We start from the raw sequence: 111,037 nt of genomic DNA, 5'->3' as shown, positions 1-111,037 counted from the left end.
CATGTAGAAAAACACTGGCGTCCCATCTGGGCTCACAACACACAAGAGAGGAAAAGAGTGCAAACAAACACATGACCGCTTTTTAAATTCCCCTCTTGTTTAGTTGACATGTGGACGCCCTCCAGAGGATAAGAAATGTATGACTCATACAGGTCTGATTCCAAACTGCACATGAGTTTTTTTTACATGTACGTGTGGAAAGATCAAAAATGATATTCTTGATACACTGTTGATAATGTTATTAAATTTCAAGGCTATTATAAAGTGGCATTAATTTAAATAGAGAAAAACTGTATTTTTCCTAAACATTGAGCTCTCCACTTGTTTAAGAAAAAGCGTTCTGTCTTTTGTTTACTTTATCATGTTTTAAATTCATTAAAATGCATGGTATATAAGTATATAAGTAAAGATTATGCTAAAGATTGCTACGGAATAGATAAAGTAGTCAAACTTAGGCAATTGCTTGCATTTGTGCCATGAAATTATTTGCTTGAATTATGCTTTTTTTTACTTGCACATACGTTATGACATAAATATCATTCAATACAATAAGCTCTATAGAGCTAACATAAAATATGGATTACTGCAATTTTACATGAGAGGATTTAGTGAGTTAATGTGTTTAATATATCCAAAAAAATAGTAACAACTCATGTGTACAGAGCATTTCAGCCACAGGCTTCATGTTTATTAATGATACAGGATCAGCTTCCAAATAAAAACATAAATATCTATACAGTGACGATCGATATGAATAAAGCTTTACTGTGGACATGTCATTTGTCACTCAACTTAATCAAATTTTGAATTACTGAATTACTGTAACATCTGTTGCTGTCATAGGATAAAATTGGTGGATTTGAAAAAAATTGTCACAGTATATTTGTTTGACGTATAAATGTATTATCAAGTATAAAAACAAAACAAAAAAAACAAACAAACTTTGTACTTTACATACATACATTCTTTGAAATATTCAGGAAGTGTCAAATATCATCTCAGTATGATGTGATTAAATTAGAACGGGCTAAAAGAACTGTTTGCATGATCAGCTCATTATGCTCATTGGTGCTCATTATGGGCTCCCGCCCCTGGCCCACGCACCTGCCATCTCCACACCTGCTGCCTATCTTCGTAATCCCGAGCCCTACTTAAGATGGCAGCACTGTGCTACTCGTCGCTGGATCGTTGAGCTATCAGCGTCAGTCCCCCTGCAGTCAGAAAATTAGAATCTGTGAGTTGCTTTCTCTCAGTCTGTTTCTAACCGGAGTTTCTGTGTACAGATCTTTCCCGTACCCGGCCCCGCCTACGAGCGAGTGTGTGGCGTGTACGACCTTGTGGTGGAGAGAGGAGAGAAATTTGGAAACGTTTGGAGTCTGTTCGATCCCCCTCCTTTTACCTCACGGACCCTGGAGCCCTGGACCTCCCCCCTTCCCCCCTCTTGCACGTGTACATATTATCACCTGGTGTTGTCTTTTTGTAAATAAATTCACTGTCTTCCTTGCAAGGATCCCTGGTCTGCGCGTGAGTCCGTTTACACCCCGTGACATAATCACTGCAGAATTGTGTGTTTTTAACACTTCATTTTGTTGAACTGCATAACAAAATAACAAGTCAGGAAACATGTAAACACAGCAGGAAGAAGTACAGGGCCTCAGTGTTTCACATCTGAATCTGCAGACTGGTCAGAGGCACCTTGAATCCCTGCTGAGTGAAAGTGGTTCCCGAAAACCGGTGGCTAGAAATACATAAATGTGTGGTTATCTTCATACAGAAACGACAATGTTTGAGAAACATAATGTTTTAGAAAACATGACACCAGAAGAGGTAGGTAGTTTCCTTTTTTTACCCATAGTATTGATTGCAATTGCAGCAGTTTACAAAACATAATCCCAAGTCACATGTGGCTTCAAACACAACTTTAAATATAAGAGCAGTTCTGAAAACATTTGAGATGCTGTATTAAATGTAAATTTTAAATAAAATGCAACAATTTGAAAATGTTACAAACCCATCTTTTAATCGCAACAGAACATAGAAAATACATCAAATGTTGAAACTGAGAAAATGTACAATTTTAAGAAGAAAAAAATAGCTAATTTTAAATTTGATAAAAGTTGGGACCATGTTTAGTACGACTCGTCTTTGTGGAACAGAGGGTTCAGGGGCAGTACCAGAGGAGGCCATTTCTATTTTGCTATGTTCTTCTATTTATGTGGACACTTGGTAAGCTGGCACTGAGGTGTGGTTGGTGTTGACTTTGATTGGAAGTCACTGTAGCTCTGACAGTTAATAAAACTGAGCGAACTGGGTTTGGTCTAGTATAATATTTGGACAAGCATAACAAGAGACTTGTGTCCAGTGGTGTGTGTTGGGGAACCCAAAGATGGTAAATGGACTGGTTCCTATATTCTCCTGGAGCTCTCAAGGTGCTTTGTACAACTTATCTCATTCACACCAGCACCTTTTTTCTACACCTAAGTGCTTTCTAACAGTCACACTCCAATAATTGCATCAGAAAGTAGCTTAGGGTTCAGTTTCTGGCTCAATGATACTTTGCATGTCAACTGAGCAGCCAGGGATTGAACCACCATTAGCAGATTACCTGCGCTACCTCCTGAGGTGCACTACGCTCGTTTTGGTAACAGTCTGTAAATGTCTGGGAACTGAGGAGATCTTGCTCTTTTGGGAGAGAAATATTGTTGCCCCATTGTAGTCTGATAGATTATTCTAGCTGCTCAACAGTCCCGGGTCTTTTTTCTCATGTTTTTCATTTCAAGACACACCAAATGTTTTTCAGTTGGTAGCCAGATGCTTCTAGTACAAGGCCATGCTGCTGGAAGAGATGCAGTATGTGGTTTTACTGAAATATGCAAACCCTTCCCTGAAGCCATACTCTGGATGGTACATAAGTTGCTCCCCACACCATCAGGGATGGAGGCTTTAAACTGAGTCCTGATAGAAAGGCAGATGGTCCCTCTCCTGTTTAATCCAGAGGAGCAAGTGCTCAATTCCGTTTTCCAAAACAATTTCAAATTTCAGTTTGTCTTATTACAGAAGTGTTTTCCACTTTGTTTAAGTCAATTTTTTCTTTGTATAACAGAGTTTTAATCTACAGCCATCAAACTGTCTTCACAGATGATTTCTGGAGGTGCTCCTGAGCCTATGCAGTTCATGATAGAATGACACCTGTTCTTAATTCAGTGTCATCTGAGGGTCTGAAGGTAATGGGCATCCAAAATTGATTTTTATCCTTTTATCTAATTTGTAGAACAATTTTTTTCAGAGGTGTCTTCTAAAAACTTCTTGTTTATGATGACCTTTTTGATGCCATGTTTTCTGAAACTTGTAAAGCCGAAGCTGGGCCCATTTAAACCTCTCCCATTCCATCACCTTTGGCTAGAAAATACTAAATAATAGTAACATTACCAGTCTATATTGTTAGATGAATGAGTATCCATCACTGTGCTAATTGAGCACACCTTCCTTTCAACAGTGATGATGACTGGCTAAGAATGGACACCACTTCATATGCCTCACAGTGATTAGGTTTACTACCTACTGGTCTGTTACTTTGAAATGGTGAGTTTTAAGGAAAATGTGAAAAAAAATTAACCAGAGTATATGTTATTAGCTCAGTTACCTTGTTGCTGAAACTTGAGCTTCAATTCAGCTAATGTACTCTTATGAGGCAGTCATGTCTTCTAAATAGTGCTGTCAGCGTTAATCTTGTTATTAACATTTATTAACACTGACAGCACTACTTCTAAACCTTACTTAAGGAGGCAGGAGTTTGAACATTTAAAATCATTAGAACTAGCTGAATTTTTAACCACTTTTAAAATTCCCACCACAGCCTGTGCACATGAAAAATTCTGGAACTTGCCTGTTTCCATCCAAATATTTTTTGCATTTTAAATTTTATTTAAAAGAGTGTAAAAAATTGTAAATAAGTCCTGCCAGACTGAGGCTTTCAGACTAAAGAAGTGTGAAAAATAGCAGCAGACCAAATCTTTGCTCTGAACCATGCACAGACTAATAATTATTCACATTATTGAAACAAACCCATTGCTACACATATCCACATATTTCTCAGTCTTTTGAGAATTGATTGTTTTTTTTTATGTGATTGTGTTGATCAATCACCAGCAAGATGCTAACAGCACCTGAGTTACTGTTGAGTTAGCCATTATATGATCAGCCCAACTTCTAATACTGACTAACAGACCTTTGATCTTTGTCATGTGTTACTAGTGTCCTAGGAAAGTGAAATATCTCTGCAGTTATGGTTACATTACAAGGAACTTTGGTATACATATTATTGTTCTCCACGGCATGAATCCTGAGTTCCTTGTCAGTTTTTATACTGACAGGGAAAAGTTTATGATTATGTATTATTTTCCACTAATGTTACTATATTGACATTCATCAGCTTCACTTTGTATTTAATCAATTTTTTTCATATTTTTAGAAGCCATTCTTCACAAAAACATTTGAGCTGTTCCCATATTTGTTTCTAGAACTCTATCCAGCATATAGTGAGAATGCTGTAGCTGACAGCAGCAAAATGGAAGCAGGTATCCATGTTAAAGCAAAAGCACTTATTCGCCTTTAAGATGATGCGCATACTAACAGAGTACAACCTCGGAGAGCTCTTAATGTGTGTTCCTCAATCTTAGGTCAGAATATCATTTTAGCTGAAATAACTGTCTTACAAATATGATCAGAGTTCATTATTTATCTATCATATATATATGAAAATAACTGAGTCATGATTAACAATGCACCTCATTGTGACTTTCATTTTATGATTGTTAAAAATCATAACAATAAATATAAATAAACTATCAATACCTCACGGCATAAATACAGACACTATACACTGTATCTTTATCTATACAATTAAAATACAAAATATACGGTTTCTTCATCATATCAGGAATAGCAGTAATTTGTACAAAGATCTTTTCAATAGCAGCTGACAACTGACAAAGCTAAAAGAGACGACAAGAATTAGAATCAGTGGTTTGGAACAGAATTTATATCTTTTGTTTTTTTAACTGAATGACATCCCATAGTCACATTGGAAACATTTAAGACATGTTTTGCTCATGTCCTTCATTATAATGATTTAGCAGCACAACAGCACTCAGAATTAGTCCCTTGTCTCACTGATGTAGCATTCATACTGTCTGTGTATGCTAATGTCCCCACTGGCCTCAGTCTTGACTGACAGTGTTGTTTAGCAGTATACTGACCAGTAGATAAGATTAAAGAAGATGTATGAACCAGGGAAAATCATTCGGGAGTATTTGTCAATGGCATGCGTGTTCTGCATGATGTTGAGGGCACGAAGGCTCTTCTTCTTCTTTGTTGTTGTGGACTCACTACTCACTGACAGGTGTACCACCATATGATCAGGTTTATCAGAAACCTCGTGCATGTCTGCCTGTACTTCCTCAGGTACTATGGGCTCTTCAGTGTAGCCAGCCAAACTATTGGTGTCAGCTTCACTGTAGGTGCCATCCAACATGGTCATGGTTCGTGTTTGGGAAATACCACAGGTACAGGGCAGTGACTGGCAGGGAAGAAATACAACTGAAGTCATTATTGCATGCAACATCACCACATATCAACATTTCATCTTTGCTCCAGGACAGAGCAGCTGGAACACAGATTTTTTGAAGATCACTGCATGAATGATAGCTGTCTTGTAAATGTGCCAATCTGATTCATTTCAGCTACTATTATCAGAAAGGATTGTGTTGTTCAAACTTCTGCTTTAAAAGCTCTCAGTACAGCACAGTGCCATTTGTTTGAATCCATCCATCCATCCATCCATCCATCCATCCATCCATCCATCCATCCATCCATCTTCTTCCACTTTATCCGGGGCCGGGTCGTGGGGGCAGCAGCCTAAGCAGATAAGCCCAGACCTCCCTCTCCCCAGCCACCTCCTCTAACTTATCCGGGGGAACACCAAGGCGTTCCCAGGCCAGCCGAGAGATATAATCTCTCCAGCGTGTCCTGGGTCTGCAGGAGGCATCCTTGTCAGATGCCTGAACCACCTCAGCTGGCTCCTTTCGATGTGGAAGAGCAGCGGCTCTATTCTGAGGCCCTCCCGGTTGGCTGAACTTCTCACCCCATCTCTAAGGGAGAGGCCAGCCACCCTTCGGAGGAAGCTCATTTCCGCCGCTTGTATCCGCGATCTCGTTCTTTCGGTCACTACCCACAGCTCGTGGCCATAGGTGAGGGTAGGGACATAGATCGACCGGTAAATTGAGAGCTTCGCTTTTACACTCAGCTCTCTCTTCACCTCGACGGACCGGTGCAGCGTCCGCATCACTGCAGCCGCAGCACCAATCCATCTGTCGATCTTCGGCTCCCTTCTCCCATCACTCGCAAACAAGACCCCGAGATACTTGAACTCCTCCACTTGGGGCAGGAACTCATCCCCGACCCGGAGTTGGCACTCCACCCTTTTCCATCTGAGAACCACGGCCTCAGATTTGGAGGTGCTGATCCTCATTCCCGCTGCTTCACACTCGACTGCGAACCGTTCCAGTGCAAGCTGGAGGCCATCACCCGATGAAGCCAACAGAACCACATCATCTGCAAAAAGCAGAGATGAGATTCTGAGACCACCCAAGTGAAAGCCTTCCTCCACTTGGCTACGCCTAGAAATCCTGTCCATAAAAATTATGAACAGAATCGGTGACAAAGGGCAGCCCTGGCGGAACCCATCACCCACCGGGAATGAGTCCGACTTATTGCCGGCAATGCGGACCAAGCTCTTGCAACGGTTGTATAGGCATCGAATGGCCCGTAGCAATGGGCCAGACACCCCATACTCCCGTAGCACCTCCCACAGGACACCCCGAGGGACACGGTCAAATGCCTTCTTCAAGTCCACAAAACACATGTAGACTGGTTGGGCAAACTCCCATGCGCCCTCAAGTATCCTTGAGAGGATAAAGAGCTCGTCCAGTGTTCAGCGACCAGGACGAAAACCGCATTGTTCCTCCTGTATCTGAGGTTCGACTAGCGGATGAGCTCTCCTTTCCAGCACCCTGGCATAGACTTTCCCAGGGAGGCTGAGGAGTGTGATCCCCCTGTAGTTGGAACACACCCTCCCGTCCCCCTTCTTAAAGATGGGGACCACCACACCGGTCTGCCAGTCCAGGGGTACTGCCCCTGATCTCCACGCAACATTGTAGAGGCGCGTCAACCAGGACAACCCTACAACGTCCAGAGCCTTCAGGAACTCGGGGCGGACCTCATCCACACCAGGGGCTCTGCCACCAAGGAGTTGTTTAACTGCCTCAGTGACCTCGCCCCCTGAAATTGGCGGGTCATCCCCCTCATCCCCAGACTCTGCTTCCTCCTCGGAAGACATGTCAGTGGGATTAAGGAGGTCCTCGAAGTATTCCTTTCACCGCCCGACAGTTTTCTCAGTCGAAGTCAGCAGCACTCGCCAGCGCTATACACAGTGCAGGTAGAGCACCACTTTCCCCTCCTGAGACGCCTGGCGGTTTGCCAGAATCTCTTCGAGGCAGTCCGAAAGTCTTTTTCCATGGCCTCTCCGAACTCCTCCCACACCCGAGTTTTTGCTTCAGCCACTGCCGGAGCCGCATTCTGCTTGGCCTGTCGGTACCTGTCAGCTGCCTCCGAATACCCACAGGCTAACCAAGCCCGATAGGAATCCTTCTTCAGCCTGGTGGCTCCCTTCACCTTTGGTGTCCACCATTTGGTTCGGGGGTTACCACCACGACAGGCACCAACCACTTTGCGGCCGCAGCTCAATGGCAGCAGCTTCGGCGATGGAGATGCTGAACATGGTCCATTTGGACTCAATGTCCCCAGTCTCCCTCAGAATGCTGTTGAAGCTCTGCCAGAGGTGTGCATTGAAGATCTCACGGACTGGGGCCTCTGCTAGGCATTCCCAGCACACCCTCACTACGCGTTTAGGTGCACCAGGTCTGTCCAGCACCCTCCACCGCCACCTGATCCAACTCACCACCAGGTGGTGATCAGTTGACAGCTCAGCCCCTCTCTTTACCTGAGTGTCCAGAACATATGGTCGCAGGTCTGGTGATAAGATTACAAAATCGATCATCGACCTGCGGCCTACAGCATCCTGGTGCCACGTGCACTTATGGACACTCATATGTTCGAACAAGGTGTTCAATTCACCCTCCCATCCCCCTTCTTAAAGATGGGGACCACCACACCGGTGGTACTGCCCCTGATCTCCATGCAACATTGTAGAGGCGCGTCAACCAGGACAACCCTACAACGTCCAGAGCCTTCAGGAACTCGGGGCGGACCTCATCCACAGTTTTATTAATATAGCGCCAATTCATAACAACAGTTGCCTCAAGGTACTTTGGCCTAATCTTAAAAGTAGAGAGGGTGTCTGTCTCCTGAGTTAACAGAAGGAGATAGAAAGAAAAATAAAGGAGAAGAGTGATAGAGAGAGAAAAGACACTAAAAATCTGCTCCATCACCTGCTGAAGAAAAAAAAGCAAAAAGAAAATAACACAGTAGGGGAATCACAGCAACAACCAACCAACAAACCAGTAACAGTAAATAATAAATATTGAATGTTACTGAGCAGCATACAGGAGCCTGCAGGCTCCAGCGGCAGCCGGCTACACCAGAGCAGACCAAGCCCCGGGCCCAGAGACCTGAGATCCAAGGGCCCTCCACACCCCGGGAGGAGCCCAACTGAGCCAGGGGGACCAGGCCCCACCAAGCAGCTGCTGGGAGTGAGCCAGTACTCACCCGAGAACCCAGCGCCAGACACAGAGAACCACAAATGCATCGGTGGGTGGGGGCATCAGCCACTGGCAGGGTGTGTGGTGAGGGGAGATACTTTGGAAAAAGCTGCAATCACAGCATTGTAAGATGGTGACTCCTTCTCGGCTTAGAGATGCTCGTTCCCTTTCTAACATTAAAGACCTCCCTGACTTTGTTCCAACCAGCGTTTCTCCCTGTCCAAGATGTGTACATCCTCATCACTGGAAGACTGGACACTGGCCTGTAGGTGTAAATAGACTGCAGAGTCCTGGCCTGACAAGATAGCTCTTCTGTGTTGTGCCATCCACCTAGCCAGGGTTCTTTGGTTTCCCTAAACGTATAATTCAACTGTTAAACATCATTCAGGGATGAGATCTCACAAATTTCACTAACTCTCACAAACTGCTGGCCACAAACACTCACTGTTTCTCTGTTCTTTATTTCTGTCTTTATTTCTTTGGCACTCTTGAGGTGTTGCTTGTAAAACAGAAACCCTGACAGATATTGTTGTAAGTGAAGTGACTCAGGAAGAGAGTCTGGAGGTTTTGCCATTTGATACAGCTAAAGGAGTTGAGGTGTGCCTTGTGAGTAGAATGAATTAACCTCTTTTTAGTAACATTACTTTGTCTTTTGATTTGTCAGTGCAGTGAAACAAACCTGAGACCGCACTCTCTCTCTCATTTTGCGCTCTCGACGGTCCTGGACAGTGGACAGGTAGTTGACAGCAGCGTATTCCAACACAGACAAGAAGACAAAGACAAAGCTGACCCAGAGGTAAATGTCCACAGCTTTGATGTAGGAGACCCTGGGCATGGAGGCATTCACTCCAGTAATGATAGTGGACATGGTCAACACTGTGGTGATGCCTGGACACAGGATACAAAGTTTTACTAAAGTAAACATGTTTGAATCTTAGCATGCATCTTTTTCATATTACATTGTAGACACTACAGCAAAATTCTTTTTTTATCTTCACTCAGGGAGCTAATCTTATGTATAGCTAAAAGTGCAGGCGTAAAAGCATTACCCTGATTCAATACCATTGCCACGCAACGCATGTGACATGACAAGGCTGGATATTTGATTATATGCTGAAGATAATAAAATCATCATTTCAAATTAAATATAACTAGAAAATAATAAAATTACATCAGTGCGTTGTGGCCTTGTATAGTGTATTACCTACAATGATAGTAGGTGTTTTAATGTCATCGTGAAATTACAAGTGTGAGTTTTAGAAATTTGTTGGATCTCTCACAACCACTTGTAATTGCAAAACTATTAAAAACTGAATTCAATTTAATTTAATTTATATAGTGCCAAATCACAATAACACTTCCCTCGCAGCACTTTATATTGTAAGGTAAAGACCCTATAATAATAAAAAGAAAACAGGGAATCCCCAACAATTATATGACCCCATAAATCAGAGACAAAGTCTGAGAATTCGGACAGAACCTCAGCCTAGGTGGATGATGGGTAACAACAAATAAGACTGGTTTTTGATTTTTCCAGCTGGGGTGGACAAGGCTAAGTGTCAGGCTTTTGAATGAATTAAAATTCTGTCTAGGTCTTTGGTTGATTAATCAACTGGTGTGGAATAATGTGCAAACACACATTATTACTAAAGGATGTCAAGGACTAACTAAACATCTGATGCAGTGAGCAAGAAAGTGCAGGAGAGACGAGTGAAGTGGCCATGCTGCTAGCGAGTTTTTAATTAAACTGGCTACGCAGATAAGCTACACAAAAACACCAGTGTGTGTTGTAACAGGAAGAGATACTCTACTGCAAGAGAGAGAGCCAACCTGAATGTCATTTCATTTTTCTAATACCTCCATTTAGGCAGCAGGATGAGTCCAGATGTTTTTAAAGGACCAATGTGTTACAGGTGATCACATGCAAAGTATGAGCAATTTTCTGTATAATCGCATTTAACTATGAATCATTGCTTTTCATTTGTTTAAAATGAACCAATGTTATCTACATTTGGTCTGCCAAGCATACTGTAAAGTCACAGTCACAGTAGTTTCTCCTACATGCTTGGAATGTGAGGAATTGAGTTCGGCAACCTCAGATCCAACACAGTGCTCGCCTCATTTCACTTCAGTGATAGGCCTGCAATTGTTTCATGTTTTCCTGGTTTTAAAAAGACCAAAACTAGTAGTGTGTTAGTTCATCTCTCAAAATGACCATCTGTGGCTTAAAGCCCTAACCATGTTCATTCCGACTGATGATATCAATCTTTAACAGCTCCATATTTATAGAATTGAAAAATGCTTCTTAAAACAGCTTGACCATGGCACAGTTCTTGCTGGGTCGTGTCTGGATTTTTTCAATCTTGTTTTTCGTTTGAAGTTATAATATCAGTACAGGAAACTGTTGGCCACAGAACCAAATGAAATGGTGCATACAGCAGTCGCTGACATTGTTCGTGTGGCATGGGGACATTTCTTAAAGATTAACAAGTAGCAAGAGGACATGACTGGAAATTTGGAAATACTTTCTATAAATTAAGAGAATATTAGAAGATGAAGACGTCAATTATAGATAACGAAGATTCCCTTCGGTCAGCTGAGCTGTTGCTGCTTTCGGTCCCAAAGTCACGGCTGAAACTTAGAGGAGACCGAGCGTTCTCTGTTGCAGCGCCGATGCTTTGGAATAACCTTCCTCTCCATATTAGACAGGCTACATCAGTGCCAGTTTTTAAGTCTTTATTAAAAACCTATTTTTATTCCCTGGCTTTTAACTCTGTGGGTAACTGACATTTATTTTTTTTTTATTAATTTTATTGCTATGTCTGGTTTCTGCTATCTTATTACTATATGCATGTTTGTATTGTACAGCACTTTGGTCTACCAGGTGTGTTTTTAAAGTGCTATATAAATAAATGATGATGATGATGATAACAGATAAATGTACAGCCTATTCAAAATGAGTATATATTTTGTCTTTTTAAGTCCTTTGTTAAACAGGTCTTTAAAGATTAATTTAAGTGAAACATTATTAACATTTCATTTATTAAAAGGGAATCAAATCCATAATAGGCTTAGTTCAAATGTCATGTAAAGTTAATAAAAAGGTTATTCTCTAGTCCATTTTATTAAAAATCATTTTGTTTGAGAAGCTCATTAATGTAGGGAGTCCAGTAGAATGACTCCATTAATGAAGTGAGGAGGTGGGGAGCATGTACACTAGAAGATTAGGTGGCAGCAGACCCATATAATTTTAGACACTGGTACATTTTTGTACTTTTCCAGCTGTGTACCAAAACCTATTCAGTTTACAGTTATGGGATGAAAAATTGGTTACATTTAGCTTTTAATTGAGAGGTGAGACACACACCCCAATTCTGGAGGCTTAAATGTTATCAAACAACTGACTGAGAAAGTCTTTAAGCAGGTAAAAGGTCTGGAATTGTTCAAAAGTTGTGTTAGCATTCCAAATGTGTTTATTTGAACACACAGCATGTATTCAAAGCAGCCAATGCAGGTTAAACTGGTCATTGTTGGCAATATTAGCTGAAGAGCTAAAATAAAATTCTGTAGGTAAATCCATTGAATGACAGTAAGTGAGGGTTAAAACGTCTTGATGCATGCTCAATCATCCAGGTAAGTATATCTCCAAAAGTTGATTCTCTTCATCTGGACGTAGCGTTTTCAGCGGGAGAAACGTTTCCCCAATTAGATTGGGGAAACCTGCAGTCAGCTGAGACTGAAGAAGTCACTTGGATGAGTGATGAAACGTTTCTCCCACTGAAAACGCTATGTCCAGATGAACAGAATCAACTTTTGGAGACAGTAAGTGAGCTGTTTTTCAATTTAATAGGAGGTAGAGAACCAACCTTTCTGCTTTATGTGTTACTTTTTTTTTTTTTTTTTTTTTTTACCATACTTGTCAGGTACTCTTAAAAGAATTCTCAAAGGAAAAGACACCAGAATTAGCTACCTGTTAATTTCATCTGCATAGATTGCCCAAGGACTGCCTGAGCAACTTTCAAATTTAAATTGCTGCTGTAAATTATTAAATGCACAAAGCAGAAAGAAGAAAAAAATAGACCTTCAAACAGTCACGTAAAAACATCTCCACCAACTGAATTTAATAAGAGCAATAAGCTAAGCCATAAGAGAAGTAAGGGGGAAAGCAGATGCCTGTGTGACAAATACAGCAACAGCCCCAATACAGAAAATAATTCAAAAGAAAAGTAAGCGTGGTATAGCGTGGGAGGCTTGTGTGATCACACATGTATGTGTGTATTCCCAGTTGGTGGAGCTATGTCACAACGAGCTTTCATCATTCCACAGAGACAGATTTTCCTCAGGCATGCAGAGCCTCTTCAAAGAACATTTGATATGAGTTTCTTTTCTTTTTTCTCTTTTTTTTTTTTTTACCCAAGGAGACTCTGGCTGGCACAGCCCGGCGGTCAATCCAGAATGACACCCATGAAAGCATCACCATGAGTGTGGCGGGAAAGTACGTCTGCAGCAGGAAGAAGAAGATGTGGCGTCTCAATGTGAAGTTGATGTAGAGACGATTGTACCAGCCTGAAAACACAGCAAGAGACCTCCTCAGAGTGGTAAAACAGTCAGCGCTTTCCTTACCTGAAATGTCAAGATTTTGCATGAGGTGTCAAATGTGTAGGTGTAAGATGTAAGAAGTGTAGATTTCTGCTTCTTATTTCCTCTAAAGTACTGCAACAAAATGTATGACTTTTGCCCTCTAACTTAATAACATAAAAACTGCCTGGTGACAGATAGAAACAACAAGCAGCCTAACCAAATATTTTTCTTCTTCGAGAAAACAGCTGGAAGATTCACAGGGCCTTCCTTGATTATAAACCACTGGTGATCCACAAGAAACATCTGATAAAACCCACGCACTGCCTTAAAAACTCATGAAATGAAATCAGTGCTTAACTAATAGGTAACCAGTGTAAAGACTTTCAGACAGATGTAATATATAATGTTTGAATGCTCGTTATTTGTGCAGCAAAATTTAGAATTTTCACTAGTTCAGAGAAAAGACATTTATAAAGATGAGTCTCCTGGGTTTCTGAGAAAGGTATTTTTCAAATAATAAAGTGATGCTTTTAAAATCACACTCTCTGGGTGGCTCTTGCCAGCTATTTCAAATTCTTCAATCCGTATTTGGTGAGTTGAACTTTATTATAGTTAAACAATTTTGGAATGACGTTTTTTGTTTCAGATTTGTGGAATTACAAATACTTTTTAAAAAATCCAGAAATACTATCACTAACATTTCTGCCTTGAAAAAGAATGCAGAACTTCAGTTTATGGTGGGGATAGGTTGTAGATAGGTTGTATCAAGAAAGGTGGGATAGAGACAGATTGAAGTCCCCCTGACTTACCTCTCATCACCTCTGAGACAGGACGAAAAGGCTTAACATCCAGTCAGAGTTTCTTTGTGTGGTTTAGTAAACCATCCTTATTCTTAATCAAAGATATAACTCAACAGTTAAGTGAGAAATGTAGTTTGAGCAGTGATCTTGTGTCAGTACATGATCAAGCTTCGACCTTGGCAAGTATTTTAAAGTTGAACAAATATAACAAATAAGCCAATACAACCTATGAAATGATTCCAAGACAGGTCTAACTGAGAGGCTGTGTAGAAACAGCCTTAGGAGGTGTGTGTGTGTGTGTGTTGCAGAATGGGGAGGAGCCACCAAAGAATGTCTGATTTTTATAATGTATAATTTAATAAAAAGAAGTTCTATTAAGAAAAAGTGAGTATTCCTCTATATTTCTGATGTATATTTCTGAAATATTCCTCGCCTCTGTCAGTGCGCCCCAGGGTGGCTGTGGCTACAATGTAGCTTGCCATCACCAGTGTGTGAATGTGTGTGTGAATGGGTGGATGACTGGTTGTGTAAAGCGCTTTGGGGTCCTTAGGGACTATTAAAGCGCTATACAAATACAGGCCATTTACCATTTTACCATATTTGAATTGTGTTAAAATGGATGTACATATGAGAATGCATTAATGACAAATCTACCTGAAGTAGAATTACCTGAAACAAATGAAACATTAAGACATTGTATTCATAGCTGACTGAAGGCTCATATGCTGTGTAATTATTAAAAGCATATTAAGTATAACATGGAAAAGGAGAAAATGCAATGAAGTGATTTCAATGACTTGTGATTGCTATTATTATTTGATTCTGCTTTTGCTTTGCTCCTGCTACATTATTTCAATTTGATGTTAGCAGGGCTAACCATATGCTTATTTAGATGAGCATGAAATAAAGAAACATAAAAACATGAAGATATGATAATAATTTGTACTCCATGTAGTGGTCCAGACTTCCTATATTGAGATGCTGGTCCCACCAGATTCACAGTTTTATTTGACTTGCTATTACCGGCTAGTTTCATGATGGCTTTCTCCCTCTGTAAACTTAAAGTTGTTGTTTCTACTTTTCATTATTTACTGTTATAAATTATTTCATTTTCAATGAGTTTATTTGTTAGGCTTATTTCTTAACTTAGGCTCAGTTTGACTGTTTGAGGATTTCAGATTCTTTGAAAACCTCCCCCTTAAAACTATGCTAGCATAGCAGCCAATATAAAAGGTCAGAATTTATCCTAAGGGTGGAATTAAAGGAAAGGTTATATGTTGACTGTACCCAGTAAGTAAGTGCAAGCCTGTATAGATACACAAAAACATAATTTAAAAAGCATCAAGAACTTATGATTTTTTGTTAAGTGTTTATACCTGTGCTGCTATAGAAGGCCAAGCGAGATGTGGTATGAAACTTCTGAATAAGAAACTGTGATAAGGAGATACGATCATCAATGCTGAGGGACTCATCTCCGCTCTTCCAGTACAGCATCAAGTCTTCATCTGTGTAAGCATCTGTAAAACACCATGCAGTCCAGTAATAAGCTTAGACTTGGCCAGTAGAACTTTTAACCATTTCTTTACATTAAGAAAAACAAAAAAACAAAACAAACAAAAAAAAAACAGAGGAGCAACCTAAATCAAAAGTAAAGAAACTGCAACTTAAAACTGTCAGAAGAATATATATTAGTATGTACATAACATGAAAAAACTACTCATACCACATATGAGTAGTACCAACCATTTGATTAATAGATGATCTGCTCTATAGCCTGAGCTATAGAAACCTTAGTAAGGGATTGTATTTATTGTATTATTAAGGCAGTGCTGGACAGGAATAATGACAGGATTTATAAATATTATGCCAAGCACTGTCTCTTCAGCAAATGTAAAATGTACCACTGAAAAAAGAGCCAACTTGAAGTGGTACTCAAGAAATTTACTACACAATGCAACTGTCTTCTATTGCAATTCCTTAACTGTCTTTTGTTGAGATTTTGAAGCTTCACATAGTTCACAGATAAATTTAAAACATGAGAGGATGTAATGTATAGAGATACTAGTGTGTGCTGGCTTTCCTGGAAGCATTTTTGATGCCTTTAAAAATAAAGGAATGAACAGGCTGAAGGTGCAGTGTACCTGGGTACTAAGGTGCCCAGGTACACAGATAGTTCTATCTCTGGATAGTAAGAAGAGTATTGCAGAAATAACAGGGAAAATGATGTTTTTTTATGCACAGAGCCACAGTTACTTGAACCCTTGGATCCTACAATCAAGACATCCACTGGCTTTGTTGCTCTGGATGGCATTTACTTGGCCTAGTTTGATTGCACTTTCAGGGATTTCTGACAACATTTTTTGTATTAAATATAATTAATTTGCTGAAGTTATATAATGAGAAATGGCAGTTTGTGGGATTTTTCCTGTTTTCATTGTCCTGTTTGTGGTAATGCAAATCTACACTGACACATGTAAGCCATTCTTCAAATGCTGACACTGCCTAAAACATGTATAAATACATTTTAAAAAATGATGGGCCATTATTTAAGAGCTCTCAATATAAAATCATGTTTTCACTCTGCTTGTGGGAAAACCTCCCACTATTTGTATTTGTATTATGAAGTGGATTAACGTGTAAGGGTCTTCACTTATTATATCTTATTTGGTGGCATGTTATATCTTAGATTGAGCGCGTACATTCTTATTTATATTTTTACTGTCTGCTAAGCCACTCTGAGGCTTAATAAAGTATGAAAGGGCCGAATGTGGTACTGCCTTTTTACATCCCCAAAGCTGTTTTTTATTCCACCAGTGATACAGCAGACTACTGGGGCTGTCACCATCCTCAATCTGGGGCCTAGTAGACGGAGGAGACATCTAAAAAAAAAGCAGGGTAAGAGGAGTGGCCTGCGCTTTCGGCTACATGCTAACCTGCACAGAGCAGCACTTCCCAGTCTCTCCTTATTAATGCCCATTCACTCGCCAACGAAACAGACTCAAACAGACTCAGCCAAAAGCTTCGGTCGAGGATGCAGGATTGACAGCTGTGTGGTGATTGGCGGAAAACAACACCGACTGGCAGTGGAGCTAGAGGGGTGTTTATTGTTGGCCGCAGAGGTCCCTAACCCTAACCAGCATCCAGACTAATGGTGAAACAACTAGTAACTTAGTGTTCCAACTTTCAGAAGAAGGAATTGGTTTCACAGATAGAGATTGACGAGGTGCAACACAAATGATATGGCAAGGGGGAGCCAGGATGACAGGACAGTGGGAGATATCATCACCCCCACCCAAGATTGGGCACCAAGTATGAAGTAGTGACCTGAAAGATAGGATCATGGCAAAGCTGGAAAGCTGGACCGTCCGAAGCCGGTTACCAAGATTGTGTGAAGTACCCTCTGAAGATCTACTAGAAGATATGAATGCAGCACTATGGACAATCCCTACTGCAACCATCATCGAGACTAATCAGCTGATCTACACAACGGCAGCATTAATCAGTGAGATGCTTGGCTATAAGATGAAAAGCCAGAAGGAACAGCACCCTCCATTGAGAAGCAGATTAGAAGCCAAGATCAAGGTAGCACAGAGGGAAGTTGGCCAACTATCGGTGTTACAGAAAGGTGTGATGAAGAAGGTGCCAAAGAAGTACAGCAAGCAGTCCATACCTGAGGCCTTGGAAACTGCCGAGCAAAGACTCACAGCCTTGGCCAACTACTTGAAGAGGTATACCAGAGAAATAGAGGGCAGGAGAACAAACCAGCTGTACTCCACCGAACCATCCAAGGTGTACTCTCAATGGCAGGGGAAGAATATGAGAACAGCACCACCAAGGCTGGAGACAGAGTAATACTGGAAGAGCATAAGTGAGAGGGATGCAACCTACAATGGCAATGCTCAGTGGCTAGCGGATCTAAGAGCAGACCACAGCAAACTCCCTGAACAGGGTCCAGTAAGCATTACAGTGGCAAACATCTAAGAAAGGATCTCCAGTATGAAGAGCTGGACAGCACCAGGCCATGACATGATTCATGCCTACTGGCTGAAGAAGCTGATTGCACTCCATGAGCATCTGGCAGCAAAAATGAACAAGCTCCTAATGGATGAAACACAGAGAGAATGGCCCGACAGTCCTGATCCCCAATACCAGAGGCGTAAAACACCAGCTCCTGGTAGATGGAGCAGTCACCTGAGACTGCAAGACTAGGCTGGCCAACCTGTGCACTGCCTGGATTGACTACAAGACCTATGACTTGATGCCCCACACATGGATCCTGGAATGCCTAGAACTATACAAGATTAACAGGACCCTAAGAGTCTTCATCAGGAACTCAGTGGGGATGTGGTGAACAGCACTAGAAGCCAACTTCAAACCAATAGCAGAAGTCACCATCAAGTGCGGGATCTACCAAGGAGTTGCCCATTCTTACTTTAAATTTCACTGCGCATCTATCATTTTATCAAGAATGACAAAGAAGTCGAATCAGTACTTCAACTTTTACTGGAGTATTTATAAAAACTAGCATCTGTACTTCTACTTAAGTACAGAATGTCTTTATTTTTGCCAACTCTGCTGATGGATCGTGAATGGATGGTCTGTCAGTTTTATACAATCTGTGGTTTACTTTTTGTCTTTACTTTTACCACCTCTGATTAGGACATGATCAGATAAAAGAGGGTTTTCCAGGAATCCTGTTAAATGTTTCTATGCCATATGTCAGAGCAGGATCTATTGATATGGCCTGTGTGGTGCGGTTCTGGTGCCCTCCCTGCAGGCCCACTGTCCTCTCCCTTCACATGGCTCTCTGGGTTGGGGTGGGTGCCTCTTGCTCCTGGGATTGGTAGGTGTCTGGATGGATGGTCTGTCAGTTTTATACAATCTGTGGTTTACTTTTTGTCTTTACTTTTACCACCTCTGATTAGGACATGATCAGATAAAAGAGGGTTTTCCAGGAATCCTGTTAAATGTTTCTATGCCATATGTCAGAGCAGGATCTATTGATATGGCCTGTGTGGTGCGGTTCTGGTGCCCTCCCTGCAGGCCCACTGTCCTCTCCCTTCACATGGCTCTCTGGGTTGGGGTGGGTGCCTCTTGCTCCTGGGATTGGTAGGTGTCTGGATGGATGGTCTGTCAGTTTTATACAATCTGTGGTTTACTTTTTGTCTTTACTTTTACCACCTCTGATTAGGACATGATCAGATAAAAGAGGGTTTTCCAGGAATCCTGTTAAATGTTTCTATGCCATATGTCAGAGCAGGATCTATTGATATGGCCTGTGTGGTGCGGTTCTGGTGCCCTCCCTGCAGGCCCACTGTCCTCTCCCTTCACATGGCTCTCTGGGTTGGGGTGGGTGCCTCTTGCTCCTGGGATTGGTAGGTGTCTGGGAGTTTGGGGTTCAGCCCTTTTCAGGCTGGTTGTTTTGCACCTCTTGGGGTGGGCCGTGGTGCCTGGGTTGTGTTGTCCAGTGCCCCACTTGGGCTTCGGGTTTGTTCGCAGTCCCCCGGCTTCTGTGGTGTTCTGGGACCTTCTCTCTGGGTGCCATTACTATGTCCAGGGACTGGGATATGCTGGACGACTTACACTAGATCTCCATGGTGGCTCTGGAAACTGGTGCAGACTTTCATGCATGTATGTCACACAGCATGCTGGTGTTGTTGAGTTGTTTGTACAGCATAAGTTACCACACTACCTGGTGTTTATCTAAGCTAGCGTACACAACGTTTTTAGGGGTGTGCTTATCTTATGTAGATTACGGGTATAACCTCACAAACCTTACATGACGCATGTGCGCACACACACACGCACGCACACACACACACGCACGCACGCACACACACACACACACACACACACACACACACACACACACACACACACACAAAGAGGTTAGAGGAAAAAAATGATGCAGGAGTAATGGTGTTTCAAAATAATATAGATTGTCAGATGCCTCAACCTGTAGTTGATGGTAAATATGACATGTGTGCCTAGTAGCACAGCTCACCCTTTAATTCTCTTCTGAGAAAAATGTATGCTATGACTTTTAAGAATATTGCCTGAGGGAGGTGTGAATAATATAAAATGAAATAAATTAAATTACCAACACAATACCGTGTGGAACTCCAAAATTAACCTTACTGTATGAGGAAGATTTCTCCATTTAGCTGAACAAATTGGAGCATACTGGAATAATATCATTCAAACTACTGTAGCGCAATACCTTTAATACCTCCAGCATGTTCTAGTTGCATTTTTGTCCCACCGAGCACAGAGTCTCAAAGCAACACAGGTCAGCTAATCACAGTCTGTTCGTAAATCAAATTCTATTAGAACTCATAATACAAATTATTGACTTATTTTTAAGTGATTATTTTCCCCACACTGCACCACTGCAACTGATCTTACACCAAATCCTACTTTCCTTCCCTATGGCCTCAGTTCTGGTAACCTAGGAATGACTGTTCTCTGTAATTATCTGCCAAATGACAGTTCGGTGTACCAAGCCTTCTTGGAATTTCAGGGTGTGGTGCTCCATTGTTCTACTGGGAGATGTCAGTGCTCATGTCAGCAATGACAGTGCGACCTTGGGGGGTGTGATTGGCACTGTTCTGGTCCAATCTGAACCAGAGCGGTATGTTGTTGTTGGAATTCTTTGACAGCCACAGTTTGTCCATGATAAACACCACATTCAAGCATAAGAGTGTCTGTAAGTGCACTCGGCACCATAATGGCATAGGTCAGTCTTTCTCAAATGGTGGTATGCGTACCACTAGTGGTACTTGGGCTCTCCCTGGTGGTACGTGGGAAATCTCCATTTTTTTTACGATTAAATAGTAAAAAAAAAGGTCGCGGCCACACTACAGAGCGCTGGCAGGCTCGTTTCCCTGGGCCTTAAAACTGCAAAGGTGCTGTCACGCTGATGGTAAAAACACTGCCCTTTTCTGCGGTGCCGCGATCCCAGCCGCCATCGATGAGTCGGAGGCTCCCGGGAGAATCGGTGGGGGTGCGGGAGATACCGTCAGTGAGTCAGGATGCGATCCACTTCTTCTGCGAGAGGGCGTTAATCCTTCGCACCCAGCAGCGGGGAGCTGGCGAGGCCACCTCGCACCAGCAACTATCGGAGGAAGACGTAAGTGAAGAGGAATCCGCTGTCATCTGTTCCTAGCAAGGACAGCGTGCTCTCCATGAGCTCGAGAGCGGCACCATCACCCAGGCCCGAGAAAGAGAGGAGTTTCACAGCCTGCTCTATGTGAGAAAGGGAGCAGCGCCGCAGTAGCGATGTACTGAGAGCGGTGTACTGAGAGCGGTGTATTTCCCTTGGCTGGGGGGATCCCAGAGGAGGGTCATCACATGGTGGGTGGACAGCAGATCCAGCAAGGCCACCACATTTTGTGTCGTTGGCTGAAACACCACGAAGAGCAAACTGAGCAAACTGAGTTTCGACGTACACGAACTATGAAGGAGGGTCGTGAAGCCAAAAATCCGGCAGCTTAACCACCACAGCAAAAATTCAAACGTACAGCTCTGCTATCACTTCCAACATAAATGAAGACAGAAAACTAAACAGCAGTGACGTTTGTAGGGTTACTGAAGTTGGGCTAGCTGGTATATAATGATGTGCGTGGTGGCTAGCTACACAGCTAATGTTAGCATAACATAAACACAGTGAAGCTGGAGGATGAACGCTAACTTTTTTCCACTCGATAAAAGTTAACGTGTGGGTTCCTGATGGTTAGGGACAAATGTAATCGCATGTCGGGATGATTTAAATGGACCAAACTTCAGTCAGGAGAACAACTGAGATAATCCATCCACAATACGAGGTTAGTCATTAATATACTGCTGCATGGGCTGGGCTGTAGCTACATCGTAAGGTTTCACAATGAATAGAGCTTTAAAATGAATAGTGATGATTAAAGCCAAGAGAGGATGACAGTGATCACCAACTTTTTTTAGGGGCTTGTTCTAAATAATTAGAACAAAATTCAAAACATTAAAACATGTTAAAAACACAACAGTCTTAATAAATGTAGAATAGCTTGGACATGGAAGCAGGGTTCATATGTCATCACTTAAAGATTGCATATCCCACCTGCTGTAAATGTTTTAATGCAGTACAGTTGTTATTATTATCACTTTTCACATCCTGTTTATGACAGTTAAAATGAATAACATTCATATAAGAAATAAAATTGCCTTGGGTAAACAGTATGTGGTGTTAAATAGGCCTATACTACTGTACTTTAATGTCGGTCATAAGGGTGGTACTTCAAAAGCCATATATTTTATGAGGTGGTGCTCATTGTGAAAAGTTTGAGAACCACTGGCATAGGTCATTATGGAGAATCTTTCCATTAGTCTAACTTCATATCCAGGAGAAGCAATGTTCCACATTCTGGTTGTGGAGCACTGGATCAGCTGTTTATCCACTTGTGGTTGTGTGCAGGTGTATAGGATGTCTTGATGCATGCTCAATCATCCAAGTAAATCCCAAAAAGTTGATTCTGTTCATCTGGACGTAGCGTTTTCAGTGGGAGAAACGTTTCATCACTCCTCCAAGTCACTTCTTCAGTCTCAGCTGACTGCAGGTTTCCCCAATCTTATAAACAGCACATTTGTATAATGACTGAAACCAGCCCACTGAAGGAACAATGCGAATGGTGCTCATGGCCAATGATCAATGGGCTTTGATCAGTGGTTTTTGATCAATGTTCATGACAACTTGCATGCTAATGATCAAGGACCTGACCTCACAGCTCAATTGTTAGCATAAAGTCAGTAACATTTTTTTTTAAACAGCAACTTCAAATGTAGCATTTCTATGAGGTCAACAAATATGCATACATACAAACTGTTTGTGTGCAGTTTGTTGCACACTGAGTCTGCTAGCTTCTTAATGGTCCAGGGAGAGAAAAGAGTACGAGCGAGTACGAGCTAATCCATACATAGAAAAATGAGACTGACAGGACAGGAGAGGAAGAAGAGAGGTGATATTTAAAGGTAAGGGCTGCACAGTAGGAATTTGATAAGCTGAAAAAATAAAGGAAGTTCTCATTTATAAATCAGATATTGGATCTGCACATGATGTGAAGTTATGTTTTTTGATATACTGAAAAGTCTTGCTAAACAAATTGAGGTGTTTAACAATTTTGTGTTATTTAAAAGGTTGCAAAAACACTCTGAAGTTTAATTTGCCATATTGGAATGGATTTAAAGTGAAAAACATTGTGTTAGACTGGTGCACAGTGGCTATGGGTTGCATAATGGGTAGCAGACATTAATTTGAATTTAAGTATATGATGCTTAGATGAATTCAGTGAATGTGGTTGACCAACTTTATGTAGTTTTGCTACATAAAGTTGGTATTAGCATGGCAGCTGATCACAGCCTGTACACCAAGAAATGTTTTGATTCTTTTCCTCAGACTGAGGCAACAGAAAATAGAGCTACTTTTAAAAATTCACCCTTTTTTTTACTCTGCTTGCTTGCTGAGTATATTCATTAGGATTAAATTTAAGACTGAAATAAAGTATAATAATAATGGATTGCAATTATATAGCGCTTTTCGAGACCCTCAAAGCTCTTTACAATTCCATTATTCATTCACTCTCACACACACTGGTGGAGGCAAGCTATAGCTGTAGCCACAGCTGCCCTGGAGCAGACTGACAGAAGCAAGGCTGCCCCTCTGGCCATCACCAGTAGGTAGTAGGTGAAGTGTCTTGTCCAGGGACACGACGACTAAGACAGACAGAGCTGGAGATCAAACCGACAACCTTCCACTTACAAGATGAGCTTCCCAACCCCCTGAACCACAGTACAAGTATAGATTTACTTGTACTAATATAATTGTATTCAGTGGCGGTCCTAGCCTATTTTGCACCCTGGGCGAACACTCCCCCCCCCCCCCCCCCCCCCCCCCCCCCCCACACACACACACACACACACACATATGAAGAGAGAGAATGCATAGTATGCAAACGGCTACTAAACAGACATCATAATTCGTCATACAATGAGAACAGGACAAATCAACAATTGACACTCACTAATTACTATTATATTAATATTATATTATTGTATATATTGTTTGGAGTGTAGTCTGTTACTGTTACTATTTTTACCATTTCTTCTTGGAGGAACTGTAACCCACATTATTTCCTTAGGGATTAATAAAGTATTCTGGTTCTGATTGTTCAGGATGACCTGCCATTATCCAATGACACATCTGCTTACCTGTATCTTTTGCTCGTTTCTCCTTGTAGGAGCCATCATTAAATGTATTGAATTTTAATGATCACTGGGTTTTCATTCGTTTGGTTGCTATGGTGATGTGTAACGGGAGTGACGTGGGTGCTAGCGGTGACATTAAGAGGGCGTTGTCAGTCTGTCTTTCGATTTTGAAAGAGAGGAGGGCTGGTAGCCGTAGTTTTTGTTGACCGCAGCACAATGAGTTTCCCCTTGTTGCATTAGAGCCTGTGATGTTTTAAGAGTTTGAATCGCGAGCCGATCACATTGCTCTGTAAACTTTTCAAGCACTTTAATAAACAAGCAAGCAATTCCACCTCTCGCATTATTGCGTAAAGTTGACAGCGCGTCAGGTAAATACGCAGGCTCAGTCCCCGGCCTCTAGCGACCGTGGAAGTCGCTACTCGTCCTCTTCTTTCTCTTTTTTTAAACTTTAAAAACAGGTTGTGTGTGAGACTTTAAATCAACAAAATATAAAATATACATTTTAATTTTTTATTGATCCCTTTATATTCATTTTTTTACTTTTAAATATTTACTGTTCGTTTACTTGCACTGCTGTAACTGGAGCCTCGTCGTCTCGTCTCTCTCTATATACTGGACAGTATGTAGCGGAGATAACAATAAAGTTTACTTTGACTTCAGCAGCGAGCAGGCGCACCGAGGGCTCTCGCGCTCACTTTTCGTGTATTGATTGATTGATTGATTGAATATGCTTTATTCATCCCGAGGGAAATATAGAAAAACATCGGTGCAAATTATAAGTCTGTATCATAATGTCTGGTGTTTTCGTGTAGTTGGTTTGTTTTTATTTTGTTTTATTTTGCGATGATGCCGCCCCCCACCACGATGCCGCCCCGGGCAACCGCCCGTGTCGCCCGTATCTAAAACCGCTACTGATTGTATTACATTAATATAGCACAAGGTTCAGTTGGCTTTACATAAAAAACAGCTGGGGCAAATGTTTTCAAAAAGATCTACTTTTACTTTGTTACTCTGAGCACATTTCAGAGCCTGTTTCTTTGCTTTTTACTTTTGACTTTTACTTGAGTAAAGAATTTGAATCAGTACTTCAACTTTTACTGGAGTACTTTGTAACACTGTCTGCACTTCTGCCACCTCTGCTGATGCATCATGATGATGGTCTGTCAGTTTTATACAATCTGTGGTTTAACTGCAATTCTCCTAAAATGTATGGAGAAAAGTTCAAATATAGAGGAACTGTTACAAAAAACAAAACAAAGAAATAACAGAGTATATGGTAGACAATACAATTTAAAAAGAAGATAATATATTGGTATTTACTAATAATAATGAAATACTTGATATGTGCAGCATCTTATCATCAGATTAAACATTTACTTACAACTCTCCAGTTCCAGTGAACAGGTTTGAGAATCCAGAGGAAAGCGACTGAAGTCCATGTTACAGGCTGCTGTTACTGTTACTCTGTGAGCAAACAATGCACCAATAGAGGGACACAGTGAGAGTAGTGCACACTGTAAATTCACATGTGACAAAATGAAGAATGTCAATTTATCAGAAGACAAGTGGAAAAGGCCCTCACAGTGACACGGTCAGAACCAGGATTAGAGTTTGGTTGTCATCACAGCATATTTCATATTTCTGTGGAATGAATTATAATACAGATATAATTTGTGCCCCTTCATGTACCACATCATTAGCTGGGTTGGACCTCTTCAGAAATATCTTAATTCTATGTTGCATAAATTCTGCAAGGTGCTGGAAACATTGCAGACTTTTGGTCCACATATTGACATGATTACATTTGTCAGCTATATATCCATGATATTCCACTCCATCACATGCTCTATTGAATTGAGATGAGGTGACTATGGAGGCCATTTCAGTACAGTGAACTCATCGTCATGTTCAAGAAACCAGTTTGAGATTATCTGGAAGCAGCTATTAGAAGATGGGCATAATACAATTGAAATGGGATGAATATGATCAGCAGCAATACTCAGGCAGGCTGTGACATTTAAATGCTGCTCAATTGATACTAAGTGCCCCAGAGAGCATCGTGAAAATATCCCCCACACATTACACCACTGCAGGCAGCTTCTATTGCTGATATAATGCTGGGTAGATTCATGTTGTTTATGCCAAATTCTACAGTGCAAATGTAACAAGAGAAATCAAGACTCATCAGACCGAGAAATGTTTTTGCAATCTTCTGTTTTCTAATTTTAGTGAGCCAGTGAGAATTGTAGCCTCAGTTTCCTGTTCTTAGTTTACAAGTCTGGCACTTGAAGACACCAGTGCGATATTCTGCCGATATAGCTAATCTGCTTCAAGGTACAATGCGGAGTGTTCAGAGATGCTCTGCTGCATACCTTGGTTTTAAAAAGTGGCAACAAGAGTTACTGTTGCCTTCCTATTAGTTTAAAACTGCCAAGGGGATCATTGGAACCAAACTCCCAAATTTTGACACCGTGTATGCTAGTTGTTTACAGAAGCGAGCTAGCTGCATCATCAAGGACCCAACCCATCCAGGTCACAGACTTTTTGTACCCCTCCCATCGGGGAAGAGATATAGGGCAATCAGAACCCACACAAACAGACTAAAGAACAGCTTTTTCCCCAGAGCTGGAGCCTGTGTCACCCCTCCCCCAACACACAATAGCTAACTCTCTCTCTCTCCTTTACCCCATATCATGTCTGCTGCTAATGTACAAAGTCATTTACTGGGCGTTAATGTTTAATGTTTGTACTAAATTACCACACTGTAAATACTGTTATACTTATTATCTTAGACACTTTATGGGACATTCATGTTTGCACTCAACTACCACATTGTAAATACTGTTATATTATCTTATACTCTTTGTTATATTGTAAATACTATTATATTTTCTTTGTTATTTACTGTGCTAAGTGCATTCCTTTTACTTTATATCTTATACTTTTACTACGGTTATTTATTACTATGCTGCTTCTTGTTTTATTGCTGCTGGCCTCTGTGAGCTACCAAACAAATTTCGTTGTATAACTACAATGACAATAAAGTTCTTCTTATCTTCTTATCTTATCTTATCTTATCTTATCTTCTTAAAGCAGTTTAGCCATTCTTCTCTTATCTCTGGCATCAATAAGCCAGAAGTCACCAACTCCCACACCATGTGGGAAACTTCACTGTGTCATGAACAGGGGCGGATCTAGAGAAATTTTCTTAGGGTGGCATGAGGGTGGCAAAGAAATCAAATTGGGTGGCAACATCAAATAAATAATCAAATCATAATTACACACTTTAGTTACATAAAACATGTGAGTTTTGATGTTAGGTACTGTATAGCCTGTATAATAAATAAATATGTAGCCCAATAAGTATAAAATCCAGAAAGCTACACAACATGGGGCGGTTCATTCACAAACACAAGTCTAACTTAAGTTTCACACTGTTTTTTTTTTTTTAGAAAACAATCACATTGTTACATGCTTAAATTACACAAAATGTCTTTTTGACTCCTTTTGAGTTAACGTTTGTATTTCAACCTCAGGTTGTTTCATTTTATTTTTTTCCCCTTGCCTTGTTTGGTATCTTTTCAGCTCAACTGAATTTAGTTGTTTTTTTCACTGACATACTGCATTAGTACTACTATTACTAGTACTATTACTGATCTAAAATCACACAAAGAACTTAAAATCCTAGTAGTATTTTTTTTACTGTAAAAACACCCACAGACAGAATTTTTTATAACTTGAAGTGCAAATATAAATTGTACATTTTGTAAACATATACAACTATTTATCTAAAAAATGCAGCCAACACATCTGCGTTTTTTTTTCATTTTATGCAACCATTTAAAAAATATTACTAAAACTAAAATGAGAGAACAATCAGGTTTCGCAATAAGATGCCCCACAAATGATGTGTGCCAGTAAAAAAAAACAAAAAAGTTTGTCCACCAAAAGACAGAGGAGAACAGCGCAGGGAGAAACCTGCAGGCCTGACAACAGGAGGTGTATCACTCCGCTGGTTTTCTACTTAGTGACAGTGTTTACACTGCAATGTGCCTTAGTGACATTCATTAGTGCCCTCAATGACACAAAACAAAACGACTACACAACAGAACAGCACACTAAGTATACACTCCACACTAAACGTAACAAATCTCCCACATCTAAAAACGCTCTCTCTCTCTCTCTGTCACTCGCTCGCTCTGTCTCGCTGCCGTTACCGTCACTCCCAGAACTTTTCCCTCTTCCTAAAGAACCAAATCCCACATGCTGCTACCTGCTGACCTTTTTTTAATTGGTCGACATGGTACATTTTTCCACCGATAGGAAAGAGGTGGCTGTTTTCCTTTCTTTACTGTTTTCACGCTGTCCTTAGAAAACGCTTAAAACACACACACGCAAAAACGTGACGACAGTATTTAGAAAAAAACGTGGCTTATATATATTATCATAACTCTGGATTTACTGGCCTGTAATTAAAATTTTAAAACTTTGAAGTCCGAACTTTCAATGTGGGCTGAAATAGAGACTCAGCGTGGCTGCAGCTTTTTGCTATGTCAGCTTAAAATAGTCATGTGATTTGGAGGTGCAGCGTGTCCGTGGACCACAGAGGGTTAATAACACTCACCTTCCTTCCATTTCCAGAGTGTAACATCCAACCACCTGTGTAAAATCCGAAATTCCCATGGTGTTGTTCAAAATGTGCTCTGGCACAATCATAACCATGGCTTGCTACTGAAAACAAGAAAAAAGCCGGTCGTGCTATGGGCTGAACCATTTGTTAATGGTGCAGGGGGGAAACACTATGCAATATATTCAGTTTTACCATTTATATTCACTGTTGACTGTAACTACGCTCAAACTGTTAATGCTATCTTATTTTAATAAACAACACTGTCATATGCAAAACTGGGGTGGCACTTGGGGTGGCAAGGGGTCATTTTAGGGTGGCACTTGCCACCCCATGCCACCCTTCTAGATCCGCCCCTGGTCATGAACATATATTAGAATATTAGTAAATGCATCGTGTTGGTGCCATGTGACTGAATGATATTTGCATTAATGATTTGCCAAACGAATTGGCCAGTCAGTGTATGTGTATTATTCAGTTACAATTGATGTTACAGACCAGCAGGAAATTTAAAATTTAGGAATCACAAGTCACAGTGCTATGGTACATCTCAGTTAACACAGGGTGTATCATTTAATGACAGAGTATAGAACACATAGAATATGATTTGTTACTATGATTATAAAACAACTGCCAATTGTTTCTCATTTTCAGTCTTGTTTTTAATCTCTCTGAGTGTATATATTGTTTTATATTGTCTCCTTTGGGGAGGTTGTTTGCCAACCTCAGTTTGCTTTATTTGAAGTTTACATTTTCATGTTTCTCCACTAAGTTTTTTTGTTGTTGTTGTAGTGCATCCTGTTGAATTTTTCCTGCGATTACTAGATTTTTTTCTTTCTTTTGCACCCAAAAAGTCTACTGCATGTGGACCATTAATGATGTGATGCTGATGACAAACAACTCCAGAGGCTGAAGAAGTCACTTGGATGAGTGACGAAACGTTTCTCCCACTGAAAACGCTACACCCAGATGAACAGAATCAACTTTTGGGGATTAATTTACCTGGATGATTGAGCATGCATCAAGAGACTTTGTGATGCAATTACAGCAGACTTTATTAGTTGCACTGTGACTTGTTTTAGTATATAATATGAATCAGTAATATAAGGAAATATATTTACTTATAAAGCAAAAATCCCTTTCGATTGTTGAAAGCAGGGTGGATTAACATGGATCTGATTGGCCTTGTCAGCTAATCCAACTAATCCACTGCCACTCCCTTGTGCCCAGATACACTTTCCTCCAACCTATCCCAATGGCAATGTTCCCTCTAAGCTGCGCGCTTGCGCAATTGCGCACTGCTGGCACGGTCTCTGCGCACAGAAAATCTGCGTTGCGCACAAAAAAAAAAAAAACCTAACCTGAATTGAAATTAAAATTAATACTTTAACAATTCTGTTTTGCCGTGTTAGTCAGTAAGTGGCTGGCTGCTCCCGTATTGGATTAGAACAATGCCACCTTATCCCATAGTCCAGCCAATAATGCGATTGACATTCGTATATACGCAGCTAATCAACGTCATTGACAGGCTATGACAGCGTCCTTATGTGCCGACACCGGTGTTTTAGCTAGCAAAGCGGCGTGGCTGATGTGGAGTGAAGCCACGTTAATGACAACGTGTACAACCATTGGAGAGGTGAGCAGGACAGACGGAACAATTGAAAAAGGGAAAAGTGTGGACTTTATACCAGTTTTTAAATTGTGTTGATAGGCCACGTAAAACCAGAGTTATGATAAAAATATCTGCAATGTTTGGTTTTCTTCCTGAATACTATCGTTGTTTATATTTACTGTGGGAAGAAACGGTAAAAACAGCGTTTTATAAGGAAAACGCTCGAAAGCACTCTCCACCTGTGAGCAAAAACAAAACCAAAAAACCCCACCCTTTCCTATTGGTCGAAAAAATGTACCATGTCGACCAATCAATAAATGACATGGCAACATGGCATTTAGTTGTTAAGGAAGGGGGAAGTTTTAGGGGTGACAGCGGTGTTTTGAGATGTGAGAGATTTGCGACGTTAGCGCAAATCTTGTGTAGTTAGTGTGTAGTGTAGTCAATAGTTTTGTTGTGTGTGTCAGAACAATGAGGCGACTGCTGAATGTTACAGGTGTTACAGGAGTGATACATCTCCTGTTGTCAGGCCTGCAGGTATCAGGCTGTTGTTCTCCTTTATCTCATAGTGGACAGAAATTATTTTTTGGAGTGGCACAAATAATTTGTGTGGCATCAAATGTGATGCAGAACAGCTGATTGTTCTGTAAATAGTTTGAAATGTTTATTTAAAAAACTGCCTTGGCTGCATTTTTAGGTAAACAGCTGCAAAAAACTTTGTTGTTTGCATAACTCAGTTACTTTTTTGAAGAAGTAACTATATAATTAAATTGCCCAACATTGGTCATTATATACTGTATTTTGCAGACAGAGAGTTACAGGACTCTCTCCCAGACCACAGACTCAGACTCATAATACAAGTCAGAGCTTTAAAAAAATAAAATAAAAATACATATATATATTTATATTTTCATTGTAATTGGGCTAAAGCAGTTAATTAAAAGTAGTCTAACATAAATCTAAATGCTGTAATTTGATTATTTTAATAAACCATGTAACTTGGATGGATTCGATGCTGGTGTGACCACAGTGCACACGTCTGCTGTTGCTCACAGTGGTCCAAGGGACGCTCAGGGAGTTTGTGTGTTCGCTCAGACACATGAAAAATTAGAGGGAACATTGCCCTATGGGCTCAGCTGCTGACTTTGAAATTCCTCCCGGCGGTGCCCCTGCCAGGCAAACAGTGAAACACGGTGGCATGTGGCACAGTGGCCCGGACCCCTTAGCTCTCTGTTGTAAAAACCCGTATCACATCACATGGCCCTTCCAGTCAAGCTGGTGCTAATCAGCCCAAGATCCATATCTAATAAAACTTTCATTCTAAATGACTTTATGTCCAGCTCCAATTTGGATTTCCTGATTGTGGTAATGAAGTGCATGAAGTGTTTTACCATGCCATTATATGATGCAACTGAGACTATTTAATACACAGGATTTAAAGCCACTTTGTGAATCGCTACCTTATCATGGTCAAGGGGTTTGTGTGTCCCAGGAGCCAGGCCCAGGGAGGGTGGCAAGGGCAAGTGGGCCTTAGTCCATGGGGCCTTACTCGGCAGTCTGAAAAGGGGACATGGGACCACCCTCCTATAGGCCCACCACCCACAGGAGGAGCCATAGGATTTGGGTGCAATGTGTGCTGGGCACTGGCCAGGGGCAGAGACCCTGGCTGACTGATCCCCCAGCTACTGAAATTAGCAATTGGGACATGGCATATCACCTCTCTGGAACCAAACTCCTGGAGAGGGGCTGGACTGTCTCAATCTGGAGTTACCCTTGGTGAGAGGCATCGGGCTGGGGTGGGTATCCTACACCCAACATACAGGCTTGCTGCCTGTATGTTGGGGGGTTTTCCCAGTGGACGAGAGGGTTTATTGTCGGGTTGGTTGAGGAATGGGTCCTGACTGTTGTCTGCATTTATGTGCTGAAAGACGGTTAAGAGTACCCGGCCTGTGCTTAAGGGTGCTCTACCTGGGGACTCTGTTGTCCTACTGGGAGACTTCAACACTCATGTGGGCAACGACAGTAAGACCTGGAGGGGCATGAACGGCCTGCCAGATCTGAACCCAAGTGGTGTTCTGTTATTGGATTTCTGTGTTTCTGTGTTTGTCCATAATGAACACCATGTTAGAACATAAGGGTGTCCATAAGTGCACATGGCACCAGGACACTTTAGGCCGCAGGTCAATGATCAATTTTGTAATCGTATCATCAGATCTGCAGCCATATGTTCTGGACAGTCGGGTGAAGAGAGTTGCTGAGCTGTCAACTGATCACCATGCCTTGGCAGAGGCCCCGGTCGATGAGATCTTCATCTCCCATGTTTTTGGGGTGGCTGTAGCTCAGGAGGTAGAGAGGTCACCTACTGATTGGAAGGTTGGTGGTTCAATTCCTGGCTCCTCCAGTCTGCATGCCAAGTATCCTTGGGCAAGATACTAACCCCAAGTTGCTCTCAGATGCATCCATCAGAGTGTGAATGTGGTTAGACAGCACTAAGTTTAGAGAAAGTGCTTGTGAGAATGGGTGTGACTGTGGCATGTTGTATGTTGTATGTAAGAATCAGTCCATTTACCATGTCCGGTCAATCTCAACTGCACTGAGTTGCGGTCGCAAGGTGATTGGGGCCTGTCGTGGTGGTAACTCCCAACCAGATAGTGGGAACCACAGGTGAAGGGAACCGTAGAAGGCTTGGTTAGCCTGTGGGACTTGGGAGGCAGCCGATACGTACCAACAGCCTAAGCGGGACGCGGCTCGGACAGTGGCTGAAGCAAAACTCGAGTGTGGGAGAAGTATGGAGAGACCATGGAAAAACACCTTTGCACTGCCTTGAAGTGATTCTGGCAAACCATCAGGCGACTCAGAAGAGGAAAGCGGTGATGTACCTGCACTGTATATATTGCGGGTGGAATGCTGCTGACTTTGACTAAGGACATTGTTAGGTGGTGGAAGGAATACTTCAAGGACCTCCTTAATCCTTCTGACATGTCTTCCCTAGAGGAAATTTGAATCTGGGGTAGAAGTGGGAGGCCTTGCCTATCTCTGGGGATGAGGTCAATGAGGCAGTTAAACAACTCCTTGGTGGCAGGGCCCCAAGAGTGGACGAGGTTTGTCCTGAGGCTGAAGGCTGTGGATGTTGTAGGGCTGTCTTGGTTGGCACGCCTCTACAATGTTGCGTGGAGATTAGGGTCGGTACCTCTGGATTGGCAGTCTGATGGTTCCCATCTTCAAGAAAGGGGACCGGATGGTGTGCTCCACTATAGGGGGATCACACTCCTCAACCTCCCCCGTAAAGTCTATGCCAGGGTCCTGGGAAGGAGAGTCTGTCCGTTAGTCGAAACTCAGATACAGGAGGAACAATCCAGGTTTTGCCACGGGCGTGGAACACTGGACGAGCTCTTTGCCCTCTCGAGGATAATCGAGGGGGCATGAGAGTTTGCCCAAACAGTCCATATGTGTTTTGTAAACTTGGAGAAGGCATTTGACCATGTTCCTCTGTGTGTTCTTTGGGGATGCTTCAGGAGTATGGGGTTTCTAGCCCAAGACCTTGATCCACATAGCTGGCCCCGCACCCACTCATTTCCAGTGGGTGTTGGACATAATTTTTATGGACAGAATTTCTAGGCATAGCCAAGTGACGGAAAGCTTCCACTTGGGTGGTCTCAGAATCTCATCTCTGCTTTTTGCAGATGATGTGGTTCTGTTGGCTTCATCAGGTGATGGCCTCCAACTGGCACTCGAGTGGTTCGTCGTGGTGAAGAGAGAGCTCAGTGTAAAAGTGAAGCTTTTAATTTAGTGGTTGGTCTACGTCCCTACCCTCACAAGCTTTGGGTAGTGACTGAAAGAATGGGAATGTGAATACAAGCATTGCAGTTTCAGAGCAGTTTCTCTGAAGGGTGGCTCTCCCTTAGAGATAGGTTAAGAGGTTTGGCCATCTAGGAGGGGCTCAGAATAGAGCTGCTGCGCCTCTACATTAAAAGGAGCCAGTTGAGGTGGTTCGGGCATCTGACCAGGATGCCTCCCGGGTGCCTCCTGGGTGAGGTGTTTCAGCATGTCCCACCTGGAGGAGGTCCCGGGGCAGATCCAGGACACACTGGAAAGATTATATCGCTCAGCTGGCATGGGAACGCCTTACTGTTTCCCCAGAAAAGCTGGAGGGGGTGGCTGGGGAGAAGGAGGTCTAGACTCTACTCCTTAGGCTGGTGCCTCTGCAACCCAGCCCCAGATAAGCAGAAGAAGATGGATGGATGGATTTAAAGGAAATCTGCTGAATCCTCGAAACCTTAAAAGTGAGTAGTGTGGAATCAGATATGGTCTGAAAATCTCATGCTTAGAAATCCTGGTTTACTTTATAACTTCTGTCTGATGAAGTAGCTTTTAGGAGGTACATTATGAGTTGAAAGCAAAGTGACCATGATTAAAAACTGACTAAAAAGCAAATTATATAATTTTTATGCAATTTTTGTGAAATTATGGTGAAACCTGGCCGGCCATCCAGGACATGTTCCCCGTTTAAATGCCCACCTAAGATTTTAATTAAGCTGAGGCATAATTCCTCCGCCAATGAGCTCTATTGATGTTTGAAAGCAAAATTGCAAAAGCTTCCAGATCGCTTTTCAAGAAACTTGGAGAGGAATAATTTGAATAATTCAATTAAAAAATAAAATTGGAGGCTGATTCAAATATTGATCTGTCAATAAATCAGATGCAGAGGTACTACAGACCTCAGGCTGTAAAGCACATGTCCATCAGGAAAGACCCGGAGCATGATGTTGTCAGTAGTCGTATCGTGGATAAAGGATCTCTTAGAGTGGACAAAGAAGACATCAGGGACCCAAATTTTCTTCACCAGACGGCCATCAAACGTCATACTCTTGTTGGTGCTGCTGGTGAAGGACAGACGCTCATCCTTCCAGTAGTGTCTCAGATACAAGGTCATGGTGAAGTCCTGGTGGAGTTAAAGAGTGTAATTAAAAGACTGTAAATGTGGAGATTATGTAATGACCGAGTGAAAGAAACACAAACATTTACCAAATTCTAATGTACCAATTGCACTCATCAAGCCATGCCGATTTTCTCATTAAATAATCAAATTGAGAAAGCTACAGGCATTCCAATCCCTCTGTTGCTTTTGTGTTAAAAATATCATTGGCACCAAAGGAAAAAAAGAAAAAATATATTTCCAAGTTTTATGGTAAGATGTATATCTCAGGCATGCTAATAGAGAAACAACAACACGAACAAACAGTAACAAAGTGATTGACTCAATTTCTTTAATTTCCTCTTATACATGAACCCACAAGGTTCATGGAGGTATCATACCAAAGCAAAAGTATAAAGTGTAAGGGAGTAACCAACACTGGTTTTAAAGTAGATCTCGGAAAAGTCTATATTCTAATGGTTGTTCAATGATACACCCCTCTGCAACCCATATCCATCTTGATTTTCTATTGTTTTTTATGTTGGCAGAAATCAATTTTACAGCAATGTTAATGTTTTAAAAGCAATAATTTCTGACCCTAACACAATACACCTACACTGTACTTGCTGACCTCATATTAAATTTGTATGTAGACTATGTTTCATTTCTGTTTTCATATTTAATCTTTTCTTTCAAACCATTATATATATATATATATATATAAATATAAATAAATAAACAACACTGAGTCTGCTGTTGGGAGAATAAAAAATAAAACTGTAGGGACCAGGTAATGTTCAGAGATTCAGTTTCAAATCAGCTGAAAGTTCCATATTTTGACTGATCCTTTTATTTATAGAATATTTCAAGTGTTTCTCTGGCGGGGGAATGCATGTTATATGTACAGTTTGTTTAGCCGTACCTTATTAAAACTGTTGACAGGGGATTTCTTTAAATCACCCTGCCGTTCTTCAGCTGAGACGTCTGAGTCAGAAAACACACAAACACTGCAGTTCCATTTTTACTCGCGAGGGCAGCCATGGACGCACGACCTGCGTCTCATCGCTGCCTGCGTTCTTTATTTATACAAGTCTGTGTCTGTGTGTGTGTGTGTGTGTGTGTGTGTGTGTGTGTGTGTGTGTGTGGTACAAATATAACAATGTCACTCCAGTAGCGGGACTTTCCCTTTTCTACATCTGTATGTTCTCGTAAAAGAGCTGAGCTTGGTCTTCTCTACATCTAAGTGTTAAAAACAACAGGATGCGGTTAGTATCTGCAGAAGTTCAGCACACAAGTTACTAGGTGAAAAGTCATGTTGAAATATGCTTCACTGATAAATATAAAGAATACATTTCATGTAACTGATCAAAACATAATTATCTTCTGACAACTGTACAACTGTATTTCCACAGTATTACCCCCAGGTTTTGGGTCCTTATTATCCAATTACATAAAATGCAGTGTAATATTACTCAAATTTTACATAATTAATTAGATATTAAATGGTTATTGCTAGGGATGGACCAATCCGATATTACGTATCGGTATCGGTCCGATACTGACCTAAATTACTTGATTGGATATCGGAGAGAAATAAAAAACGAAATCCGATCCATTAAGTATCCCAAAAGGACCTCACAAAACTTGCGACATGGCGTAACCCAGCTCATGACCGTATCACATCGGAGCAGTATGCGTCAAGTGATAGAGTGGCTGTGGTTTGCGAGACCTGTCGGCGGTCTGGAGTTACTTTACACTGAAAGCATTTGGAGCCTCACTACGTGCTATATTTAATAGACAGTAGACAGGGCTGGACAGGGAGAAAAAAATCAGCCCTGGCATTCTGGCATTTTTGGTGTAAGTGGCCTACCTTGATCGCTCTCTGTCTCTGTCGCTCTATATTATGCATTATAGTCATTATAGATATTGAAACAGGTTTTAATCACGCACCGTATTATGTGATCCATTGAGCTCACCTGATGCAAAATGTGAGCTGGGCTGAGGCACCTGGGAAGATCTCAAACCTGCACTGTAGGTGGCAGACAGTTGGTGTCGTAAGCCACCTCTTCTGTTCAAAGATGGTCGTTAACAGTGGACATAGATGGCCTCTTTCACTCGTCTTTCTAACTAACTAACGTCTATCTCTCTTCTCTGTCAAAAATGTAAACATTGGCATCCTCAAAAGAGTGACCTATGACCTTTTGATGCAGGTAGACAGCCGAGTCTTGTCCTGTCGAGGTGGTTGTTCATGCATTTATGGCTGTTTGGTTTTTCTGATTTATATATCTCTCTACAGATCAGACCTCGTTGCACTGCACAGCAAACACTATGTTTTTTAGCTTATGTTTGGTTTTAGCTTATGTTCAAGTTTTCTCCTTGGGATGAACCAGTTTTTGTCTGATGGTGTGGCTAGGTCTGAAGTGTACTGGGATGTCGTGCTTGGAGAACATTCTCCTGATTTTCATGGATAGATCTTTTACATAAGGGATAACAAGGTTGTTTCTCTCTTTTCACAAGTTGTTTCACATGTTTTCTTTCACCCAACCTCAGCTCACCACCTTGGTAACAGGGCCGCCTCTTTGCCCTTTGTGGTGTGTAGCCAGACTCCTATGTTATGCCAAAAACTGATCATCTGCGAAAAAGTGATTTCCACTGTTTCTACGTTTTTTATGTGTAATGTCTTTACATATATTAGTAAATAGACTTCAGTGACCAGGATTTACAAAGGTGTTATATATAATATATCGAAATTACCTGTTTTAGCAAGTATTTTAATGACATGTTAATTTACATTATAACCAATCCAGTCCTTTTTGGCCAATTAAAATATCTTTGTCAAACTATGGTTATATTTGTTGCAATTTCTGCTGCCCTGTTGGCTAGTTCTCTTGTAAAAAAACAAAAACAAAACATTTTTAATGTCAATGAGACCTTTTAACAGGATATATAAAGGATATATGACAGCAATTTAAATACAGGCAATCACTTTTTGACAAATGCCAGAAATCACTTTTTGGCAGATGATCGCTTTTTGGCACAATACGAGCTAACCGTGCCAGTGTCATCACTGCTCCCATTGTGTTATCAGTGGTTTTGTTTAATACTGAGGGCTGCATACGCTTAATGTTAACTTTTTATTCATACGTTGCTCCTACATACACTTGTATTACAGGTCTCCATCGCATTGACACATTGGTGCCCTACAGAGCCATGCATTGAAGACAATAATTTGTGTTGAGAGGATTCACTGCAACCCTGCTTGTTACATAAAAAAACGCAACATGTACGTGTTAAGGACTTCATGGCTTCATTACATGTCTCTGCATTACTCAGTTCTGGCTCAGTGCAATGACTAAAAAGTACATGGCAGAATATGTGCAGTAAGAGTAAAACATATGCAAAGCTTCAGCATCAGCCTCAGATTTCCAGCTGTGCCAAAACAGGATGCATTAAGCAAACTACTCAGTGTAGGAGTTCAGAGCTGAATAAAATTAATGTAAGCATGAATTTAGAACAGATTTTAAATGGGAAGTTGCACTTAATTATTGCCATTACAAATTAACAAAAATACTTCTCTTTGTTTAATTATTACTAAACTCATGAAACTTTTTTCTATATTTCCTTCAAATTTAGAGAAATAGGTCAAGGTCCATCTCCACTGACCTTATACTGTAAGATGTATGATCTGTAAAAGTATAGAAAAATGCCAGCTTACCATATCAACTTCAGAGATGCTGTCCAAGCTCTCCACCTGAACATCCACTCCAACAGGGATTGCAGGACCTGCCAAACAAAATTCCATCATGACCAAATACTGTAGTAGACTATATAGCCTAAAAACACACACATCAGTAGGGATGGACATTGATAATGATTGATAACAACTGATTGCATTGTCAATATCACTTATTGATTCATTTCCTTACGGATTCTCCATGGCTCAGCTTTGAGCATCACCACCATTGCTAAACAACATATCAAAGACCTTGCATTTGTTCAAATTAATTGCATGTTGTGTGGTCAAATGTTTGGGCATGTTGGAGGCATTTGCCTTTTTTGTTGTGATCAGTGTTGGGGTCATTATTCAAAAAAGTAATTATTACACATTTTAAACAAAAGGAGTCATTACATCTACGCCTGTCCTATTTGGCCAAAAGGTTACGCCCACCAGTAAAGGAACAAGTACTGGTGGGCAAAATCTCTGGCTCTCTCGGTCCTCTGCACCTCATGATTCCTGGGGAGACCCACTCTGTCCAAGCGCTTATTGATTTGGGTGTAGAGCAGTGTTTCATTGATAACTCCCTGGCACAAAAATGAAATATTTCCAAACTCAGCCTCGTGCCATCCAGGTCACAGTTTGAAATGGTCAGCACTTGCCCGATGTCACTCTTAGAACCAAACCCAAACCCTATCCCTTTCTAGTAATCACACAGAGCGTTTGTATGGCGTTATTTTTTGCCTCTATTCTGAGCGCACGTAAATAATTTTTGCAAGAACTTTGGACAGTGTTTCTGGAATGCAGTCGCTAGCGAGCCGATTGGAGACCACAACAACCAATCAGAATTTTTGCATTCAAGTCTGTGAGTGGTTGGTTTTGTGGCACATTTATAACGGGGTACAGAAAGAGTTGAGCGTGCAGGGAGCAGAGATGTTGAGAGCTGGAGCGACACTCTGGGAGCAGGTCCACAGATGTCTGTCAGCACACAGAGCAGAGATCTGAGCAAGAGCAAATGCCAATAACTGAGGGAGAGGGCTGTAATTGTGCGTGTATATGGATAGTAGCAAACACTGAAATACATTTCTTGCACGCAGCAATGAATTTTGTTCACACAAAATTTTCTCCTTAAAATGCAATATTTTTACTTGCAAAAATTATTTACGTGCGCTCAGAATAGAGGAACAAAAATAACGCCATAGTTTTGGGCCATCCTTAGCTACAACTACACAACCCCTGTATCGATTGGAGAAAGGATTGCATCTCCTGTTGAAGTAATGACTGCCACATGAACTATCTAAAATCTGTCACTCTGTCCATTCCATTAGCACTCTAACTCTGTCACTGCCTCTCCTGATCTGGCAGAGGTGTCCAGGAATCATCTGGCTCTGTCTCTTCCCCCTCACGTATGATTGGAGGAGGATCCTCACCTTCCTGCAACCTCTCCTCCAATCTCTTTTGGTGACCCACACTAATTAGGGATGCTAGAGAGTATGTTTCAGTCTATTTAACCTGTGTGAAGAATAAGTCTGCTAGTTCCCCTACTGTAGGCCTGCTCAAACCCCTTCCCACTCCAGGGTGTCCCTGGTCTCACATCTTTCCTTAACTTTGTGACTGGTCTGCCTTCCTCAGGTTGAAACACGGTAATCCTCACAATAGACAATTGCCCGACTACCTTGCCCCCCATCCTGTCCCCCTTCGAGGTCTCCCTGGGCTACTACCCACCACTCTTTCCAGTAATAGAAGGTGAGCACACAGTCCCGTCTGCGGAGCTGCCACCAAATCAAGATACTAGCCCCGAACATTATTGGTCCCTTCGAAATCGAGGCCATGATTAATCCTGTCTCTGCTCACCTGAAGTTACCCTGCAATATGCATATACACAAGGTTTTCCATGTCTCCCAGCTCAAATCATACCTCTTTAGACATCTGTCCCCACATATTACTTTTCTTAAAAATAATGCAATATGTTACTTAGTTACTCACAGGAGAAAGTAGTTCATTATATTACTCATTACATTACTTTCATTTTACTGTAAAACAGCTGAAAGGCATTGTCTCATAACTACCATTTAACAATAGAAACCAAGGCTACAGTCCTACACACTAACAAAAATCCTAATGAGGAAACATACATGATCTTTCTCTTAGTGCTTTGGTATGAACACAAAACTGACAAAAAAAAGCAAAGATGACAACCAGCACAAAGACACTTCAAAGTGATCGCCACAGTGATTCTGCTGTAGAAACATGAGCAGGTAGAAACAGAAGGTGCAGCCTGACGGCACTTAACTAACAATGACATGGGTAGTAAGTGAACTAGGGCTTTAGCTATTAATTATTTAAGTAATCAAATAATTTATTGATTATCCCATATATTAATTGAGTAATTGGATAAGAAGCACTTTTGTCTTAATGGGCAATAATAAATATTCAAAGAGAAAACAAAATGGGTCTTTCAGAATCAATTGCTCATTGGTTTCCTTTTTAGAAATTGCAGTGTTTTAAAGTTTAACTCCAAACAACTAACAACTAAACTAAACTAAAAACAAATAAACCATTTGATTGTATTTATGTGCCATATTAATATTACATTTTTTTTAAAGGAAACATTTTCTTAAAGTTTTTGGGCTGCTGAAAACAGACATTATGATGGTGTAGGCATTAATTAATATTAATAATAATTCAGTCTCCAACCTAATAACCCTCAGGTCGGAGGCCCAGAGTTTAATCGCCCATGTACACCACTATGCCACCGTGCCGCCCATTTACATTTATATTTTTAAATATTATTATGCAATTTAATAAACACAATATTTGATATTATTTCACTTTCAATCTGAAAAATGTTATGAAAGCCTTTAAATAAATTATAGTACACTCCTTGCCCCTCTTTAGATTCCCCCTGTTTGCTGCAGGTATTGCTCCCATGTAAAATAGGATGGCTCCCATCAGCTTTTAGCAAGCTGTATAATTCAACCAGTCTAATATCAGACTAAGGTTCAAATACATCTTTTAATACAACTGCAAAACTTACTGCTAGGCTTCTTTCTGTAAAACAAATTCATTGGATGGAGCAGCTACAAAGTTTGCTGATCAGGTGCTTTGATGAAGGACTCACACTAGTTTTTTCCCCAGTAAACATTTTAATGGTGATTACAGGAACAAGCGCTGTTATTTTGGATGCTAGAAACATGTTGTTTTTTTTTTTCATTCAAACTGAGCTCACCGTGTCAGTAGCGGATGTGGCGATAACACCATATGCTCTTACGCAGTCTGGCAAAGAAGACCCAAATACTTCAATACCTCTTTTTATATTCAAAAGAGTACGAAAGTAGGATTGTCCTGGTTGTAACAGTTTCTCCCCCCTATCGGACAGCTTAATACTGAGGAACTGGAAACACACATAAAAATAAACAGTACACCCACTGAAAATTTAGAGACTGGACTGCCTAACTATTAGAAACCATTATCTATCTATCTATCTATCTATCTATCTATCTATCTATCTATCTATCTATCTATCTATCTATCTATCTATCTATCTATCTATCTATCTATCTATGCTATTAATTTATCATTCTATGCTATTAATTTATCATATCTATGGTTTATAGTATTAATCTATTCTCTTGTATGTAGTACCATGGTAGCACAATGGTTCTGGGGGAACAGTGTTTTATCTCAAGACAAAGCAGTGTACACAAAATGACATAAAAATCTTAGTTTTCACTTGTGGATCATTTGATACACATTTGACCATTTTGAGACAAATTTCTTTCCATATAGAAGGTACTTTAAACAAATTCGCATGCAGAGAACACAACAAATCAGCGTCTAGCAACTAGACACATTTTTATAATCTAAAATCTCAAGTTAAATATCAACCAGCTGGAATTATATTTTTTTGTCAGCAAGTAATCAAAGAATGTGAGCAAGGAGTTCATTTATATTCCTTGTAATATCAGGTTATCATGAATGAGTATTGTAAAATCACAATTTATATGTGAATTTCAAAGACAGTGAGCTGTAAGTGTCACTGAGCCTACACAAAGACTGAGGGAATAACTAAAAGCTTTATGGTGTCTCTCATGCATTCCAAACCATTTTAAAGGACTGCCTTTTACAGAGTGCAGAGTGAACTGCTGCAATTTCATTTTTGATTTTTTTAAGTGTTTGAATTTTAAGCTGCTGTGTTTAGATTTTGTCTCAGTTCAGCGGATGTAACAGGTACGATCCTTATGAGTCATTCCCTCTCAAACCATCATGGGCCATCTGCTCAAACACCTGTAGGTGTAAGTCTGTTTACATCTACAGGTCATCAATGGTCTGTGACTGAGTGCCCCAACAATGGATCCTGGAATGCCTAGAACTGTAACATCAGTAGAGGCTAACTTCAAGGCAACTGCAAAAGTCACCACCAAGTGCAGTATTTACCAAGGACATGCTCTGTCCCCACTGCTCTTCGCCATAGGCCGGAATCCCTTCAGTGAAGTCATTGACAAGACTGGCTATGGATACCGTATGATGCAATTGTCGGCCACTTCCTCTACATGGATGACATCAAGGTGTATGTCAGGAGTGAGCGAGGCATAGGCTCAGTGATCCACACCATTGAGGGGATTGCATTACCAAAAGGCAACACTGCAGACAATGAGGACAGCTACAACTACCTGGGAATCCCACAGGCAAATAGGAACCATGAAGAGGGTAGGATAGCTGCAATCACCAAATACCTGCAGAGGGTGAGGCAAGTCGGAGGAGCAACTGAATGGAAAGAACAAAATGCATGCAGTTGCATTGGACGGCATGATACATCATCACAGTTCCTCTCTTGGCACCCTTTTATATGCTATCTCTAGAACAGCAAAGACAGTGAAACTCCTTCTGATCTCCCCTATACTTCTCAGTGGGACTGTCAAAGTAAACATAGCATCTGTATTGCTCTTTCATGCTGATCATCACCTATCTTCTTAGTCTAGTTTGTACAATTCTTTCCAATATCTTCATGTGGACTCTTCAATTCAATTCAGTTAATTCAATTTTTAATAGATTTATTATATATATTTTTACAGAGTATATATATATATATATATATATTAGGGGTGCAACAATACTCGTATCGATATTGAACCGTTCGATACAGTGCTTTCGGTTCGGTACGCATATGTATCGAACAATACAAAATTTTTAATTTATTTTATGTCTGTGTTGAGAGCTCAGTGGATCTGCGTTCGACTTATCCGCCTAGGCTGCACTGTCGAGCGCAGATCCACTGAGCGCAGCGCAAGCTAGCAAGACAGAAGCTTAGCTCATTGCAACATGGCAAATTGAACCTCCCCCACCCTAATTCAGATCTGGCCTTTGGAACTATCTTGGTCTTCATGTGAAGTATGACCCTGAAGGTAAGCGCGTCATGGACAAAAGTAAAACAGTATGTCGGATGTGCCACACAATGCTCAATTACATGGGTGGGAACTACTGCGTTAGCGCAGTTTGCTCGTTAACGTGTTGACTCCGTCCAGCCCCACGCACGGGGCGATCCGCGGTAGCTCGTTAACGGAGATTTGCCGTGTTGTGGCGTTAATGTCATTTCAGATTAACGCTGACAGCACTAGTGGGAACACAACGAATATGACTGCACATTTACTCCGACATCATCGTAGTGCAAAGACAAGTGGAAGCAGACAAAAACAACAAGCACGCATGCTACAAACTTTACCCGAGTCATTTAGACAGCCGTTAGCACATGATTCTCCTTATGGGGACCTGATATGTTTAATATGCTGCTGAGAATATACCCCAGAAGAAGCGTATAGTATAGCTTTTAATTTGGAAAGAGCCATTTCTCTCTAATAAACTCTCTTTTTCCAAATATGAGTGATTTCTCGATCAGATAGATTTATTTTTTTTTATTACTTAGTTGTTTCAGCAACATTAAATTTAAAAACTGTACTTTTGAGTTAAAATATATATTTATAATTTTAATAAATGACAAATTAAAAAGGCATGAACATTTTTTTAAATATCGAACCGTGACACCAAAGTATCGAACCGAACCGAACCGTGAATTTTGTGTATCGTTGCACCCCTAATATATATATATATATATATATGTGTATATATATATATATATATATATATATATATATATATATATATATAGAAAGAAAACAGAGAACCCCAACAATCATATCACCCTCCATGAACAAGCACGTTGGTCCCACTTTGGGAAAGAAAAACAGGAAAAAACATCCAGCAGAACCAGGCTCAGGGAGGGGCGGTTGGGGATGAGGGGAGGAAGACAAGACAAAGACATGCTATGGAATGAAGCCAGTGATGAATAATAACTAATAATTGAATGGAGAGAGGAATCCAAACTTGAAGCTGGTTTCACAGAAGAGAGGCCAGAAAGTTGAATTCTACTTCTATTTTTAAATTCTATCCTAAATTCTATTAATAATAAAAATAGGAACCACAAGTAAGCCTGCTTTCTGAGAGTGAAGTGCTCTAATGGGGTGATACAGTACTATAAGGTTGTTAAGATAAGATGAAGCCTGATTATTTAAGACCTTGTATGTGAGGAGCAGGATTTTAAATTTAATTCTGGATTTAACAGGGAGCCAATGAAAAAAAGCCACATCCAAATCTCGTCCAATAAAACATAAAATAACACAACAGGAACAAAATAATAATAATAAAAACTGGTAAAAAGCACCCGAATGTCCCAATAAAATGTCTGTTTTTTGTATATGCCATCACACTCACACACTGTCTCTTCTCTCAAAGAGGCTTCGTCTTCTTACAGGGCTGCTGTGGCACCGTGCCTGGGATTACCGTAATGACCCCATTATCACTAAACAGGCTAAAGAACTGGTCCCAGCATGAAACCCTGTGGAACTCCATAATTAACTGTAGTGTGTGAAGATGATTCTCCATTTATATGAAGAATTTGGAGTCTATTAGATAGGTATGATTCAAACCACAGCAACACAGTACCTTTAATACCTACAGCGTGCTTTAATTGCTGTAATAACTTTTCATGGTAAGAAGCATCAAATGCTGCACTGAGGTCTAGCAGGACACTGTCAGAGGCTATAAGAAGATCATTTGCAACCTTCACTAAAGCTGTTTCTGTGGTGTGATGAGCTCTGAAACTCTTCAAATAAACCATTCCTCTGCAAATAATCAGTTGTTTGACAACTACCCTTTCAAGAATTTTTGAGATAAACAGAAGGTTGGCCTATAAGCTGAGCCTGTTGGGCCTGAACACCTCCCTCTGCAATTGGATCCTGGAATTTCTGACCGGAAGGCCTCAGTCAGTACGGATCGGGAACTGCACCTCCAGCACCACCACACTGAGCACTGGGGCCCCACAAGGCTGTGTGCTCAGTCCTCTGCTGTTCACACTGCTGACTCATGACTGTGTAGCAACACACAGTTCAAATCACATCATTAAGTTCGCTGATGACACGACCGTGGTGGGTCTCATTAGCAAGAACGACGAGTCAGCGTACAGAGAGGAAGTGCAGAGGCTAACGGACTGGTGTAAAGACAACAACCTGTCTCTGAATGTTGACAAGACAAAAGAGATGGTTGTTGACTTTAGGAGGACACGAGGCGACCATTCACCGCTGAGCATCAACGGCTCCTCTGTGGAGATCGTCGACAGCACCAAATTCCTGGGCATCCACCTGGAGAAGGACCTTGGCTGGTCCCTCAACACCAGCTCCCTGCACAAGAAAGCCCAACAGCGTCTCTTCTTTCTGAGAAGACTGAGAAAGGCCCAGCTTCCACCACCGATCCTGACCACCTTCTATAGAGGAACTATCGAGAGCATCCTGAGCGGCTGCATCACTGTCTGGTTTGGGAACTGTGCCATATCGGACCGCAAGACCCTACAGCGGATAGTGGGAACAGCAGAGAAGATCATCGGGGTCTCTCTCCCCTCTATTGAGGACATCTACACCACACGCTGCATTCGCAAAGCCACCAGCATTGTGGCTGATTGGACACACCCTTCTCACACACTTTTCACACTCCTGCCATCTGGAAAAAGGTACCGAAGCATTCGGGCACACACATCCAGACTGTGCAACAGCTTTTTTCCACAAGCCATCCGTCTCCTCAACAAAAAGGGACTGGACTGATAAACACACACACACACACACACACACACACACACACACACACACACACACACACACACACACACACACAAACAGTATCACTCAGCTTAACTCAACTACCTCAAAACATTGAGACTGGACTAACTAATCAACACAAGCGCAGACACACTGACCTACACCACCAAACTATCGTACACACCAACCTGTAAATGCTCTTTTGCACAATATGATTACTGGATTTTTTTGCACTAACTTCTTTACTTCCTAATTTTTGCTGCTACATTAAGGAATGTTTACTGTTCCTGCACTACCTACCTACCAAGTTTTGTTTTTTTTTCCTTAGATAGTTAGTTTTTGTTAATTTATGTTGTAATTTATGTTAGGTCAGTCTGTCTTGTCTCTGCTAGCCAGCTAACTAGGCCTCTTAGTTAGCTAGTTTAGTTTTTTTCTGTTAATTTATGTTGTAAATTTATGTTGCATGCAGCACCTTGGTCCTGGAGGAACGTTGTTTCGTTTCACTGTGTACTAACTGTATATGGTTGAAGTGACAATAAAACCAACTTGACTTGACTTGACTTGACTTGACTATAACTAGTTAAGATAGTTGGGTCTAGAGATGGCTTTTTAAGTAATGGTTTAACTATTCCCAGCTTGGAGGCCTGTGTACATAGTGAATTAATGGAAGATTGAAGCATTAATTAATGGTAGCACTGTGTAAAAAACACATTGGTGGTTTGGAGGATGTAATTACTGAAGTTTTGAGTAATTTTTACTCTAATGGTTATTTGTGAAGAAGTTCATGAAGTCATTACTAGGTAACGTTAAAGGGATGGTTGGCTCCACAGTGCTCTGACTTTTTGTCAGCCTGGCTACAGTGCTGAAGAGAAACATAGAGTTGTTCTTATTTTCTTCAATCAGTGATGAATAGTAAGATGTTCTAGCTTTATGGAGGGCTTTTTTTTTTATTATAAAGCAGCAAACTATTTTTACAGCTAAATGGTGATCTTCTAAATTAGTGAGACACTATTTCCTCTCCACCTTATGACTTATCTGCTTTAATCTGCACATTTGAGAGTTAAGCCAGGGAGTTGAGTACTTCTGATTTGAGGCTTTCTTTTTCACAGGAGCTACAGTATCCACAGTTGTAAGCAATGAAGAAGTAAAATTATTAACATGATAACTAACCTCTGTGGGAGTAACATTCAGGTAGCTGCTCTGCTCTGTGTTGGCACACGGCAATGAAGAAAGTAACATTGGATGAATTATATCCTTAAACTTAGTTAATATCAAAAAGTTTTACATTTTACAAAAGTTCCAAGTTTCCTTTAAATACCAAGACAAACACATTTGAGATTATCCAGCTCTATAGTAAAGTGTGCGTGTGTGTGTGTGTGTGTGTGTGTGTGTGTGTGTGTGTGTGTGTGTGTGTGTGTGTGTGTGTGTGTGTTTGTGTGTGTGTGTTGCTTGCCAGACTAATCACTGCATCTTTTCTTGTCAGGATCTGAGAACAGAGTTTGTCACAGGGGCGGAGCCACTGTATAGATGGGGTTTGGAGTTTTCCTGATTCACACCACGGACACGAGCACTGTGTGGGATTTTGGTAGAATCGCAGGGGAGCCACAGAGCGAGGATTGTCACTGTTGTCATTCACCTTTTGCACTGTAAATAAACTCATTGTCTCTTTTGGAAAAGTCCTGCATTTGGGTCCCGTACGTACTGTGAACCTGACATGCATACCATTTTATACATATGATGACTTTGATTATTGGATTTTCAATTACTTTAGGGTCTTTACCTTAAAATATGAAACACCTCGAGGAGACTGTTGTTGTGATTTGGCGCTACATAAATAAATTTGAAATAAGGCAAGGCAAGTTTATTTATATAGCACAATTCAACAACAAGGTGATTCAAAGTGCTTTACAGAGACATTAAAAAACAAAAACAAATAAAAAGCATGATTTAAAATTGATTAAAAAAAACAGTAGATAAAATCAGAACAGTAGATAAAATCAGAACAGTAGATAAAATCAGTAGTTAAAATGTGAGTTTTGAAATTTAAGCTTAAAAGTGTGGATTTGGTGTTTTATTCAAATGCAGCTGAGAATAGGTGAGTCTTCAACCTGGATTTAAATTTAAATAACTGAACTTAAAAAGTACTTTGCTTATTCCATCGACCTTGATAAAGTCTTACTTATACCTTACCTTTTTTTCTTTATTGCCATAATAATGTTTACTATTTTAAGAGTTTGACAGACCTTGGAAGAAAATCAAATTAGATCAATTGATCCATCCATTTTCTTAAATACTTATTCAGTTCAGTTCCAGGTAGACAGTGCCAAATCAAACAACAATTGTCTTAACTGCCTTTATATTTGCAAAGTATTAGAAGTAACAGTAAAAGGAAATAGAAAAAAGACAAGCATAGTGAGACCATGAACAACTAAGAACAAAAACAATAAACAGGAGAAAGTAGACAAAAATAGTGAAATGCAATAGTTGAACATACAGGCAGGGAAAAGGGGGAAAATGTAGAAAAAAGGTCAGTGCAACATGGGAAGTCTCCCAGCAGCCTGAGCCCATAACCTGTCACCTGTCCAGCCCTAAATATAAGTTTTATCAAAAAGGAAAGTATGAATGATAATTTATCAAGGAATAGTGAAAACATATCCTTGTGTCATCATGACTTATTACTATGATGGAGAAAGTGTTCATAAATATTGGAATTTCTATCAAACACAGAATTTCAAAGTACCTTCAATAATACTGAATGTACTTTCACAGCCAGTTTTGGACCACTTCTCAGTTCCATGTCTGTTCTTCAATTGGGACAAAGTGTCACTGGTGAAGCAACAGCTGTCTGATGGCGTAACAGATTGGTGCCTGTGCTAATCTAAGCTGTAAACATGAGGAACTGCTGTCAGCTTAATCTGCTTGTCACTGCTGGAGTGGAGTCTGGCATGCTGCTAGACAACACTAGGCAGGGCTGCCCACACAGCCAAGGGGAACTGCACTGAGTAAAGCTAGCAATTGAACTAACTCTAGTCACTCCAGTCATATTAAGCCAACATCTCCAGATGGTATATGGGTGCAACTGACCCATTCACCAATGAGCAATGCTTAAAGCTTTAGCAACAAAAATGGAAACAAATACCATGCTGATTATTGTGTCATTTCCCTGAGCTCTTGTCCCCTCAGAGATGATGTACTGGGATAATGTGTACTTAAATAACAGAAATGACAAGCTTCTGCTGTCCATTACATTTCACAAGCTCAAAATCTCTTAATGGGAATATACAGCCATGCACACCTTTAAAAATGACATGATTTAGAGTGATTTTAATAATTAAAGCAAGAGGAAGCATAAACCAATGTTTCTGTTTTTCTGTTTGTTAATATATAGCTGCTCAGCACAATTTTCTCATCCAATCTCCAGAGTTCTGACATCAGATTCATAGTGGAGCAGTAATCACAGTCCTGTTCTTCCCATGTTGCCTGATATCATGCCATGTTATTTTAAGATATAAAAGGAATGATTCAGTTAATTCAAATTTACAATTATTTTTAAATTAATCATATTCTTAACAGAATATAAAACATATTAAAATGTATTATTATGTATTTGAATGATGCACTTTAACTTAATTGGTATCACAACTAAAATGTCAGAAAATGCTTAGTGGCAGAGCTCACAGACTGAGTTTCTGGATATGTCTGTTGACTAGGATTGCATTGTACCATTCTGTTGAGTCTCTATGGCAAAGACTAAAAAAGTACTTAACATTTCAGTGTCTTGTGTCATCTACAATCAGAAATTGCAATAACCAAGTTAAAACAAAAGCGACTCTTGCTAAGTTTATTTTATCTGTTAGCTCTCTTTAGAGCAAGCTATTAGAAAAACAAGAGCTCATATTTTATATTTCTAGCTTTAGCATCTAGCTTATTAACATCGAGAGCTGGGATTCTATTTGGACAAAGTACCTAATACATTGCTTGCAATTTTGACATGAGCACATTGCTCAAGTCAGGCTTGGCTGGATGATCGGCTTTGGTGGTGGTGGTCAGGATGACTGGCAATAGCTTACCAAAGTGGTAAGTTTTGGTAAGGTGATATTTAGCTTGTTTTTCCATTAATGTGTTAAATCAGCATTATCAATATGATGAGACACATTTAAAATTTTATTTTATTTTGTTTTCAGGTGTGAAAAGTGGAAAACAGAAAAAGAAAACACAATGTCTGTGTTTAATTTTCACCAGCATCAGTAGAGCTCTTTACCAAATACAGATGTGTGTTTTGCATCTGGGCACTTTGGGCACAACACGTTCTCACTCCCAAAGCGTAACATTTTACGCTAGGTGATGATATATTACGCTTCCGGGCACCCAACACGTCCCTATATTATGAGATTGGAAAAATGAGGAAACACGAGAATCGTTCGGAATGAATCCACACATGTATGTTTGTTTTACTTAAATCGCTTTGGAAAGACTATCTAACTTCATTAAAGTGCTGGTTAGGGTTAGGGATAAGGTTAGGGTTAGGGCTGGAATACATGACTGGAATGTGTATTACCGTGGGAGCGTCATTCTACTGGATTTCATGCGTAACCCGGCGCGTAGCATAAGAACACGGAAGGTCACCTTTCGCGTTCCTCAGGAACGCCTTGGGACTTGACAAATCGTCAGTATATTACGCTTCGGGAGCGAAAACGGGCTGTTGGGCATTGAAGCTCTGCTTACAGGGGTTCTTTTCTGGTTATTTTAATTCCCTTCAATAATGAGCCAATATTGTTGTTCTTCTGGCAAGACCAGTCTCAAATGACATGAGGAAAAAACGCTTTGCATTTGTCATGTCACTTGTATAATAATGTCGTCATCTGTAAGAGGATTGTCCCATAATAGCAGGGTTGCACAGTTTGATCCTCAACTGTTTCTGTATGAAACCTAAGCCAGACCTACTCATTGAGTGTGTATGTTTTCATGTTCATGTAATAACTTTGAAACTGTATCCTCTGGTAAACTCTACATTTTCTGAAAAGAACACAATTCTTATGCTATTCTTAGTAGATCATACAACAAACCATTCCAAGCCCATATATCAAATGATCTCACTGATGGACTTTCAATCCTTCTCCCTTCTCGGTGGATTAAAAACAAGCTTAATGTGTTACTTTACCAAGGATTAAGAGCAATCATGCACCACACCCACAACCCCCACTCCCAACCCTCTCCTCAATCCCCTCCCCTGCCCATCCTCCCTATACTGCAGCAAGTGGCATTGGTACAGATCTGATGATATCTGAGTATTTGTACCTATAAAATGGTCTTGGAGTGCAGGGATTACTTTGCTTGAACTTAATGCAAATGGGGTTGTGAGATATGAAAGCTGTGGAAAGCAGTGCTAATCAAGAAAGCTTTTGGACATGAATTTGGTAAATGGTCAATGGTCAATGTCCAACTTTCTTTTGTTTTTTGTGTGTTCACTGTTCTTTTTGCACTGGACAAGTGTTGTGCGCTGTTAACATACACGAGACAGGCACTACTAGACATTGGCAACTCACACAATTATCTGGACTCTACTCTTTTCTTACCCCCGGAGCTTTCAGCTCTACCACCGGAACTTTCAGCCATTGTTCGCCCCGGCAGCCACCGCCACCACTCCCAGGAAGGCCACGAAGCACCGAGCCCAAGTGAGCCAGCTGACCCCAGGAGAGCGCTTCGGAGACAGCACCGCAAATGAGGCAATAGGGGAGGGCTCCATGCTAGGCTAAAAGCTCGGTCTAGCTGAACACCTCTTACTGGCCAATGTGCGGTCCCTGGAAAACAAACTCGACGAAATATGAGCCAGGATCACAACACAGCAGGAGATAAGAGAATGCTGTGCTCTTATTTTCACCGAGACCTGGCTTTCAGATGAAGTCCCGGAATGCGCCATCCAGTTGCAGACTCACTCCGTACACCGAGGAGACTGGACCGCAGCCTCCAGTAAGGCTTTTGGGGGAGGTGTATGTGCATTTATTAACAACTCGTGGTGTGGAGACGTGCAGACTGTCTACAAGTACTGTTCGCCAGATGTGGAGTTTCTAATGCTGAAATGCCGCTCTTACTATCTGCAGCGGGAGTTCTCAGCTGTGTTTTTGACCATTGTTTACATCCCGCCGCGAGCTGACTTCGCAGCAGCGCTCGGCAAACTCCACGAAGTCATCAGCGCATTAGAGACAACTGCGGTATGCCTACCGGCCCAACAGGTCCACGTCAGACACCATCGCTGCTGCCACTACTCACTCTCCCACCTGGAAAATAATGACTCCTACATCAGGGTACTCTTTGTTGACTATAGCTCCGCCTTCAACACAGTCATCCCTCAAAAACTCATCCACAAACTGTCTACACTCGGCCTGCACCCCATCCGCTGTGACTGGCTACAGAACTTTTTGACTGGCAGGCCTCAGTCTGTCTGGATCGGCAACAGGACTTCAGCCAGCATTACCACAAACACTGGAGTTCCACAGGGTCATACTGAAGTTTGCGGATGACACTGCAGTGATCTGTCGCATCACTGGAAGGAACGAAGTGGCTTATAGGAGAGAGGTGGCCAAGATCCTCAGCAGGTTCTACAGCTGCATTATGGAGAGCACATTGACCAGATGCATCACTGCATGGTACGGCAGCACTACTGCTATGGACCGCAAACGCCTGCAGAGAGTGATAACAACTGCGGAGAAGATCACCAGGACCCCGCTGCCCTCTCTGCAGAGCATCTACCTTTGCAGAGTCCAGAGGAGAGCTGCCTCCATCCTTAGAGACCCCACACACCCCCAACACGGACTGTTCACACTTCTGCCCTCGGGATGGAGGTTTAGAAGTGTGAAATCCAGAACATCTAGACTCAACAACTCCTTCTTCCCCACTGCTATCAGACTCCTGAACAGCTGACCTACCTCAACTGCAATTTGCACATCAGGACAATTTGCACACTGATTTCTTTTGCACAGAGCCTTATCAAGAGCAACCTCCAAATACTTATGACTATCCACCAGTTCAATGGCTGCATCATTTACTACTGTTGGAGGGGGGCTTCCTGAAGTAAATTACCATGTCCTTAGTTTGTAAAGTTTTGATCTTTAAGAAGGACTGATCACACCAAGAAGCAAACTCATCCACAGCAAGTCCATGGGAATACTCTTCACCACGAAGGACGCTTACAATGACTGTGTCATCTGCTTATTCAATGAAATACCTTTTAGCCTGTGTACTACGACAGTCATTAGTGTACAAAATATATAGCAGGGGAGAGAGAAAACAACGCTGTGGTGAACCAGTGGAAGAATTCAGCTGATTGGAAAAACAGCCGTTTACTCTCACACACACTGAGATCTGTCAGTTAAAAAGTCTAAAATCCAACCAACAAGATTAAAATCAAGTTTAAACTGGTTAAGAAGCTTATCAGCTAGGAGATGAGGCTGGATAGTATTAAATGCTGAAGAAAAGTCAATAAATGGGAGCCAATCATGGGCTTTGGCCCCATCCAGATGGTGATATAGGAAAATCAATGGGATTGTATCAAGAAGGAAAGTGTACTTTACTGGCAGTCAAGCCTTCATGAGTCAAAGCTGTGAGTTTCTAAGCAATAGTTTACGGATTGGTACTGTGAAATTAAATAAAATCCATAATGATGCATCTGGTTGGTTTGACTCTATTAAAGAAGAAGAATCAGCTTTAATTGCTTTCCACCTGTCTCCTGTACAGAGGTGTGGGTGGATGTTAACGTACAAATAACTTAATAAAATCTCCACTGAGTTTTAAGGAGACCACAAAATTTGGACAAAAGAGACACAATTCCACCAAGACCTAAATGTAAATTTCTGTATATACTCAAGTATATCAGTTAAATATTATTGTGTTTATCTAACCTATTACAAGTAGATTAAAAAAAAGATTTTATCTAGTAACTCAAAAAGGTTTAAACATCAGAAGGAAAAAAAATTGTGTGACAAGGTCTCACTCAGGTGTTGGGAAACCCGTACACAATGATGAGTAGTGGGGTACTGGAATAAGAAGGGAGTTACATGAAGAGGATGTGAGACCTATGGAAGCGTTGATACCCAGCATCAGGACTGACAGTGAATTCAACAAGTAGCTTAGTGTTCCAAGATTTGGAAGAAGCAACTGCTGTTACAACTGCAGATCAATGAGGTACAACACAAATGCTACGACAAGGGGGAGCCAGGCTCGTCTGGTCAGTGGGGAGATTTCAACCCCAGCCGAGATTTGATACCAAGGTTAACTACTGAAGGTGTGTTAAGTGTGAGAGCTGCTCACCTGAGAGATAGGAAAGTAAAGGAAAGCTGGACCTGGACACTGTGTGGCAGATTACCAAGACTATATAATGTATCCTCTGAAGGTCTACTAGAGGACGTGAATGCAGCATTGCAGACTACACCTACTGTGACCATCACCGAAACCAATCAGCTGATCTACACCAAAGCAGCAGTGATCACAGAGATACTTGGCTATAAGACAAACTGCCACAAGTACCCTCCATGGAGAAGAGGACTAAAGGAGAGTGTGGAGGGAAGTAAGCCAACTATTGATACTGCAGAAAGGTGTGATGAAGAAAGGGTTGCTTAAGAAGTACAGCAAGCTGTCCATGCCTTAGGCCTTGAAAACTGCCAAGGAAAGACTCTCAGCCTTGGCCAGTCACTTATAGAGGTATACCAGAGAGAAAGGAGGCAGGAGAATAAACCATCTGTACTCCATTGAGCTATCTAAGGTGTATTCTCAGTGGCAGGGCAACAATATGCGAACAGCCCCACCAAGGCTGGAGACAGAGCAATACTGGAAAAGCGTGAGGGAGAAGGACGCAACCCGTAACATCAATGCTCAGTGGCTAGTGGATCTAAGAGCAGACCACAGCAACCTCCCTGAAAAGGATCCAGTAGCCTCTGGTAGAACAAATAAATCAGTAATGGCTAACTGAAGTCCTGATCCCCAAGGATCCCCAGAAGGTCCCATCAACTACTGGCCAATAACCTTCCATGCGTTCCTGTGAGAATTACAAGATCTGGGCAATCAACACTTATGGCCTATCATGCACAAACCTGAAAAAGCTTATTACCATGCATGGAGGGTTTCATCCTCTTGGTGAGACATGCCCAGAACACCTCCCAGGGACCAGATAGTCCACAACAACAGGAGAAATACCCCATACTCTTGACACTCTCTTTACCTGTCCCTACTCTCACTACAGATCACAATTTTTCTGCAAACATCATAGACACTTGTCCATCACCATTGCAAGAAGCAGCTCAATGCTAATCCCTTATGTAATTCAACCCTGACTTTTAATCAACATCTAATGCTATGTGAAAGACAAACAAAAGCAGAAATTTCGACACCTACCTCCAAATGCTGGCCTCATGGTGAAGTCATGGTCATCTACTTTGAGCAGGTGTTCTGTCTTCATTTTGCGAGATTTCGTCACATCTGGAGGCTTCTTTGACAAGGAGCTACAGCAGGATGACATTCACTGTCAGATAGCTGATTTAAACAGTTTGGATTATTAAGAATTAAAAAATAATGCACCAGGAAAGAATGGTACAAAATAATATGCACTGAATAAGAAATGTATGAACTGATTTATGCAGATATGATTGATGATTGAAAAGTTCAGTTCAACATAAGCAAATCAGTCACTCTGTTTGACGCCAGAGTGATTGAGTTTACTGTTTGTACTGTTTGTACAATTACAGTATTTGTGTTTTTGTTGAGTAGAGGCCATGCTGGGGTATTGTATTGCTTTACACATTGGTTAAATTCCATTCAATTCAGTCTTATTCAAATTGTGCCAAATCACAACAACAGTTGCCTCAAGCCACTTATGTGTTGTAATGACTCCTCTGTTAGAGCATTCATTTGTGGCTTAAAAAGGAGAAAAGTTATCCAAACCTACCTGGCCCTGTGTGAAAAAGTAATTGCCCCTCTTGTTAAATCAGGACTGAACTGTAATTGTCCACATTTTTTGGAAAGCTGAGTCCTGATTACTTGCAGATCTGGCAGAAATCACTCAAATAGAACATGTCTGACAAAGTGAAGCAGGCTAAAAGATCTCAAAAAGCATCTTCGATCTAAAGAAACAGCTGAGTAATAAAGTCAGACTTCTATCAGTCTGGAAAGGGTCACAAAGCCATCTGTAAGACTTTGAGAACTCCACAGTGAGAGCCATTATGCACAAATAAAGAAAACAAGGAACAGTGGTGAACCTTCCCAGTGCCATGATTCCACTGTCTGGCAGGCAGGATTAGGACCCAAATGCAGGACTTGGTACACATGAGGATGAACTAAAAAAGGCAGCTTTATTTTGCTGAAAAACCATAGAATACTAAACTGGAAAACTTGAAACTAAGACTAGGGAATGGAAAACTAGGAGTTACAAAGGAACACGGAGCACAGGAAATCACACAGCTACGAGGGACGATGTGACAACAAGCTCATGCAGATGGTCATGGTCAGATGCGACCAAAATCAAGCTCTTTGGCATTCAATTCAATTTTTTCAATTTTATTTATACAGCGCCAAATCAACAGTCGCCTCAAGGCGTTTTATATTGTAAGGTAGACCCTGCAATAATACATAATAATAGATTGCATTTATGTAGCGCTTTACAAATCCACTATTCATTCACTCTCACACTGGTGGAGGCAAGCTACAGTTGTAGCCACAGCTGCCCTGGGGCAGACTGACAGAAGCGAGGCTGCCATATTGTGCCATCGGCCCGTCTGGCCAACACCAGTAAGCGGTAGGGTAGAGTGTCTTGCCCAAGGACACAACGACTAGGACAGAGAGAACAGGGGGATCGAACCGGCAACCTTCCGGTTACAGATGAGCTTCCCAATCCCCTGAGTCACGGTCGCCCCAGAGAAAGATACAGAGAAAACCCAAAAATCATGACCCCCTATGAGCAAGCACTTTGTTGACAGTGAGAAGGAAAATCTCCCTTTTAACAGGAAGTAACCTCCAGCAGAACCAGGCTCAGGGAGGGGCGGGGCCATCTGCTTCGACTGGTTGGGGTGAGATAAGGAAGACGGGATAAAAGACATGCTGTGGAAGAGAGCTAGAGATTAATAAGAAGTACATTTCAATGCCGAGGTCTATCTGGCAGGCAGGATGTGGACCCACATGCAGGACTCAAACTCAAAAGGTGAACTTAAAGTGGCAACCTTATTTGCTAAAAAAAAACCAAACATCCTTCATAATATAACTTACAGAAAACAAACCAAAAACCTAGAGCATAAAACTAAGGACAAAACACTGAGAAATTAGAAGTGTAAAAAGACCAGAAACACGACAAAGAGCAAAGGAAAACTCAAGGCTTAAATACATAAGGGAGTAATGAGGGAATGGGAAACAGGAGGGGAACACAGCTGGGACTAAATAGACATAATGAGACAAGGGGAAGCAAAACTAGATACAGTGACATGGGACAAGGGACTGTCAAAGTAAAACAGGAAACATGAGACAATCACAAATACACAAACTAGACTCTGAGACACAGAAACACAACTGACATGGGAAACAGAGGGAACATGGAGACGAGTGACTAGAAATGGGACACAGGGAAGACAAAGTAACAGAAACCTAAATTCTAGGAACTAAAAATAAAACATAAGCAGAAGACAATAATGAGAAAATCAAAACCGTGAATAACAATAATCAAGGAATATAAATTAATCCACAACCACAAAACACTGGGTTGCAGACCCAATTAACACATAAGTGAGAAAGGTGATTGAAGAAGAAAGTGCATCATGGGAATTCTCCAGCAGCCTACACCTATTGCAGCATAACTAAGGGAGGATTCAGGGTCACCTGGTCCAGCCCTAACTATATACTTTAGCAAAAAGGAAAGTTTGAAGCCTAATCTTAAAAGTAGAGATAGTGTCTGTCGCCTAAATCCAAACTGGAAGCCAGTTCCATAGAAGACGGGTCTGAAAACTGAAGGCTCTGCCTCCCATTCAACTTTAAAATACTCTAGGAACAACAAGTAAATCTGCAGCGTGAGAGTGAAGTGCTCTAAAGGGGTGATATGGTACTACAAGGTCATTAAGATAAGATGTGGCCTAATTATTTAAGACCTTGTATGTGAGGAGCAGGATTTTGAATTCTGGATTTAACAGGGAGCCAATGAAGGGAAACCAATACAGGAGAAATCTGCTCTCTCTTTCTAGTCCCTGTCAGGACTCTTGCTGCAGCACTTTGGATTAACTGAAGGCTTTTCAGGGAGTTTTTAGGACTTCCTGATAATAATGAATTACAGTAGTCCAGCCTGGAAGTAATAAATGCATGAACTAGTTTTTCAGCGTCACTCTGAGACAGGATATTTCTAATTTTAGAGATACTGCCCAGATGGAAGAAAGCAGTCCTACATATTTGTTAAATATGTGCGTTGAAGGACATGTCCTGGTCAAAAATGACTCCAAGGTTCCTCACAGTGTTACTGGAGGCCAAGGTAATACCATCCAGAGTAAGAATCTGGTTAGATACCATATTTCTATTTCAGGGTCGATTACAATAACCTCAGTTTTATCTGAATTTAGAAGCAAAAAATTACAGGTCATCCAGGTCTTTATGTCTTTAAGACATTCCTGCAGTTTAACTAATTGGTGTGTTATTTGGTTTCAGAGATAGATAAAGTTGTGTGTCATCTGCATAGCAGTGAAAATCTATGCTATGCCTTCTGATGATAGGCATCAACTCAACTTGACATGTTTGTAGGAGGAGGAATGCTGCCTATAATTTCAAGAACACCATCCCCAGCCTCAAACACGAAGGTGGAAAATTATACTTTGGGGGTGTTTTTCTGCCACGGGGAGAGGAAAACTGCACCGCATAAAAGGGAGGATGGATGGGGCCATGTACCATTAAATCTTGGGTGAGAACTTCCTTCTTCAGCCAGGGCATTGAAAATGGGTCGTGGGTGGTGTATTCCAGCATGACAATGATCCAAAACACTTGATCCAAAACACAATGATCCAAAACAACAATGAATTGGCTCAAGAAGAAGCATATTAAGGTCTTGGAGTGGCCTAGTCAGTCTCCAGACCTTAATCCCATAGAAAATCTGTGGAAGGAGCTAAAGGTTCGAGTTGCCAAACAACAGCCACGAAACATGGACTTGGAGAGGATGTGCAAAAAGGAATGGGGCAAAATTTCCCCTGAGATGTGTGAAAAACTTCTGGGCAAATACAAGACACATCTGACCTCTGTGACTGCCAACAAAAGTTTTGCCAACAAGTACTAAAGCACGTTTTGCAAAGGGAGCAAATACTTATTTCCATCATGAAAATGCAAATTAATTTATGACTTTTTTGAAATGCATTTTTTGGATTTTTTTGTTATTGTTCTGTCTCTCACTGTTCAAATAAACTTACCAGCTGGGGTTCAAATAATTTTTTCCCTGACTGTACTTAGGAACAACATGCAAATAAAACTACATTAGGCCCAAACAACCGCCCAGTTCTAAACAAAAGACTAATAACACAACAGCAGCAGTGAGGATGAGGCTGTCATGGTTTAAGATGGAGCCTGAGTCTGTCTACACACACACACACTGGAAAGAGGTGGAGCCATTACAAAAACAGTGAGCTCAGGTGGAGTGAAAGAACGGCTGACGGCAGCCATCCCACTTTCTTACTGCAGTGAAACCTGCAGCGAGCAGAGGTGACTCTAAACATGGGATGGGGCATACTAGAGCTTATTTATTTCAAGGCTTTCATAGGGTTAACTAAGGGTCAGTTTCGTGGGGGGCTTGACCGGGGACTTTGGTCATAACCTGGATCTGGGTCATAACCAAGGGCTCTGATGGCTCTTGGGTGCTGTTTTTCTTTCAGCTGTGTGCGGTAGGGAAAGTTCGATTCCTGTCTAGGGCGTCTGTATCCAGTAAGGATCCTAGGCTAGACCCCCATGCTAACTAAGCCTGTGGCAGCCATGAGTGAGAGAGATAAATATGAAGTCATACTGGCTCGGATGTCGACCAGATCAACAAGCTCAGGTGTTGAGGAACCAGGGCACCCTGATGAGAAGTGAGCTACTGGAATACGAAGGCATCGGTGGGCAAGACATGAAAATAGGGTGCTGTTGGAATACTACTACACAAGTAACCCCAGCAAAAGGGGTTACATGAATAGGATGAGGGAACTATAGAATCTTTGATGCCCAACATCCACATTGACGGCAAATCAACTAGAAGCTCAGTGTTCCAACATTCGGAAGAAGGGACTGCTCTCACAGCTAGAGATTGACGAGGTACAATACACATGCAATGGCAAGTGGGAGCCAGGATGACAAGGGGGAGATATCATCATGGAGCAATACTGGAAGAGCATATAGGAAAAGAACACAACCCACAACAGCAATGCTCAGTGGGTAGTGGATCTAAGAGGACACCACAGCAACGTCCCTGAACAAGGTCCAGTAACCATCACAGAGGCAGATATCAAGAAAGGGTCTCCAGTATGAAGAGTTGGACAGCACCAGGCACAAATGGACCAGCTGCTAGTCAATGAGACACACCCGGAATAGCTAACCAAAGGCCAGACAGTCTTGATCCCCAAGGACCCCCATAAGGGACCAGTCCCATCCAACTACCGGCCAATACCTGCCTCAGCACCACATGGAAGCTCCTGTCAGGCATCATAGCAGCTAAGATGAATAGGCACATGGCTCAAAACATGAGTGGGGCACAGAAAGGAATTGGCATCGGAATGTCATTTAGACTGGAGAAGTGTAGTCGGATGATAACAAAGAGAGGGAACATAGTCAGATCTGAGGGGATTGAACCACCAGATGGCAACATTGCAGACATAGAGGACAGCTACAAGTACCTGGGGATCCCACAGGCAAATGGGAACCATGAAGAGGCCGCTAGGCAACTGCAACCACTAAGTACTTGCAGAGGGTCAGGCAAGTCCTGAGGAGTCAGCTCAACGGTAAGAACAAGATCCGGGCTATCAACACCTAAATTAATAATAAACTGGCCAAAGGAGGAGATAGAAGTCACTGACATCAAGACCAGGGAGCTTCTGACCATGCAAGGAGGGTTTCACCCCAAGTCCAGCACCCCGAAGCTATATGCTAAGTGAAAGAAAGGAGGCTAGGGACTGGTGAGTGTCAGTACCACAGTCCAGGATGAGACAAACATCCAAGAATATATCAGGGAGATGGCTCCAACTGACTGTGTGCTCAATGAATGCTTCAGGCAGCAGAAACCCAATAAAGAAGAGGAAGACAAGGAACCATCATGAAAGGATAGACCCCTGCACGGTATGTACCACTGGCAGATAGAGGAAGTGGCTGACATCCAGAAGTCCTACCAGTGGCTGGACAAAGCTGGACTGAAAGACAGCAAAGAGGCACTAATCATGGCCATTGATGGATTGGATGGCTGTGGCTCAGGAGCTAGAGCAGGTCATCTGCTAGTTGGAATATTGGTGGTTTGATTCCTGCTTCAGTCTACATGCCAACGTGTCTTCGGGCAAGCTACCAAAACCCCCAAGTTGCTCTCAGATTGAAGAATATAAATGGTAAATGGACTGGTTCTTATATAGCGCTTTTCTACTCTCACTGAGCGCACTCAACTCGTGCATTCACCCAATCACACCCATTGCTCACACAAGAACTTTATCTACTCTGTTCCAAAAAATAGTAATGTCAAAGTATCTTACTGTATATTTTACAGTTTTGTACTGTCTTTCTAGAATATCATTAAATTTACATAAGTAGACTGTGATTTTACATGTCAAAGGTAAAATAACATAACATCACTGTAAATATAGTAAAACACAATTTACTTGTTCTTTAAATATATTTTTATGTACACATGCATATTTAGATTGTTAAAATACATTCACAAATGTATCATGATTTCACAAATATCTGTCCGTTATTTGAAAGGTTGAACTGTTGAATTCAAATGTAATGCTATGGAAAAGTATATAACATGATTCCTATAAGCTTGTGTTACATCACATAAATATTATTATCATTGCTAGTAAGGGCGATTGTGGCTCAAGAGTTGGCAGTTCGCCTTGTGATCAGAAGGTTGCCGGTTCGAGCCCCGGCTCGGACACTCTTGGTCGTTGTGTCTGTGGTCAAGACTCTTTGTCTACTGGTGATGGCCAGAGGGGCCGATGGTGCGATATGGCAGCCTCGCCTCTGTCAGTCTGTCCCAGGGCATGCAATCCATTGTTATTTAAACCAACTTTTAACTGTATATTTCTGTACATTTACGTATTATGATTCATATTGTCACATTCATTGACCTTGTTTATAGGTAATTTCATTGTTTGATCACGTTAAAATGTTCCTAATTTAATGTCTAAAATCACTTGAAAAGGCAGAATCCCATGTAAAATTAGCGCAACAAACTGTATTGTCATTACTGGAAATAACCATATTTTTATGAGGAGGTTATTTTCTGTTATTTTACGGTAGTATTTTGGCGCCCCATCTGCCGGAATATTACCGTTTTTTTTAAATGTTTTTTTTTAACAGTGTAAGGTTTTTAGTGCTTCTATCTAACATTCACTTGCATTCACACTCCGATGGATGCATCGGAGGGCAACATGGGGTTACATGCCAAGGTCAAGCAAGGCAAAAAGCAGGACATAAGAACCAGTCCAATTTCAATATTTTCATGTATTTTATTCAGCTAGGATCTCTGCATTGGCTTTTAGCATCTGTATAAAACTCTGATGATGTTTTGGTTATATTTTTGCTGAAATATAGAAAATGTTAAAGTATTGTAAATTATTTCCTGCAACCATATATCAATATCACACCATGTGCACTATATTACTTCTGCTCTTACACCACTTCTCATTAACACAGAAGTCTGTTTGCTGTTTTATGCAATTCAACAAGTTACAGATGCTTTTCTTCTTTAGAGGTCTCTAACGACCTCTCAGTGCATCCTTGAACAAGTCTCCGAACAATTCCGAACAATTCCGAAATTTCTATTAAGAGCATTATTCAGCGAACACACGTTTGGTAGCGCACTTTGATAGTCAGTGCAGTCCATAGGTTGCTGTTAAGCCATATATAAGAATAAATAGTCATAAATAATCAAAATAACCAGTACAATGATTAATAATCATAAGCAGGAGATATAATCACACTGACATTCAGCTCTGACCACACCTTACTGATGCAGTGCACAAAGTTCAGGGATTTTAAAAAACACTGTTTACATCTAAAATAAATCAACGACAAAACCTTAAATTTCAACTCAAATGCCTCTACACCATTTTGATCAAATATACACCATTCTTTGCTAAAAAATTTCAACTGGTTTTAGGTAGAGCAGCTGTGGTTAATATCGCCTTAGATTAAATATTTCTAACATCACACGCCATCCATTAATCTTTAGCATCTACATTAACCATCATATCTAATGTAAGATAACTAACACATTTGTTTGTGACATAAACAGTTTTGTTAAACGTATAATTTACTAAGATGAGTCACCCACATTTTCACGTGTTAATCGTGCTTTGATTGTCTCTGTTTTTCACTTACGTGCCATGCTTTGGGGTCTCCCCAGTACCGGCCCACCTTCGCACCCGGTGACCGTGCTTATAACATTCCCCGGTAATGGCAAAACATAGAAATAAAATCAGAGATTTGGTCAAATAACGCATCTTGACTGCGTGAATCTATCGGCGAGTCCCTTAAAAGTCCTTTTCAGACGGTTCATTACAGCAGGAATCAGTCGGTTGCTCATGGTTGTCAGCAGAGGATGGACGTTGTCTCGCTCATGGCATCACACTCTGCCTCACGAGGCAGCTGGAGAGGAACGTGTCTGTGTGTGATCCTGCACTCTGCCTGCACTTATTTCCCGCGAGCGAGAGAGCGCAAGAGGAACATCTGCAGCCTGCATGTACCGAGAGGAAACACACACATACAAGTAAGACTGCCACTGTGAGGACTGACAGATAATGAATTCTCTGTATCTATGCTAACTCCAACCTGAAACATTACTTTCTGCCGTTCTTAAAAGGTCCACCACAAACGTCAAGATGGTTCTCACAAAGACAGTTCACACACACACACACACACACACACACACACACACACACACACACACACACACACACACACACACACACACACACACACAGAGCGAGAGAGAGATTATGCTGCTTGGTATGACACAAGAGAGCCAGATTATAACCCCCTCTAAATAAAAAATAAATAAATAAATAAAAACCTCATCACAGGAATCACGTTTCACCCAGCTCAGAGGCATGTTGGAACATTTTAAATGCAACCATTCAATGCAGCGCTGGCTGAAGTATTTCTGGGGATCTGGGCAGAAATATCCACCAAGTCACATGATATCTTATGTTGGTGTGATTCGCAGTTGTACTTAGCAGGAGACCATTTATATGCTGCACATGGAGCTCCATCAAAATTCTACTCCTATGACAAAGCCAACATGTATCTGTATAAATAATAGTAAACAGTATGTCTGTAGGACCAGTCATACATATAAAAAATAGACTAACAAATCAGTGCTGATAAGTCCACTTATTTTAGGCTCTCACGTGGGATTGGCTCTCTCTGCCTTAGAGCATCACTTCCTGTTCCTGTTACAACACACAGTGGTGTTTTTTAAGGAAAAACTCACAGATAACATCTTATTTCATTGTGTGATCGTCACATGCTTTATCCAAAGTGCATTCTATCCTGAATCACCCACTAGTTGTTTCACAGTATTTATCACTGTGTCTTTAGAGATTTGTCAGCTTAGTTTAGCTTGTAGCCGACTCGCTAGCAGCATTACTTCTTCACCTGTACCTCCTGCACTGTCCTGCGTCTTAGTGTGTCATATGTTTAGCTACTTATTGGCCTCCTTTAATAATAATGATATTTGTCATAAATGCAGCCTGTTTACAACTCTGTAGGCCAGGAATGCTGAACTGGAGACCTGGCTCCATGCCACTGTAGCTAGCCAGGCCCCTATAGATGGCACGCTGCATGTAGCATAGCCACCATTAGTTCTCACCCAGCAGGTTGTCCCAAGCAGCTGGTAAACAGGATTGTTGGGTGACAGTCAGGAGGAAGCATAGTCCTAAACAGAAGCCACTGGTACGCCACCAACAAATTCGTGTCTCGAATCATTTTTACCCACTAAGTGGAATAAACTCTGGATTATTGGCGATTCTAATTTGAGACGTGATTCTACAGATACTAGCAACCACAGTCAATTGTCTTCCAGGGACCAGAGCAGGCGACACTGAGGGAACCCAGTAACTGTTTGTTAAAAATGAATGTAAATTCTGTAAAATTATAATTCGCCTCATCAGTAATGACACCTGGTTAAATCAATTATTAATTATTAAAATTATTAATTTTAGAGATCACTAAAATTAATAATAAACCGGTGTGTAATTTAATATTATTATTGGGCCGCCCTTGGCCCACACACCTGCTCTGATTGCCACCACCTGCTGCTGATTAGTCCTGTCTTCTCACCCACTATTTGAGTCTGTGGCTCAGAGCGTCTCATTATTGGATCATTGAACACTGTGAGTTTGTGCAGCCCTGGCATAATCGAAGTTTTGCACGTTGTGTATTTCTGGCTCATATTAATACTTGTTTCTGTATATAGATTCCCCAGACCTGTCTGTGAACCTTTCCGTGGTTCTCTCCCCCAGTTTAAATCCCAACTCAAAAACGATCTGTTCAAATCCGCATTGTGAACCTATTTTTTGTTTATTTTATCTTTTATCTTTATTTAAACTTTTTTGTTTTTATTGTTCTTTATTTTGTCATTATTCTATTATGGATTTTATTCTATTCTTAAGTGTTTTAATACAATGTGCGTGAGACAGTGGCTATACACAACACTGGGTGAAACAACTACACACTTGAACACTAAGGGGCAGGGCTATATATAGGGAAGCGACAATGCGACCATGACATGTAAGCAAAACACAAAATACTACGACGTACCCTCCAATTGTAAGCAAGGTGTGAGCAGAACACAGACAGTATTAACACTAGGGCTAATAGTACTACAGGGTGGGCCATTTATATGGATACACCGCAATAACATGGGAATGGTTGGTGATATTAAAGTCCTGTTTGTGGCACATTAGTATATGTGAGGGGGCAAACTCCTCAAGATGGGTGGTGACCATGGTGGCCATTTAGAAGTCAGCCATCTTGGATACAACTTTTGTTTTTTCAATAGGAAGAGGGCCATGTGACACATCAAACTTATTGGTAATGTCACAAGAAAAACAATGGTGTGCTTGGTTTCAACATAACTTTATTTTACTTTCATGAGTTATTAACAAGTTTCTGACCACTTATAAAATGTGTTCAATGTGCTGCCCATTGTGTTGGATTGTCAATGCAACCCTCTTCTTCCACTCTTCACACACTGATAGCAACACCGCAGGAGAAATGCCAGCACAGGCATCCAGTATCCGTAGTTTCAGGTGCTGCACATCTCGTATCTTCACACCATAGACAATTGCCTTCAGATGACCCCAAAGATAAAATTCTAAGGGGGTCAGATCGGGAGACCTTGGGGCCATTCAACTGGCCCACGACGACCAATCCACTTTCCAGGAAACTGTTCATCTAGGAATGCTCGGACCTGGCACCCATAATGTGGTGGTGCACCATCTTGCTGGAAAAACTCAGGGAACATGCCAGCTTCAGTGCATGAAGAGGGAAACACATCATCATGTAGCAATTTCAAATATCCAGTGGCCTTGAGGTTTCCATTGATGAAGAATGGACCCACTATCGTTGTACCCCATATACCACACCAAACCATCACTTTTGTTGTTCCAACAGTCTTGGAGGGATCCATCCAATGTGGGTTAGTGTCAGACCAATAGCAGTGGTTTTGTTTGTTAACTTCACCATTCACATAAAAGTTTGCCTCATCACTGAACAAAATCTTCTGCGTGAACTGAGGGTCCTGTTCCAATTTTTGTTTTGCCCATTCTGCAAATTCTGTGCGCCGATCTGGGTCATCCTCGTTGAGATGCTGCAGTAGCTGGAGTTTGTAAGGGTGCCATTTGTGAGTAGCTAATATCCGCCGAAGGGATGTTCGACTAATGCCACTCTCCAGTGACATGCGGCGAGTGTTAACGTCTTCGACATGTCAATGTCTGTGAACAAAGAGAAACTTGTAAATAACTCATGAAAGAATAAAGCACACCATTGTTTTTCTTGTGACATTACCAATAAGTTTGATGTGTCACATGGCCCTCTTCCTATTGAAAAAACAAAAGTTGTATCCAAGATGGCCGACTTCTAAATGGCCACCATGGTCACCACCCATCTTGAGGAGTTTGCCCACTCACATATACTAATGTGCCACAAACAGGACTTTAATATCACCAACCATTCCCATTTTATTACGGTGTATCCATATAAATGGCCCACCCTGTACTGTGAGCAATGATACGTGACAGGACACTATAAGTTGGGTACTATAACTAATGATTGGAGGTCAGAGAATGGAAGTCCCAGAGAGGAGAGTAACACAGGCAGGAGTGACTGAGCTTGGCTGGGAGCGGCGGTCAGAGACTGCGACAAAAAAGAGGAATATCAGCATGGAGTATCAAAAGGGGTGGCAGGAATTATCCAGTGATGGAGATCATCTATGGCTTACTTGCTCGCAAGTAGAGGCACGCGGGAGGAGGAGGTAAGTTCTTTTTTTTTTCTTTTTCTTTTTTTTTTTTTTCGGCCGCTTGTTTGGTTCTTTTGCCATCAGAATTATTGTCTGAAGGCAAAGAGAGAAGCCCAACGGAATTACTTTACCAAGTGGACCATCCCTGCCTTGCCGTATTGGTCCATTTGATTGGGCAAAGAAAAGGGAAAAGAAAAGGGGGGGGGGGGCAAAAAATACATATTTTTATATATATCACCTGAATCACGTGTTGAGAGGGAAAAATAGAGCAAACAAGCAAACAAAAACAGCAATATAATAAACACAACACCATCACGATACTCTATGTGTATATAGCAGTAAATATTAAACATTGAATATTATTATGCAGCACGTAAGATTTACAGCGCACAGTGTGCTTTGAGGTAGGAGCCAAAAAGGGTGCAGTTTGTGTCTGTGAGCACCTGTGTGTACACCTGTGAGCATGAGCGCGCTTGTATTTAAAAGGTTCCTTCATGTAATGATCTGCTAGAGGGTGTGGGGAGCCATAGCCCCGTCCTCCAGGGCATGAAGCAGGTATGGAGGAGATCAAAACTCCAGACATCCAGAGGTCCTCAGAGCACAAGAAACCAAGGAAGACCAACGGAGGGGCAACCGTGCCACTATCCTGGAAAGCGCTGAGGAGAGCCCCAGATGAGGGGTCACTCAGCAGCCGCGGAGCAGAAGCCAAGGGGGGTTGCAGTGACGAGCCCGTGAGCTCCGCCGGCAGCCAGCTGTGCCTGAGTGACCGAGCCCCAGGCCGAGAGGCCGAGGGCACCCCCAAAGGGGCCCCGACAAACAGCCACCAGGAGTGAGCCGGTGTGTACCTGGACGCCCATCCCCGGACACAAAGAGCCACCAATGCACTGATGTCTGAGGGCGTCTGCCACTGGCAGGGGGAGTGGTGGGGGGAGATAGGCCTCCATACCTTGGAGGGCCTGAGATGTCCCTAGAGAGATGGCGTCTGATACCCGACCTGACATATAGACACAGACAAACAGGCACACACAGATACAAACATCCATTCCCACCCTCATGCTCTCATATGCAATTACTCAGCACTCACCCAACGTGGAGACAGACATAAATAGACGCTGTACACACAATCACACTCCCCAAGCGTACTCTATACCCCAGGTCTAGGTACCCTTGCCCCTGGAGGGGGAAACTGCACCCAGACCCAGGTAGTGTTACCCTCTTCCCTGGTGTGGAGAGAAGCAGACTGCCCCGACTCCGCAGCAGCAGGGAGGCCCCACATCCCAGACCCCAATCGGACGGCCAACTCCTCCTCCCAGCCCCCCCGCCCCAACAGGCAACAGAGAATGGGGGTGTGTGAAGACTCCAAACCTCCCTCCGCCTGCTCATATGTAGTGTTGATGCATGTGTGTTCTAAGGTGCATTTAAAACCCAGGAGGGCATGGAGCTACCTGCCAGAGAGCAGCAGGTAAGCGCATAGCCCCTCCTGATAGCTCTCAATGTATACGTGTATTTAAAATTGAGAGGTGGGCAATGGCGCCAGGGGTGAGGTTGTACACCCTGATGGTCATCTGGATGCCGTGCAGCGTGCCCACCCCCAAGGTTCTATATGTATGTGTTGTGAGAGTGTGAGTAATGTGAATGTCTAAGTTGTGGGATAAAGTTGAGGCACAGGCAGCCAGAAGGGGACAGAGGGGGGGATGCCTCCCCTGCACCCTGGTGACACACTTTTACCCCAAGCCCTGCATGTGTGGGTGATTGTGGTGGAGCGGGAAGAGGGAGGCAGCTGGAGATGGGGAGGGAAGGAAGGAAGGGAGGGGCAAGTGGCCCCTCCCTGGGGCCAGCTCCCCCGCTGACCCCAGTAGGCACCCCCATACTCTGCAACCCACCAGGTCAAGGGGGCCCAGGCCCATCCGGACTGGGGCCCAGTTCAGCAGCGCCGCCCGGCCCCACAGAGCCCGGGATAGCCCACCCGACTCCACCACAGAGAAAACTACACCCACCCCGTCATCCACTCATCTTCCAGACTACACAAGACAATAGACACCCAGGCTGAGTTCTTCCTCCACCAGGAGGAGGTAAGTTCAGAGAAGGTCCGTGTGAGTAGTGGCAGTTTGGTCTGAGAGGTCTTACTTGGTGAGCAGGGAGGTAGGCAGGCGGAGTGACTGAGTGTATTCAAACCAGAGCGAAGGTGGGGAAGGATGCAGTGAAGTCCAGCGACCGGGTGAAGAGTAACTGCAAACGATGAAGTGAATATTTCGGAAGTGCAACTGGACACAGGAGAAAAACAAGTTCAGTAACAACATGAGCATACAACTAGACAAGAAAATGGGCCGACACTAAGACTGGTTAGCAGACGTTCTGACGAAGAGTTGTTGTCACGGCTGGACTTAAATGCTGCAGTGCTAATTAGCTCCAGGTGCGCCTCCTAAAGAGATGATTCTGACTCCTACCCGAGGACGAGGAGTAACAGACTGGAAAAACACTGGCAGTCACCCAGACCATGACAGTTAAGTGTCCTTGGGTGTCTTGAAAGGTGCTTTTAAATAAAATGTACTATTCTTATAAATTTTAAATAAAATTTATTATTCTGGGCAGCCCAATTTTCGTAGCTGGGTGCTATAGTTAAAGAGTTTCTTTTAAACTGGTCTTCCACTGGGTGTGGAGGAGCGTTTACGCTCAGCCATTGTATTGAGTGCACACGCCAAGGGGCTTCCACACATCTATACAGCTGTATTTCGCATATGACTATGAAAGTTCCACCCAATTTAGACTGTCCGAATGATACAGTTTCCTTCCCTGTGTTCCTGTTAATGATAAACTACAAATTTACCCCGATAAAATATCGATGCCATGTGTTGTTTTTAGAGTGCTATATAAATAAACTACACTAACTATGCTATCCATTTCATCGTCTTGATGCATGCTCAATCATCCAGGTAAGTAAATCTCCAAAAGTTGATTCTGTTAATCTGGACGTAGCATTTTCAGTGGGAGAAACGTTTTGTCAACTGACCTCCCAGTCCATTGTTCCTTCAGTGAGCTGGTTTCAGTCATTATGCAAATGTACTGTTCATAAGATTGGGGAAACCTGCAGTCAGCTGAGACTGAAGAAGTCACTTGGATGAGTGATGAAACGTTTCTCCCACTGAAAACGCTACGTCCAGATGAACAGAATCAACTTTTGGAGATCCATTTCATCATTTGACGTGGGCTGCTGGACTAAAGGTTTGATACAGCCAAAGAAATCATTTGAATTCCAAATTTAAATGAAAGTGCCTTTTCACAGATTTTCTTTAAATAAAAGTAAGATTGGAGATCTTTAATCATCAAGTGTAGGAATATTAAGTGGAAGTTTAATTACTGCAGTCTTAAAGCCAATGGTATATATCCTTTAATGCAGTACCTCGGGCAACTGTTCACGTGATTCAAGGCTTTATAAATAAAATTGTATTGAATAGAGACCCTAAACTCCACACAGAAAGGCCCCAGCTTGGTGGTGGAGTCAAACTCACTTCAACCAAAGTCCCATGGTAGTCAGGTGAGCAGATGAAACAGACAAAAGAGAAGCTGAAGAGAGTCCCTAAAATGATGGAATTTCATATATGTACAGTTGCTTAATACCATTATCAACCATTTTACTGAAAAATTTGAGCAAACCTGGAAGACTGTGAATCAGACAAAAGCCAGAAAGCATGTTTAAATGTAATAAGGGGGACCACAAGCCAGTCTACTTGTAGTGCCAGTCAGGAGCCCAGATAAATTGGGAAGTATGTGTGTCAGGAAGGATATCCAGCATAAAGATCTTTACCAAATCAAAGATATGGATCATCAAGATTGAAGAATATGCTATTAGAAATGTGTGGTCTGCATTGATTTCTGTGTGGGAAAGTGCAGAGTTTTTTAAAAGAAACATAAAAAGGACATGAAAAAAATTGCCGCTCCTCGCCACAGTCAGAATCAATGACATGGACTAATGTCCATGCTGCCAAGCTAGCTCATTCCAGAGGGAATATTTTGTTTCAGTTTTTATTGTGTTTCTCCAGGGCTTCCCCAGATGCTGAGCTTCAGACCTCAACAAACTCTGGACCCCTAGAGCTAGTGCAGCTTGCTCTGCTGTCTGCAGCAGGCTCTGCTGGGAGCCAGGGCAAGTCTCCTCAGCTTCCTCTTTCGTCAGCTGAGGGCTCAAGTGAGTTCATCCAGCCTACAAAAGACTTAATGTTGCTGCAGCCCGAAAAGTGTCCTGAGCTGGCTGTGTGCTCTGCCAGCTTCACCTCACCCAATGGTCTCCGCATCTGCTGGCCCTGCATCACCTCAGCCAGAGGTCTCCGCAAATGGTGGCCCTGTGCCTGTCTCTGCTGGGGGCTCCAGAGAGCCACTCCAGCTGCCTGTTTCCGCTGGAGGCTCAGGAGAGTCTGTCCAGCTTCCAGGGAAACCACCTGCTCAAACATCAGCTCCAACTCCTGCAGCTGCCTCACCACCACCGGCTCCATCGCCTGCAGCGACTACTCAACCGCCAGCTCTGTCTGGCGAACTGGGGGTTTTGAGATTGGAAGTGTACTACAGTTGGCAGTGTTAAACTTGATTAGGCTTAAATTTCTTTTTTTACTATAGATTTAATTTGTTGATTTTCTAAAAAATCTCTTTTTGTTAATCCCGTATTGTATAACTAATCTGTCAAATGGAATAAAGTCTGTTTTTTCTAATATATGTTCCAAGTATTTAATTCAATCTCCAATCTGGGAAGTTTATCATATTATTCCTATTATTTACATGGGATTAAAGAAGACTCTTATTTTTAGAAAATCCCACCATGCTGTCAGAGAGGAGCTGATATTGATGTTTTAAAAGCATGCATGTTGTTTGATGTTTGAGCTAATGAATGGTAGTTCTCTATCGATATTGATACTATCTCTCAACTCCGTTACATATTCCATATGTACGCCATCTTGGTCATGGCGTGTGGATACTTCTTTAAGACACTTCCGCTAGCCTGGCCACACCCCACAGCTTACATATAAAACAGCTGTGCAAACGTGACACCGGTGATCGTTTGATCTCCACTTGTGTTGTACGTGTGTGGTGGAAAGTACCTACTTGTTGTACTGTGTGTGTGTGTGTGTGTGTTGTATTGTGGCAGTGGTGTCCGTTTGTGGGAGCTTGTTTCTGTAGCCTCCTTGGACGCTGCCTCTCCCCTAGCCCCCTATCTCCCTTAGCAAGCTTGTTAGCTAGCCGCTGTGCTTGAGTAGCTTAGTAGGCTGTGCTCCCCTGGCGTATTGCCCGCTTATGTGCCAGTTGGACCTCGCTGTGTCTGATATGTCAGCCGGCAAGTGAGAGTTCTCCAGCCTATTTTAGCTGGGTTTCTGTCTGACTTATTGCCCGTGGTGCGTGGGTTTACGCGACTAGCGGAGCCCCTCTTGTTGCTTGGCGGCTACATTGCCTAATGTTCTAAGCGCTCCACACAATATCAAAGAGAGTGAACACATGAAAGCAGGGAAGTCATGTCTTACACACTGTGGGAATAAATAGTGAAGGGGAGACTTAGGTGGCAGCTCCTGCTGGCTAACCTGATAGTAGCTGTTGCCGGGTTAGCGTGTGGCCCCGCCCCCTTGCTTTGGCAGAAGTATGGCAGCCCATACCTCCCAAAATTGTTTGGAGTGTAGCATTTCCATGCCATTAGAGGACTGGCATGATCTGTGTGTGTTATGTTTGGGCCCAGAATATGCTTTATTGGCCAGAGAAACCCCTGAATCCTGCATGAATTGCCAACACGGACTAGAGAGGCCTGTGCTTGTTTTTTTTGCCTCTAAACGTGATCCCCCCCCTTCTCATCCTCCTAAGCCCAAAGTGGGGAGAATGGCTGCCTCTGAAATGGAGGCAGAGCATGCAGGCCCATGGGCAGTGTGAAGTAGTCAGACACGAACGTCAAGGAAGGTGGTAGGGAAGCAGACTAGGCAGGCATTTCAGATTTCCAAGGTGAGCAATTTATTTACAGTGAACTTAATATAATGTAACTTAACAAAACTTTCCCCCCAAATCAATTCAATTAACAAAACTCAACATAACATGGCTCTGGTAACACAGCTCACCTCTCCTCTCTCTTGCACCTGGTAGAGACTGGCTTTAAATAGGGCCATCAATTTCCCTCCAATTGCCCAGCCAGTACCACTCACTCAACTGAGGGATGTAAAACTCTACACAAATGATTTAAAACACAAAACCTCTACACACTTCTAATATGCACATTTACACAACTAAATGGCAATATTAACAAAAGGAAAAACATTCAAAAATTCCTTTAAACCTTAACACAAACAAAAGGAAGCATCTCTATGGAAAAAGAAACCCCTCCACTTAGTTTGACCCGCTGATGTCATGTGTGACATCATCAGGATTTTAAAATGAGGAAATGCCAGGCGGGCGTTTCCCCACACCTGACCCTCATGAAAACTGAAAGGACAAACAAAGTATGAACAAATGACTTAATCTGTAACATAATAAAATATAAAGAAACATAACTTAGTATTTGTCTTAATTTGCAGAATGTTTGATTTGCCGGCAACAGAACGCTTACACAAACAAACCCGGGATAGTGAGTGAAGCAATGTTACTTGACAAATAGCAAATCATAGCAAATACATAGAAACAGAATAATGTGTACAATGTGCAAAATAAAGTAAACACATATGGGACAAACGGAGAGCTTTACAACTGCTCCTCCACTTTGTCACAGGCAGATTTCACTGCCCTTGTCGCTACCCGATCCGTACCGGAAACCCGATCGGTACCCCGCATGCGCGAATCTTACGTCACTTCCTCTCTTTGCCAACATTGCGACATTCAATATATTTGAATGATACGGTTAGCGCCCAGTTAGCTCCTAGCATTTCTCAACAGCTCTGCCTCCTTTTCGACTACCGGGACATTTAAACAATGGATAATCCGGATACAAACAAATTCATGCTTTTCTCCTCAACAGAGAGCGTCCCCCGATTGAACAACAGCGCCGTAAAATAAGAAGAATGGCGCCTAATTACAGAGGTAATAATACAGACTTTGTAATATGTCACGTGAAGATTTATCAGCCAGATTAAGTGTTTACTGACAATTGACAGTGATAGTGGACATCATCATAACTACTCCAATCAATCCTCTCCACACAGACAATCATAAACACACTCGACTATCACTAAATCAAATTTTACACCCATTTGTAATGACGCTAATTCAGTTTACAATAGGGTTCATTCGCTCGGTCAGCAGGTGGCAGTATTCTCGTACACTGTGGAGTAAACTGCCATTAAACGAACAGAAGAAGAAAACCACTGCACATGCGCAGTAAGGATCGGGGAGTCCTGATCCGTAACTATCTTTTTATTTTTCGTTTTTGTCTACATTATATTGAAATGTTTCATTATTGGAAACATTTTAAGAGATACTTATTATTCTTAACATCTTAACAGATACTCTGACCCGTAACTATCGTAAAATGCTTCGACCGGAAGTAGACACCTTTCGCGCATGCGGGGTACAGATCGGGTTTCCGGTACGGATCGGGTAGTGACAGCTCTCTCTACTAATTTGCCAGGCCTTTCCCACAGTGTTATGTCCCATGGCCCCGCCTCCCGGTCTGAGCCAGTGGAGGATGGCTATCAGGTGGAGGACGTTGATGAAGTGTCTGTCCTCTCCTGCAGTGACTCTCACCTGTCCCCTGTACGGCCCCAGCTGGCTCCCCAGGCATTCGGACCAGGTAGTATTCTCTCATATCATGGATAAAGCACCCTAGGTACTGGACCTAGCCTTCCCTGAGGTTCCCGTCTCAGTAACCTCATGGTTAGCGGTTTCATGCGGCCACAGCGCCCCCTATCGGAGGTGCCGCTGCTGCCTGATTTTCAGGAACTGGTATGCAGGCAGCTTGAGGCCCCTGCCGCCCTGCATCGATGGTCCCCTGCCTGCAGATGGTTTGCTGCCATGCATGGCCAGGCGCAGATTGCCTGTGGCCCCCTTCCCACAAAGATCCACCCCTTCGGGCTCCCTCTTGGGGTGGGCTGCATGCTCTAACAGGGACGGGAGAGTGTTGGATTCCCTGTCGGCCTAGATGCACGGAGCCATAGCGACGCAGGCTTGCCTTACCAACTCGACAGCCATTTTATCACTCCACTTGCGGCACTTGGCGGGACAGCTGCAGGCGGGCTCTGGGGACCCAGACGGTGCAGGGGAGCTGTTGCCTGCTTCCTCGCACCTAGCCTCGTTCATGAAGGAGCACGCCACTGGCTGCTCTTTAGCCTTATTTTGGGTGGCACGCTGCCACCTCTGGCTGTCACAGTCCCGGCTCTGGCTGGATGACTGGGACTGCCTGATGTGACTGCCAGTTGACCCTACAGCCACGTCGCCGTGTGGCTGAGGAGATGTCAAGGGGCCTACGCAGGCGTATGGCCAGAGTGGGGGGGCCCAGAGCTTCTGGGCCTCAACCTGGCCCCGGAACTCCAATTTGGGGCCCAAGAGATCTCCGGCCCCAGCTTGAGGCCTTTTGCAGGCGGCCGTACACAGGGGAGGCTGGGAGGACCTGGAGCCAAGACTCAGCTGTGCTCAGGGGGCCCACCTCCCTCCTGACATCCTTGCTTCTGTGTCTTATTCGAATTCATTCTTGCTGCTCCCTCTGTCTATGAACAGCGTGGAGTGGCTGCTGGGCGCTGGGGACGGACCTGGGATTCGCATCCCTGGCTCGACCCTCTACTTCAGCAGCTTCGCTGCAGCAGGCTGTGTTCCCCTGGTGTATTGCCTGCGGTGCACCGGTTTACACTCCAGTCAGACCTTGCTGTTTCTGATACGTCAGCCAGCGAGTGAGTTCTCCAGCCTCTAGCGCTGGCTCCCTATCTGGTGTATTGCCTGTGTGTTGCGGGTTTACATGGCCAGCAGGGGCCCGCTCAGTGTGCTGAACTTCCTGGACACTCGTGTCTTGTTGACAAGTTCACTCTCACTGCTCCCCTGTCTGTGGACGGCACAGAGTGGCTGCTTGGCCCTGCTGACAGACCTTTGGGTGGCATCCCCACTTGGGCCCTCCACTCTCAGTGGACTGGGCCACCAGCCCCCTCACCCTATCTTCGGATGGCACGGGTCGGCTGCTCAGCTCCGGGGTCGGACTTTCGGGTCGCATCCCTTGCTCGGCCTGCTGCTGCAGGCTGTGTTCCCCTGACGCTATTCGTCAACTGGCAAGTGAGAGTTCTCCAGTCTGCTGCACCCACTCTCTATCTGGCGTATTGCCTTTGTGTTGTGGGTTCACGTGACCAGTGGGGTCCCCAATTGGCAGCTCGGTGAGCTACGCTTCCTCTCCTCAGTCTGCTCTGGGGATGCCAGATTCGGGCCCTGGGGACCTCAGGCCCCGGCTGGAGGCCTTTCGAAGATGCAGCGCCAGCACTCGGGGCTCGTCCTCCCTTCGACCGCCCCCGTGCTTTCTGGTATTCTGTGGGCTAGGCTGCCAGCCACCTCCCCTGTCTGTAGCTCAACGCAGGGCGGCCTGGTTGGCTTTGGGGATGGACCTTCGGGTTGCATCCCTGGCTTGGCCCTCCATGTCGTGGCCGGGCTGCTGCTGCAGGCTGTGTTCCCCGCATTGCCCGCAGTTCACCAGGTTACATGCCAGCCGGACCTCGCTGTGTCTGCTGCATCAGCCGGTGACTGGGTTCTCCGCCCTGCAGTGCTGGCTCTGTGTCTGGCGTATTGCCTGCATGTCATCGGTTTACACAACCAGGTGTGCCCACTCGGTGGCTTGGTGGACTGAGCTTCTTGGCTGTTACGAGTGTCATTCGCATGTTTGCTCTTGCTGCTCCCCTGTCTGCGGACAGCGCAGGACAGCTGCTCGCCTCAGGAATGGCCCTTTTGGGTCGTGTCCCTGGCTCAGCCTGCTGCGGCAGGCTGTGTTCCCATGGCGCTTACGTCAACTGACGACTGGGAGTTCTCCAGTCTTGTGTATTGCCTGTGTGTTGTGGGTTTACACGGCCAGTGGGGGCCCCGATTGGTAGCTCTGTGAGCTACGCTTCCTGGCGGTCGGCCTAGCGACTTGCAGGCTGACCTTGAGCGGCCGCACAGTTGCAGTCCCTGCATCTTGCGGGACTCATTCAGGCCAGTCTTGCGTCTGGCAGACTGATGCCTCTGCCACCTGGCTCAGCTATGTGTCTGGCGAGGCCATGACCAGGATGGTGTGTATAAATGTACAAGTTGGTACATTCACTCTGGGTTCAGTTGCAATGTCTCCTCACGGGGTGTCTTAAAGTGTTACCCTGTACATATGGAATATGTAACAGAGTGGAGAGATAGTCTCAATATGATAGAGAACGTACGCCTACATTGTAACCTTGGTTCTCTGAGCGAGAGACTATCTCTCCACCTTCAGGCCACTTGGAGACGCATTTGATCAAGCTATCACCGGTGTCACATTTGCACAGCTGTTTTATATGTAAGCTGTCGGGTGTGGCTGTGCTAGCGGGAGTGTCTCGAGAGTGTCTTAAAGAAGTATCCACACGCAACGACCAAGAGGGGGTCATACCCCATACAAATGGAATATGTAACAGAGTGGTTCTCACTCAGAGAACTAAGGTTACAATGTAACTGTATGATCCAAAATCTCTATATTATTGCACAGTGCCTTTCTTTAAAAGTGGAATGTGATTTAATTTAGTTAAATCTGCAGGCTTAGGAGAGACATTAATACCTTAATATTTAATGTCCAGATGTGGAGAGTGGCAGAAGAGGAATTATGAAAGGAGCAATTAATTGGAAGAACTGTAGATTTTAACCAGTTTATCGAATAATCTGAAACTCTTGAAAAAGAGTTTATTAATGTATTTACCTCAGAGAGAGTGGTTTGTGAGTGTTGGAGAAAAAGTAACACATCATCCAGGCAGCATCCCTGCCTGGTGCCCCTCTGGAGACAAAAGCTTGAGAATGTTTGTTCAGTTTGTTCTGAAACGTGCTTTTGGGGAATTTTCTAATATTTTTAACCAGTTTATGAAAGAGTTTCCAAAACCAAATTTGTGTAAAGTTGTAAAGAAAAATTTCCAGTTCCAAATGCTATTTCTGAATCTAGAGGCGATATTGTGGTCTCTATGTGTTTACTACACGAGTAGCCTATTAAATGAAGTAATCTACATGTATTTGTTGATGAGTGCCTACCTTTTATGAAACCGGTTTGGTCAGGATGTATTATCATCTCTAATCTTTTTGAGAGAGAGCTTTGCAGATTACTTTAAGTTCAACATTAATAAGGGATGTTTGACGTTAGCTGGTGGGATATACAGCGTCTTTACGTGGTTTTAGCAGGAGACTAATGTTGGCAGAATTCATATTTGGTGGTAGTCTGCAATTTTCCTTGATTTCCTCCAACATCCTGTGGAATACTGGTGCCAGAATTGTCCAAAATCCTTTGTAGATTTCTGCTGGAAATCCATCTGGACCTGGAGCCTTATTGTTAGGTATACTTTGCAGGGCTTCCTGGAGTTCACCTGATGTCAGTGGTGAATCGAGTGCTATTGCTTGACTCTCTGGTAATTTAGGAAGGGTTGTGTTGTCTAGAAACAAATTAATTTTGTTTTTAGATGGGTTTATCTATGGTGAATATAACGTTTTATAAAAGTCCCTGAAAGTGTTGTTTATTCTTTGAGGGTCATATACTGTGTTCCCGGTTAAGTCTTTACTGGGACATATAGTCGTTTTCTTCTTTATTTTTTTTTAACTGGTGCTGTGATCCAGCATTTTCTGTTTATTTTGTATTTTTGATTTCTTAGGTTATATTGAAATATTTTAAGTTCTTGTGTTATTCTTAGTTAGGGTTTAGTTGAAGTTTAGTCTAGTTGTGTTACCACCCATGTCTCCGTGTTTGTGTCTTTTCCTGTCTTCTGTGTTAGCCTTGCATATGTTTCTTGTCTGCGTGTTTCATGTTAACAAGCTTGTGTTATCATGTGTACATCTCTCCATGTGTCCTGTTTTATTTTGAAAGTCTTGTGTTTCCATGTTCAGTGTTTGTTGTTTTACTTCCCCAGTGGTATCATCTGTGTCTCCCCAGGTGTTTCTACTTCCCTTATTACCCTCCTGTGTATTTAAGTCATCTGATTTCCTCTGTTTAGTATGGGGTTGTCTGTTTGGTTTGCTTCGTGTTTCTCCAGGTTTCAGGTTTATTTCTTGTTTCGGTTCAGGTTCATGTTTTCATGTCATTGTTTTGCATGCATCTGTCCAGAGTCATATTCTTGTTTTTTGTTTTTCTGTTTTGTTCTGTCACAGTTTTTATAGTTAACCTTAGCCTTTCCCTTGTTTTGCCTTGTTTTCTGTTTGTTCTATCAGCCACAATAAAGGCTCGCTTTTTGTTATACAGTACTTTGTCTTTTCCCCGTGTGTGCTTTTGGGTCCACTCTGCAAACACACCGGATACGCAGTCGTGACACCTGGTTAGCTAGAAATCGACCTGATTTGTTACCATGCAAATCAGATCGATTACAATTCGATACAATTTTGCAAGTGAAGCCTTTGTACTAAAAATTGAGGGTTTTTTTCATCGACAATTTCATTGAATTCTATTTTTTTTTTTTTGCATGTGTGTGTTTGTGTGTGCGCAGTATTTCATGTTCCTGGGAGGACACTCATAAACTTCTTCTAAAGATTTGCTGATTTCTTCTAACTCCTGAATATGTTTGTTTTCTCTTTTCTTCTTATGTGATGAGAATAAAAGTATTTTATCTCTCATCACATCTTCACAGAGAGCAGATGCTGATGTTCCAGGCAGGTCATTACAGTCTAAATAATAAACAAAGCCCACTCTTTTTTTAAGTATTTAATAAAATTTAAGCAAGGATTTATTAAATCCAGTTTTAACTTGGTGAAATGATCTTGTGTGTTAGAATTAAAGACACATGAGTACGATCACAAGAGAATAGTCACTGAAATCACTGATGTACTGTTTAATTGTATTTGGGGACTGCCAATTGCACTGAGTTCCTGTTGTATTGAGCCTGTTTGTTTCTTCAATTGGTCCAAAGTTGCGGCCACCCCTGAGAACAAGTGTGCAATCTAAGTGTTCAGAGAGTGCACTAAAAAAAGCGTGGAAGAATCAACATTTGGGCCATATATGCTGGTTGTTAAGTATAGATTTAATTTAATGATTAGAAATCTACCCTCTGTATCTATAACTGGGTTGAGTACTGTGAAATTAATATGTTTATATATTAAAATTGCTACTCCCCTTTGCCTAGTTGACGGGTTATAGCTCGTTATAGTCTCAGTTATAGCTGAGTTATAGCAGAGTCAGAACTCATTAGGAAACTCAGGTGTTTTACGTTTATCTGCAGCTGTGACAGGTCTCTTGTAATAAAACAATGTCTGCCTGTAATTTTTTAAGCTGGTTAAATATCTCAGATAGGATGGAATACCGGTGAACATAAAGTAGAAAACTAGAGTAGAAAAGCGCTATATAAGAATCAGTCCATTTACCATTTTATCCATTATGACACAGGTGTCGAACTCCAGGCCTTGAGGGCCGCTGTCCTGCTCGTTTTCCAACTACCCTGTACTTGTAGCCAGCTGTGGCCTTGAGACCACAGCTGGCCTTGAGACCACAGCTGGCGCCGAAGTAGTAGCCGCATGAAATGATGGTGGTTTTTGCTTTAGTGCGAACAACTCATGTGAATTTCAAAGCTGTTCTAGCAGTCTGACACTGGTCTCTCAATCTCCCGTTGGAGAGATGTTATCAATCTTGCGCTCCATGATGTTATCATTCTTGCGCTCAAAGAGCAGATTCTGAGAACTTGCAACCGCCGTGAGCTTCTCCAAGATGTAATCCAATTTTCGCTCAGCGATCATATTCTGAGTGTTCACGGCAGCCTCAAGCTTCTCCAAGATCTTATCCGTGCTGCGTTCAATGAGCCCATTATAGGAACTCACGACTCGTCCCATCGTTTCAATCCCAGCGGGCAGCCTTGTGGGGTTTTAAACAGCCGATTCCGCTTTCTTTAATCTTCGATAAGCCAGGGCCAAGCCAGGTCCGATCAGCAAGAACCCTGTTATCATGGTTCCGAACAGGTATATGTCTTCAACGTCCTCGATCGACAGTCCCGCCAGGCACACGACCCTCCAGTTACACCACCCGTCCATCGTGTATCCGGCAGGGAGAGTACCTGAGAGACCCTCAGGTCTCTTCCTCTTCTGCCACTCTCCACATCTGGACATTAAATATTAAGGTATTAATGTCTCTCCTAAGCCTGCAGATTTAACTAAATTAAATCACATTCCACTTTTAAAGAAAGGCCAGAAGAGAGAGTATAAACAGCGTTGAGTGCTCGAGTAGAAAAGTGCTATATAAGAACCAATCCATATACCATGTCTTGCACTTGGTAGTCAGTTGAATATTACTACTACAATATATACTTCAAGACTTGAACTTGATAACATCCAATCTGTGAATGGTTTTGCAGCATTTTGTCTCAGTGGTGGCCTTATAGACAGAAGCAGGTTTCCCAAGAACATCTGAGGATTCGTTGAGCCCTCTGCAAGAGTTCTGACATGGCTAATATAGACATTAGATATATCACATTGACATTTTGGTTATAACAAGTCTGAGTTCAGTGCACGAGGGGGAGCTCAATGTAGTTACTAGTGCCAGCAAGTGCCAAGCACTTTTTTCTATGCTTTTTTCTACAGACCTCTTTAGCTACAGCCACCCCACCTGAATTATTGGTAACTTTGCTGCAGTGCTCAACAAATTCTGAATTCCCTATGTTCTTTTTCTGGTCTGACAGACCAACCACCCTCTTGACATCTTCTCCCAAATCCATACATTGTGATGTTTCTTCTTTTCTTGTTATGATGTGTCTGAGGCTAAGCGAAGACCAAAGTAATGTTAACATTACTAGCTAATGTTAACATTATTAAAAAACAGTTAGCAAATGTAGTTCATGACACTAGTGTCATTTCATTCAGATGATGTAATAAAATAATATTATAGGGCCTAGATTAAACGTATGAATATATAGCAGTGGTGAAATTTTACTCCATTGACAAAACAATTAGTTTACTCATTAAAACCTGAAGGTGCCATGGTCCTGTGACCCAGCATTTACGTTTTTGGACCTTTTTGACCTTTATTACTTTTATTGTAGTAATCTGTGTACCTTAGTCTTTATTCAGTATTATTTAGTTTGCTGGTGCTTCTCAGCTTAATCATTTGTACTTTTAGTTTCTTGTTAATTCAGTTTATTCCTTTTTATGTCCCGTTTGTCTCGGTCTCATCTGTGTCTTCCACCCAGGCTGTCATGTCTCCCTCGCTCTCTCTCTTCATGTTGTGTTTCCTGTTTTATTTTCCTTGTCTCTCGCACATTGTGTTCAGTTTTGCTTCCCCACCGTGTCGCTATGTCAGATTTGTTCCTCCCATGTTCCCCAGCTGCCTCCACTTACCTGATTATCCTGTTCTGCCGTTTATTGTGTGTTTCCCATTGTCCCTTGTAGTGATGTGCGATACCACTGATTTCCTTTCTGATCCGATACCAAGTAAAATTCAGGGTGGTATCGATGATACTGATCCAATACCGATACTTTGTACAAAAACTTTTGTTGTATTTCAAATTATAGCTTCATAATGATTACAGGACATCAGACTACTTGTTCTTACTGCTAACTAATGCAGAATTATCATATAGAAATAAAAAACCTAAAGTTGTGCACTATTTGAACATGTTGCCTGCCTGCAGCATCAAAGGACTGCCCGAGAGATGTCTATCTCACCCTAGCAGCACCTGTCCCTCTCCTCTCCTCCTCTTCAGTTTGTTTCAACATAAGCGCGTCATTTTCTGTGATATGATTTACTCTGAGGTGTTTGACGAGGTTAGTGGTGTTACCACCACATGAATCACAAACCGTGTCTTGGCTGTTTGTGGAGGTAAAATATGTCCACACATGACTCTGTTTACGCTCAGCCATTGTTGTGAGTGTGCACGCCAAGGGGCTGCCGCACATTTATACAGCTGTATTTCGCATATGACTATGACAGGTGGGAGAGGAAGTACATTCTGTACAGAAGAATAAACCTCAGAGATTTCGGCTAAGCAGGGAGGCCCTGGCAGTAATGCTGGACCTTCCCAGCCAGAAATACTTGAAAGATCTCTTAAAACTTGTCTAACAAGCCCCCAAGAACAGCCCATCCATTCTCTCCCTGTTCTCCTCTTGATCTCTCAGCTAGTGCTGGCCTTCTCCTCTTTTTCCTTCTCTTCCTCACATACTGCTGAGTTTGCCCTGGTGTATTAGCAGGAGTGAAAAGTCTGTCATATCACCTCTTCATTGAAGACACCCCACAGATAATTTGCAGAAGTGGGTTTCCCAATCTCTCTTGACTGGGGCTATACTGATCTGTCGTGGTAAGACAGTTGAGCATAAGAGCAAAGCTATCGATCAATCTACAGGGTGGGCCATTTATATGGATACACCGTAATAAAATGGGAATGGTTGGTGATATTAAAGTCCTGTTTGTGGCACATTAGTATATGTGAGGGGGCAAACTCCTCAAGATGGGTGGTGACCATGGTGGCCATTTAGAAGTCGGCCATCTTGGATACAACTTTTGTTTTTTCAATAGGAAGAGGGCCATGTGACACATCAAACTTATTGGTAATGTCACAAGAAAAACAATGGTGTGCTTGGTTGGCAATATTTTAAAGTTTTACTGTATAAAACATTTGCTAAAAAAACATAAACAAAAAACCCTAAACCCGACCCATGCACCTTACGTACATAACTGACATTATGATGGTGTAGATGTTAATAATTAATATTATCAATAATAAATAATAATTCAGTGTACTACCTAACAGCCCTCAGGTCAGTAGCTCAGAGTTTAATGGCCAGTCTACATTTTTATTAGGCTGTGGAAAAATGCTTTTATTTTTGTATTTTTACATTTTAATTAATTTTAATTAACACAATATTTTATATTGTTTCACTTTTAATCTAAAAAAATTATACTAAAGCTTGAAATTAATATGGTCTAGTACACCCCATGGCCCTTGTTGCTATTTATTTTTATCTTTAAGGCTAATATCTCATAATTAGCATCACATATTTGTGTTTTACTCTTTACTGCACACAGTGTATTGTAGAATACTCTTAGATTCACTCTGATGCTGGCAGACATGAGCATTGAGAAGACCCCCTCTTAGGAATGTGGCCAAGGCCATAAATCAGGTGTTTGGAAATGCAATGCACTATACCCCCCTTCTTTAACTCTACAGGCCTGACCAGAGGACAAGAGGCGGTTGCCATGGTAATGGGAGTGTTGGTTGCAGAAGGGTCTCTCAATATAAAGAGATGGCAAGAAAGGTGCAGAAGAAGAAACGTGAGATAGTATCAGACCTAAGGCCAACCTCATCTCCTTCGACCAATCACGTTAACATTCTGTTTCTGTGACCTGCTAAAAAGTATATACTTGCTCTTTGAAAAAAATGAAAAAAACCCAACCCCCCATTAGACTTACCCCTGCTGCAGGTATTGCTTCCATGTAAAATAGGATGGCTACTGTCAGCCTTCTGCAATTTAACCAATCTGGTATCAGACTAAGTTAACAGTTCATTCACATATTTTATTACAATTCCTGGACCCTAGTTACAAATTTTTCACTGTGTAAAACAAACGGCGGTGGAAGGAACAGCTACAAAGTTTGCTTTTCTTCACGTCTGAGTTTGTTGATCAGGTGCTTTTTTCCAGCAAAGGTTTTAATGGTGATCACAGGAACAACGCTACAGTTTTAGACACTAGAAACACATTTTCTTTCAGTCAACCTGAGCTCTCCGTCTCAGTAACACTTTCACCTCTTTGCTCTTCGCGGTGTGTAAACAGGCTCAAGCTCCATGTTAAACTATGCCAGTGCCGTCATCACTGCTGCTGTTATCAGTGTTTCTGTTCAACCGTGGGCTTAAAGTTGTCAGAATTTTTATTCACATGCTGCTCCTAAAAACATTTCTATTGCAGGTCTGCTTTTAGTCACAAATGTGGGTGAAATGCTTGTGTTTACTACAACGGTGCGAAACAGAGCTGTGTATTAAATAAAGCATTAAACAAAGAATTTGTGTCGCAAATTTTTTATAATCAAATTATTTGAATTACTCAATGAGTTGTTTCAGCCCCAAAACCTAAACACAAAGGTCTATTGAAAATATGAACATCAGCCAAAACAACAGCACTGATTTAAAAACTTAACTTTATGAACTCTGAAAATAATTTCCACATAGTTTACTGTATACGTTCAGGGCCTGTATAGGCACAGACCCTACAGAACATACAGACAAAATTAATAAACTGAATCAATTTCAGCTTTGGTTTTCATTACATATATTTGATTAATAATTGAATTATACTATCTTTATGTTTACGACATATTTGAATAGGTTTAGGCTTAGGTAATGTAGGTGCAGTAAATTGTTAAATGATACTCATTGGAATATACTGGACCTGGATTCAACATACTATGTTAGAGACTGGTATTAGGTGAACATGTTCCTTGATGATCATCTATGTCCAGTTGAGAATGAATGTGCGTGTACTCATGTAATTAAAACAACTGAACTTTAATCAATAGTGTCATATCTACTCTTTGCCTTGGCAGAGGGCAGTGATATAGGCAATGACAGAAATGACAACTATCATTGTAATCACCCGCTTTAAGGTCTTTAAACTCAAGATATTAGAAAGTTATGTAGTAACATCTGGACTGATGTGTTTACAGGCAACATTTTAATCACAAGTTTAAAGGCTGTTGGTTGCAGCCATTGCTCTGACACTGTGTATAAATGTAACAGGGCTCAGTCCTGGTTCTTACAGTTTGAGCTGAGCTTTACTTGTGAAGAGCACATTAGCTTATCAATCTCCTTTTTGTCTGTACAGGCTGACCTACCAGCATTGCTGCTGTAGTACCAGTCCTAAATCACCCAGCTGCAGTTGGACAGACTATAACGTCACCCCTTTTGATTTTATAAATGACCTTATTAGGGTATTTAAGAAAACTTCTTAAACTTTTGCTTTCATCACAATGCATCCACATAAACCCCGCCCACCCTGGCACCATATCATGAAGTCCTCCACTAAAAACTGTGCCATCAAAAAACTTTTGTGTGCATGAAGCAACAGTAGCATTGTCTTTTTGGACAAGAACAGTAGCACAGCTTCTTGAACGCCCTCTACTTGCTGCAGGTTGAAGGATGTCATCAGTAGGAGCCTAGGAAACATGACTCTCACTACATCTGAACTCAAATGAGCAGCAAACAAACTTTAATGAATCTCCATTGAAAACATCAGTTTACAGTGTTATTGTCAGCAGCAACCTCTAAGCATATTTGCTCTAGGTAGCATGGTGGCACAGTGGTTAGCACTCTTGTTGCACAGTAAGCAGGTCCTGAGTTCAATTCCACCATCAGGTCAGGGTCTTTTTGTGTGGAGTTTGCATGTTCTCCCCGGGTACTCTGGCTTCCTCCCACAGTCCAAAGATAGTCAGTTAGTGGGGATAGGTTAATTGATCAATCTAAATTACCCATAGGTGTGAATGTGAGTGCAAATGGTTGTCTGTCTCTGTGTGTTAGACTGGCGACCTGTCCAGGGTGTAAAGGGTGAAACATGCATATGCGCTCTCAGGATCAACTTAAAGCTCTGTTGGAGGTGTTATGTTCCTTGGTGGAAAAAATTTAGTCTTATTCAAGATTCACAACTCATGGAGTCAGTGCAGTGGTCTCAGACAAATGATTTAGCATGACTCTGTTTTTAATTTTTATTTTGTCAGTTTAGATGTCAGTTTGATCACAGCATTGCTCTGTGGCTTCAGATTGTTGTTCAAACATTATCACTTGCACATGCATGTCTTTGATGCATCTAGCTGATTTTCCACATTCTTCCCCTTCTAATTAATCTTCTTCCAACATCTTCAAAGTCAGGATGGCAGCCAGGGTGCACATCTATAGTGTAGAGCAGAGAGGGAAGGAACTTTCTCTCAATAACATGTACTGATACACCATATCATATATTGTTTGTGTTTGTCAAATATGTAAGATTCATAATAAAAAAAATGTATAAATGTAACAGGCCTCAGTGCTGGTTCTAATAGTCTGAGCTGCTTCAAGCTTTATTTGTGAAGAGCACAGCAGCTTACAAAACACGTAGCTAGCTCGTACAGCTGCAACGTAAAATTTTCACAAGCTAAGATGACCTTAAAATAACGGGGCTACGTGCGATGATGCTAGCGTTAGCCAGCATTAGCCAGCGTTAGCCAGCGTTAGCCAGCGTTAGCACGTTACCTTCAACAGGTGGTCAAACTGAGTAAACAGGCACTCAGTGAGAGGTTGCGCTCTCCGTTCACTGCAGGGTCCCTTCATTCTTCACACATCCGTGTAAATCGGATGTGTAAGCGGAGTGTAAATCCTGAGGCTGAACGACCTTTGTACAAGCACACAAAGCTATGAGCTAAAAAAAAAATCCAGGCAAACGGCCTGTGTCTGTCCAACCAATCAGAGAGCTCCTTACATCCCACGGTGTGGCTAATTTGAATAGACTATGTGCACGTTAGCATATGCTACTTCTGGTGCGGAAACTCCTGTGGGGAGCTTTGTTTCCGGTGTCCTATTCGCGCGCTGTTTATGGTCCAAAACAAGTTAAGCAAATGAATGAATCAAGCGGTGATTTACATTTCTATAGATGTCTTGGGCATTTACCCAATATATCTGTAAATGATGTTCATCGACTTGTCGATATTTTTCCCCCGCGCCTCTCTTTTTCTCAAAAGAGAAAAGGAATTCAAATGTTATATTTCTCAGTATCTGTAAACAGCGGTCCCTCGTTTATCGCGGGTGTTATGTTCTAAAACTAACCAGCGATAGGTGAAATCAACTAGCCAATTTTATTTTTTGACGGTACAAAAGGTTTCGCAATATAGCACCAAGCTACCTTACCGAGCTACTTAGATCATACACCCCTACTAGAGCGTTAAGATCATCTTCCCAGTCACTCTTGGTACTCCCGAGATCCCGGCTGAAGACTAGAGGTGACCGCGCGTTTGCCTTGGCTGCACCCGTTTTATGGAATAATCTCCCCATCGCTATACGCGAGTCTGATTCCATCCATTCCTTTAAATCGCGGTTAAAAACCCACCTATTTAGCCTCGCCTTTTCTACCAGTTAGCCCATGCTTGATAGTCAGCTTAACGCTTTTCTTATCTTCGGCTTATTCTTAATTATTTTAAATTCATTTTTAATTTTGACTGTTTTATCCTTCACATTTTGTTTTGCTTTCTTTTATGCTTTTATATGCAATTCTTTTGCCTTGTGTGTTTTAATGCCATTCAACCTGCCAGCTCGTTTTGGTACCTTACCATAGTCCTCATTCTCCCTGTTATTTCATCTCACCCTTTTGAATGTTAAGCACTTTGGAACACCACTGGTTTTTAAATGTGCTATATAAATAAAGTTTGTTGTTGTTGTTGTTGTTCGTCGACATCGTCGACATACCGTACTGCACTTCAGAGTCACACTGCTAGCGATCGATGCGGCAATTCTGTACTGTACAGGAGAGGTGATCGTCTGCAGCGATCAGGATGCAGGACACAATGTGATGTAAAAAAAAAAAAAAAAGCATGCAAACTTGCACTAAAAAAATCTGCAAAACAGCGAGGTGAAAGGTGAACCGCGTTATAGCGAGGGACCACTGTAATTTTGAACGTAAGTCACAACATACCCTTCGTAAATACTAATGTATAGAAACCCTTACCAGCAATCGTTCATTTTTTGTGTGGCTTTTTTTCACGTTTGTTAACATGCTGTGTAGGTGTGTACTTGACTAGCTGATATTGACACAATGGGGAAACATCTGGTTTGACTATTCCTCACCTGTAGTTTGAATGCTGAACATTTGCCTGTTTAAATCATAAGACCAGTCACTATACAGAGATGTGCTTCTGAATGTGGACGATGTGTCTTCTGATTCTGTAATGCAGTTCTGCTTGTGTTGAGTGATGTAAACAACTGATCGATCTAAACTCTTTAAACGTCAAAATTGATCATTAGATTTTTTATGACACAACAGTGGTGAGTGTTCCCACCTTCTGCTCTTTGTAACTTAACGCGATCTTTCCGTTTTCGAGTTTTGGACATGATTTTGGAGCATATCTTCGCAGTAGCGATTGACCGCAAAGTAAAGCTCCCGGAAATGTACAACCCTACATCCGGTCTCAAACCAGGAAGTTAGCATTTTCTCGTGCACAGGGTCTATAGCCGCAGGATTTTTAAAATGAAGTTGTTAATCCAGCAGCTAATCCAAAAATTAATCCCTGAGCGAACAGGAAGGGGAAATGGATTTTGAAATGCAGTTTGTTAAAGTGCAATTCAAAAATGTTTTTTGAAATGAAGTTTTTAAAAAGCATTTTAAAAATCAGTTTATTAAATTGGAATTCAAAAATGAATTTACAAATGGAGAATTTATTCTACAATTTCTTGATGCATGCTCAATCATCCAGGTAAGTAAATCAATCTCAGCCTGCAGTCAGCTGAGACTGAAGAAGTCACTTGGATGAGTGACGAAACGTTTCTCCCACAAAAACGCTACGTCCAGATGAACAGAATCAACTTTTTGAGTTATTCTACAATTCATTATTTAAGCACAGAAATCTTTATTTCGATGCACGTGGCTCTTGTGGTCCTCCATACACACACACACATATTTTGTTTTCAAACTCCACTGCAATTTATTTCATACCTCAAACCTTTTGTAAACAATTAAACAAATAAATGTAAACTGCAATAAATTACAGGTTGCAATAAAATAAACTACTCCCTTTTTTAAATAACAGACAAACAAACCATCTTTATGGTAATTATTTTACGTGTAGTTGGGTTTTTGTTTTTTTTACTGTGTAATAATATTCAACACTGCTATCAATACATTTTTCAAAAAATGCCTATGTGCAAAATGGGTTTAAAAATATAACCAGCTGTGGGATACTGTTTGTCCGTGATTTGGACCGGGGGATCAAATTGTGGCAGGATCAGCCTGATATTACTTGTATCCTCCTGTAACTTTACTGTATAAAGAGCTAACATCTCCAAAATTTCAAGAGTAGTTAGTCATTATAAGAAGTGTTTGTAAACTAAAAATCAAGAATGTGGGATACTGTTTGTCTGTGATTTGGACAGCCCAGTATGTGCTCCCTATGCAGGGGAAACAAATTCTATTGAGGATACCTACCTTGGTACCACCATTGTGCAGGTAAACCAAAAGCAAGATATGCTTCATCATACTTTCTAGTCTTTGGCTTGGAAGGAAGTTGGTTTGGAGGCATATTTGGCGATGCTTCATCTTCTGCTTTTCATTTGTGTGGGAGCCCCGTCAAAAACCTGTCCATTATGCTAGCAGTGTCCAAGCATTCTTTTTTATTTATACCGTCCCCCCCCCGCAATGCCTCTGCGCCCAAACTGTGGTTTGCACAGAAGTCCAATGACAGAACACTGATTAGGCAATCCGTTCCTCCCAGCTTCTCCAGGTCTCACTGCCGTTGCCCACATGACCATTAGGACAACTTCAAGAATTCTGGGTACTTTGAACTGTCGTTTGGCACATAAGCGCAGGGGCAACCTTCCGATTACATGACGAACTGCCAACTCTTGAGCCAAGATTGCCCCAGCACAATTCAATTCAATTCAATTTTATTTTATTTATATAGCGCCAAATCACAACAACAGTCGCCTCAAGGCGCTTTATATTGTACAGTAGATCATACAATAATAGATACAGAGAAAAACCCAACAATCATATGACCCATATGACAATGTACAAGCAGCAAGCCGAGTGGACACCAAGATACCCACACCAGCCCTCCACGGAGGGCAACTCTAAACTGGGACAGACTCCAGCCACTCTCCTGAAGACTGGGACCAGATCCCAAGCCATGTGTTAAGATCAGCCCGACCCAATACCTCTCAAACTCACGTACTAGCACAGGCTCCTTTCCCACCAGAGAGGCCACATTCCATATCCAAATAGCCAGCCTAGGTAGCTGAGGATCAGTCTACCAGAGTCTCCGTCTTTGGCCTTTGCCCAGCACACACGGCACCTCCTGCGGGTGGTGGGCCTAGGAGGGGTGGCCCATGTCCCTCCTTCTATCACTACTGCCAACTTCTTCTGCTTGTCTACCACTCCTATGTCCGGTTTGTTAGCCACCACCATTTTGTCCGTCTGTATCTGGAAGTCCCACAGGATCAAAATGGGCATCTTCCATTTTGACCTCGGGACTTCCAGGCCATACTCGGCACAGATGTTCCTGATTACTCTGCTGGCCACTTGGTTATGGCGTTCCATGTATGCCCTGCCTGCTAGCATCTTGCACCCTGCTGTGATGTGCTGGATTGTCTCAGGGGCATCTTTACTTTCTTTAACAACATAAGCAGGCTGTTTTTACTTTAAACAAACATCTCTGTTTAATTACACCTTAAATAATAATAATAACAATAGTATTTGTTTTGTTAAAAATTGTATTTAGACATATGTTTTGTTGTGAAAGTCCAAAGCCATAACCCAGATTAGTGGCCTGTTATATGGTTAAAGTCTAGGTTGCCTTTATAGTTGAAAATGAAGTAATTTATCTTGTCCTTCTAAACAAATAAGTTAAATTCCACAGTTCAATCATCAGAAACATTTTGGAGTTGCCTATGTTAAATATAAACACTGCCATATGTTTTATCTGGCCATTGTGCTTATTAGAAACCTTATATATTGGAAGTTAGCCTTTAACAAGCATGCAATGATTACATTTAAATGAGGTGCCTTTAAACACATCTCTTTAGGCCTAAATTGACTGTGGCAATACCACACATTCAGACACAGTAGTAAATGGTGTTTTAATCTATATGTGCTAGTCTAATTTGGTTGTATGAGGTCTACATTGACTTTCTGTGTTGGAAGTTATAATGGTTGCACAGCCATTAAGGATCAAATCAGCTTCTAAATAATTTTCTGGTTTTTCTCCCTCTGTTTGCGTTTTAAAGCATGACTCCAGAGGGTCATCAACACAGCACAGAGGGTCATCGGCTGTGCTCTTCACTCCCCAGAGGAGCTGTACAGGTCCTGCTGCCACAGAAAAGCCCGCAGCATCCTGAAGGACACATTCCACCCCGCACATCACCTGTTTGAGCTGTTACCCTCAGGAAGGCGGTACAGGAGGACAAAACAAACAGACTGAGGAACAGCACATACGCCAGGACTGGTGCATTAATAAATATACTCGAGGGTTAAAACCACTGTGAAAATACAACTTAACTGTGCAGTATTTCTAAGGACTATATCACTGTGCAACAACCGTGTTCTTCACTCCTGTAAACAGTCTTGTATATACTATATACTATATTTTATTTATTTTATTTGTTGTATATACATTATTTTTTTTCTCTTAAAAGTGTGCTCTTTTCACTTGCACTGAACGGGTTTGCATGCAATTTTTCGTCTTCTTAAAGCACAATGACAATATATATTCTGATTCTGATTTCCTGTCTGTGAGGCTCAGAGCAGCACTCCACACATTACATCAAACTCTTACAAGTCTATAAAAGGAGCTGTTGGACAGAAAGACATCAACTGTTTGGTTTTCCAATATATTAGTAATTGTCAGTGACATTTATCAACCTGTTTTTCTTATTGTTTCATTTGTTATTTGGCTTTCCTTACTGATCTTTTTCCTGTCTTCTGTTATAGGACTTATCAGAGATATGAATGCTCTGTGCTGTTGCTGATGACTCCAGTTAATTCTGCAAGACATGCTGTGTAAGTAAACAAACAACGACAGTTTGATCTGCATTTCATGAAAGATCATATGCCACAAACTTAGTTCAGAGGGTCCACACTGTCTGCACAGTATACAGTGAAGTCTGCAAGTTTTGTTTGTGTTTGCATAGCTCTTTAAAAAATATGCTTTCATGACACTATTGCATGTCAGGTGGTGGTCAGGGCTGTCCAGACTGACATTGAATGTCACCTCTCCGGTGGGGAGGGAGCCTGAGATTGTCTAAATTTGGATCTGTTCAATAGCAAATGCAGAATTTTTTTTTTTTTTAAGAAAGCAAATAAGTTGGTGTTCTAACAAGAGAGAGAGAGAGATTCCTAAGTCACAGATGGAGGTTCAAGGTCATTGCATCTCTAACCCATGGCCACTGCCACTGTACTTAAGGGAAGTTAAAGACTTTCTTCTGCACTTACATTTGGATCACCTAAATCCATGTCAGTCAGTCAGGCACTAATGTCTGGACAGGAAACAAGTCATCCTTAAAATATTACAACATACCAGCTTATGTGTTTGAATGCAAAACAAATGTGTTGTTTATTCTAGAGACTGCACTTGTGACTGGACAATATTGATTATATAAGTAATGTAACTTGCAAAACAAAGTTGTAGAAAACCTAAACTTAGTTTCAGAATAGTTACATCAGAGACTTTGTTTCATTCTAAGATTATTAACAGTGTTGGCAATATAATTGTTCTTTGTTCAGCAGAACAACAGTGTCCAGCATGTTGGCTGATATACTTTTTTGCATTTGAAAACAAAAGTTGGGTTGATTTTAAACACCATTAAAAGAAGTGTTGTTAATTGGGGAGTCACGTGGGACCGCCGAGGAAGATGGCCGCACACTAGAGGCGCTTCTGAATTTGGAAACATACACTCCAGTTGTAGTCATAAATTGGACACCCCTTGTCGACTGTGAAGTTTTTCAAGAATTACCGTCTTTGGAAAATGGCAGGTAATAACAAAGCAAACTTTTTTAAGGGAGCTACAACGAGGAAGAAGCAAGCTAGCATTAGCCTCGCTCCGGAGCCGCCTGAAAATACACCTGCATCTGATGCCGCCTCTCCAGCAGCAGTGGAGGAATATATGGGGAGCGAGAGCAAAAAGGACATTTTTGAGGAAATTAAGAAAATGAATGGTACTCTTCAGGTCGTAGCAAAAGATGTCACCACTATTAAAGAAGCGACTAAAGAACTAAAAGATTCGGTGGAAGATATAAAAGTGAGGTTAGGAGAGGCGGAACAACGTATATCAGACATGGAAGATGCCAGCGTGCTTACCGAGGCAAAAGTGGACAAATTCCAGAAAAAGTTGGAGGCGTTGTGGTCACGAGTGGAGGACCTTGAAAACCGTAGTAGGAGAAACAACGTACGGATTATTGGACTTAAAGAAGGTGTGGAGGGACCCGGGAACGTGGACAAATATGTGACGGAGATTCTGGCCAAAGCACTTGAGCTTTCTGGAAGTGAATTTGAAATTGAACGTGCGCATCGTTCCCCTGTACCAATGCCGGAATCTAACGAGCCTCCCAGGGCGATACATGTCCGCTTTCTACGTTCATCTGCTAGGGAGAAAGTACTACGGGTGGCCAGAGAGAAGCGTGGAGTCGACTGGCAAGGCGCCAAGCTTTCCTTCTTTGAAGGTGTTACAAGAGAGCTGGCGGAGAAGAGGAAAGCATTCAACCCGGTGAAGAAGCGTCTCCGAAAGTTACAAGTGAAGCATAGGCTGGTGTATCCTGCAACGCTTATTTTTACGTGGAACGGACAAAAGAAAGCATTCAAAGATGGAAAGGAGGCCGAGAAATTTCTGCAGGAGTCAACTTAGAGGAGTGCGGGACATAATGTAACAGATCCTAGAAGTGTATGTGAATTTTAAAATAAGGTAACAAATAAACAATGGGCACAACGGGGCTGCGGCAGCTGTGCTGCTGTCGGACGATTAGCGTGTCTCACGGACCAAGGACAGTTTAGTGTCTCAAGATAAAGTTAGTTAGGATTGGGTAGGGGGGAGGGAGGGGGCGCTTAGCAACATTGTTCTGGGTTGTTATGCAAAGAAGGGTGTTCATTTTGTTCAGGTTTGTTTTTTTTAAGACAGCTAGTTTGATAGGGCCAGATGGGTTTTGTAATATTGAGTGCCTATGTATATATTTGTGTTGTGTTGTAAAGCGCACAAGGTGTGTCCTTACCCCATTTCTATTAGAAAGCGATGAACAGGTATACTAAAATAATATCGTGGAACATAAAAGGATGTGGGGACCCAATTAAAAGTAGGAAGGTTCTATCATACTTAAAATCTAAAAACACAGATATTGTTACGGGGTGGTGAGTAAGAGAACCCAGATGCGGACCTCTCGTTAAAGTTGAACAGTGTCTTTATTTACAGTGAAGCCAATCCACAGTTATCCACAGTGCAAAGTCCCTTCAGTGCTCCCCTCGTGTGTCCACACAACTCTCGTGAATAGTGACGTCTCTCCTCTCGTCTCTCCGCCTCGCTCGTTTCCTGGAAAAAGGCAAACAGACGCGATTAGCCCCCCTCCGCTATCAAACACTTGTCTTACACTCGCTGAGTTCGAATCACTACCAGGCTTGGTGGAATACTCCAGCGCTGTCTGTCACTCAGCCACACCATTAAATAGCTCTGCCAACGATGGTGGAAGATTGGCAGCAGCTGGTGAGGAATCAGTCGCAGGTGGGACAGCTCAGAGTGGCAGCACTTCCGGGTCGGAGATCTCCCGTTGCTACGCAACCGCGTAACAACTGCAACGGAGCCGGAGACAAAAACAGAGCGAGAGAACAAACACACACATACACACAGGTCGCCGGTCGGGGCACCGTCGGACCTGACAGTACCCCCCCTCTAATGGGAGCCTCCCGGCGACCTAGCAAATTTATCAGGGTGCCTGCGGCGGTAGTCTCTCACCATGGCATCATCGAGAACCGCGGACCGCGGCACCCAAGAACGTTCTTCCGGACCGTACCCCTCCCAGTCCACCAAAAACTGAAAGCCCCTACTGCGGCGCCTGGCATCCAATATCCGCGATATGGAATACGCCGGCGCGCCGTCGATAATCCGGACGGGTGTCGGGGGCCCGGAGGGCGGGCACAAAGGGCTGGTCCGGACAGGCCTCACCTGGGACACATGAACGACATTGTGAATTCTCATGGAACGGGGAAGAGACAAACGTACAGTCACAGGGTTCAATATGGCTTGGATGGGGAAGGGCCCGATAAAGCGTGGAGCTAGTTTTTTAGACTCGACCCTTAGAGGAACATGTTTTGCAGACAGCCATACCTGTTGCCCGACCTGGTATGCAGGGGCCGGAACGCGGCGGCGATCCGCCAGTCTTTTGTTCTGCTCAGCGGTCCTCAACAGGGCGGTTCGGGTGGCGCGCCATGCCTGTCGGCAGCGCCGCATGTGGTGCTGGACTGAAGGAACCGACAATTCCCCTTCCGACACAGAGAGAAGCGGGGGCTGGTACCCCAGGGAGGCTTCAAACGGGGAAACTCCAGTAGCCGCTGACGTGCTAGCATTATGGGCATATTCGACCCAAGCCAGTTGATCGCTCCATGATGACTGGTTGGAAGAGACCACACAACGTAGCATCGCTTCGAGTTCTTGATTAGCTCGTTCCGTTTGCCCGTTAGTTTGAGGGTGGAAGCCGGACGATAAGCTGGCCTGGGCCCCAAGTTCCTTACAAAACTCCTTCCACACTCGGGATGTAAACTGGGGACCCCGATCGGACACGATATCTTGGGGAACCCCATGGAGACGGAACACCTGCTGTGTCAGAATCTTGGCAGTTTCCAGGGCTGAAGGGAGTTTTGGCAGAGCAATGAAATGAACAGCCTTTGAGAAGCGATCGATTATGGTCAGGATGACTGTGTTACCTGAGGAGGGGGGAAGACCGATAACGAAGTCCAGTGCGATATGAGACCACGGGCGGCTGGGTACAGGCAATGGACGAAGGAGGCCAGCAGGAGGTGAACAGGAGACCTTGTTTCGGGCACAAACGGGGCAAGCTGCCACGTACTCCTGAGCGTCCTTCCCTAGAGTAGGCCACCAAAACAAACGTTGCAGAAAGGCAATAGTGCGGTTTTTACCTGGGTGGCAGGCGAACTTGGCCGTATGGACCCAGTGAAGGTCCTTACTTCGGACCGCCGTGGGAACAAACATCCTCCCATCGGGCCCTGTGCCTGGATCAGGTTCTGACCGCTGAGCGGCCTTAATGACCCTCTCTATGTCCCAGGTCAGAGCCCCCACAAAGCACGAAGATGGCAGAATGGGTTTCTCCTTCTCTTCTGGGTCGAGATCCGGGGTGAATTGGCGTGATAAAGCATCCGCTTTGAGATTGCGGGAGCCAGGTCTGTAAGAGATGGTTAAGTTAAACCGTATGAAAAATAGAGCCCACCTGGCCTGCCGGGCGTTCAGTCTTTTGGCTGCTTGGAGGTAGGCTAAGTTCTTGTGGTCTGTCCAGATTACCACCGGATGCTCGCTGCCTTCGAGCCAATGTCGCCACTCTTCAAGCGCCAACTTAATGGCGAGGAGCTCCCGGTCTCCAACGTCGTAATTGCTCTCTGCAGGAGATAAGCGACGAGAGTAAAAGGCACATGGGTGTAACTTTGCGTTTACCCGTTGGGATAGTATTGCCCCCACACCTGCGTCTGAAGCATCCACCTCCACAAAAAAAGGTTGACTGATGTCTGCCTGCACCAACACCGGAGCTGAGGAAAAGAGGTGCTTGAGTCTCTCAAAAGCTCGTTCAGCGCCGGGAGACCACTGGAACGGCTGCTTAGGAGAGGTTAGTTTGGTGAGAGGCAGGGCGACCTGACTGAAATTGCGGATAAATCGTTGATAGAAATTGGCAAATCCCAGAAACTTCTGCAGCTGCTTACGGTTCTTGGGTTCTGGCCATTCCACCACTGCTTTCACTTTGGCTGGACCTGCCCGCAGCCGTTCCTCCTCGATGATGAACCCCAGAAAGGAGATTGTCTGCACGTGAAACTCACATTTTTCTGCCTTTACAAATAGCCGGTTCTCCAATAGGCGTTGCAACACCATTCTCATGTGCTTGACATGTTCAGCTGGGCTCCGAGAAAACACGAGGATGTCGTCTAGATAAACGAAAACACAGTGATTAATGAAGTCCCGTAAAACATCATTTATCATGGCTTGGAAAACCGCTGGAGCATTCGTGAGCCCGAATGGCATCACCAAATACTCAAAGTGCCCAAGGTGCGTGTTGAACGCCGTCTTCCACTCATCCCCCTGGCGGATTCGGACCAGATGATAAGCACTGCGGAGGTCTAGTTTCGAAAACATGGTAGCCCCCTGAAGGAGTTCAAAAGCAGAGGTGAGTAAAGGAAGCGGGTATTTGTTCTTAATGGTTATCTTGTTGAGACCTCGGAAGTCAATGCAGGGGCGGAGTGTTTTGTCTTTCTTCTCAACGAAGAAGAAACCTGCCGCAAGAGGAGAGGTGGACGGCCGGATTATCCCGGCTGCCAGTGAGTCTGTAATGTAGCTCTCCATTACCTCTCGTTCTGGTTTCGAGACACTGTATAGACGGCTTGTGGGCAAGGGAGCGCCGGGTAGCAAGTCTATCCCACAATCGTACGGACGATGGGGGGGAAGAGACTGGGCCTTTTCCTTACTGAACACTTGGGCTAGGTCGTGATATTCAGCTGGAACTGTAGTCAAATCGGGGGGAGCGTCTGGTGAAGACGGACTGGTGGGCGTCTGGCTAGCTGTAGCAGAACGTAAACACTGTTCATGGCACTGAGGACTCCACCCAGTTATCCTGCCTTTTTCCCAATCGATCTGCGGGTTATGGCGTTTGAGCCAGGGGTAACCCAAAACTAGCGGAGTGTGAGGAGCCTTGAACAGGAACAGGCTGATTTGTTCCACATGGTTTCCGGAGAGAGAGAGAGTTAAATCAGTAGTGCGATGGGTTATGCTAGCTAAGGGGGCACCATTTAGCGCTGCCACCTGGAGGACCTCAGGTAAGGGTTCAACAGGTATGCCCAACTTCTGGGCCAGGGCTTCATCAATAAAACTTTGTTCGGCCCCCGAATCGATTAGAGCACTACATGGGTGAATACAGGACTGAAAGATTAATTTGGCAGGACAGCTGAGGTGGGGCAAGACGTTTGCGGTGACACCCGTCAGTATGCCCACGGCTACTGACGGGCAGCTTCTTTTCCCGACTCTGGGCATTTATCAGAAAAGTGTCCTCTCTTTCCACAAGTGAAGCACTCACCCCCCTGTGGTCTTCTCCGTCGGTCCACAGATCTGAAGCTGGCTCGACCGATCTGCATGGGCTGCTCTTCCTCTAATGGCTGTTCCTCCCGCTCCCGTCTCCACTCGAGAGGGGGTCCTGCCGAGGTCTTGTTGCCGCCTGCTGGTCGCCGTCCGAACTCACGCATATGCTCATCTAACTGAATGCACACATTCACCAAAGCACTGAGTGATTTTGGCAGTTCCCTGGTGGCTAACTCACGTTTTAGATTTTCGTTCAGGCTGTTTATGAAAGCCCCTCGTAGTGCATTTTCTTGCCAGCCGGTCTCCTCGGCCAAAATCCAGAAGTCAATCGAGAAGTCTGCTACACTCTTCCGTCCTTGTTTCAGGGAAAACATGCGATGTGCGGCGCTGTCGGCGCTGGAGCCCTTGTCAAAAACACAACGAAATTTGCACAAAAAATCGTCATAAGAGATAGCAGGTTGCATACTTAACACGGCCTGGGCCCATTGTAAAGCGCGTCCAGTCATTAATTCCACCATTAATCCCACCTTGGCCCCATCTGAGAAATAAGCCCGAGGCTGTTCTCTAAAAATGAGCGAACATTGTGTTAAGAACCCTCGGCTTTTATCCAGATCCCCATTAAACTTCTCAGGGGCCGGCAGCGGGTGCTCACGCTGCGGTGTGGGGGGGGAAGGAGGCAGAGGAGAAGCTGCGGCTGTGCTAAGAGACGGCCCGGGCGACGGAGCATTAGCTGCAGCCCCAGGAGGAGTTAGCAAAATCCCTTTTAATTCAGCGACCAGCTGCCGTAACTCAGTTTGTTCATCAACAACATGTTTCATCATTTTTTCATGGCGTTCCAACATCTCACCTTGAATCGAGAGTTCCCGCAGAACCGGGGTGGCGTCCGCTGGGTCCATGTGAGTGGCTGGAGTATTCTGTTACGGGGTGGTGAGTAAGAGAACCCAGACGCGGACCTCTCGTTAAAGTTGAACAGTGTCTTTATTTACAGTGAAGCCAATCCACAGTTATCCACAGTGCAAAGTCCCTTCAGTGCTCCCCTCGTGTGACCACACAACTCTCGTGAATAGTGACGTCTCTCCTCTTGTCTCTCCGCCTCGCTCGTTTCCTGGAAAAAGGCAAACAGACGCGATTAGCCCCCCTCCGCTATCAAACACTTGTCTTACACTCGCTGAGTTCGAATCACTACCAGGCTTGGTGGAATACTCCAGCGCTGTCTGTCACTCAGCCACACCATTAAAAAGCTCTCCCAACGATGGTGGAAGATTGGCAGCAGCTGGTGAGGAATCAGTCACAGGTGGGACAGCTCAGAGTGGCAGCACTTCCGGGTCGGAGATCTCCCGTTGCTACGCAACCGCGTAACAACTGCAACGGAGCCGGAGACAAAAACAGAGCGAGAGAACAAACACACACATACAGACAGGTCGCCGGTCGGGGCACCGTCGGACCTGACAGATATAGCGTTTATTCAGGAATCCCACATTGCTGGAAAAGAAGAGGCAAAAAAGTTTAAACGAGACTGGGTGGGCTCCGTTTTTCATAGTTCATATTCAAGTAAACGAAATGGTGTTTTGATCCTTATTAATAAAAAATTAAGCTTCGTGTTGCTGAAAAAATATAATGATAAAGAAGGGCGCATTATATGCTTGGAAGCTTTAATCAATGGGGTTAGAACAGTTTTGTGTAATATTTATGCACCTAATAAAGAAGAGCCAGATTTTTTTCACAGAATTAACAAGATAATAGGGGATCGTGAGGGGCAGGTAATATTGGCCGGAGATTTCAACCAGGTGATGGATGGGATAATTGATAAGAGCAAACCCAGGGGTAGGTCTACACCCAGGGACAGAGAGGCTGTTCATTTACTGACAGAGGATCTTTGCCTAGTAGACATTTGGAGGTTAGTTAATCCTAGTTCAAGGGAATATACATTTTACTCCAATTGTCATAAAACATATTCAAGGATAGATTTCGCCTTAATATCAAAGTCTTTGGTCGATTCAGTTGTAGACTGTGAGATTGGTGCCATTGCCATTAGTGATCATGCCACGGTAGAGTTGCAAATTGATTTAAACACAGATAAAACAAAGAGGGGTCGCTGGAGGCTTAACACGATGTTGTTGCAGAACAAAAGTTTTAGTGAGGAGTTAACAAAGGATCTTAAAATTTTCTTCGAAATCAATATGGGTTCCACAGATAAAGTAGCCACAGTTTGGGAAGCGTCTAAAGCATATATAAGAGGAAAGATAATTGCATATGCAACAAAAGTTAAGAAAAGTGATCTAGAACGGGGAAAAACTTTAGATAAAGAAATACGAGAATTGGAGAAGGATTTAGCGAGACAATACTCAAATTATAAATACCAGACTATATGTAAATTAAAATACCAGCTGAATGACATTTATAACAAAAAGTCAGAATATGCCTTATTTAGGCTTAAAACAAAATTTTATGAAGGTGGCGAAAAGAATATTAGACTATTGGCAAGGCAACTGAAGCAGCAAGATAATTTAAATAATATATCTATGATTAAGAAAGACAGCCAAGTGGTAACCTCATCAAAAGAAATAAATTCAATTTTCAAATCATTTTATCAAGATTTGTATACCTCTGCTGGTGCACTTAATGAGGAGGAGGTGAAGACATTTTTTTCAGGTCTACAATTACCTACTCTTTCTGAGGAACAAAAAACGAGACTGGATGCGCCTATAACTGAAGAAGAGGTCAGAGCTGCGATCTCATCAATGAACAATGGGAAATCGCCAGGCTTGGATGGCTTCCCGATTGAGTATTATAAGAAATATATTGATATTTTAGCTCCAGTCTTGCATAAAGTTTATCTTGAGGCACTAGAAATAGGCTCCTTACCGAGTACATTTAATGAGGCACTAATCTCCCTTATTCCTAAAAAGGATAGGGATCTATCGGACCCATCAAATTACCGGCCAGTAAGCCTTTTAGGCGTCGATTGCAAAATTTTGACAAAGGTTTTGGCCTTCCGCTTGGATCAAATATTACCAGATATCATCAATGGTGATCAGGTTGGTTTTATTAAGAATAGGTCTTCAGGTGATAATATTAGAAGACTTCTTCATCTCATGCACAAAAGCAAATCTAGTCTAGCTCCGGTTGCGGCCTTCTCGCAGGATGCTGAGAAGGCTTTTGATCGGATAGAATGGGGCTTCCTTATGACAACCCTTGCAAGGTTTGGGTTTGGGCCTGGATTTTGTAACTGGGTCAAAACCGTATATGCAAGTCCAAGGGCAGCAGTTTTGACAAATGGATTGGTGTCAGAGTTTTTCCATCTCACTCGCGGGACCCGACAGGGGTGTTCTTTGTCCCCGCTGCTTTTCACAATATTTCTGGAACCACTGGCCTTAACTATTCCAGCTAACAGGGATATCAGAGGTGTTCATGCAGGGGGTATGGAGCACAAGTTATTTCCATATGCTGATGACATATTAGCAGTATTAACGGATCCCATGCAGTCTCTACCAGCGCTACTCACATGTGTTGAGTCATTTTCAAGGTTGTCAGGTTATAAGATAAACTGGTACAAATCGGAAGGCATGCCACTATCAGCATCATGTCATTCTAGATGCATTACTCCATTCAATTTTAAGTATTTACCTTCAGGTATGAAGTATTTAGGAATATTATTAAACCCCAAACTGGAGGATATTATGCTTTCAAATATGGAACCTCTCCTCCTAAAGATAAAAACAAATCTGGATAAATGGGATAAATTGAATCTTACACTATGGGGTAAAATTAATGTGGTTAAAATGATGGTGGCCCCACAGTTCAATTATGTTTCCATGATGTTACCTGTAAGAATTCCTTTACACATATTTAGTCAATTTGAGAAGCTAATTAAAGATTTTTTGTGGAATAACAAGAAGCCAAGAGTGAATATAAAGAAAATATGGGCCTCTAAAGACATTGGGGGAATGCCCCTCCCAAATGTGAAGTTGTATAATTTAGCTTTTGAAATGTCAAGACTGGCCAAGCACTGGACAGGTTCGGACTCTGAGCTGAGCTGGATGAAGATCGAACAGGAACTAGTGAGCCCTTTTACACCCTTGGATGTTCTCTCACAGGGCTCGGCTATTAATGGACAAGACTTTCATAATAACCCAGTGCTCGGGTATTCTAAAGCTGTTTGGGTAGAGGTGCACAAGATGTGTGGAGCATCTCATTTAAGACAACCTTATACCTCGCTATGGAACAACACTGCTGTACAGATTGGGAAAAAAACGGTGTTCTGGAAGGAGTGGCTTGTCAAAGGCATACCCAAAATGCAAAGGTGAAATAACCATGGGATTTAAAGCTGTCTTTTTTTTTCCTCTTTTTTTTCTTTTTTTTTCTGTTGTTGTTTTGTTTGTTGTTTTTATGTGGTTAAATGTTAAAAACAAATAAAGACTTCAATTACAAAAAAGAGAAGTGTTGTTAATTATTCTTTTTGAATTATACTTGCATACAGTGTTATATCAATATATAAACAATTAGGGTAAATAATTAGTATTGCACAATCAGAAACATCAAGTTATTCTTAGTACTGTATATTTGCAATGAAAAAGTTGTCCTAACTTAGTCATCTTAAGTCAGCTTTACTCAATTTTTTTGAGGCACTTTTTGAGTTTGCCTCAAAATGTTTTGGGAACTAATTTGATTCTACAGTGTGGGACTCACCCCTAAGATAATTTCAGGGAGAGTCAAAGCCAACAAGTACAATTGTAAATTATAATTTAAAACAGCACATCACCAACTGATTAACTTGGTCAATAGAAAATTTATAAACCTACACCTCAATTCCATGTTAACCAAAGAATATGAAAAGAAAAGGTGAATATTAAAAGAAAAATGGCAGCTTATCCCTGCAAGCCTCCCTTGGTCACATAAAGCAAAGAATCAAAAGATAAATTAATCAGGTTTAATAAGCAAAAACAAGCCAATGAGAAACATAAGAAACCCAATAAAATCAGGCAAACAAGGCTAAGGTTAACAGCATATTCAAAAAGGTGCTTTGACAATCAAAAAAAGTGTCCAAAGGCCCCCCCCCACTCTGCAGTGCTATAGTTTGAGTGCTTGCTACCTCCTCTAAAAGAAAAGACCTCACAATGTGACCATGAAAACAACTGACGTCCCCACAGGATTAGTAATGCTAGTTTACACACACATGCCCCCTCCCACGGTGCACAGCAGCAAGCTGAAGCAGAACAGATCTTCAGATGGTGTTGCTGGATATTCACTTTGGCAGCCTCTTCATGTCTCATATCACAGACTTCTTCCCAGGAGAGCAGTATTTTTAGGTTTTATGTTTACTGGGTTCATTTTACCTGTCAGGAGTTTTCGGTTTGCCGTTTCAACACTGAATCAAACAGGATGATGTCACAGTTGTCTGAAGGAGTCACTTCTGACTGTGTTTTTCAACCTAAAATGGAAATAGGGGGTTGCAAACATTAAAATTAAAATAAACCTACAAACAAGAAAAAGGAAAAGGGCATATAAATAGAGGTTGGAGACCCAAATACAAGACTCAGGACACAGAGAGCATAAACCAAGCTTTTATTACAGGCTGATCAAAAATTACAGAATGAACAATAATCCAATTTATGAACACAACCAGGGGATTCACTCCTTGAGGAAAATGGCAAACATACAGCAGGGAAATACATCACTGAAGAATAAGGGACGAAGAGACAAAAGACAAAGAGACATTAAGACAATATATGCACAAGCAGGTAAGGAGGGAGGGGGAAACTGAATTCAATTCAATTTAATTCAATTCAGTTTTATTTACATGTGCCAAATCACAACAACAGTTGATTCAAGGTGCTTTATATTGTAAAGTAAAGACAATAATACAGAGAAAACGTCAACAATCAAAAGACCCCCTATGAGCAAGTACTATGTTGATATTGGGAAGGAAAAACTCCCCTTTAACAGGAAGAAGCCTCTGGCAGAACCAGGCTCAAGGGGCTGGAGCCATCTGCTGATCCCGCCTAAACTTAAAAGTAGAGAGGGTGTCTTTCTCCCTAATCCAAACTGGGAGCTGGTTCTACAGAAGGGGGTTGAAGGCTCTGGCTCCCATTCTACTTAAATACCCTAAGAACCACAAGTAAGCCTACAGTGTGAGAGCGAAATACTCTATTGGGGTGAAATGGTACTATCAGGTCTTTAAGATAAGTTGGGCCTGATTAATCGAGACTCTGTACTATTCTAGCCAGTACTCTCACTGGAGCATTTTGGATGAACTGAAGGCTTTTCAGAGTTTTTAGGAAAGCCTAATAATAACGAATTACAATAGTCCAACCTAGAAGTAATAAATTCACGAAAATGCAGGATGTAGAGACAGGATGTTTCTAATTTTGCAGATATGGCATACTGTATTTTCCGCACTATAAGGCGCACTTAAAATCCTTTAATTTTCTCAAAAATCGACAGTGCGCCTTATAATCCCGTGTGCCTTATGTATGAATTCCAGTTGTGCTTACTGACCTCAAACCAATTTTATGTGGTACACGGCACTCATAAATCTGTCAAAAATGTTTTAGTACAACTTTGGTAAGCTACAAAGCCGCACCGCTTGATGGATTGTTGGAGCATTACGGCTACCGTAGTCAGGAGCCTCGCGGACGCGGAGTAATCTGGGTCCAAAACTCCGTCTTCTTCAGGTCCAAAACACTGTAGCATCACTGAGAGTTAAAAACTGTCTAAATTCTTTCATCTTTAACAAAATTATCATTATTGCTGCTTTACCAGGTGTAACAATTAAGTTTAACATCCAGTCATCAATGAAAACAGAATTTATTAAATTTAACGGAGTTAGAAGTTAGCAGGAATGTCTTGATGCATTCTCAATCATCCAGGTAAGTAAATCTCCAAAAGTTGATTCTGTTCATCTGGACGTAGCGTTTTCAGTGGGAGAAATTCTTTGTCACTGATCCAGGTGACTTCTTCAGTCTCAGCTGACTGCAGGTTTCCCCAATCTTATAAACACACCTTTGCACAATGACTGAAACCAGCCCACTGAAGGAACAATGGGAATTATGCAAATTCTCATGACCACCGATCAACAACCATGAGTGCCATTCACAGAGAGTTGGGGAATGGCTGCAATCACAGCATTGTAAGATGGTGACAGATGTACCCTTAGGCCCCCTCCTCGATTCAGAGATGGTCTTTCCCTTTTCACGTAAATGGCCTCCTTGACTCCGCGCTCAAACCAGCGTTCCTCCCTGTCCAGGATGTGTACATCCTCATCATTGAAAGAGTGTCCACTGGCCTGTAGGTGTAAATAGACTGCAGAGTCCTGGCCTGACGAGGTAGCTCTTCTGTGTTGTGCCATCCGCTTTGCTAGAGGTTGTTTGGTTTCCCCGATGTATAAATCCTGCCAATCCTCCTGGCACTTAACAGCGTACACTATGTTACTCTGTTTGTGTCGGGGGACCCGATCCTTGGGGTGGACCGATTTTTGGCGCAGCGTGTTTTGGGGTTTAAAAGCCACAGAGACCCGGTGTTTAGAAAAAATGCGTCTCAACTGCTCCGATACTCCTGACACATATGGGATCACTACAGGTTTTTGCTTAGGCAGCGGTTCTCCTTCTCTCCTGGATCGGCTGGAGCTTTCTTTAGGTGCCTTCCTAGCTTTGACAAAAGTCCAGCTGGGATAACCACATTTACTCAGGGCCTTCTTGATGTGATGTTCTTCTGCTTCTCTGGCCGCTGTGTCAGTGGGGATGGTGTTCGCTCTGTGTTGTAGCGTCCTGATGAGATTTGATGGGTCAAGTTAATGTGATCCGTGAATTGTGGTACGTCCTGAGATTTGATTTTCACCCAGGTGTCATCCACATCCCTGAACCAATGACTTGGTGGTGTTCCAGGGTAGGATAGCAAAGCCCTCATTTCCACTTCTTCCATGTACAAATTGGCGTAAAATAACCTCAGTTTTATCTTAATTTAGAAGCAGAAATTTAGAAGTCACCCAAGTCTTTATGTCTTTAAGATATTTCTGCAGACATTGTGTTATCTGGCTTCATGGATAAAGCTGGGTATCATCTGCATAGCCGTTAAAATGCTATGCATTCTAATGATACTGCCTAGCGGAAACATGTATAATATAAACAGAATTGGTCCTAGCACTGAACCCTGTGGAACTCCATAATTAAACTTAGTGTGTGAAGCGGACTCTCCATTTACATGAACAAATGGGAGTCTATTAGATAGATATGATAGATATGTGCTTACAGACACATACTGTCTTGGTTGACTGCTGCCTCTAAACATATCATGCATTATTAGTACTGTATGCTGCTCAGTAACATTCAGTACTTATTATTTACTGTTACTTACGCTTACGTTGGTTGTTCCTGTGATTTCCCAACTGTGTTGTTGTTTTTTTTGCGAGTTTTTTCTCAGTCAGTGATCAAACAGATTTTCAGTGTCTTTTCTCTCTATCCCTCTTCTCTATTTTTCTGTGGGTCTCCTTTTTTTAAACTCTCTTCCCAGCTTCTCTTTCCTCCGTCTTTTTCTTTCCCGTGCCTAAACCTGTCTGCCATTTTTCTTTGCCTTTAGACAATAATTCTGATCAACCAACCAACCTGGTGATGTAACGTTCCTTACTGACAGAAGATGGTGCCAACAACTTTTTAAGCACTTATTTCTTAAATCCAGCTTCACAGACAGGATTATAGCTATATCCATTTTTGAGAACAGGGTTCTGTGGTGTAAATTAGCCTTTATACATATTTTTTCCGTGTTTGTGTTTGTCTCATCTGTGTTTTGTCCTTTATGTAGTGTGCATATGAAACAACATAAGGAAGGCAAGACTACAAAGGCACTCAAGTAATATGCTGAAACCAGGGATGGAGTAATTTAGAAACTAGACCTGGGAAATATGGAGAAAAAAACTAACACAAATACAGAAAATGACACAAAAATCAAAACATTGGGTCAAAGACTCAGGAACCATAGCACAAAAACTGCAGTAATGCATCTATAAACTGTGTTCAGATGCTGTATTGCAACTGTGTTCATTAGGCATCCAGTAGTCTTAGTATAAAGGTAAAGCCTCAGACATACCTTACAGTAGGCTTAATCTATGACGGCAGCACATTTCAAGTATTTTTGTAGATATTCAAAATTCACAAAATTTAGCTTGCACAAGTGGAATATGAGCACATTCTTTTGCCATGACTGTATTATTTTCATTACAGCTTGATCAGAAGGATCTAAACATTTTTCTAAATGTGCTACTAAAGTGATAAGATTGTGCACAAACATATGAGAGTAAACATGGACTCATTTTAATGTCTGTGAATTCACTCGCTAATTTATAGTCACAGTATTCACTCACTGTGTCTTTAGGGTTTCGCTAGCTTAGCGACTCGCTAGCACCTGTCCCTCCTGCACTGCTCATTTTGTAAGATGTTTAGTAACTTCTTGGCCTCCTTTAGCAGTGATAAAGTTGTAATAAATGTAGCCTATTTGCAGCTCTGGAGGCCAGGGTCACTGAAATGGAGACTAGGTAGTGTAGGCCCTGCCAGCTGGTCCCGGCAGACTGTCCCAAGCAGCCGGGGAAACAAGATGGCTGGGTGACAGTGAGGAGGAAGCATAGTCATAAACAGGAGCCCCTGGAACACCACCAACCTGTTCATGTGTCTAACCACTTTTTCCCACTCTGTGACACACCTGCTGGTTATCAAACTCTGGTAATTGGTGATTCTGTTCTGAGACGTGACGCTAGAGACATTAGCAACCATAGTCAATTGTCTTCCAGGGGCCAGAGCTGGCAACATTCAGGGAAGTTTAAAACTGCTGGCTAAGGTTAGAGGTAAATTCAGTAAAACTATAATT

The 111,037-nt window shown here is 42.3% G+C and overlaps 1 protein-coding gene across 2 annotated transcripts; it reads right to left on the bottom strand.

Moving 5' to 3' along the window:
- Positions 1-561: 561 nt before the first annotated feature.
- gabrr2a (gamma-aminobutyric acid type A receptor subunit rho2a) lies at positions 562-65,490 on the bottom strand. Of its 2 annotated transcripts, XM_063499220.1 has the most exons (10): positions 65,414-65,490; positions 64,964-65,318; positions 56,792-56,898; positions 39,261-39,328; positions 35,349-35,572; positions 25,773-25,855; positions 15,535-15,675; positions 13,191-13,343; positions 9,457-9,665; positions 562-5,578 (listed from the first exon to the last, which is right to left on the bottom strand). In XM_063499220.1, exons 2-10 carry the CDS (start codon positions 65,083-65,085, stop codon positions 5,243-5,245), a joined length of 1,443 nt encoding a protein of 480 aa, XP_063355290.1. In that variant the 5' UTR covers positions 65,086-65,318; positions 65,414-65,490; the 3' UTR covers positions 562-5,242. The 2 variants fall into 2 exon arrangements, with proteins under 2 accessions (XP_063355290.1, XP_063355289.1); XM_063499219.1 differs by having other exon boundaries at positions 64,964-65,438.
- Positions 65,491-111,037: the final 45,547 nt, after the last annotated feature.

The sequence above is a fragment of the Pelmatolapia mariae genome, linkage group LG16_19 (assembly GCF_036321145.2).
Source record: "Pelmatolapia mariae isolate MD_Pm_ZW linkage group LG16_19, Pm_UMD_F_2, whole genome shotgun sequence".
Lineage (NCBI taxonomy): Eukaryota > Metazoa > Chordata > Actinopteri > Cichliformes > Cichlidae > Pelmatolapia > Pelmatolapia mariae.
Note: the sequence above shows the minus strand (reverse complement) of the source record. Positions and strands in the feature narration are given on the sequence as shown.

Excerpts from the sequence above, each read along its gene's own strand:
- gabrr2a (XM_063499220.1), bottom strand. The coding sequence starts at position 65,085 with ATGCGTTATTTGACCAAATCTCTGATTTTATTTCTATGTTTTGCCATT. Across the intron at positions 25,856-35,348 it reads CATGTGCTTTACAGCCTGAG|AGTAACAGTAACAGCAGCCT; the intron begins GTCTGTAGTACC and ends GTTTGCTCACAG. Across the intron at positions 13,344-15,534 it reads GGCCTTCTATAGCAGCACAG|GCTGGTACAATCGTCTCTAC; the intron begins GTATAAACACTT and ends CTGTGTTTTCAG.